Source organism: Centruroides vittatus, unplaced genomic scaffold (genome assembly GCF_030686945.1).
Source record: "Centruroides vittatus isolate TY-2023 unplaced genomic scaffold, ASM3068694v2 scaffold_464, whole genome shotgun sequence".
NCBI lineage: Eukaryota > Metazoa > Arthropoda > Arachnida > Scorpiones > Buthidae > Centruroides > Centruroides vittatus.
Genome location: NW_027122710.1, coordinates 1,038,218 through 1,156,288, shown reverse-complemented (window position 1 = coordinate 1,156,288; position 118,071 = coordinate 1,038,218). Strand labels below are relative to the sequence as shown.

General features: G+C 30.1%; 1 protein-coding gene across 3 annotated transcripts; it reads right to left on the bottom strand.

The window, feature by feature from the left end:
* Nucleotides 1-234: 234 nt before the first annotated feature.
* On the bottom strand, nt 235-110,282 carry LOC136989302 (rho guanine nucleotide exchange factor 11-like). 3 transcript variants are annotated; one of them, XM_067287423.1, is made up of 18 exons: nt 109,979-110,282; nt 87,739-87,797; nt 81,377-81,460; nt 75,996-76,249; nt 69,723-69,949; nt 68,658-68,783; nt 51,811-51,928; nt 45,122-45,300; nt 41,582-41,828; nt 29,677-29,761; nt 28,939-29,085; nt 21,303-21,580; nt 13,463-13,572; nt 9,889-9,952; nt 9,686-9,763; nt 7,875-7,981; nt 4,126-4,333; nt 235-2,365 (listed from the first exon to the last, which is right to left on the bottom strand). In XM_067287423.1, exons 1-18 carry the CDS (start codon nt 110,042-110,044, stop codon nt 2,229-2,231), a joined length of 2,574 nt encoding a protein of 857 aa, XP_067143524.1. In that variant the 5' UTR covers nt 110,045-110,282; the 3' UTR covers nt 235-2,228. The 3 variants fall into 3 exon arrangements, with proteins under 3 accessions (XP_067143524.1, XP_067143526.1, XP_067143525.1); XM_067287425.1 differs by lacking the exon at nt 109,979-110,282 and adding an exon at nt 108,030-108,327; XM_067287424.1 differs by lacking the exon at nt 109,979-110,282 and adding an exon at nt 107,030-107,385.
* Nucleotides 110,283-118,071: the final 7,789 nt, after the last annotated feature.

The following is a 118,071-nucleotide window of genomic DNA, read 5'->3' as shown; positions in this document are numbered from 1 at the left end:
TTAGAGGATTCGCTCTGTATTACACACAAGAAACTGAAATTTAAAAAAAGCACTAAATTAATTCAAATATTCTAATTTTTAATAATTTTTATTTTATTTTTTTCCTGTATTTTCAACAAAATTCTTTTCCTTTTTATTCTTTACATTAATTTTAAATAGTGTAAATTAATTAAAATATTTCAAAGATTTTTTTATATTTTTATTTGACTTAGAAATTAAAAATACTTTGAAACATTTTTATCTATTACTATTTTTATTAATTTTTTTTAATAAATATTTTGCTTCATTCAATAATTATTATATGATTCATAATTTGGTTTCTTGGCACTACCTTCAGTACAATTTAATTCTTTTGATAATTATTTCAAAATATTATAGATTAAGAAGAGTAAATTACTCTAGGAAATATTTGGATATATGATTTTAATGATCAGTAATCTCCTTATCAAAGGGTTGTAACTCCATACCTGATATTAGATCCAAAGAATAAGTGCAACTCCTGAGTATTTTGCTTTAGAATATTTACAATTTGTATATATTTATATATATATAATAAAGGAATTTACATGGGAATCATTGAAATAAATTGAAAATAAAAACTAGGTTTTCGACCAGAATTCTCATCAACAATTAATTTATATATAACTAACTACATGGAAAAATATTTTGTTTTTTTTTTCTTATCACAATTGGAGTACCCAGAAATGATATATCAAACAACATATTTTGTATAAGAATATGCTTTATATTAATATCAAAATTAAATATAAAGCATTAACAACATTAACAAAAAGAGAAAAAAAATAATATATGATATTAAAAAACTTGATTGAAAACATTTCATTCATCACAATGGGGTATATTCTATCACCCAAATTATAATGATTTTTTTATCAAATTAGACACTGATTTCTTGCATAATAATCATAGTTTTTTTTTGTTTTATGATGCATGCATATAATCTACATGATTTTAAAAAAGGCTTCTACTATGAGAAACAAGTGGCGAACAAACTTCTCCATGTGTATAAATTACAAATATCTTAAGAAAAAAGAATATTTGATATATATATATAACATAGGGTGATTCAAAAGTCTTCATATATACGAAAATGGTTCATTTATTACAAGACTACCAGCTCTAAATACAGTACAAACAAACTGTGTGGCTGCATGGGATGCCACAAGATAATGGACATAAAATTTATACTATTTATACATCAATTAGCAAGCCAGGGTATGCCAAAACCTCTCGCACAGATTGCAGATAAGGCTAGAGCTGATACTGATTATACAGTCACTCATAAGTCACAGAATATGATCTGCGAGGGTATCATTTAACTGAATGCATTCTCACTTGTGACAGATTCCTGTTAACATATCTAATGATATATGTGCACACACACTATAAATCCATTCCTTCAGGTAATTTGTGTTTTGTATGGAGACTTTTGAATCGTCCTATAAATAAAAATTCAAGATTAATGTTGTTTGTAATTTCAATAACTTCTATTAAAATTGTGCAGTCAAAATTGAAATATTCAAATATGTGAATTAAGAAATAAACAATAAAATAGAGAAACAAGTTTATATCTCATACAGAGTTTTGTACTACGCTTTCAGGTAATACAATTACTTTCAGGTTGGTATATTTTTTTAAATCCTTATCATTTCTTTATTGTATTAACAATAAAGAATTATTTTTATCTATAATAAAAGCATAAAGTTCTGTATAAATGTAGAGAATGTAGATTTTAGTCAATATCATCGATTCAAAAATAATCAATCGTGTTTGCTATTTGTACATTTGTTGAGTTAGCAATTATTTAATAGAATAATTTGAAAATTCATTTGTGAATATGACTAGAAGCAGAAATATAAACAGTCTATTTATACAATTATAAAAAAAATCAAATAAATTAGATATGAACAGAATTATGATTGATATATTACATAACTGTGTTTCATGAGTTACTAAAATACTAAAGATTAGCAAATAGAAACTATTATTAAACTATTTTTGAAAAAAAATGAAAAATAAAATTTTTTAGAGACTATTATACATACTACGAAATATTTATATTACAATGTATTTTTTACAATATGAATTCCCTTACTGGATGGGAATATAATAATAATTACAATTACGATGTTAAAAAGAAGGAAGACCCATCGTTAACATCTCAAATTAATTTGTGTCGTTCAGATTTTTTTGTTCGATTTATGATATCACGAATTGGTATTAACAGGATGGTCTATAGACGTATTCGTTGAATCGTCTGTAGAACTAGGCAAACCTTGCATATAAATATTCTCTTCGCTAATTGGTTTTCTGTCTTTATCTTCTTTACAGTGGCAATACTGTTCTAAATAATAAGAAAAGAGCAACATTTTTAATAAAAATTTTATTTATTTAATATATTAGATAAGTACATGATGTGTCTGAAAAGTTTGATGAATATTATAATAAAAACAATAAAACAGAAGATACATAGGAGTTACTTTTATTGGCCTTCAAAATACTCTCCTTGAAACACATCACACTTTAGATAACATTCATAAAGCTTTTAGAAACAATTGAAAAATTTTTGTTTGGGAAATGCCTTAAAAAACTGCTGTCACGTGGGCCTGAATTGCAGAGATGTCAGTAAACTTTGATCCCTTAATTACCTCTTTGAGGCAAGGAAAGAAGAACAAGTCTATGGGTGCAAGATTACTATGATCAACATTTCATGCATCCCTATCACCATTTTCCCCAATTTGATGCATGTTGTGCTGTTGTTCCATTGCACTTTGATGCCACCTCTAACACAGACTGTGCTCGAATGACTGTGACAGAAACCCACTTGCAGCCATGCATATTCCACACTAGAAGGCAAGTCCAGACATTCCCTGGATGTCCACATGCATGCTTAAACTTGTGGCATCTATTGCATTCAAGATTTCCTAACATTCACCAAACTTTTTAGACACACCGTGTAATATTAATCAAAATAATAATGCAAATAAACCATAAATAATACTTATTATTATTATTACTGTTTGAAAGATAATATTTAGTACAACTACCAACCCAACAACCATGAAATACAGAAAAAATTTCTTTATTCTCAAACAATTTTAATTGTCTTAAACAATCTTCTTCAGAAAATTACATTTAATCATTTAAGACTGAAAGACAAGAAGTTTTTACTGCATTTCATGGTAGTAGAATTGGTAGTTGTACTAGTGCAGTTTCTGTAGAAGTTAAGAAGTTAATATTCAGTACACTATGGGTAACATGACTTGCACCCTTGTGCCTATTTTAAATGAGTCAGATTCACAATGCAGTTAACTGACATGGAAAAGGAATGAGAGGAAGATGCTCCAACTTAAAACAGAATAATTATTAAGTCCATAAGCCAAAAACTTGAATCTCTACAATAATAGGTATTTGCAAGTAATTAACTATTGCATTAATTTATCTAAAAAATGTATGAAAAATATGTTTTTAAAGAATTCTTTACTTCATCAACAGAACTTTTCAAAAATATATGAAACAGTTTAAACCAGTACTATTTGAAGTTTGAGGTAACATTCATACAACCAGTTTTTAGGAGTGGAATATGGTTAATAAAAAATATTTCTTCTAATTACACTGGATCAAAAAAAATTATAAAATATGAAAAATTATGCTATGAACCACATTAATAATAATACTGAATATTTTATTCAACTTTAAGTGGTTTACAAAAAGATTTTTAAAACAATTTTAGACTGTCTAAATTGATAGCAAGACATGAATTGTGCAGAACAGAGTTTAGGAATTAATGAGTTCTGACATATACTTGTTTCATAAACAATTTTATAGTTTTATATAAAAAAAAGTAAGAATTTAAATGAAAAAAACATATTTCTAATAAGACGGAAAGGGGAAACCAAAGAAAAGGAAAATTAGAAGATGCAGAAGTTGGTCCAAACTGAAAGAAATACAGAAATAAAAGGAGAGGGAGATCCAAATTAAAAAAGAGCAAAAGTAATAGAAGCCCTCATAGAAATAATAGTCAAGATACAAAGGGAATGTTGATAGAACATATATCTTCATCAGTATTTTTAATAATAAATTATAACTAATTAAAATTCTTACCATTTGTAGGAAACTGATTAACATTAATATTACAGCAACATTCGGTAGTGGGAAAAAGACTTCCAATATTTGATCTGTTTTGAGTATTCAGAGAAGACTGCAATGAACAATTGCGATGCGTTTCATGTAAAAGATGAATTTGTTCTTTTGAATTTTTTAGTTCAGTTTTTAATTGCTTCCTCTCTTCTTCATGCTCTGTAATTACTGACTGAAATAAAATTTTAAAATATTTAAAAATTAAACAGTTAATTTATTTTTAAAATTCTTATAAAAGATCATTTATTTAAGATCTTTACATATTTTTCACATTTATTTTAAATCTAAACTTAATTATTTAGAAAAATCCAATGAAAAATGTGCTTAAAAATATTCAAATAGGAAGATAAATTCTAAATTTTATAATAAAATTATATAAGTGTGTATCTGCTAACTACAATGTATTATATTAAGATTTATTATTGTTGATCGTAGCAGATGATCAAACAACATAACTTGCAAGAAATAGTGTGAGATGGCTTTGCTTGTTGCACCACAGACTCATGGTATTGTTAATTCTGACTCACAGAGTTTTCAAATTCCTCACACTTTTTGTAAATTCTTTCACTTGATCACCTTGATTAAAAAATAAATAAGAATAAACAATGTATTGTGGCTGTAAACTGTATTGTCTGTTTTGTCCTTCATAAATTTTTCCCTTGTTTTTTGTTCTTTCTGCCTTCTAGAACTTTCTAATCTCCTTAATTCTTCTTTTCTGGAAGTAATAGACATTTCCTAGAATCACCAGCATAATGAATACGAGGTCACCTAAGGACATACAAGGTAAAGGGAAGTCACTTTTGAACTGGTGCCAAAGGGAGAGGATGATGAAAGGAGAGAATTTACAGTGTCTGATACCCAAGTAGATGGGTGAAGTCATAACTTTAAGTGGGAACTTTGAAATTCCTGGGCCAAAATTAGTGTGTTAAGATCAGCATCAAACTTGACTAGTTGCAAGTTTCAAATGAGCAACCTGCAATTTTGATACAAGTAAAAACCCTCAGGGCCCAAGGAAAAGAAGACAGAATTGTGTATTGTATGTAAGAAGCTTTCAAGTGTCTTTCATGACAACAGAAATACACGACTTGAGTACCTTTATTCTCTTCTATCTGCCATCTTTCCTACCTCTCGCCTCTATCTTCAATTTTCCTTCCTTAGTATAAGTTAGTATTAAGGATTAGTGATAAAGAAATCTTTTTGTAATAAGTATTCTCAATTATTTTGTATGAATTGCAATATTTTTTAATTGTCCCACTGACTATCAGGTTTAGGGTGACTGCTGGATAAACCACCTTAGAGTTGGAATCCATCTGAACTTGTATGAAGTGTGCCATACCATAATGTTGTAAATACCAAAATACAAAATTTTGCAGGAGAGGCAAAAAAACACTTTTTCTAGTGAATGAATTCATTTCAATTTTATAATAGATTGATAAAAAACTCACTAGGTTACAAATTCTCTGGAATATTGAAATGATGTAAATATAAGCTGTAATGTTTTAAATGCCCAAAGTCACATCACTTGTACTTTGGCACTTTAAACATTATGGTTTCACATAAATTCAACTTCAAAATACAGCCATTTACAGTGCCACTATTGTCACAATACTTTTTGCAGCAGAAAACATTGTGTTTAGAATAACTCTTCTTAATAGCTATATGTAATTTGCTATAAAATTAATGGACTTCACATACCACAGTTTTCAATTGACTGAAATTTCAGTGAACTGAAATTTCAGTCTACTTTTTATAAAATGAAATTGGTTTATTAATAGACTGAAATTTCAGTGAACTGAAATTTCAGTCTATTAATAAACCAATTTCATTTTATAAAATTTCAGTGAACTTTCCAATTGAAAACTGTGGTGTGATAAGTTTGTAAAATTTATCGCAAATTACATGTAGCTTTTAAGAAGATTTACTACAATATAGAATGAAAAGCAAATAATTATAATTGTGTTCAGAATTCAACTCTTCAATTAAGCATATTTAGAGAAAAATGACAGTGGCATTGCATGTTTTGTATACAGCAGTGCCGCTAGCTGTGTGAGTGCCCGTGTGCAATACTGATTATGCCTCCCCTGTTTAACTATGACTACCTACGCTGAGCTTGCCAGCAATACCAATTTGCCGCCCCCTGGACGTGCCGCCCATGTGCGGTGCACGCCTTGCACGCCCGCTTACAGCAGGCCTGTTTGTATATTATTATCATGCATAAATAAATTAATTTTCTATTGTCTACTACACGTGTTTCTTTTCTGTTGAGTGTTTGCCTTATCAACTAATGATAAAATCCTTTCTCAAATATTATAGTATAAAAACATAATAAATTATATATATATTTAGCCTTATAATAAATAGGGTTGGCATCAGGAAGGGCATCTGGCCATAAAACTATGCCAAAACTACATGGAATGTCTGCTAGATTACAAGTAAGTTATAACTGTGTTAGGCCGTCCCCCAATACGATACACAGCCATGTCACCCAAAAACTGTCAAATAGCTGGGGCTACCAAACCAAGGATGTGTTGGTGTGTGACGTGAAGTGTGAGGCTCCGTGGAGTATGCCATGTACGGATGATATTGTGCTGTGTGAACTTTCCCAAACCAAGGCTGAGAAGAAACTGGAAGATTGGAGGAAAGTTTTGGAAGAAAGGGGCATAAAGATTAGCAGAACTAAAACAGCTTATATGACTCTAAATGGTAGAGATGAGTGTAATATTAAAATCCAAAAGGTGCTGCTCCCTTTTGTTCTGAGTTTTAAATATCTTGGGACATTTGTCGAAATGGGAGGAGGATTGAACTCGGAGGTGCAGCACAGAATTCAATGTGGATGGATGAACTGGAGGAAGCTGAGCAGTGTGTTATTTAACAAGAAAGTTAGCTGCACTCTGAAAGGAAAATTGTATAAATCAGTTGTTAGACATGCAATGTTATATGGAGCTGAGACATGGGCAATAACAAGAGCCCAAGAAAGAAAGATGGAGGTGGCAAAAATGAGAATGTTGAGATGGATATGTGAGGTGTCAAGGAAGGATAGAATAAGGAATGATTTTATTAGAGGTTCTGTTAAGGTGGGCCCCTTGAGCAAAAAGATGCAAGAATGTAGGTTGAGGTGGTTTGGCCACGTAGAGCAAAGAAGTGACAATTATGTTGGAAAGAAGATCAGAAAACTGGTAGTAAAAGGAAAGAGGAAAAGAGGAAGACCAAAGATGAATTGGAAAGATAAGGTGGAAGAAGATGTGAACCAGATGGGACTTAAGAGAGAAGAAGCCTTTGATAGGGAGAAATGGAAAAAACATATTAGAGAAGGAAATGCTGACCCCATATAAACATGGGAAAAGGCAAAGATATAGAAGAAAAACATAAATTTTTAATGTAAATGAAATATATTTTGTTTTTAAAAATTTCATCTTTTAATTACAGTACAGTACAAAGTGTGTCTGAAACTTGATACTTCTCACACACAGATTAACTATTATTGAAATTTAATACATTAACTACATATTTTTGGATTTATTATCAAAATTATAAAATATTACATAAAAATGATCTAATAAAGAAATTTTAATTAGATCATTAAAATTAAATTCATAAAATACTGATTTAAAAGTTTTGTAAGCTTTTAGTGTAATATTAATTACTGATATACTTTTTGCTTTATACGAATTAAATTATCATAAAATATTAAAAGGATTAATGTACTTTCTTACCAGTAATTCTGTTAAACACTTATTTAAAGCCATTGATATGGATAATAATTTTTCAGGACACATCCCATGCATACCCATTTTTTTTCTTGTTCTTGCTTGAGACATCCCTAAATATTTTATATAAATTTAAAAACTAAAGTTTCACATGGAGAAAGCACAGTATTATTATTTATGTTACAACTGTAATTAAAAATTATAATAATAATCAATTAATATTTCAATTTTCTCATTAATTGCTAATTTTTGACAATTATATTCTAAAGAATTATTTATTATTGTACTTTTAAAAACAATAATACAGTAAGTGATCAGTTAATGAACAGATCAGTTAACGAACACTTTCACGAAAGATTTTTATGATCAGACAACAAACATGTGTTCGGATAACAAACACTTCACTGAACAAACAATAAAAGAAGCAACAGAAATAGCAAATACTGATTGATTTTCCCTTGTCTTCAGATAGCAATTTGAAACTTTTCAGAGTGCGGAAGATGTCGGCATCGATGCTCAATCTGATATATAGTGATCAGATAGTATTCCTCAAACTTTGAAATATTCCCTTGTAATTCCAGCCTTTCATTTTTCTGACAGAAACAATTCTTTTATAGTATTCGCGAGACTGTCAGGCAGGCACTTGTTAAGTTTTGCGTCAGTTTTTATTTTCGAAAGGTGAGAGTATAATAGTAAAAGTAGAGAGTGGGCAGAAGATGTCTGATGTTGCTGGGCAGTATGGCTTGAACAAATCTACAGTAGGGTGCAGTTCAACCTTATCTAAGAAAGGTACAATATAATCAAGAAGATTCAAGCAGCTAAAGGAGTAACAAAAATCACATCTGAGAAATAAAGAACATTGAAGAGCTTGTAATGGAACCTTAAACGAATCTGACAACAGAAAAACACCGAGAACTCTTGAATAAAGAACACCAAGAAACTCGGCGAGATATGTTTTCTTCCAAAAAAGAGGATTAATGCCGATATCTGCCATTAATTAAAGATCTTTTGAAGAAGTGGGGAATGTCAGATCAATGGTCTTAAAATGGCATACAAACCAGGTTGAGGTTAATAGGCTTGGGGATCTCTACAATTATAATCAATGTTCCCTCTAAGCTGTGTGGCTGTGTACTGCTCAAATTGTAGCCGTGCACAAGAATTTATGTCGTAATATTATTGTATGCCGCACATGCAAGCATGCACACTAATTTGAATTGTTGTTTACTTATTTCTCACTCTGTCTGCAACATGATTATTGCTACATATATTTCAATTAAATGCATTAAATCATTGACAAAAGATAATATTTTGTATGGAAGTATGTTTAAAAATAAATTTTAATCTCTACTTTATAATTAATTATATTAATTTTTATAGGAAAAAATAAGATTTTATATATATATATATATGCTCAGCAAAACTTTTTTTGCTCAGAGAAGTACATGTTCTGCTCATATACAAAAAAAAATTAGAGGGAACATTGATTACAATGTTATTAATTACTTCTGAAAATCCTGAAGAAGAGAGAAAAGCAATTGACATTAGACAGATTCTTTAACCCCCACAAACAAAAAAACATGACTGATAAAAATGCAAGACTGTGTATATATGTATTTTTATTATTATATGTAAATAAATGTAGTAAGAAAGTATATATTTTTTTATTTTTTGGGTTCTCCAGAACAAATTAATCAAATTCCCATAAAAACCTATGGTAAATTGATAATCGGTTAACAAACAATTCGGATAGCAAACAAAGTCTTGGAACGGATTATGTTCATTAACCAACCACCCACTGTAGTTATAAAAATATATACCTTCTGGACTAGACGCACTTATGGTATCTTCTTCAGTAACTTGTAGGGTATTATTGAGAAGAACGGAAAGCTGGTTTGCTGCATAAAAAAAAGTATACAAAATTAAAATAAAATGCAACAAAAGAATATTATTTATATAAATTCATTTAATTTGTCAATTACTTTAATTTACAGACATTATTATTTATGTAAGATATTCTTACATTGATATATGGCAGATAACAAAAGCTCCTTAACATTTTTGTTACCATCCATTTCATTCACAATCTATTAGAAAAATTACAAAATAAATAAAAAGTAAAAATATCTTAAGGAATTTTATAATATACTTTTAAAAGAGAAATTTAATTTAACGTTATAATTCATTATATTTTTAAAACTTAAAAGTAACTTCATAATTTCACTAGAAACAAATTAAAAGGAATAACTTTTTTAGTTGATTAATAGAAAAATCTAGTTTTCTATAATGCATTTCAATGTGATTATCAGTTATATTATAAAAACAAACGTGAATAGTTAAAAAGTAATATTAAGTATGAGTTTTCATGACTAGTATAACTTGCAATACAATGAGTTTTGATAATCTGACTTTTGGTTACCTACTTTATTCAATATTTTCATGATAATATTTATAGTAATACATATAGTAATACATATAGTAATAAATATAGTAATACATTTATAGTATACATATAAATATTTATAGTGTTATATTGCTCATACATATTTATTGTTTGTTAATACTATTATATTGCATGTGGTAATGATTTATGTTTGTACAGTAAATTCCATAATTTTTATTGTATTTTTTTTTCTTCTTAATATAATTTAATTGTTTGAGAAGCATGACAATTGAAAAAGAAAATAATTATTCAATTGAAAGAATTGATTTTATACCACTGGTCTTCTATTAAATTTACAATTTGTTTCACCTCTAACTCACTATTTCCAACAACAGAAGATTAGCAAAATGTTGGATAATCAACGTTTTTTGTTAATTTCACAAAACTATTGAGCTCATTTAGATCAGAAAATCTGGATTCTACTATATTGAAAATAATTATGGATAAGGAATTTACCAATTGCTATGAAGGATTTGGATTCAATTCTTATTTAGGTTCTTCTGATTTTTTCTATTAATAATTTTAATTGGATTCTTTGTATTTTCAAATTATATTTGTAATTAAGGTCGATTAAGTACAGGACATCCAATAATCAATCTGCAGTATTCCTAAAACTAAAATTTCACTGTAATTTGTTTCATTTTTAAAAAACACACCAATAAAGTAGTTTTTCTTTTTAATATAAGCATATTGAATTAAATTATGTAATTTTTGACTTATCAGCTCAAGTTTATATCATTAATCTTGTTATGTTCACATAATAAACATACCAATTGATATTATATATATATATATAGTAAGGTGTTAAATCTTAAAGGTGTTGTTATATATTTATGGTAATGATAATTTATAAGGAGTTAATTTTTATTTATATCACATATATTATTTTTCTTTTATTTATAATAAGGATAATATCTGGATTTTAAAAAGTAGGTAATATTGGAATTTTAAGTAAAAATTGAGATTTTAAGATACCATATTACAAATACAACTTTGAAATCTGTGATTAATGTTCTGTTAAATCAAAAACAAGCTTATCAAATATATAATTCAAATATTAAAAATTTATCATGTCAGTTTATCATGACAATTATTGAATTTTTTAGAACAATCTAATTCTAAAAATGTATTATCAGTATTTTTGCCTTTAAAGTTCATTCCTATGACCAACAGCACTGTAACAAATTTTGATTTCTTGTGAAAGTCTCAAATTACAATTATAATAAATGTATAAATGTATTATAACTTATAACAAAATCCATAAACTATGAGAGACATAATTATCTTCTCATACTAAGTAACTCTTACTAGTTAAAATTTAAAAGCACTGTCTATCAATGTTAATAAACTTTAATAAGTAGAACACAAACACAATGAGCATTATTTATTGTAAAATTGTCACAATGCCAAGCTGCAATTTTTAATCATATTTTTAATTTATTTAATTTAAAATATATGCTCTCCAAATAATCAATAGTAATGGCTTGCCCCTGTACATCATACTTTTCCTTTCAAATTAGAGTTGTGCTGGTCATCTGTCTAACACACTTAGCAGAAAATGTTTGAATTGAAATAACACAATTTCTGGTTTTCATCAGAAGATTGTATACAGTTAATTGGGTCTTCTGCCCCTAAGGTTTCTATATCTGATCTTGTCTTTCATCTATATAACTCCATTCTTGAGATTAGGGAAAGGCAAACGGATGGAAAACAGTGGGAATTTATAGGTCTACAACTTTTTCAAATTGCAACCCAAAAAATGTAAAAATTATGCATGTACTTTTGATATTTGTCAAATGTTTTCTTCAGGTGAAAAGAAAATAAATTTTAGAACTTGTATAGTTTTTGTATTTGCTATACTTGTGTTCTACTTATTGAAGTTTATTAATGCTGATAGACAGTGTTCTTAAATTATCTGATCTATAAAGTCTATATAAAGTCTCATGCTATATTTAATTAGTAGTGATTTAATAAATAAAGTTAAAAACAAGGAATTTTTAAGTGTCAATTGGTCAAAGTTCCAAACTTTTGATCAAGAACATTGACCATACTCTCTCTATGCATTTCATTAATATTGAATTAAGGAAAATTCAACTTTTAAACTTTAATATGTTTTATATTTTCTTTTTTTAATATATTTAAAAAATATCTTTGAAATTAATATGCATTGTTTTATATTCTCTCATTTTTACATTTATAAGTTAATAAGTAGTACTGTCAAACAAAATTTCTGGATTACTTTTGGATACTATTAATAATTAAACATCACGTAATTTGACCTAAAGGTAGGATTTGGGTGCTATGTCTTGATAAATTTAATTATGAAATATTAATTTAATTATAACTAGAAGAAGGCATTAAGTGCCATCAAGAGATATAATAATAATGCTATAATAATGGTAATCTGGCAATTGTTTGACATTAATCTAAAATATTAGATTAATGGATGTTTATATTTTTATAATCAGTATTGATATTATACTGAAGGTTTAAAATTTGTTGAAACTACTTCTACTTAATATAGATATAGAAAGAAATTCTTTTTGTTGTCATAATAATTCGTCAAAAAATTTTACAATGTCTACGTAATATGGTAATAAAAATATTCCATATGATTATCAGTTATATTATAAAAACAAATGTGAATAGTTAAAAAGTAATATTAAGTATGAGTTTTCATGACTAGTATAACTTGCAATACAATGCAATACAAATGGGTTTTTTAACATTATCTAGTATAGTAAAATCATGGAACCGATAAAAATTTGACATTATATTAGGGTTGTCGTTACATCCAATGACGTTATAAACAAGTTAGACTGTATGTTTAAAAATAAATTTTTAAATGATATTTTATATAAAATACAAAATTTTGAATCTATTATAAATAAAAATTTAAAAATTTCATTTATTAAGATGTCATTTGTCAAAAATTTTTAAAATTTAAAATAATTTGTGTCAATGAATGAAGTTACGATAAGTTTCAATAAAAGCTGTTAAACAAATCTTTAAAGAATTTATGTAATACAGAAAAAATAAACATATATCTTTCACTACAATTATAAAACATGGTTTTAATTTCAATTATAAGAATTTTTCACAAATTTTATTTTATATTTTTTGTAAATCTAAAAACATTTATGAAAATAGATACCTTTGCAATATGTTCAAATTCTTCAGGTGAAATCTGTAATATTTGTGCAACTAATTTCTCTTTTTCTGACAAAATTTTTGCAATTTGTTGTTCTTTTCGCCTCAGTTGTTCTGAAAAATTCATTCAAAAGTATTTATAAATAAATGGTTTATTTAAAGAACATATAAAAATATTTATTACTTTTCTGAATGTATACAATAAAAGATTTAATGTGTAATTTGCTTTTGTGTATGTGCGTTTATAATAAATTACTGTAAAATTTTAATGACTCAATTTAATATACAGTTCATACTAATTTTTAAATAAAAAATAAATTTATATAGGAATGGCACATATATTTCAGAACCTATGGGCAACACTAAAATTTTTAAAATATTGTAATTTCTTATGGAATGGAAATATTTCATATAATTAAAATGATTTATATCACATAATGAAAAAAATATGAAGAAGGATCAAATAAAAACTGGAATTTATTGTTTATGTTTCAGTCAATTATATGAATTATATGAACGTCCTGTGTAACGTTCTGTGTTATGATGTGCATCGTTGCTTGTGTAGTTCCATTGCCAATGTCAATGTAGATGATTGTTCTTCAAAAGTGGCTTCAAACATCACAGTTTTGTTGTAGAGCCATATACAAAAGAGGTGACATGGTTTGTCATAAAACTTTTTAATGTTGAAGGCTAACATTTACTAGCTAACATTCATAGGATAATGTCTGCAGTTGTTGGTTGTGCCTGTTTAAATAGAAGTCAAATGGATGATTCAGCATATAAATTCAATAATGGCATCAAAAATAAAAGTGATGCTTTACAGACAGGACAAGCTAATGCTGTCACAGAGAAATTGACAAGTATGATAGAACTAATCATAAAGAAGAACAGGCACATGATATTGTAAGATTTGCTTTCTAAGTTGAATATGAATTTTAGTTAAATGCCCAATATTATAAATAAGCATCCCGGATTCCATAAGTGTCAGACATGCGGTTTTGATACCTAGCTGAAATAAAACAATAATATATAGTCATTTGCCAGAAATTATGGAGTTACTATGATGAAGAAGGTAAACATTATTCAATAGAAAAACACTCAAGCAAACAATCGCCTTAAACAATTGAGCTATAAATCCACTATTATTAATGTTTAGATACTAAGTAATTTGGTACTAGAGGTAGACTTTAAACAACATCTCTTATCGAAATTAATAATTATAATTTTTAATAATTTATTAAATGATTTAGAACTATCCAAAAACTTAGGATTGTGAAGTTTAAATAAATGCTTAAAAGTGGTGCAAGTTTTATCTGCAATCTTTCTACAAATTGTGTTTTTATTTCTTAGCCTTTGGATTCCAAAAATCAGCCATTTCTACCTATCAGGTCAACCTCATCTTTATTCTAAGGTTGGCAAGTATGCATTATCATCAAGTATGCATTAGGTTTATAGTTTCTCAAACGGAATCCCCGGAAATATCCTGGGAAATCCTGCAAATTTCTTAAAAATTCACTTTTTTCTTATTTTGTGTTAAGGTTGAGGAAATTTTGCAAATATAAAGTATAATTAACTCATAAACTGTCAGAATACATTTGTATTTATTAATTTTAAACCTACTTATTACTTTTTTAAATTTTTGCTCGTTACAGCATGTCACAAATGGTCAATAATCAATATGTAGTTTATTTGTGGCAGAACTCTGAAAATTCTTTACTTGTCAGAACCTGTAATATCTGGAATAATTGTGTTTATGCTGTCTTAATTTTTAATCATGCCCAGTAGCTTCAATAACTGCATAACGTCAGGTTGTGCAAATTGGACAAAAGGATACAAATGAGTATGAAGTCTGCAAGTATGAAGTTTTTCTTCATAAACTTGATTATTGAAGATAAACAAACTGCTGAATTATCGGGCTATAAGCTTGATGTTTCTATTAAAACAGCCAAGGAAGACAAATCAAGAATATTAGAGAGCAAAAGAAGTACTACAATCTTAAAAACAAACTAGAAATCTTCCAGGCTACAGGCAAAAAAACACAACACCTGTCTTCTCTTAAATGCATTAAAGATGATTCCACCCACATGAATTGAATCAGAAAGGGCATTCTTGGTTGCAGGCTTTTCATCAGTTAAATAAGAACTAGATTGAGTGATTGGAGTGTGGTGTTCGTAACAAGAGGTACACGATCCCGCGAGCGAAATGGTACAAAATAAAACTTAATACAAAGTAGTTTTATTCTCTCTGAACAGGTTCTTTACATAGGATCCCAACTTTACAACTTCTAGAATTTTATATATACAGGAATTAAAAGTTTGTCCTCAAAAAACAGTTGTCTTGCACACACGCGACAATCTGACGAGGACCGTATTCACTTACACTAACTTATACTAACTTAAAACTAAAAGAAATTGGAAGAATAGAAGAAATAAGGAAAGATAAGAAAAGAAGTAGAAATACCCGGGTTTCTTTGCGATGTGTCTTTTGGTGGGGAACAACTTCGGATCTCTCTCTTTTGTTACGTTTGTAGCCCTTTTCCTTATAGATCTTTCGTCTATAATCTTTTTCTTTCAGACTGAGTCGTCTTTCCTCGATGATCTCTCTCTGCACTTTATCCTCTTAGATCACCCTTCTCCCTTTCTGGAGCACTCCTTTTCAGCTCCTACCTCTTTGGGATTCCAACCCAGACTTCCTTCAAAGTTCTCTTATAGGAATTCCTTCCTATCGATTCCTTGGCTCCTCGTAGCCTCCAATCGTCGGACACTCGATCTGGAGCTCTACCTTCTCTCGTCAAGAGCTCGACCCAGACTGGCACTCTTTCTGTCTGTTTTGCTTCAGGGCCTCACTCCCTCTTTTGTTCTTACTATTGAGGGAAAGATAATCCTCCCCCAAGGGCAAAGAGTTAGACAAAGAGAGTTCTAGGAAGAGTTAGACAAAAGAAAGTTCTAGAAAGAGTTAGACAAAGAAAGTTCTAGAAAGAGTTAGACAAAGGAACAAAGAAAATCTAAGACTAATTCAATATAAAATATACAAAATATACAATATCATGGCCGACGGCCACATACGCCCCCCTCATAAGAGTCACACTCCGTAGTGCAATCTACGGTAGTTGACTTTACATCTACGCGTATTATAGGGGTGTTGCGGCGTTTTTTCTTTATCATCTTCAGTACACCTTTCACCGGCACCCTCGTTCTCGACCTCTTCCACATCCTGTGTGGGTGAATTTAGTACGGGTCTTCTCCTGGGTAACCATGTCCGTATGTAATCAGTGGGATCTTCATCTTCTTCCTCATCTCTTACGGGTGACTCTCTTCTCTTCACATACTGAGGGTTCCTCCTCCTACCTTCTTTATATATTGGAGCATAACATGGTTTGATCCGGTCGGTGTGTACCACCCATCTCTCATCTTGGCGGTTACTACCAAGTTCAACAGTTACAGGACCCAACACTCGTACTATTCTATATGGGCCCAAGTACTTTGGAGAAAATTTTCCGGTCCTCTTTCTCCTCCCTTTCCGGAGTAACCATACCCGCTGCCCTTCTTCCCATAATTTTTCCTTCCTACCCTCGTTTTCTCTTCCCCTATTTTTTAGGTTACGTTGCCTTCCTAATTCATATGCAACTTTCCTGATGTCTTCCCTTCCGATATGACCCTTAAAGTTTTCCCTCGTCTTCCTTAAGAACTCTCCATCTCCTTGTGATTCCACTACTTTACTCCAGAGTTCTTTATTCTCTCTTACATTATTATTCACCTTCTCAGCCCTATTGCTATTAACGTTCATCCGTGATAAAGTATCCGCCACCTTATTGCGCTTCCCTTTTATGTGACTTATTTGAACATTACAGTCCGCTATCTTTGCTGACCACCTCATTAACCTTTTATTGTGGTTTCTCATGTTACCTATAGTATCATTTGCATAATCATCGTACACACCTTTACTTCCCCCATTACTGCTTGCACTTTCCTCCATTGCCCTTCTCACACTACTGATTATTTCATACATTCTCCCGAGTATATCCATTCCCAAGATACCGTCGTATTCTGTGTGTCCAGGAAGCTGCATGCATGCTACGGTTATCTTGGATGCCTTATCCCTATATCCCACCTCGGTGTACAAAACTCTCTCACATTCTGTTACTTCGCCATTTATGCCTCTTATCCCTAAAAATTCACCCTCAATAGTTGCCCTAGCTATGTCTTGTCTGGAGATACGTTTCATTACCGTGGAACTCAAGACTGACCTTTCGGCTCCCGTATCTATAAGAAAGCACAGTCTAATACCCTCAACTTCACCATTAATTAGTGGAAGACCTTTTCGTGACTTAAAAGCTTTGTCGGCCAGCTTAATTCTTACACAAGGAGCGCTATGCCGGCCTGTATGGCACTCCTTTATCAGGTTAACCGATTCCCTTTTACGTTTTGGACAGTTACGGGCAAAATGGCTAGCATCACCACATACGTAACATCTTTTATCATTCACCCTCCTATCCTGATTCCCTTTATCCAATATCTTATTCACTGCTTCTACTAATGATTCGATTTTCTTTTCCAACCCCTTAATTTTTTCCTCATTTTTATTATCCTGAATTCTTGAATCTTCCCATCCTTCGGCACCCACGGCATATTGTTCCCCAATGTTCACATTTACCCCTCTTTGTTCGAACCTGCCACCACACACTATTTCTATTTTTTCTTCTCCTTCCGCTACCTCGAATGCTTCTTCCAGCGTTTTTGGCGCTCTCCTTAGTACGTTGGCCTTAAGGTTCCCCCTCAATCCCTTTATAAATCGCTCCAAGATTATATCATCACACAGTACGCTTATTTTATTATTTTCCCTGGTAGCCCGTGCCAGTAACGTCTTTGTACGGATCGTGAAGTCCGTTACGGACTCGCTATGCCCTTGCTTCAAACTTAACAACTTATCTACAAAGTCCTTTTCTGCAGCCTCTCTCTTCCCAAAACATTTTATTAAATCACATTTTATCTCCTTGTATTTTCCAGGGTATTGCTCTACCAAACATAAGAATGTGGCCAATGGTTCACCTTTTAACCGCGACTGCAGTACCGCTACCTTGACCTCGTCATTCCATCCGGCCAACTTAGCTATATTTTCTATTGTCTGGAAAAACTGCTTAATGTTGACCGTATCACCCTGCGTTCCAGAGAACATAGGGATCATGCCCAAGAATCCTGTAATGACTAACGGTGGGCTCGGATCGAAACCTTCACCAGAATTCGAGCTCCCCACTTGGTTGTTCGTGGCCATTACAATACGTATATATACAAATAAGATAGACTAAAATTACAATGGGATATTACAAGGAGAAAGATATACGACAAAATGTCTTCGTGTTACAGTTGGGATCCTGTCGCGGACGCCATTTGTGGTGTTCGTAACAAGAGGTACACGATCCCGCGAGCGAAATGGTACAAAATAAAACTTAATACAAAGTAGTTTTATTCTCTCTGAACAGGTTCTTTACATAGGATCCCAACTTTACAACTTCTAGAATTTTATATATACAGGAATTAAAAGTTTGTCCTCAAAAAACAGTTGTCTTGCACACACGCGACAATCTGACGAGGACCGTATTCACTTACACTAACTTATACTAACTTAAAACTAAAAGAAATTGGAAGAATAGAAGAAATAAGGAAAGATAAGAAAAGAAGTAGAAATACCCGGGTTTCTTTGCGATGTGTCTTTAGGTGGGGAACAACTTCGGATCTCTCTCTTTTGTTACGTTTGTAGCCCTTTTCCTTATAGATCTTTCGTCTATAATCTTTTTCTTTCAGACTGAGTCGTCTTTCCTCGATGATCTCTCTCTGCACTTTATCCTCTTAGATCACCCTTCTCCCTTTCTGGAGCACTCCTTTTCAGCTCCTACCTCTTTGGGATTCCAACCCAGACTTCCTTCAAAGTTCTCTTATAGGAATTCCTTCCTATCGATTCCTTGGCTCCTCGTAGCCTCCAATCGTCGGACACTCGATCTGGAGCTCTACCTTCTCTCGTCAAGAGCTCGACCCAGACTGGCACTCTTTCTGTCTGTTTTGCTTCAGGGCCTCACTCCCTCTTTTGTTCTTACTATTGAGGGAAAGATAATCCTCCCCCAAGGGCAAAGAGTTAGACAAAGAGAGTTCTAGGAAGAGTTAGACAAAAGAAAGTTCTAGAAAGAGTTAGACAAAGAAAGTTCTAGAAAGAGTTAGACAAAGGAACAAAGAAAATCTAAGACTAATTCAATATAAAATATACAAAATATACAATATCATGGCCGACGGCCACAGGAGTATTGACCATCATTGCTTTTTAAAATCTTATTATAAAAATTTACAATAATATTTTGTATTATGTATTATTTAAAAACGAAAATTACTTTTTAAGTTAGAAGTTTGATCTAAGTTCATTTTTTTTTAAATTTTCAACTCCATTCAAAGCGTCTTTTGTTGTTTTGTTGTTGTTGCATGCAGTTTCCAACAAACTTTAATAAATTTTTTCTATTTGTGAAAATTTCTACATAATTCAAAGGTAATTTTAATATACAGTAGAGAGTCGTCATCCAAATCAATTGAGGACTGGGGTTGTTCGGATTAGTGATTTGTTTGGATAACTGATTATGTACAAAAAAATATATTAACCTGTCCGATGTTCAAATTTTTCTCCGTTGCGTGTCACTTCGTGTTGAATTTTTGTGGATTTTAAGCCTAACGAAAAGTTTTATAATAATAATCGAGGCTATCGAATCGTTAAAAATTATTTCTTCATTTTGTACAAACAAAATAAATATATTGAAGAATATAAAAACATGAAAATTATACTTTAGAAGTAAATCTAGTATCAAAAACGTTCGATTCAGCATGACACAGTCCGACTGAAAATCGTTCGGATAACCGGGGTTCAGATAAACGACTCTCTATTGTATATCTTAAACATTATTAATAATATCTTAAACAGCATTATTAATATGATTTTGGAGGTTGTGGAATGCACTAAATTACTTTAAAAAATAAAAAATAATTATATCATTTGATTTCAAGATATTTTGTATATCTTAAAAATAATTATTTCTATCCCAGGATCCTGGGAAACAGTTCACTTTTAACCCGGACTCCTGGGGCAAGCAAAAGACTGGGAAATGAGAAACACTAGTTAGGTTCAAAAAAAACCAGCAGGAAATGGCAGCATTTGTCTCTCCAAATCAAAAACATTTTCAAGCACAAAAACCCTAAGGAAATTTATATTGTCTTCTGAGATAATAATGAAGTAATTTTGGCTTATAATTCTTCTGAATCAACAGTAAGTTCCAAGGGTAGATTTAGGGGAGTGTGCAAGGCACAGTTGCACTCCCTTCTGGAGATTTTTTCCAAGTAAAGTTGGGAACCTCAACTCAGATAGTAAAAAATTTCATACCATAAGGCATGTTGTTTCCTTTCTGCACTCACTCTAAAAATTTCTGGATTTGCTACCGGTAACACTTAATACATCATAGAGTAACAATTCTGCATCGTCTTTAACTTGCCATTGTGAGAAAAAGAGATCTGTGGACACAAGAATTTTTGTACCAATATAACAATACTTGTCTTCACAAAGTAAAGACAACTACTACAACAATTGCCAATCAAACTGAAAGGTTCAGCAAAACACAATCAAATAGTTACACAACTAACAGTAAGTTTTTCTCATGGGATTGAATGGTGGATAAAGTATATGGACATAGATGACTATGTTAAAAAATATAAATGTTCTGTGTTTTTGTTTTCATCATATGTAAAATAAAATTATTTTTCTGGGTTTTATTTGATCCTGTTTTACACAAAAATTGAATAACAATTTTATTTTACCAATAGGTGTTAAAACTGGTTCAGCAGTTTGATATGCAGCTCCTTGCCTCACAATTACTTCACTGGGAGCTATTAATTCTGGACCATCTGCAATTTTTAAAATTTCCACCCGCTGTAAACGTCTTTGTTTTTTTGGTTCACCATTTTCTGATGGAGGAGGTACTTTGGGAATTGTTTCTTCTTTTTTCTCTGGTCCTAATGGTTTTGTTTCTTCTGATTCTTTGGAATTATTTTCATTAGTATTCTTTTCTAATGTTTTATCATTTGGTGAAGGTAACCTGAAAAAAAATATAAAGCTAATATTTAGAATTAGAGATGCCCCAATACCACAAAAGTATCGATACCAGTATCACGAGTAGGTTTAAAGGTTCAATAATAGTATCAGCATTGATACCCAATGTTGATACTGTTCTCTTGATAGGTGCATTGAACATAGTTTTAAGAAATAATTTTATTTCCTGCCACTTTTGAGGATTATATTTTTATAGAAAATCCATTAGAACAGGAAAAAAATTAAATTAAACAGGCCATTTTCGTAAAGTTACTCAAAATATTCAAAAATAAACAACTTTTGGTAAATGTATTCCACAAATGCATGTACAGGTGCCTAAATCTAGCTAACAAATTCCATTACAAGTAAATTTCCCGAAGGAAAGTTAATCATCTATATTACATTTCTTTTGATCATTTTTAAAATGTCTTTGTTTCCCAAACACTAAAAATTTAATTTATCATTTAATGTCATTAAAATTTAATTTTATAAAAATGTATTTGTACCAATACAAATGTATGTTTTATAGTAAAAATAAAAATATTAATGCAAAAATTTTTAAAATCACATTATTGTTTATTGTGATTTTAAAAAAGAAGCGCAAAAGAAAAAGTACGTAAAAACTTTGCTGTCATCAACATAGGATGAAGAGAACTGATAAAAAAATCAACATAAACATATTAACTTAATGACAGTAAATTAGTTTTTTCAGCTTAATGACCAATGGAAAATGATTAATTCATTTTGCTCATGCAGGGCAGGACTTCTTGGTAGTTGCAAGCATGCAGCATGTCTTACTTTTTTATTAGTAAAAAAGAAAAAAATAGAACCAAGTACAAGTTTACTACAAGCTTGGAATAAACCAGCAACTTTAAAAATTAATAATAACTAGCAACAAGGCTTAGTCACATTTTTGGAACAAGAAAAAGATAGAAAAACAAACCAACACATATCTCCAGCTGATCCAAATATAGTATACTGATGGAAAACTCTTTAGATAGTATCTGCTCAATGAAGAGTGCATTGCCCAGAAATGCCATGGCTATGCTGTTCTCTAGATGGCATTATCAGAAACAGTTACAGACATTATTGTTTATTGTAAATAAAATATCCATCTAACCTTAGGAATGCTTTTATAATTAATGAAGATGGACAAATAAAAGTTCAGCATTAATCCATGTGTTTCTTCAAACTGCGTCTTTTTTTCATTCGAAAAAAATAAAAAACTACCTCTGTAGAATTACTGTATAACTTATTACATCCTACTACACTACAAATATTTTTTCTTTCTTTATTCCAGAAGAAAATTTGCTGATTTTGCCATATTAGATCAGTCATTACTCTGTTGTTTGTAAAACCAATAGGTGTTACCAATATACAAAGTTTACTATTTTACTGCAAAAGGACTCCATCAAGAGCACAAAAATTTATAGGCAGGGAGCCTATAACATGCACACCATTTGCCAAAAACCAGTCCAAAGTTGATTTTGCAATATGATGGAGTTGCATTACCTTGTTGAAATTGGAAAAGCTCCCATCCAATTTTTCCACAAATGGCATTAGGTATCTCATATGTAGTACTTGCTGATATTCTAAAGCAGGGGTCCCCAAATTTTTCAAGAGGAGAACCACATTACTAATTCTACATACAACAAAGGGTTTCTTTATGGCTCTTATTTAGAGGTAAAATTTGTTTCATATTCTTATTTTGTAAATGATTAGACAACTCTGTATACTGTTGATTTTGACACATTTATGGCTAGATGAAGTGCAATTTGCATCAGACTTATTGTAGAATTGCAAGTTTCTTGAAAATTAGTATTTTTGACAGGAATTCAGTGCTAGGAGTCTTCCAGATGGAATTTTCTTCCATATTCTCCACTATAATTGATGTGATTTGCCACAAAACAATGAAAACAATTTTCCCTCTTTCTATAAAAAAGATCTTTAATTTATCATTTAAACCAAAACTATATTTTGTAGAAATTCACTCCTTATCTACCACTGTTCTGTATTTTATATTCTCATATATTGCATATTAATTGCAATTTAACTCCTGAAGCAGAGATGCTTCTGTAGGCTATGGTCGTTGGACACTATAGTCTTTGTCTGGTCGAAGCAGTTGGATCTCGATTGATATCGTCTGACCTCGTGAGTTGCCAGAGAAAAAAGATGAGATTTCTTCAGTGTCGCTGATGTAACCACTATGCAAGACCCTCTGGTGGCGTCTGTAGGCATTTGCACCCTCAGTACTCCGCTGTGAGTGCTAATGATACCTCACATTGAAGCATACCCATCATCCAGAGCAGGTTGTGACTGGTGGTTTGGTTGCCTCTGAGCTTGTTGTTTGCGGGGTTTCCTTTTTCATGTCGGTTGGGATGCATGTTGTAGGGTCGGTGATGAAAGCTGGTTTCAGCCAGTGATGGTTGTTTCTTTGCCATTAATGTTTACCCTGAATGTCTTGCTGGAGCGTTGAAGTACAGTACTCTGAATGGTCCGTCATATGGGGACTGCAGAGGTCTACATGTGGTGTCGTGGTGTACAAAGTTGTGCGAGCAGGTCTTGGAATATGAATGTTTGGTGCCTGCTATGATTATGTGGTAAAACAGGATGTAATTGTCACATTCTGCACTGGAGATCTGAGACGAAATCGGACGTTTCTATTGTAATGTCATTGGTGATTACAAAAGATTCCCCAGGCAAGCCAGTGTTTGTCCGTAAACTAGCTTGGCTGCAGTAGCATCAATGTCGTCTTTGTAGGCAGTCCGGATTCCCAAGAGTATGATGGGCAGGTGATTTGTCCAGCAATCAGAAGAGTGACAATTGATTGCTGCCTTGAGTTGCTGGTGGAATCACTCGATTATTTCATTGATGGATGGATGAAAGGCAATGATGTGGATCCTTGACATCCCTGTCAGCACTGTCAGTGCTTTAAACAGGTGGGACCCCCTGGTTGCCCCTTGGTCAATTTTCAATCGTTGTGGAACACCAAAACAGGCGATCTAGCACTTCAAAAATGTTTTTTTTATGGAGGCAGCTGTAATCTCCGACATGGAGAATGCTTCCAGCCAATGAGAGAAATAGTTGATTACCATGAGGCAATATCTAAACCCGTTGGATAGCAGAAGTGGTCCAACAATATTGATATGGACATGGTTAAATTGCTGATTTGGTGGAGTGAATGATCCAGTGTGCTGAGTGATTTTGTTTTTCTGGCATGTAATACAGTTTTGTACAAACTTCTTGCAGTCATGCTCGATGTCAGGCCACACAAAGGACTTCTTAATGAGATGACACATGGCTCTCACCCTCAGGTGTGACAAACCATGTAGTGAGGCAATCGCCTGATGTTGAAAGATTTTGGTGATGAAAGGACAGCATTGAGTGTGCAGTAAAGCTGTGCCATAGTGTTTGGGATGGTAGTCCATTTTAGCTGTAGGCCTGTGTTCAAACGAAAGAGATGCCTAAGTTTGTCGTCGGATTCCTGGGATGAGGCAAGTGCCAGGAAGTCGATTGCCTGCGTGATAGATTCTTTACAAGACAAGGCATCTGCAGGGATGTTGCTGGCTCCCTTGACATGACAAATGTTGTGGAGAACTGGGCTATAAAATCTAAGTGGCAAAACTGTCAGGGTGATGCTCTCTCAGGTTTTTGCTTCAGAGCGAAAGTTAGTGGTCTGTGGTCAGTGAATAAAGTAAATTGCCTTCCTTCCAGCATGTATTTGAACTTCCTGACAGCAGTATAACTGGTGTACAACTCACGGTCATACGTGGACTCTTTTTTCCATGATTCTGAGAGGTTTCTGACTGAGGAATACTAATGGTTGCCAGTGTTTATCAATCATCTGTTGTAAGAATGCTCCCACAGCAGTGGATGATGCATCTACCATTGAGGTCATCAACCGAAGTGCTAGATTGCCTGTTTTGGTGTTCCACAACGATTGAAAATTGACCAGGGGGCAACCAGGGGGGTTCCACCTGTTTAAAGCACTGACACGTTTTGCCAAGAGTGCAGCATTAGAAATGGCGTTTTTTATGTTGTAAAAGGCACTGTTGGCATTGGGGGTCTACTCAAGTTGGTCTTTTGGACTTGGGTTGCCCTAAAGGAATTTGTTAAGTTCTGTGTTATGGGCTGCATTGTGTACAAAATGTCAATAAAAATTAACCAATCCCAAAAATCAGCATAAATCGCAGACGACAGTTGGCTTCGGCAACTCAATAATTGCCTCAACTTTTTGCGGTAGTGGACAAATTCCTTTTGGGGTGACTAGATACCCGAGGAATTGCACTTCGTGTTTGCCAAATATGCACTTTGATGTGTTGATTACAACTCCATAGTTGCGAAGTTTGGTAAACAATTTGCATAAGTGCTGTAGATGTTCAGCTTCATCTTGGGATGCTACGAGTATACCAAAACTTGAGGTAATAGGTCACTTCATCCATGAAGCATTAAAATGTTTGCATTGCACAAACCAAAAGTTGAACACGTATAGTCCAAACAGTGTGATGATGGCCATCTTAGGGACATCCTCCGGGGCTATAGGAAAATGGTGAAAAGCATGGACTAGGTCAATGGTTGAGAAACACCAACAACCATAAAGAGTAGATGCGAAATCCTCTATGTGAGGAACACGATAACAATCAGGATCAGTTTGTGTGTTAAGTAGATGGTAGTTGCCACAGGGTCGCCAATGGTTGTCCTTTGGAATGAGGTGTAATGGCAATAACCAGCTGCTGGTGGACGGTTGGCAGATTCCTTGAGAGAGCATGAACTCAAATTCATGCTTAGCCAGTATGTACTTCCAGTCTGAGTCGCCGAGATTTGCAGCGTACTGGCTGTCCAGGAGTTGTGATAATATGATGGACTGTGGAATGTGAGATGGGTGCGATGGTTGGAGATGGATGTTATTTTGGAAAACTCATGCAGTAGTCAGTGGTATGGCAAATCACCAGCAATAGTCTGAATAGATGATGGCTTACCAGTTTCATGGTTGAGTTGATAAGACGTTTGTTGCGAAGGTCTAGAAGAAGTCCATAATGAGATAAAAAGTCAGCTCCTATTAATAGTTGTGTAACATTGGTAACAATGAATTACCATGTGAAATTCTGTCAAAGAGAAAAATCGAGTATGATTGTCACGTGGCCGTATGTTTTGATTGCTGTTCCATTTGCTGTGAAGAGTTGGTAATCTTTTACACAGCGCCTTGGAAGACATGAAGCTGGGTAAATGGAGACGTCAGCACCAGTGTCAATCAAGAATGCCACTTTGGATGTATGGTCAGTGATGAATAAGCGATAGCTTGGATTTTCAGAATCTCTACTGACTCTCATTTTCATTCCCAGTGAACAGGGTGGTCAGCATCGTTGGGCATTTGTGCCAAATTTTATATGGTACCAGCAGATATTGTTAGGAGAGGCAGTAGGTGGAGTGTGTTGATTGAGTCTGCCACGGCTCGCTTTGTACTTGTTGATGTTCGGAGGTGCAGCTAATCTGTCCTGGACTTTGGTAGCCATGCGCTTCGATAAATTCACAACCACATGGCTATATTTAGTTTTGTCATGCGATATCTCAGTGAGAATAAATTGACTCTCTAGCTGGCCAAACCATAGAGTTGGATTTTAAGTCCAAAATGGCAAATGCTTGATCACCATGTAGTTGACAATGACACTCATCTTCATCATGTATGGTACCTGGTCAAATTTTGCTAATATTTGGATGAAATTTCTGAATTTTGATAGAAATTAAATGTTCAAAACTTTCAAACATTCTGGATAACCAATATAGACTATGGTCACCGGGCACTACAGTCTTTGTCTGGTCGAAGCTGTTGGATCTCGACTGATATACCGTGTGACCTTGTGAGTTGCCAGAGGAAAAAGCTGAGATTTCTTCGTTGTCACTGACACGACCCTCTGGTGGTGTCCATGGCACCCTCACTTCTATCATTTTGGGACAAGTGCATCCTATATGACATTGTTAAAAGTCATTTTTATTTTTATTTTATTATAGTTTTTTGATAATAGTAGTTTATTATTATTATTATACAATATCATAATAAATCAATAATCAATTTCCTTCTATTGCTTTCTAATGTTCTTTGAAAAAGAATAGGAAGAGAAAGAAATAACTGTTCATGTACCACATGAACAGTTATTTCTTTCTCTTCCTATTCTTTTCCTATTCTAAATTACAGGAAATCAGGAGCCAGTTAGAGCAATTGGTTCAAAGGGTGATTGATTGCATGTTAATTATGAAGCTCTATATTTATTGAGTAATGACATTTAAAATGCTTTGTGTCTTCATGGGAATCAGTTCCACAATACACTTCTTATTCCTTTATTACTGTAATATAATTATTTTACAGTGGCTCTATTATTTCAGAATAGACTGTACTTGTAAAAACTCATGTTTATTGATTGTGCAGTTATTTTAAATCCATAGAGTTTACATGGCAAACTATGACCTCAAGTATCTCAAGTCCATAGGTTGAATTTCAAAATTCTAGCCTTGTCACAACATCAGCCTTGTCAATTTGTACATATTGCCAAAAAATCATGTTTATTGGTCATGCAGTTGCTTTGGACTTCAATGACAGACAAAAGACTTTACTATGGCAAGAGCTATGACCTCAAGTATCTCAAGTCCATAGGTTGAATTTCAAAATTCTAGCCTTGTCACAACATCAGCCTTGTCAATTTGTACATATTGCCAAAAAATCATGTTTATTGGTCATGCAGTTGCTTTGGACTTCAATGACAGACAAAACACTTTAACTTATGAAGAGCTCTGATTATGCTTCACTCAATGATATCATTTATCTGACAGAAACAATTAGAATGCTTGTTTCAGAAAGCTAAAGTAAAGATTCAATAAATAATGATAAAAACTAATAAAGCTAACTTATTTATTCTCAGTACAAAGTTCATCACAAATAAATTTTATTATAATCTAATAATTAATGTACATCTTAATTTTAAAAGTTAAAATTTATTGAAAACATTAATATTTCTGAAATTACCCAGTTTCAGTTTCAGACAGAATTCAAAATGAACAATTTGAAAGGAAATAAAAACAAGCGAGAACAAACTTTAAAAAGGCCAAAGTTTAAAAATTTAAACTTTGTTTCCTTCTGTTTTTTTTTTCCTTTGAAGTTAATTTTGAATTCTGTCTGAAGTTGAAGTCAAAGAAATCCAAAAAGAATTTTGATTTCCGAACTTACTCCCAGAAATAACAAACAGCTTATTTTATTAAACAGACTTGTAAAATGACAAAACTTTGAGTTATAATTTTAATTTTAGAAATTATATTTTATTTCATAATATATATTCAATTTTTTTTAAAATAGTCATTGCAACAATAACTCACTCTGTATTTGTATTTGTTTCTATATCTTCCAAACTACTTTCTGGACATGCTAATTTATTTATCTGAGGTGATGTATAATCTGGAAGATGTGTTTGATTAATTGATGACTTGGACATGTCAATTGCCTCTGTGATATGTCTTAACCATCTAAAGAAATAAAAATTTACTTTTCAAATAAATTTTGTAAGAACAAGTAAAAATTTTTTACTATTAAAATTATAAAATTAATTTTTAAATAAATAATATAAAATATCTTACTCAAGTATTATTGTAACAATTATAACTGAAGTATTTTTACTAAAAATTTGCCACAAATTATTTAAAAATACAAATATAGCAATTACAATTTAATATAATCACATTTAATAATACTAAATTATGACGAGTTACATTCACAATATGATCCATTAAAGAAATTAAAATATATTGTATATTCAATTCTCAATAATGTATTTAAGAAATTATATAAAAATAATTTCAGACATCAAATGTAATTTAATGATCTTCCTAAATTATTATTCAGTTAATAACAGATAATTAAGCAAATTAAAATATTTAAAAATATCTGATTAATTTTATAGAACTAAACAGAATAAAATTTGTTTTTATTATAATTTTTTACATAAATTATACCTTATTACAAAATTATAAAATTTGACAAAATATGGAACATTATACAACTGTTTTACAGAATGTATATATAAACATTAAAAAACTTTTAAATAATGTTTTACTTACATCCTTCTCTCACTTACAGATGCAGCAGCAAATTCATAAATTGCATGCTGATCGGAAGTTGAAACAAGAAAGAATGCTCTCTTGTCTAAAGAATAAATACAAAATTATAAATAATTAATATATTAAAAAATTAATAATAATAAATTTTATTAAAAAAAGATTTATTTCAAATAATTTTCTAAATAGTCAAAAGATTATATTAAATAGGGATTTAACGAATTTGGTGTTTTCCAAATTGTTTGGAACTTTTTCCAAAAAACATAAAATTTAAACGAGACATATATTTTACTGAAAATAGAGCACAATATTATCAAATGAAATAAAAATTAATTGAATTGTGTTTATTGATAATGAATTTGCATTTTCTTAAATTAACTTTAGTTATAAAGTTATCATATTACTTTTATGAAGACCCCATTAAAAAAAACAAAAGAAACCAATAACAATTTTCATTGGTATTCTGTTGGTTTTTATTGGAATGATCAAACCAATAGATACTATTAAAACATTTTACCAGTGGCGTGCCGTGACATTTGATGACAGGGAAGCTGTTTCTGTAAGAAGCCGACTTCCAGGGGCAATCAGTTAATTGCGCGTCAGTGATGGTCTAGGGCAGTGGTTCTTAACCTTTTTATACTCGCCGCCCACCAAATATTTCATAATTTTTTTGTGACCCCCATTTTTTAATAATAATTTATATTTGATAATTTGATAATTTATCTATAATAAATTGATTTTTTATTATTGCTTTATTTTTTATATAATAAATGTAAATCATAACTTTATTATTTCATTATCTATTTAAATAACATTCAAACTTCACAATTAAACATGAAAACTCATTAATTTTTAACAGAAAATAAAATAAGAAACATGTCGATAAATCGATCCAATGTCGATGCTAAAACTAAACTAAAACTAAAACGCCCACTTGTCGTAAGGATTTTGCATAAGTTTTGCAAAAATATTTAAATTTTCAATGCCTACTATTTTTCCTAATTATTTTTAAAATTTCAAGCATTAATAGTTTCTTAAAATTGCTTTGGAATAAAAGAAGTAAATACTGCGGTGTAAGTAGCATATTTACATTTATTTCTTCTGTACTAACAAAGTTGTATGTAGGAAGAAATACAAAATAAATAAATAAAAACTAAATAGGAAAACTTTATCTTTCTTATTTCACTTTTCAATACGATATTCGGATTATACATCAATTTTCATTTTATTATATTCTGAAGGAAATTTTGCATAATTTGGCGGTTCCCGGCAAACTTCTTATGGACCCCCAGGGGCCGCGGCCCCCCTGTTAAGAATCACTGGTCTAGGGTCCATTCGTATTCATTTGTTCGATAAGCCAGTAAAAACTGTAGACTTCTCTAAATGTATTTTTAATATCACAATTACATTCTGAATCGCTAGCCACGATATAAGGGCTAAAATTAAAAATAAATTATAAAAACTTACTCGGTGAAATAAAATGTGTGGTGGATATACATACCTGGTACAATGTATTGTTCGATTGTATTAATATACTTATAAAGGAAATTATAATTAAAATATAGCTTTGTAAAGAAACGTACATAAAAATAACATAAAATATTCTTTACTTTTTAAATCTTAAAACAATCCACTTAGTCAAATATCTTGATACGAGTAGCTAATGGATGGAACTAGTGACGGTCCAGGTAGGTGTGTAGTGAGTGTGTGCGTGCCAAATCCCGAGGGTGCCGATACCGGTCAATGTCAAATGCCTCTTTTGTCGCATCACTAGTATATCTCAAAGGACGCCACAGGGCTGTTGTAAATTTTAAACGTTTCTCACCGTAGCTGTAAAAATCTAACTATGTTAAACTTAATAGTCATTCGTTTTCTAACTAATTCGTTTTAATACCAGGTGTACACGGAAATCAGTTTCCTACTGTACTGAGCGAGTGATTGGTTCTGTTAAGCTTTTGTTGAAGTAAAATTCTGGTTCTTTCAACAGGGTTTTATTTATGTCCCCATTCCCTAATCTCTTAATTATTTAGACACTTCTTAAGTAGAAATAAGTCGAAACCAGTTACTTTGTACCTGAATATCTGTAGTCTTGGGAAAACAGTGGAAAGACAAATTTTTATGACAACGGATATATAAATCGTAAATTTAAGGAAAATAAATTCTAGAGCTTTTTTTTTTGGTACCATTGTATGTACTGTACGTCTCATTCATTAAATTTGGTTGTAAATGAGCTGCCAAAGTAACAGTTAATTTTTAACACTGTACTAGAATTGTACACGTTTTTTTCTGAATCCCCTTACAGATGGGACATACTAAATCGTAATATCACCGGTTTAACATTGAAATCCGTAAGTAATATAAGATGGGAGAGCGGAATAAATGCAGAATAAATATATCAAATATTTTAATGGAGTTTTTTTAAACTCCTGTCAACTATACAGAACTATCATAAAAACGTGCCAGTAAACTCCTATCGGTTGGGTTGTTATAAATCTAGTCTAGGGTGGGCAACCCTTTTTATAACATGGGCCAGAATAAATTTTACGTTTTTTTCCGCGCCGTAGTAGTTAATTGACGCCTTCTTGTGACTCGTAATTTTTTTAGTCTGCAAATATGAAATAAATAAATAAAAAGTTAATTACTACATTTATTTCTCTTATCGTTTTCGAAAATTACAAAGAATTGGAAAAATAACTATTAATTAGTTATTTTTCCAATTTAATAATCTATTAAAGATCTCGCGGGCCGGATAGAAACTTTTCGCGAGCCGTAGCTAGCCCGCGGGCCGGGGGTTGCCCGCCGTTGATCTAGTCTGCTCGTGATTCACATAATCGGGCGAGGGTGGCCGAATATCTAGCAGGCGGCTAACAGCCCACAACCGCTCCGGGATATAAAGTCGAGTACTCTTTACGCGTGTGTCGCTTCTACCAGCTAAACCGTGACGTTTGTGCTATGTAAAGCGCATGCGCCAATGCCTATAATCTGGCTGCTTGGAAGTTGACAGGCAGACGGATAACAGCCCACAACCGCTCCAGGATATAAAGCTGTACTCTTTACGAGTGTGTCGCTTCTACCAGCTAAACCGGGTGAGGTTGGTGCACTGTAAACCGCATGTGCTAATGCCTATATAATCTGGCTGATTGGAGACTGACCCGGTTTCGACATTCCTTCCGCCACCGAATTATTCGAATATACAATAGCAATCTTATCGTTTTTTTTAACATGTAGTATAGAAATTTGTAAAAGATACATAATGCAGTTATAATAAAATATTAATTTTAATTAATTCAAAGTACGTTAAAATATGAAAATTTATATTTTATAAAATTCAAGGGAAGGTCATTGAAAGGTGGAATCGGCGCTTCCATCGCTTCCAATGACGGCACGCCACTGCATTTTACTAGTACATATGCTATTGGTATATAAAAACTAATAGAATTTCATAACTAATTTTTATTAGATAACAAATATATTTATACATTTGTGGATTGGCTTAATAAAAGTGAAACATTTAATATGACATTGTATATCAATAACCTAGAATGAAAACCTTGTATGTCATGAAAGTTTACTCCTTAAAATTGGAAAACAGACATGCTTTACACTGAAAAATTATTAAAGCCAATCTGTTTAAACCATCAAACATTTTAATTGTCTAAAACCAGAATTTTTTATTGTGTTTTTTTCACTTTTCTTGAAATGTTGCAAATTTTGAATTAAAAGTTTTTCACTGTAAACCATCAATATACGTTATTAGATTTGAACTTGTGGTGTGTTACGATTCAATGTTCCCATTCTAAAACTTCATGTTCATATAACTAAAACTTAATTTAAAGCAGTATTCTGAGATTGATGCCATAATTTGTTCTCTTGACAAAATTATAGTCAACTACCATAGATGGAAAATCATAATTAAAATAGACTGAAACCATATTTATATATTATAACTTCATATACTTTGCTTTCATGTGAATGTTTATTTAAAAATTTTAATATTTAAATTTATAGCAATTAATTTTTCTTATTGAAGATACTGATATCTTATATAGATACTGATTTTAACAGCAAAATTTCTGAGCATATTTGATTATATATATAATCCCCTTCTATACAGCATTGTGGCATACATCATCAATCAACCAAAACTTACTTGCAACTCAATCATCAATACTAAACATTTTAGAAGAGGAAATCCACATACATTTTGCAAATTGATATTTCACAAGTTTTGGATTCAATTATTTCTTCTCTTCTTTTAGGTATTTATGCTTATCATTTTGATGTACTACATCCTTTAATTAACTTATGGTAAGGTGACCAGATTTTAACATTGGTGAAGTGGGACAAAATTGATGGGGGGAGTGGTTGTTTTGTTGAAAAAATTGTTCTAGAGCAACAAACTTTTGTTATCAAAAAATGCAAAAATTGTATCATATTATATTTTTTTAAATTTCAACATATGTAAAAGTTACAAATATAATAAATATATATATTATTGTAAATTTTTAAAAACCATTTATTCTTTAGCATATTTCTCAGTTGAGTGAATGTTTTTTAGTAGATTGCTGTTGTTGTTTAAAATGTCATGAAATTTTTCACAAGAATTTGTTAAATTATATTTTACACATAATATGGCTTTCAAAGTCTCAACACTTAATTGTGATTTATCAGTTGTCCACACTTTCTTTATGGTAAAAAAACACATTCAGTCACAGCAATAGTTCCTGGTGAGGACAGCATGTATTCCACAATTTTTAATGCATTATTATAAGGAACATATTTTGTTTCAAAATGATGAAATATTTCTAACCATTTATTCTCTGTTCAGATTTTTGTTACCTATGACAAACTATATTTTAACAATTATTTTAATCTTTTTGTATTTCTTTCTAAATAATAATAATAATACAAACTTGTATTACTTTTCTTCTGAATTTGCCTTGAGTGTCACTTTATTATTGTAATTTATTTATTATATAAAACTGTCGTAACCGAAATGAACCCCAGTCCCACCACCAGCAATAGAATACAAACCGATGTGCTTATGTGCTTACCATCACTAGTCGCTAGCTTTCGAAGGCAACAACAGATGAGAGCTCTGCGCCATGTAACATGCAATGAACAAAACATTCGCTCATTTGGAGAGTCTATGAATACATGCTGCTCCGTTGCTGCAGCTGCATGTCCAAACCATTTTCTATTGGTCTTTGCCACGAACACAAAGGGTTTTGTCAATGCAGCATTCTTTATTTCCGATGCTCACACACACCTTGGTACTGATAAGTGTGATATATTATAAAATGATCTTTATGAATCTTAAACATAGGACATAAGGCACATAATTGACAAAAACTTAATCTTTCCAAAACTTGGGACTTTTTAAAATGCCGCAGGATGTGGGACAAATTGTTAAAAATTGGGACTGTCCCGCCAAAAGCAGGACTCTGGTAACCTTATCTTATGGCTCAATAATCATTAAGTTCAAAGACTTTTCTTTGGGAGAGTTTACTTTGGTATGAGATATTTCATAGAGATTTGTATTAAATAGTTATTTATATATTTTTTGTAGCTTTTCTTGATTTCATTATGCCTTGTTTAAACTAATATTTTCACTTACATTGATAATTTAAAACTCCCAAATTCTGACCCATCTGTTTTACAGCAAGACTTCAAAATTTTAGTTTGGTTGCTAGAATTGTTCAATCAAATCAATCTGTTAAAAACGGTTGCAATGTATTTTTCTTTTCTTCAAAGCCTGTTTCTTCAATTATCTTATCAATATATTATCTTAGATGAATAATATGGACTGAGGATGATGGCTATGAGTATGAAGAACTCACAATTAGATATTAATACATTTCCAAAAGTTCTTGCAATCTGTAAAGGCATTTTATTGTCCAATTGCCTCCAATCTCTTCAAGATCAATCCTTAGACATTTACTTTTGCCAATTTCCAATCTGTCATTGACTATTGCCACATAGGCATCACCTGCTTCCTCTTTACTACATAAAGTTTCCTCTGAGCGTAATAAGGTCTACTTACTTTGTAACATGCTAAGTCATTTTTCTGTCACTGATTCAATTAAAGTTACTTGTGTTAGGTTCAGTTTTCCAGTTTTTAATCACTGCATTATATATTTCAATCACATTTTATTTTACAAATACTTCAATGGTAATATTAATTCTTGCAGCTTTTCACTTTGCAACTTGCATACCTAGTTGAGTTGCAACACTTCATGTATTGAATTTACTAATTACCATTGTGCTATTTTATCTTTATCTGCCATTTAGAATTTTTGTTATTCTAATTTTATCATTTTTAAAAATACTGTATATGTAAAAAATCTTTATACTTAGATAAATGATGCTCAATGTTCTTTTTTCTATATTTTTTAAACTGTTTTTATTGATTTCCTTTCACATTTTTTGCATGCTTTTACATGTTTTATTCCATGTGAATTTTATCATTATGATATCTATGTATTGTTTTACGTTTATCTGTTACTTATGTTATATTTTTTATTTTATTGAGATCATGTTTGTTGTAAGAAGCAAACTCTTATCTTATCAGCATTACCATACTGTATAATAAAAATAAATAAGTCAGCTACAATTTTACAAGAATAGGTGAAAAAAATAGTTGATATCAGTAAAACTTTAGACAAAAAAATAATGAAATAATTAATAAATATGATATTTTTATGTTTCTGTAATTTATAGATTAATTTACTATATGAACACAGCCGGATTTACCAATCCAGGGGCCCTGGGCACAAATTCGGTGGGGGCCCCCCTTTAAGAGTAGGCAAATTTGATGATTTAGAAAATTTACACGAAATACTCTACTTGCAACTAGATTTCAACTAGGAAGTTGTAAATTTCATTTAAAAATAAGGTTGTTGTAAACATACATACATTTTATTGTGTAAAACTAATTATTTTAATTTAATTGAAAAATACCTATGTAAGATTTTTTTCCCAATGTTTCATAGGTTTTTTCCCAGGTTTGGTTTTCTTTGCCTGTGGCCCTCATGATTAGGCCACACTAGGCTGTCACAGTAATAGGGAAAAAAATATTTTGTTTAAACATAGTTTTGTGGAGGCCCTGGGCACCAGCCCCAAATGTCCTTATGTAAATCCGCCCTGTATATGAACACTTACTGATATTAAAAATACTTTAAAAGCATTGTTATCTACTTCAATCAAATGCTTGTAGTTAAAAATAATAAATTAGCTAAATAATGTCTAGGTTGTAACTTGTACTCAATACTCTTGCTATCCAGTAAACATATTGTATTGGGTTTTTACTTGGAAATTTAGATTCAACAGAGCCTGCTGGACTAATAGAATTCATTGAACTGATAGTTTCTGTTGGTTTTATATAGAAATAAAGATCCAATCAAAAAGTTTTTAATGGAGAAGATCAAACATAAAATTTTATTAATCATGTAAATAAAACTAAGTTTTCATAATTATTCTACATAATCACATTTTAAAAAATAACCCAATAATTTTACAAGTAAAATTGAAAGAAATTATTAATTTTTAATTCATATATTATATCCCATATAAACAGTTTTCAATCACTTATTATAAATTGTATTATTAGGGTTACCATATGTCTGTATTTAGTATGGACAGTCTGTACTTTAAAGGCTCTGTCCGTGTTTGTACTGTATTTAGAAAAAATAAACAAAATGTCCATACCTTTCAACTGATTGCACAGTTAATAGTTAAATTATAACCATTTAGAATTATATCTAACAAAAGATGCTAAATTTTTGAAAATTATTTTTGTATTTGTTAACTAAGTGGCAATATCGTATAAGCAAATGTAATGGCTCTGTTGCTTGGAACACATGTGCAAAAACATTTATTACAACAGTTTTTTAATCCAATATTACTTGTTATCTATGTGGTAAAATATTTAAAATTGCATTCTGTGCCCTAAAGGAAAGTGTAAATTGAAACTTTATATTATATATGTCTACATTTACCAGATTAAAAAATATGAATAAATTCCTTTTATTTTGCCTTGCTATCTGAGTACTTTTAATGCTGATCTGTTTGTATTTTGCCCTCAACTATCATGTTAACCCTAGTATTACATGAATAAAAAATCCAGCAACAAGTTGCTTAACTTTCCTGGCAACATTTAAAAGTTCATGTATAGTGCCATCTGTTATGATATTTTATTATTAAAATACTTTTTTATATTTTTAATTATTATAAAATGGTAAAAAGCTTAATTTTGAGGGTAGGGATGAGTTTTATAAAAAATTGTAAATGCTAATAGCAAGTACAATCGTGATTAAGTCTGACCATACTCAAGATATGACATACAACCCTCCCTTTATCTCCTCATCCCATCTGCCTTTAACAACCAAAATTTAATAGCATCAATCCCCCTAATACACAAATCACCCTGCAAAATTTCAGAAATTTTCAACAAAAAGCCCAAGTGTTATTAAGTTTCAAAGAGGGTGACCAAAATCATGCCCCCAACACACACTAACATCCAAAAAATACAGAAAAAAACCCAAAATTTTTTGCATTTCTTGATGTTTCAAGGTCTTCAGAGTCCAAAAATGTAAAAATCTTGGGGGGGAGGTAATTTATTGACTGATTGCCATACTTTTCCTCTGTTATATATAACAGAGCCAGGAAAGTAAAAATTAAAGTATGTTGAAAACAGTGAATATATAGTGTTATTGATATAAAACCATTGTTACGATGAAATGATGTAATCAATGTAATTTTTTGCTATTTACTCTTCTGTAGGGAAAAAACTATAGTCCAGCTCTTTTCTAGAAAGTTTAAGAGATAGTCATTTAGGTAATATTTAAATAAACTTTATTTAGAATTTATAAAAAAATAATAAAAAATAAAGTTCAAATTGTATCCTGTCTAAAGAAGTCTTGATCTGAAGATCTACTCCTGCTTATGATTGAAGCCCCTGATTTGCTGGAAATGCACCTTATGACCCAAACTTAAGGGTTAGTTCTTTTCTCTTGCTTCCTCTCACAGTCTGGCTGAAGCTCTACCTTTTGAAGCTCTCTTTTTCAAAAGTCCAGACGAGGATTTTGCTGTAACTTTCTTTCATCTTTTCTGATGGTCCAGACAAAACAACTCTCTTTGATCATTGTCCCTTCTTTTAAGGGATTCTCCAGGCCTAACGATTGTCCAATCCTGAGCTGGTGTGTCCATCAGCCATATATTTGTATATAGCTTTACTTTTTATTTTAAATTTTGTCTAATTTCTGTCCTCCCTTTGTTCTAACTCTTTCTTGGAACTTTTGCTAGAGACCGTTGTTGCCTTTGGGAAGGATTAGCCGTTCTTAGAAACAGGAGAAAACATTGGAAGGTGAGGAGGCCTGGGGCAAAACGGCCAAGATATCAGGCACTTTTTGGGTAGACACTGAAGAAACCAGATGTGTCAAGAAAAGGCTCTGGATTGTATTTCATTGATAGATGATAAGAGAGTGAGGTGTTTGGAGTCAGGAATACTGAGAGAGAAACATTTTGTTAAGAGGCTTCTGGACGCCTTTCAAAAAGATTGTAGAAGTTGTATGATAGTCAAGCCTAAAGAGCCTAGAGAGCCTAAAGAGAGAGACCGACATACTCAAGACATCCAACTAGAAAGAAAAGCATTGAGAGGAAGAGAGAAATAAGCACTAAATCAGTATTCTACCTAAGAGCATACATCAACCAGGAAAATCCCGAGTAATTTATTTCTTCTCTACTTCCTGTTTCCCACTTTCCTATGGTCCCTTCATTTCCTTAGGTATAAGTTAGATTTAAGTTAGGTGTAAGTTACGCAAGTATTGTATAGTGATTGTTACATGCTCCGAGATACTACCGTCATTGTAAAGGACAAGGAATTTCTCTGTTTGGTGCACCTCTTGTTGTTAAGTTTTGTAAATAGTTGGAATCTGTTAAAACCTCAAACTTGTTCTGAGAAAATAAAAGGATATCTTGTATTACATTGGATTTTACTTATTCCTTTGTTTGATAACGTTTCACTCATGGATCGTACTATCTTTTGTTATGAACATCACACTGGACCAGTAGCGTACCTTTAAGTCTGCCCCTATTTGGGACGCTTGTTAATCCTGGTAACATGCCTCCCACTGAACTAACCCCCTCCTGATAAACAGATCCTTCCAAGTGGAAGACCAAATCACATTGTCTTTCAAACAACTTTGTTAGGCTTACTACTAGACAAATAGTAACTTGTTTTTAAAGTTAAAAAGAGTCCCATTATTTGTTTTTATATAATTTCTTAGGTTTATCTCCAAATATATTCTTTTAAAATAGTATGGCATAGGTTTCATAAAGTACAAAATAAGTGTTGAAGAAAAATCTGATACTCACTAATAAACAAATCTGTATTTTCTTGTATGATAATCCAATGTCTTACTATTTGAATCAACTCAGTTCCAAACAACTTTTATAAAGCACAATAAAAAGTTCTCTAATCTGGTGATACAAGAAGTCTAGTGTCATGGTAATTGACAATAGAATATCTAATAATTGGTATGCTTAAAACTCATTGAGGCTCTGGGGCAAAAATTAGGAATGTGCATCCACCCATTGAAAAATAAAAAAAAATAACCAAATAAAAACATTTAGAGAATTTGAAACACCAATCAAATTACATTAAACATGACCAAGTCAAAACTTGATTATGCTTAATGTACAGAATTGTGTACAGAATAAAAATAGATATATGGTACAATAGCAACCTTTGTTTATATTATCTATATGCGACATTAAGAGCAACAGAAAACATGTGTAATTTTTTTTCTAATTAGAAAAGCATATACATTTTCATATGCAAAAAAGGAATTTTAAGCTGAAAAATAATTCAAAAACATTTACACACAAACATTATAACTTTTGGCTAAATATTGCATTTAAATTATATTTTCTTACATGCTGTATTAATAATAATATTTACAATATAATATTATTAAAATGTAGAATACTTCACTTAAATTACTAAGATAAGACTTCATTTACAGAAATGAATATAATTATATCTAATATAGAACATATGTAGAATGTAGAAAAAACATACATGTTCTTTCTAAATTCTATATGCAAAACTTAATACATTCTACATAAAAACAATATAACAACATGCAATATAAAGAATAATTTTTGAAAAACTGAAAACCATATTGAAGCTTTTTAAATTTATTTACAGAACAATAGTCACTAAAACAATGCATGTATTACAATCATCAATTTTAGTTCCCAATATTAGTCTTACAAATGGCATTTCAATACCTCTTCATCAATATGAGCTTCTAAAAAACAAATTTTTTATATAAAATTCTTTATTTAATGTATTTTTAAATAATACAATAGACTCTCCGTTAACTGGAACTCAAGCAACTGATGAAAAAATTAAAGAAATAACAGTTAAATAAAAATTAAAATAAAATCAATTTCTAGTGGAAAGATAAGTTTAAACTTGGCATACCATGCCATGAGTAAGTCCAAATTTCACATGCCACAAGTTTGTCTCCCACTCCCAGTTTATTGACTGCCATTTAACTAAAATTGCATACTACATTGACAAAGATGTTTTTATAATAAAACTGTGTTACATTAAGTTATCTTTATTTGTCTTAATTTACTTTTAATTACTGTATCTCAATATTAATATCTAGATCAATACAAAGTTTATGGCATGGTATGTGCAGCAGTATGCAATACAGTATTAGTTATGCCTATTTTTAACAGTAACACTTAAGCAACCAAAACCTACATTTATTTGATATGTAACAATTCCTATGGCTGCCAGTTAACTGAGAGTGTACTGTAAATCTAATTAATTAGAACAAATAAATTTTATAAACTGTTAAAATATTATCACAACATTTAAAGGAAAGATAATTACCTGTCGCAACATCACGAGTAAACAAGTGAGGCAGTTTCAAAATTGGACTATGAGCAACTTTAGTATCTTCACGACCACTAAGAATATTAGTGTTGTGAAATCTTAAAAAATATTTTTCCTCCTGTTTTTGAAGTAAAACAAGGATATCTTCTAATAAAATTACATGCACTTCAATTGACTTCTGTTTGTTTAAACGCCACGTAAGTATACCTTCATATAGTAATAGATGTTTTGTCAAATCTAAAGTCTAAGAATTTAAAAATATTTATAATTATAAACATAAAAATTATATCTTTTAATACAATTAAACTTTGTCAATTTTATTTTACTGCATTGTACTTTAAAAAGTCATAATTTGATCAAAATAAAACTTATAAATGAATATATTTTTGCATAAAAATATTATAGAAAAAGTTATAAAATACAAAATATTAATTATTAATTACTAAAATTGTATTGTTCTCAATATTCTGTAAAATATTTTTATAAAAATTTAAGTGGAATAATGAAACTTTTCTTACATTAATGAAGAATCTTACATATTTCATATAATTTGATTTTTCCAATATTTTTTTTAATATAATATTCTTAAATTGTTAATTATTATATATATATATAAGAATTACTAACAAATAATACATTTCATTAAGAAATTGAAATTTGTGTGCATTACACAATTTAGATAATTCATTCTAAAATTTCCTATTTTTATATGACAAAAACAAGTAATTCAATTCAAATTACTTTTCTCAGAATGGAAACCTTTCAGGAACCTCAAGCATAGTCAAGCTATACTCCCATCATCAATAGTCAACAAGACAAATAAATATTAAGAAATGCTAGATTATTATTTAGCGTAACTTAATCTTGCATCTTCTCTTGATCTCTCTCTTATTGACTTTTGATTTTTCCTAACAGATTTTGAATTGAATTTACATTTGAGAAGCTTCCTTAACATATCAAAACATTGTAATTCTTGTAATCATTGTAATAACTGCCAACTTTTTTCATATTTATTCAAATAATAAGCAAAAATTGTTCTCTAACTGGTATAAAATGAAGTGGTATAAAACATTTATCATGTAACTATTTTTAAAATATTTAGTTTTAATATGAAAAACAAATGTAGAATTTTAAAATGAATAAATAAAAGTTTCTCATTTAGAATAATTCAGAACATTTTAAAATAATATCCTAAAAAATTTATTCTTGTATTTAATGATTTTAAATTCAGATATTCACTTACTTAATTTTTAAAGGATTTTTGTAGAATCAAGATAAAAATTACTCTTAAATAATAATAAAAAACAGAAAATTCATTTAATGCTTTATTGACATTTATGCTGATACAGCAGGTATGCAGATATTTTCAAATGTATCAAAGGCTGCGACTTTCAAAATACTAATATTTCAAAAAGTTGTAGCCTCTAACATTTTTTTAGAAAGATGCTGAAACATATAACTCATTAACGATAAACAACAGCGACACAATAAACATATCAAGAAGTTTTATTTCTTTTTTCCATTACTATTTTTGAAATTGAGATGTTTCATCTTCAGAAGCAAAGTAAAACATGTTTTCTCTATATAATTCCTTATAAATGTTTCCTCTATTTGAAGTACAGTGGAGTATTCTAGAACAAATGTAATTGGCTCTAGAACCTTGCTCCTTATTGCACCTGTTTGTTCTAGCATACTTTGACATATATGTGTTTAGGTGTAATCCATTCCAAGTCCACAACCAAGATCAAAATTATAATCTAATGTAACCATTTAAACAGGAAAAATATAATACAAAATCTAAAATATATAACTATAAATAACAAAAAGTCATAAAAAAAAATAAATGTACTAACACCAAGCTGTTTATAAACATTACACAATTGCTAAATGTGCTTAAATACTACCCTCTAGGCATGCAACACAGGAGCCATGTCCCTGCTGTTGATAGCCATTCCTTTAAAGATAGCATTGTATATATCAATAAGCTAAAGGAACACCAGGACTAGAAAAACAAGAGGTACGGCCTTGGTCGCCTATGCATCAGATGAAGATGTAGAGGTTCATTTTGACACAGCTCACCTTCTGCGTAAAAATGCATTACCACTGCATCTAAAATATCTTGAGATTATTGAGATATACAATGTTATATCTAGAAGAACAGCTATTAACAGCAGGAGCACAGCTCCTATGTTACATGCTTGGAGGGTGGTATTTGTGCATGTTTAACAAGCATGTAATGTTTTATAAACAGTTCAATCTTAATACATTTATTGTTTTTTGTGACTTTTTGTTATCTGTAATTATTTATATTTTTTGTATACGTTATTTTTCTTCTGCGTTTGTTTTAATTTATAATATACCTAAATACCCAAATAACCTTTAAAATGCAGTCCAATTTATTTACGTACGAAATGTTTTCGGTCAAATTAACTGACCTTCATCAGAATCGAACACAAAATTTTTTCGAAATGAAATTTCTTTTCTTTGGGTATTTAGGTTTATTATAGTAAGTGCAGTTAGAGATTTAGTGATTAATTTATAATATTGATATATTACTAAGCTCCAGTGCATGGGAACTTCTTATGCAAGAAACATTTTCAAATTTATCTTGTTGTTTGATTTGCATTCTACCTTCATAATCTCAGAATGGCCTTTGCAAATGTTAAAAACATTTGTTTTGTAATAAATGTTTCTTTTCTTTTAACTGGATTTTAGGTTTGGAAGTGTTATTATATTGCATACATTCAGTTTAAGATAGTGTTTCTAATTAATTTAACTTTATACACTATATCTGTAAATTCAAGAAGTATATAAAATCTTTCCTTAGTGAAAACTATGAATAAATTTTCCATAATAACTGTCATTTGTTTTTCACTAATCCAAACTAATAGAAGAGTTCCATTTGATCCATGATATTAGAACATAAACTGTTTAATCTAGAGATTTCCTTTTCAACCTGTGTATTATTTCTTCCTTTCTTATTTTTTAAAATCATATCGATTGTTGATTTAACCAAGCCATATTCAGCACTCCAATCTCTTACCCCTATTCCACTTTCTCACTTGAAAATTATTTCTTTCTTAGTGTCTAAGTTAATTAAGTTTTTCACTCTATTTTTCTGGCTTATGGCTAAATTGTGTAGCAAAATAATTTTAAAAATATATTTTTATTGCAAATAAACAAATATTTGAACCTTGAAACTATAATAAAGACAATGTTTAATGCTCTAATCAAAGTAGGAAAACCTTGTCAAATGCATGCAAGAATTATATCAGCTGATAATATTCTTCCATGTTCATTGTCACATCTACAGTATATTCATTATAACACTTTAATTTTGTAGATAAAAACTATTAGTTGTAGCATCATTCATTCTGACATACCCAACTCTATACCAATATCTCTGATAAAGCATTAAGTGGTTTAATGACTAGAATCAATTTTATTATTTAAATATCATATATTGTTATTTTTTTAAATTTCCAAATGAAATTTCTAAATAACTTAATAAATAAAGAGAGAAAATATTATGCTTACTTTATAATTATGGGCTATGGGATGATCAACTTTTTCTAATGCAGATTTATCAAGCTTCTTTTGTATCTCATTTAACCTATGCTGATTTTCAGCTTCTTTTACAGCTTGATTTACGTAAGAAAGAATTTGTCTACTACATTCTAATGCTTTCATTAAATTACTATGTTCTTCTGTATTAGCTGTATAAATTGAACAAATATATTAGATCTACAAAAACTTAAATAAAATATGAACTTTTAGTTATTTAATTTAATTTAAAAATTATTCAAATAATGTACATTTAATAAAATGAAGGAATTTCAATACATAGATTACATTATTTAATTTGATGATGAAAATAGATAAATGTATTTTATAAATCAACAGCAGTTTTTACTTTTATTTTTATTTAGTCATTACAATAGATTAAAATTTGTTTGAATATTGTTTTAAAAAATTATAGTAACTTTATTAATAGTTGCTATAATTTTTTAAGTACAAATATTATTAAATATAAATGAATGAATATGAAATGATTAGATAAATAAATATATTGAAAAAATCAATGAGTTTTTATAGCTCAAATGACTAAAAATATATATTTTCAAGTCCTTAAAAAAAGCATTCATAGCTAAAATAATTCCTAAAATTAAATATAATGTAAACTATTTTCAGATGCTAGTTTTTTCTTTTTTAGAATACTCTCAATCTGAATATCAGAACAGTACATCATAGCCTTTATTCATTTTCTGCTCCAAAAAATCAATTTCATAAATTTATTCATCAAATGTATAAAAACAATTAACAAGATTCAGTTACAATTTGTATACAGACTTGACTTTAAACAACAGTTAATGTAAATTTCACAGTCACTAACAACTATTCTTGGAGAGAAATCAGGAAGCATAATACCCATTTATTTTACAACACTGTTCATTGGATCTATCTTCCATTTAAGATATCATTAACTAATTGTCTTATATTAAGGCTAATTTGTAACTTCTTATTTTAGCCACCATAGATAGAACTTCAGTTTTTCCAAAGTACTCATATAGTGTTGCCACCCATCCGGTTTTCACTCGGACAGTCTGGTCTTTAATTTGTTGTCTGAGTTAACAATTAATTTTGTCCCGGATTTTGTACAACCTGTTGACTTTTTTTTTGCTTCTCAGCTCTTTAAAGCTAAGTTATTTCATTTCTTAATTTAAGTTGCTCCTACAGAAATCCCTAACTGGTTTAGAACTGGCATGCACATTATTCTTCGCATAGTAAATTAACATTGCACATACATCGGGGACTTCTGTTCAAACAAACCTGACCTGCTGTCCGGGTCAGCAATTTTGAAAAGGTGGCAACACTATTCTCATATTGAAAGAATAATATTATTACACTTCACGCCAACGTACAGTAATGAATGATTGACGCATTGGTGTTGCGGCGTTACAAACGATGATTTGTAATACTTCACATGTACTCGCAAGCACTTTCAACAGCTTACAGCTGTCATCTTCAGATGAAAATCGAATACTGTAATTTTCGAGCAGTTAGCTTTTTAATGGACTATTTAAATTACGTAAAGCACGTGGATGGAATTCCTTATACATATTAATATTGCAATAACTATTATAGATGTAGAAACATGCTGTGATGATGTAATAACCCCAACATATTTAAAATATAGATAGTGGTGCCGTATTTGGCTGTGGTGTAACTGAGAAAGGAAATTTATAATTTAGACTGTTTAAATAATGATATCCATAGTTGCGGGATTTCTAATGTCGGTGCATTGCATGGTGTTAAAGTGGATATGTAAAGACTCTCCCATATGAATACCTCTCTTCGACTATCGCAACGTTTTAGCAATTTTGTATGTTCCCAGAGACGAAGATAATCCTGATTTAGCGCCTTTTTAGCTAATTCTGTTGTTGGTCTGTTGTTTCTGATATCTTCTTGGTGTTCAAGAATGCGGGAGTGTAGCATTCTGGTAGTTGCTCCTATGTAAATGACTTCTTCCCCTGAAAATGTATGTTTTAATGGGATTTCGTAAATTCCCGATTTCTCATTCAACGTGAGAGAGTCTCTATTGTTGCACGATATACGTCTTAATGTTGGTTGAGGGACTATGTGCAACAAAAAACCCTGTTTTCTAAATACAGTAGAGAGTCATTAATCGGAACGCCGGTAATCGGAATCGCCGGTTTTCAGTTAAACTGTGTCGTGCTGAATCGAACGTTTTTTATACTAAATTTACTTCTAAAGTATAATTTTTATGTTTTTATATTCTTCAATATATTTATTTTGTTTGTACAAAATGCAGAAATAATTTTTAATGATACGATAGCCTTGATTATTATTATAAAAATTTTCGTTAGGCTTAAAATCGACGAAAATTCAACACGAAGCGACACGCAACGAAGAAAAATTCAACACGAAGCAACACGCAATGGGGAAAAATTTGAACATCGGACAGGTTAATATATTTTTTCGTACATAATTGGTAATTGGAACTAATGACTAATCTGAACCACCCCAGTCCCCAATTGATTCCGATTTTCGACTCTCTACTGTATACGTGTGATTTTTAGGGATATATGGCCAAAAACCGGTATCGGAGGTTGTACTAAAGTGAGTTCTTCTTTGTTGCAGAGGAAAGATTTTGTAAATAATTTGTTCTTGACATGGTTAAGGAGATAATGAAATCTGGAAGTAGAATATGCAGCATTATGTACCGCCCTATTAATAAGATGCAATTCTTTATCTATTAATGTTTGGGTAGATGGTAGAGGAGCACTCTTCGAAGGAGAGAAGTAATAGCAGAATTTACAAAATTTGTAGGTTGGAAGGCGGTTGCAGGGATAACATGTGGTATGCTGTTGTTTTTGTGGTGCACTGAAAAAGTTAGCTCAGGAGATCTACATATTTCAAGATCTAAAAAAGAGATTTTGGTATTTTGTTCCTCTTCCACAGTGAACTTGATGGTAGGATATATAGAAGCTAACATTTGAATAAAGTTGTCTAATTCCTCTGCAGAGCCATCCCATGCGAGTAATATGTCATCTACATAGCGTAGATACATGACTGGATAGTGGATTGCTAATGGGGCATGGAAAATGTGATACTCTATATTCCTCATGATTAGCTCTGCTAAAATGGGTGACAGGGGGAACCCATTGGCACACCTTGGGTTTGTTTGTACCATTTAATGTTACCATTAAACTGAAAATAATTGTTTTCTGTGATGAGTAAGAGGGCCTCTCGCAAGTGTAACACATGTGATGTTGGGTAACCAGAGCTCAGTAGTAAGGCGTTTATAAGCATGACAGCTTCAAAGTGTGGTACCGATGGATATAGGGAAATTACGTCTATTTTATACAACCAGTACGAATAACTGGGAAGGTTATTCAATTTAGTGACTATGAAAGCTTTGGCATCCAAAGCGGCTGTAGTTACCAAATCAAAAGGTGGGACTAAAGATGTAATGTGTTTTACCAGTGCAGCCTCTAAGAAGTATGTTGGGTGGGAGCATTTGTTAACTAGGGGTCTTAAAGGCCATGCAGGTTTGTGTGTTTTTGCTTCGAAGAATAATCTTGGGCAAGCAACATTACTTGGTGGATTGAGAGATCCTGCTAATGAAGCTGTTACTCCTGGGAGTGCTATAACCTTTCATGTTTTCCTTAGTATTGATGTTGTCGGGTCCTCTTTTAGTATCACTGACTTGGATTGTTCAAGAAATTCATTGGCTCTTGATAAGAAATCCTGGTGTTTACATAGCACAAATCTTTTATCTTTATCAGCAACTAACAGATTTAGATGATTGCTTCCGAGGTATAATTTTACTGTCCTAGCCGTTTGTATGTTCGACTTGTTGGTTTTTGAACGTTGTGATGCGATGCTGGATATTGCGAAAAGTTCCAGTTTATGTTGTAACCCTGAACAGCGAGTGTTCTTTATAGCCGCCATGGTGTGAGGAATTAGTTGTGAATAATCCAACCTTGGAATGGGTATATGTTTCAGCCCGCGTGATATTATTCGGTGAATATTTTCTCTCACATTGAATGAGAAATCGGGAATTTACGAAATCCCATTAAAACATACATTATCAGGGGAAGAAATCATTTACATAGGAGCAACCACCAGAATGCTACACTCCCGCATTCTTGAACACCAAGAAGATATCAGAAACAACAGACCAACAACAGAATTAGCTAAAAAGGCGCTAAATCAGGATTATCTTCCGCTCTGGGAACATACAAAATTGCTAAAACATTGCGATAGTCGAAGAGAGGTATTCATATGGGAAAGTCTTTACATATCCACTTTAACACCGTGCAATGCACCGACATTAAAAATCCTGCAACTATGGATATCATTATTTAAACAGTCTAAATTATAAATTTCCAGTTCTCAGTTACACCACAGCCAAATATGGCACCACTATCTATATTTTAAATATGTTGGAGTTATTACATCATCACAGCATGTTTCTACATCTATAATAGTTATTGCAATATTAATATGTATAAGGAATTCCATCCACGTGCTTTACGTAATTTAAATAGTCCGTTAAAAAGCTAACTGTTCGAAAATTACAGTATTCGATTTTCACCTGAAAATGACAGCTGTAAGCTGTTGAAAGTGCTTGCGAGTACATGTGAAGTATTACAAATCACCGTTTGTAACGCCGCAACACCGATGTGTCAATCATTCACTATTCTCATATGTTATAAACTCAGTCAACTCTACTTGCCTAAGATCTCTTTCACCCTATGGAAACTTCTTATAGTTGCCAAACTCTATAGTTATGAATCAAATATTTTTTCTGAATAATAATAATAATAATATCCTTTAAATAAACAAACTAACATCCAAAAATCCAGCAGCAAAAACACTTGAATAGACATAGAAATGTTTTCAATCATCTTAAATAGTCATCATCAGGTTTTAACATTGTAAATTCAAATGGAGTTCACAACTGGAACATAATTTTAAATAAAAGGAGCATTAATTTCATCGGATGCAACAGCAGGCATATGATGATGATGACCATCTAAGATGATTGAAAATGTTTGTTTGTCTATTAAAGTGCTTTTGCTGCTGGATTTTTGGGTGTTAGTGTATTTATTTGAAATGCATCCAGTTATAGGAGCTGTTTATTTATGATATCCTTTGTTATTCATCACAAACCTAAATATTGCTATGTTCTAAACTGAAATCTTCACTTCAAATCTATTAAAACTATGTTGCACAACTACATTCTAAAATCTATATTGCACTTCATGTTAATTCCAAATGTGATATATTTCAAGAATAAAAGTAACTCAATTCTGCATGTAATTAAGTATAGAATTCTGACAACAGATGCTGTTCATACAGTACAGAATATATGAAGCATGCAATGCCATATTGTAAATGTCAAAAAAACAAACTTTTCAGGAGAGGTAAAAAACACTTTTTCTAGTAAATGAATTCATTTCAATTTTACAATAAAATGGTAAAAATCTTACTAGATCACAAATTCCCTGGAATATTGAAATGATGTAAATATAAGCTGTAATGTTTTAAGTGCTAAAAGTCATGTGACTTGCACTTTGTTGCTTTAAATGTTATGGCTTCACATATAAATTCAACTTCAAAATAGTCATTTACAGCACCATTATCACCATAATATTTTTTTGCAGCAGAAAACATTTCATTTAGAATTCAATTTTTCAATAAAATGCATTTAGAGAAAAGTGGCATTTACAATGTTATGGCACTGCATGCTATCACTAATATGAAATAAATAAGATAACTGAAATATTGAAATCATATAAAATACAATAATTGAATTTCAATATATTTGATATTTATCTTATATTTAAATTTTATTCTAAGTGAATTTTTCTTATTTTCTTAGCAACTAATTATTGCTAATTAAAATTCTATTGCTCTAATTGCCAATTAAAATACTAACAATTTTTTAGCAAAAAAGTTTATGCTTTGCAAAAATGACAAAACAATGATGCCAAATGATAAAATGATACTTAATATAAAGAGAAATTAGATTGAAAAATATTATTTAATATTAGTGGACTTCCTATTTCTACTCTGTGTCTTTAGTTTTGAATTTCTGGAAGTGAATCTTTCAGAAGTTATTTAAACCATGGCATGAGTTTTTAAGTTTATTTTTGCTTAGTTTTGAATAGATAAGCTTTTCAAACTATGAAAAATAATCTACATAAGACAAAAGCTTAAAAAATTAACTCAAAATTATCCAATATTGCCTAGAGAAGGCAGTATCATCAACTTGCTAAGTTGCAAAAACTAGTAATTTGCCCAGGTGACACTAACAACACACAAAAAATTAAATTAAAAAGAAAACAAGTTGGATCATCCAGATGATAAAAATAGAAAAAATATATATTTTAACATGAAAGTGATATATTTGAATATCTATTAAAATTATTTATCAAATCAGTGTATTTCATTATATAATAATTAATGTGTAAACATAAGAAAAAAATCAGAGCTAATTTACATTACTTTAGAATTCCAGGTATTCTTTTGTATTATCTGTTAATCAATACACACATGCTGGTACTTAGCAGTTAATATATTTTGACAAATATGAGTTTGACAATAATTACAAAAGAATATTAATATTAAAAAAAGATTGCAACAACATAATTAAAGCCTAGTTTTTAATATATAAATTTATTTTAAGAACTTACGAACTGTATACTTGGCAATATTTTCTAAAAGGAGGGGATATTTTGTAAGCCTTTGAAAACCTGTGGCAACTATATCTTTCAGCTGTAATCTCCTACATAAGTGATTACATTCTGCATCCTTAAACAAAAAAATAATAAATTTAGTTATATATTATAATATTTCCATTTTAATCATAGACTAATGAAATTGTCATAAAAGTTTTGATCATTGCACACAACAATAAAAGTTTTACACTTATTTAACATTCAAATGCTCATTGAATTACTAATAATTTTATTTTATTTTACTTATTAAAATTCAAAAATTTATATTTTTTTAAAAAGGATTTTCTATTTATGTATACATTACAAAAATTTATTCAAAAATATAATAAAATAAATGAAGAAATTTAATAACTTATAAGTTTTATACACATGTATAAAAGTTTTGATTTAAAATTTATTGTTTGGAAAAAATTGTAACGTCAATATGAAGAATTATATGCACACCATCCCTTACTACTGAGATCTAAGGACATTTCTTAGTTCAAAAGAAGTTTGTCGACCCTTCTATACATGGGATAATCTGAAAATAAGTGTCTTGGATCTTCTATTAACAGAAATTTTTATTCTGGAGACCAAGTATACTATGAAAACAGGCATTCTCACTATTTTTTGACATAGCCCTCCAATCATATTGATGCATTTGTCATACCATTCAATATATTAAACAAATCCTTTCCATAGAAGTCTGTGCCATGCATACAGACAAAGATGTAGTTGAAAATTTTCCAAAAGGAACTTTTTAAACAACATTTAACACGTGGAAAATTTAGCAGCATCTTCCCCATACACATTAAATTTTTTTTACTGTTTGTACGGCATTATATATCCTTTCCAAAACTCATAAAGCATAACATGCCTGATATGCTTTTTATCCAAAGACATTTCAACTTGATTTTATTCAAACAAGATGTAAAGTAAAGAGTTTATAGTAATATTCTAAAAAGAAGGTAAAATCTCACATTATCTATAATATGTTAAATAGTGTTATAATTAAATCACACATCTATGAAGATGCCAAAGATCACAGTGTGAGACAAATAAATGCAATTTTTGTTTTATTATACAGTATTTACATATTTTATTTATTGCTTTTGTGTTTTAATTTATTATTAGGGCATTTAATTGTGTTACTTTTACCTTAAATTATGTATATTTCTGTTTTAAGTTTATCAAAATAGGTATTGTTTAGGACTGGGAATGGATTAATTCACTTTCCATTATTTCTAATGTGAAAACTTTATTCAGGCTTTGAATGATTTGGAGTTCCTAGAATAAATTAAATTCAAAGTATGAGGCACTCCTGTATTTGGAAAAACTTTTATCTTCCAAATACAATGTAATAATCTCCTTAACTTTCAATTTGAACAACTAATATGAAAAAATAAATAATTTTTTTTATTTTTATTTAAAGTATAGGATGAATTAAATAAGTAATAATCTAAACATCTTACAAGGAAGTTACTGATTATTAAAAACAATTAAATTAAAAATATAATTGGATCAATCTGAATATGACTATTTCAAACCATAAATTTTTAAATAAATCAACATCTTATAGATTTAAATAGTAGGAAGAAACAGTAAGATCAAAATTATTACTTTATTAACAATTGGTTCACTAGGCCTGTTATAGCATTAGCCTGCTGTTCTAAAAGATCTAGGGCTAAATTCACATAAATTTTTTAGTGGTTTCATCGAAATATATAAGATCTCATTCCTCACCATCCCTCGGTACTATTATGGACATGGTTGAATCCATAATGGACATGGACAAAGGATGGAAAGAGGTTAATAAAAAATTATTTTAACAATTCACAAATAAACATCTCTTTCCAGCAACACTTTTAATGAAAAAATAGTTTTTGAACTATTTAATAGGCCATTGTCAGATCTACAGCAAAATTAGAATGTTTCTAAGGCAGATATTCAAATGTATAAGCATTCCAGTTAATTAACAGATTTAAAAAATATTGTGTCATATGACATAAATAAAACATTAAACCAACAAATACAAATAGCTAGATAAAAACATATAGATAATATGACAAATGTCTATTGTATTAACCTGTCTACTACTATATTTAAAGATGACATCTATGTAGTTGTACACATGTGTCTTTAAATGAGTAGAATAAATCAATGTTTCTTCTGTGGCTAAATGCCATTTGTGTAATATATAGTTATATTTTATTTTAACTTAGAATATATTTTTCCTTCTCTTTCCTATTCATATTGTAGTGCTACGCAACTATGTATTATTGTTATTATTATTATTATTAATTATTTTCTCGGTTTCCTTTTTGTATGTATCGGGTTTTCTTGGTTTGTACCGTGTCGCGTGGAATTTTCTTATGATGTCACCTTAGGATACGTGAGAAGCTTTCTGATTGGTCCAGAGTGGGACAATAAGTGAAGCGGACTTCCGGAGAGCGGGAAATATAAATTGAGGGACTCTCACGATTGAGGACACTTTTTGGCTGCTTTTGGATTCGTCGAGGAAGGTTGCCGAGGAAGGGTCAGCAAGGACGTCGGAGTTAGACCGGGAGAACAGGAGTCTAGAAAGGGCGACCACTTTCAGTCGGGAAGCACAATCCGTTTCCATCGTAGTGTAATTGAGAAGTATCAACGAGGGACGTACTTCTGGTGACGTAAATTACGTTCAGGTATCGGAAAGAACTATTAGTTTTGTGAATTAACGTAAAGAAAAGGAACGCTTGGAACTCGAGATCGTGTTGCATTTACTTAACATAATACCGTGATTCGTCGAAGGCTAATATATGCAATTATTGTATAGAAGGAAAATGTGTATGTATATATGTATATAGAGTATTGTAAATTTCGTTAGTTTTAAGTCGTGTATCGTGTAAACTTGAGGGTTAGGAAGCATCTCGCGGTTATTGTACTGTTAGAATAAATTACTGTTGTTTCGCCAAATTCGTGCACGTGTAATTGGTCATTACTTGAGTCCTTAACATACATCCTTATTACATCCGTGGACTTAGATCCATCGGATAATCAACATTGGCGTCCGCGACAGGATATTGATCGGGTTGTTTGTTGTAAAAGGACCGACCAAACGTGCATCTTGTATTAACCCCTCATCCTACTGCCGCTTATATCTGTAATTATAGCCATTGGAATTGTAAATTATATTATTGTAAAACCAAAAGGTTTCGGTAAACTATGGATGAACAAATTACCAGCGGATCTTCAGGGGCAGGGGAATTGGGCAATGTGCCTATTGTAACGGGATTTATGGGCATGATCCCATGTTTTTCGAACCTGCCCGGAGATATTTTAGATGTGAGTAGGTTTTTCCAAACCGTCGAGAACGTCGCGTCGTTGGCAAGCTGGGATGAGACTGTGAAGGTCACCGTAGTTCAAGCCCGCCTAAAAGGTGAGCCCTTGTCTTTATTTTTCGATTTAAGGGACCAGGGCGTCATGAGCTATGATGAAATAAGGAGGGCTCTTATAAAGTGCTTTGGTCGTAAAGAAAAAGAACAGGACCCGTTTGATCAGGTATTAAAGATCTCCCAGAGAAGAGGGGAGAGGGTTTGCGAATACGGGATTAGGATTAAGTCGTTGTTTTCACGAGCGGTGACGCGCAATTCTAATTTAGCGACGCTTCGCGACAATGCTGTTAAGGAATGCTTTATAAAAGGACTACTAGCGGAGATTAGGAGGCAGGTGATGCAGAGGCGGCCGGACACCTTGGATGAGGCGATAGTAAAGGCCGAAGAAGAAGAGGAAATCGAATCGGCCTGCAACAAACGAGGTGGGATAAGTGAGGTATGCGCAAATGTTGAGCATGAAAGGGGGTTGGAGAGAAGGGAAGTACAATTGGGTAAGCGTGTAGAGGAGTTGGAGACTCAAATAAGGAGTTTGACCGAGTCCATGGCATCTTTACTCGAGCACATGAAGGGGAACAATAACCGCGAGAGGTGGGGAAAAGAGCGCCGTTGTTACACGTGTGGTGAAATAGGCCATATTTCGAGAAAATGCAACAAGAGAAGAGGTTTAAACTAGTCAGAGGTCATTTGAAAGGTCAGGCGAATGACCGGTTAGTTAAATTAGAACTGACCAGAAAGATCCACTTGTCAGACCGGGGGTTACCGATTGTAAGAGGTGTAATCCTAGGACGTGAAATTGCTGGTCTAGTAGATACAGGTGCAGAAAGGACCGTAATTAAGAATGAATTGACTGAATATATCAGGCGTGAAAATAGGAATTGGGTGGTCCCAAACAATTCATGTATTAGTGGGATGTCGGGAGCACTCATAAACAGTGATGAGGCCGTAGCAATCGAGTGCTGTTTCCACGATGGGAAAAAGGTATGCACGACAACACCAAGTGTTGGGTTTCCTGAAAGGGCAGGTTACGAGATGATCATCGGGATGGACATTATTTGCCAGCACCCTGGGCTGTTGGTGGGGATCGAATCAGTGGTTAAGGCAGATAAGCAAGGTCGTGAAGGGAGATTTTGTATTAATATAAATAGTGAGGTAGGGGTGGCAGAGGTAGAAAGAGAGGTGTGGAGATTGGATCACCTAGATGAACCGGTTAAGAGGAAAATAATAAATATTTTGAGAAAGTATCCGGACGCTATTGCTAGCGAAATTGCCGAGTTATCTGGCACTAGCAGACATATGCACTCTGTTAGCCTGACGTCGGAACGTCCGGTCAACGTTAGACAGTACCGAATTCCGTACAGTTACTTACCTGGCCTTAAGAAGCAAGTTAGTGAGCTGATAAAAGCAGGTATATGTGAGGAGAGCTCATCGGAGTGGAACTCTCCTATACATGTTGTTCCTAAAAGCTCTGGTGAGATTCGTATCACTTTGGACCTGCGAAAAATTAATGATATAACAGAACCCCAAATATTCCCGATGGCTCGAATAGACGACATCTTATCCCAACTTAATGGGAACAGATATTTCTCGGTATTGGACTTAAAAGCAGGGTATTTCCAGATTCCTCTAGATCCCAAGGTAAGACACATATTTGCGTTCTCCACACCATGGGGAAAATACCAACTTTGTAGGATGCCTCAGGGTGGGAAGAATAGTGGGAGGTTTTTTCCAATACATTATGACGAAGATCTTAGCAAAATTTGTCGGAAATAGCTGCTTTGTGTTTCAAGATGATATTGTATTATTTTCACAAAGTTTGGAGGATCATCTTGAGCTTGTCGATCGAGTAATTAGTACATTAAGGGATGAGGGCCTAAAATTAAATCCGAGTAAATGCCAAATATTAGCAAAGGAGGTGAGATATTTAGGACATATTATTAATAGCGAGGGTGTGCGACCTGATCCCAACAATGTTGAGTCGATCAAGAAAGTGGAAACACCTCGTAGTGTAAAAGAGGTCCGCAGTTTTCTCGGTGTGGTTGGATTTTTTCGGAATTTTATCCCGTCGTTTTCCGATATCGCTGCTCCATTAACAGAACTCACCAAGAAAGGGAAGAGATTTTTATGGAGCCCAGAATGTCAGAGAGGTTTTGAAAAGTTAAAAGAGGCAATAGCAAGCCCACCAATTCTAGCTCACCCGGATTTTGATAGACCATTCTATTTGCACACTGACGCATCTGACAACGCGGCAGCTGCGGTGCTCGAACAACGGCACGAAAAGGGACTGGCTCCGATAGGCTATTTTAGTAGGAGATTTCAAGGGGCAGAAATCAATTATTCCACAATTGAGAAAGAATGTCTAGCAATTGTTTTAGCCTTAAGACACTTCAAATTTTTAATTCTAGGCCAAAAAACGATAATACTCTCTGACCATAAACCCCTTGTGTTCCTTAGCAACATTCAAAATGGGAGCAAGCGTCTGACTCGTTGGATAATGGAGATTATGGACTACCATATAGAAGTCCAACATGTGAAAGGCGTTGACAATAAAGTAGCGGACTTCCTTTCGAGGAACGTTAACGGGGTTCATCACTTCGATGTTGAATCTACAAGGGCTGTAATCCCTAATAGATACGAGATTGGTTTATCACAGGATCGCGATGAAACTTTTGGCCCCATAAAAAGGGATTTACTGAGAAGCCCCGGGAATAGAAATATTGGGAGCTATATGCACCAGTATGTAGTAATAAGCGAATGCCTGTATAGAAGAAGCCTCTTGAAGTCCCGTGACAAGTATGTTAGCCAATTATGCGTAGGGGAGGATCTTGCTAGGGAAGTGATTAAGGCTGTTCACGAAAACAATCTGTCGGGGCATTGGGGCGTGCGAAAAACTATAATTAACATTGAGAAACACTATTATATTCGGAATTTGAGGGAGAAGGTCGAAGGTGTCATTAAGACGTGTGAAAGGTGCCAGAGGCATAATGTACACAAAGGAAAGGCTCCTTTCCAAGAAAACGAGACGGCTGAGGCACCTTTCCAAAAGATTGCTGTGGATATAGTAGGACCTATCCGCACATCGAGCAGCGGTAACCGATTCATCCTTGTAATAGTAGATATTTTCACTCGTTTCGTCGAAGCACACCCTTTGAAGGACCAAACTGCATGGTCTGTGAGTAATACAATATTTAATGAAATCGTTTGTAGGTACGGTGCCCCAGAAGTAATTATTTCCGATAGAGGTACCAACTTTCTATCATCTTTATTCTCGGACTGTTGCAAGTGGTTAGGAATTAGGAGGAACATTACTACCGCTTATCGACCTTGTGCGAATGGCACGTGCGAACGGGTGAACAGATCGTTAGTCGAAATGATAACTAAATCCTCTGACGATGGGAGAGTCGAATGGGATGAAATGATACCTTCTGCATGTTTTGCCTATAACAATTCGCACCACACTGCCATAAATGAGTCACCTGCCTTCCTCTTGTATGGTGTTGATCCCCGTACCCCTAATATCGAATACCTGCCTGATGATATGTCTACCGATGAGCGTAGGGCATTCCTGGTCACGAAACTCCGTGCATTACGGGAAAATGCGAGTATCCATGCGCGAAATTACAACAAGAAAGGAAGGGATTATCGAAGCAAAGGGAGAACATTAGTAAGTTTTTCGGAAGGGCAGAGGGTTTGGGTGAGAAAGAAAGGTGTTAAAGGGAATAAGTTTTCTTATAATTATAAAGGACCCTTTCGGATCACCAAGGTGATAAACCCAACTACGTATCGTGTGGAGGGTTGCAATATGAAGGATCAGGAGACTGTCCATGTCGATCGCCTAAAACCTTGCTATGGCTATCCGATTTGTAATAAGAAAAAAAAGAGGGAGGATAGAGGAATTGTACTGGAGGATGATGATGAAGTCCTGGATGATCGGTTGGTGAGGAGACGTGGGGTGGTCACTAACACGCAAGGTGTTGACACAAGTGGTGTGCAGAAGTGCACTGACCTTGAGGTGCGTAAGAAACCTTATAACCTACGTGAACGCAAAATTGATTTCCGTAGTTTGCACTACGGGAAGTGAGTCGCTTGGGGGGGGAGATATGTAGTGCTACGCAACTATGTATTATTGTTATTATTATTATTATTAATTATTTTCTCGGTTTCCTTTTTGTATGTATCGGGTTTTCTTGGTTTGTACCGTGTCGCGTGGAATTTTCTTATGATGTCACCTTAGGATACGTGAGAAGCTTTCTGATTGGTCCAGAGTGGGACAATAAGTGAAGCGGACTTCCGGAGAGCGGGAAATATAAATTGAGGGACTCTCACGATTGAGGACACTTTTTGGCTGCTTTTGGATTCGTCGAGGAAGGTTGCCGAGGAAGGGTCAGCAAGGACGTCGGAGTTAGACCGGGAGAACAGGAGTCTAGAAAGGGCGACCACTTTCAGTCGGGAAGCACAATCCGTTTCCATCGTAGTGTAATTGAGAAGTATCAACGAGGGACGTACTTCTGGTGACGTAAATTACGTTCAGGTATCGGAAAGAACTATTAGTTTTGTGAATTAACGTAAAGAAAAGGAACGCTTGGAACTCGAGATCGTGTTGCATTTACTTAACATAATACCGTGATTCGTCGAAGGCTAATATATGCAATTATTGTATAGAAGGAAAATGTGTATGTATATATGTATATAGAGTATTGTAAATTTCGTTAGTTTTAAGTCGTGTATCGTGTAAACTTGAGGGTTAGGAAGCATCTCGCGGTTATTGTACTGTTAGAATAAATTACTGTTGTTTCGCCAAATTCGTGCACGTGTAATTGGTCATTACTTGAGTCCTTAACATACATCCTTATTACATCCGTGGACTTAGATCCATCGGATAATCAACAATATTATCTTTACTTCCTGGAACCCTTCCCTGATCGGTGCTTAACGGCTTAACAATAGGTGACCCCATTATGGACAATAGGACTGTACGCAGCCCTCAGGGGTAGAACTAAGACAAAGGGTCACTTTTGAGTCAGAGCTGAAGGAGGAAAGACGAGAAAGAGAGAGCTCCCGAATACGTCTTCGAGACCACGTGGGTGAAGACAAAGAGAACTTTATGTGTAGTGAAAGTGTTGACTGTTTTTTTTCGTCATTAAGAAGAGATTCGTCATATACACTGTTATATGTACCGTTATGTGCACCTCATCGCATTAGCGCCAAAATAGTTGGGTACCCATTCCTTTTTTTTCTTCTCCTATCAGTTATTTTATTGTCCTAAATTCTTCTATCATTCTTCATTAGTTGTAATTAATTATAAGTTTAGAATTAAGGTCTATATATGTTTGTAATCGCCCTTTGTAAAATAATTATCTATGTATCGGAATAGTCGTCACGAGACCTGAAGCTTATGTCATTATATTTTTGTCGGGTTCCGTACTAATACTACCTGTGTTGGAGATAGAGATATTATAGCTGGCATCCCACAACCCTTCCTGTATCTATATACGCGAATAAAAGTTCCTGTTGTAAATATTTATTCCAGTTTCTTTGTGTACCACATTCGCGATCATCACAATGGCATCCGCGACAGGATGCCAGTATTAATGGTCCAATTCAACTGTGAACTTATCTCTATCCTGACGGTGGTTTATTCAGTCAGTAGCCCGATCTGTGACTTTGTATTATTTTTTGCTATTGTAAAAAGGTCTGTGGTATTATGGCGACCAACTGTCCTGTCGAGACAACTACATCAAATGATATGACCACATCCAATCCTCCTCTTGTGGTTACTGGGTTTCTGGGGATGATCCCCACGTTCTCGAACTCCCAGAATGACTCCGTTAACATCCAACAATTCTTTCAGACAGTGGAAAACATATCACGTCTGGCCGAGTGGAACGACGACGTCAAGATAGCTGTCCTCCAGGCAAAACTGAAAGGGGAACCCCTAAATACATTTTTTTGCCTCCTCGAACAATACCCAGGTTCATTTAACGATATTAAATGCGATCTTGTAAAATGTTTCGAAAGGAAGGCCCCTAAAGAAAGGAATGTAATCGATCAAATTATGAGCATTAGACAAGGTGTTAACGAGGCAGTTACGGACTATGTAATTTGCGTTAAAACGTTGTTCTCCAGGACAATTAAAGTAAATAACAATATGGCGACTTTGAGGGACAATGTTATCTTGGAAAGATTCGTGAAAGGACTGAGTAATCGAATCAAACCCAATGTTTTGAGGCGCAATCCTAAAACATTAGAGGAAGCGTTTGACTTCGCAGAAAACGAGGAGCAGATCGAGGCTGAGTGTAGTAATTCAGCTGACAAGAGGAACATCAACATCGCTTCCCAACATCCTCCTAACAATCAAGGTAGTGAAGAAGATATACTGGGAGAGGAAAAAGGGCACAAAATAGATCGTATAAGGAACCTGGAAGAGGAAGTTAAGTTGTTAGTTGATTCTGTAAACCGATTAATTCAAACGCAAAAAGGGAATACTAATCGTAGCGAGCGCTGTGCTTGCTTCATATGTGGCGAACATGACCATATCGCCCGGAATTGTCCTACCCGAAATAAGCGTAATTTAAACTGAACAAGGAGTATGGTGAAGGTCAGTACCATACTCTCTATTCCGAAATTAATCTGACCCCTGATGTCATAATTTCCAAAAAGGGTTTACCCATAATTGAGGGCTCCAGTCTCGGAAGGAAGATAAGGTTCTTAGTCGATACTGGTGCCGAAAATTCTTTATGCGATCTGACTATAGTTGAGGCCATTCCTAGAAGAATATTAGAGGGCCTGAGCATTGAGAGCGCTAATTTCGGGGTTAGGGGTATTAGCGGTGCGGTGAATAGTTGCGAATACCTCCTTCATACTAAAATAAAATTCTTGTGTAATACTTGCCCTATAGATATCGCTTATATAAGGTTTCCTGAGAACTTGGAGTATGAAGGCATATTGGGGGTTGACATTATATCTAAACTCCCTGAACTACTGGAAAGGGTTAACGATGCTTTTAGGAAGGAGTCCTCCCAACGATTAAACACCTCTAGTAACTCACTGAACTGTTCCAACTCTGTATCTGTTAAATTACCAAATTTAGAAGGGCTTACCGAAGATGTTAGAACCAAAATTATTGACATATTTAAGAAACATCCCCACTGCTTCGCTTCCGATATATCTGAGTTAAAAGGCACGAAAGATTTTGAACATCTACCCATTATTGAGACCCCAGTTCCCATAAACGTCTGTCAATATAGGATCCCAGAATGCTATTTAAAGGAGCTCAAAAGGTTAATATCCTCTTATGTCGAAGCAGGGATCATTGAGGAAAGCACTTCAGAATGGAACTCCCCAATCCATGTCGTGGAGAAAGATAACGGGGAATTGCGTATGACTCTAGATTTGAGACGTATCAATGAAGTAACTCGCCCCCAGGAATTTCCCCTGTCCAGAGTGGATGAAATTCTTAGCAAGCTTCATGGCAACCAATACTTCTCTGTCCTCGACCTAAAATCTGGTTACTTTCAGATCCCCCTTCACCCCTCTGCGAGGCCTATATTTGCTTTTTCCACTCCCTGGGGAAAGTATCAAATGTGCCGTTTACCCCAGGGAGCAAAAAACAGCGGCCGGTATTTTCAGTATGTTATGACTAAGCTCCTCGGCCAATTTATTGGAATAAATTGCTTCGTCTTTCAAGATGATGTCGTCCTTTTTTCAAAAACTATTGAAGAACACCTTACCCTTATCGATAAGATATTAAGCATCTTGGACTGCGCTAATTTGAAATTACACCCCAGTAAAAGCAAATTCATATTAGAAGAGGTCTCTTACTTAGGTCACATAATTAGACGTGACGGCATCCTCCCTGACAAAAAAAATGTAAGTGCCATTCTTAATGTCAACCCACCTGTAAATGTAAAGGGAGTTAGGAGTTTCCTGGGGATGGTTGGGTTTTTCCGCGCCTTCATTCCAAATTTCGCAGAGATCACAACACCCCTTACCAATTTAACTAAGAAGGGTATAAAGTTCAAATGGGATGATCATTGTGACAATAGCTTTCAAAAATTCAAACTTTTATTAACTCAACCCCCTGTTCTTGTTCACCCTGATTTCTCTGAACCCTTCCATATATATACCGACACCTCGGAGCTATGTGCTGGCGCTGTTCTGGGACAGATGAGAGAAAAAAAATTTGCCCCAATCGGTTACTTCGGTAAAAAGTTTCATGGGGCAGAGCTCAGATATTCGACAATTGAAAAGGAGTGTCTGTCCATTATACTAGCCCTACGACATTTTAAACCAATCATCCTAGGCCATGAAGTAAATATTTATTCCGACCACAAGCCGTTAACTTATATCAAAATGATGCAAAATCACAACAAGAGATTGATGCGTTGGTCAATCGAACTATCTGATTATAGTTATAATATATGTCATATCAAGGGAAAATTAAACCTGGTTGCTGACTGGCTTTCGCGCCCTGAGATTCCCATTGGAGAGTTTGGATATACACAAGATTGTAATGTGAGCGCTAAGGATCGTAGTTTTTGGGAGAGGGTCGTCGAGTCTCAGGATCAGGATAAGTTTTTCTCTAAAATGAAGGAGAACCTAAAAAAAAATTGTACACTCGAACCTGTGATTCTTTCAATGGCATCCAACCTGAATTTCAGTTAGAAGGCAACGTTTTGGTTCACATTAAGCCTGATCAATACAGGTTACGTCATTGGAGGCGACCTTGTGTCGGCCCTAATATGGTTAGCGAAGTTATTAAGGCCTTTCATAACTCAGATGTCGCAGGTCATTTTGGTGTAGAGCGAACTGCCAACTTAATTGATTGCCATTATTATATCCGTAATGTTCGCACTTTAGTCCGCCATTATATTCAAAAGTGTATAACATGTCAAAAATTTAATTTGCATCGGCATCGTGCCCCTTTTCAACAGACTGAAACGGCAGAGTTTCCCTTCCAAAAAGTAGCCATTGATATCGTTGGCCCTCTTCGTGTGACTCCACAGGGGAATAGGTACCTCTTCACTATCATCGACATATTTACTAGGTACGCAGAGGTGGTCCCTATAAAGGATCAATCGGCCCAATCTGTTAGTGACGCTATATTCAATCACATTGTGTGCCGTTACGGTTGCCCAGAGGTCATCATATCCGATAGGGACAGTAATTTCACTTCTAGGATTTTCCGTGAGACTTGTGAGCTTTTGCACACCAAGCATAACATGACGACTGCTTATCGTCCATGCTCAAATTCGGTGTGTGAGAGGTTCAACAAGTCCATTTGTAGCGTCATCTCCCGCATATCGGGCGGCAACAATAAGGATTGGGACTTATTCGTTAACCCTGCGACGTTTGCCTATAATAATACAACTCACGCTTCCACTAGAGAGGATCCGTCCTTCCTCTTATATGGCTACGACCCCCGGTTACCTTGGACCTTCCCTAGTAATGATACTATGATCAATGGGGATGAAAACCAGAAAAACTAATGGATTGACCGTTTGAATATTATACGTGACAACGCTTTCGCGTATGGCAAGCAAAAGAATTCCCTTAATAGAGAACGCATAAATTATGGCCGTAGTTATAGCACCTGGGCAGCAGGACAGAGGGTATGGTTGTTGAGAAAAAGCACTACAAAGAAACATGGAAAGTTCTCTCCCAAATACTTGGGACCTTTTAGAATTTCTCGTATTTTAGGACCCGTCACAGTTGAACTAGAGGGTAACGCGCGCCGTGAAAAGTTTGCTGTCCATTCGGACAGGTTGAAACCATGCTTTTTTCCTGTAAAGTCACATAATTTGAAAAGAAATGACAAGACAACCCCTCTTGTTAGTGACGTAGAGGATAGTGAGACAGAGGACTACGATGTTCCTTTGGCCTACCTCCGGTATACTCCAACCGCTCCAGTTCAAGATCACCAGCAAAAACAACAATCTGAAGATACAACTTTGGACGATTATCAACACCTTTGTAAGGGAGGTAGTGACAAGCCTGGCCCCACCCACAGTTACCATCTTCGTAACAAAAAAGTCGATTACCGGAGGTTACACTACGGTAACTGACTGTTTCGTGGGGGGCATATGTGGCTAAATGCCATTTGTGTAATATATAGTTATATTTTATTTTAACTTAGAATATATTTTTCCTTCTCTTTCCTATTCATATTATCTTTACTTCCTGGAACCCTTCCCTGACCGGTGCTTAACGGCTTAACAATAGGTGACCCCATTATGGACAATAGGACTGTACGCAGCCCTCAGGGGTAGAACTAAGACAAAGGGTCACTTTTGAGTCAGAGCTGAAGGAGGAAAGACGAGAAAGAGAGAGCTCCCGAATACGTCTTCGAGACCACGTGGGTAAAGACAAAGAGAACTTTATGTGTAGTGAAAGTGTTGACTGTTTTTTTTCGTCATTAAGAAGAGATTCGTCATATACACTGTTATATGTACCGTTATGTGCACCTCATCGCATTAGCGCCAAAATAGTTGGGTACCCATTCCTTTTTTTTCTTCTCCTATCAGTTATTTTATTGTCCTAAATTCTTCTATCATTCTTCATTAGTTGTAATTAATTATAAGTTTAGAATTAAGGTCTATATATGTTTGTAATCGCCCTTTGTAAAATAATTATCTATGTATCGGAATAGTCGTCACGAGACCTGAAGCTTATGTCATTATATTTTTGTCGGGTTCCGTACTAATATTACCTGTGTTGGAGATAGAGATATTATAGCTGGCATCCCACAACCCTTCCTGTATCTATATACGCGAATAAAAGTTCCTGTTGTAAATATTTATTCCAGTTTCTTTGTGTACCACATTTGCGATCATCACACTTCTCACTCGCATTTCCTGATATCAGTTTTCTCTTTTTACTTCACCTGGCCTCTTACTCCCACAGAAGATCATCATAAAAAATTTCCAAATATCCATAAGACAAGACATCATCATCCTCGTACCTGATACAGTTTCTCCTGTTCGCCACCTTAACACATTGACTGCCAACTACGAATCATCTCATAGTTGGCAGCATTGAACAGCAGGTGCCATCTATGATATAACTTTTATAATACTGTCTGTCATGTTTTGCCAGATACAATTTTTCTTGTAGTTAGCAGTTATTATAACTGATTAGTGGGCATTGGGAATGTTTGTTTGTTTGTTTGTTTTGTTAAGTTACAGCAATGCAACACTTGGAAAATCTACCTACAAGAATGCCTTCTGGGAGGTCTTTCTAAGGGTAACTGGTCCCTATTCAGATGTTACAGATGTGGAGAAAACCTGGAAAATTCCAAGTGGCCATCCTGTCCTGGCAAAGTGCAAACCCACGATTGAACTCCCAGTGTTCAAGGAACAGAACTACTTGGCTAATGGTGAGCCTTTGGGAATGAGAATGACACATCAATTAGTTGTTATAGAACAAACTGTAAAAAAGTTGAGATGCGAGTTTTCTGTTTTGATTGCCAGATAGGAATATTGTTACATGTATCAAGTACAAGAATGATGATATCTTGTCTTATGGATATTTGAAAAATTATTATGACGACATAGTAAACATAATAGAAAAGTGGCTAATTTGTGCTTGAAATATGAATGAAAAATCAATTTGGTGTCATAAAAGGAAAAGTTTATTGAAAAAATATTGAAAAACATTAAAAAATAAAAAATCATATTTATTTATATTATTCAAATTATAATGTTAAAAAACAATAATTTCCGAAAAATTATAAAAATTCCTTAAAAATAAACGAGTTAAAATCACTCTTCTTTGTCCGATTTCGAATGAATTAAAACAAAAGATGGACACTTATTATCAAATACTTCTTAGTTTATTAGCCATATTATCCAAATGCATTTCACACATTGTGCCTCCTCAGTGGATATCATGTTACACACGACCAATACATTTATACTCTATCAAGCTATCCCAGCATTCATCGACACGTACGCCGGTATTTAAATTAATAACATTTACATAACTCTTGATACAATAATGCTCGACAATGTGTCTCATTACAAGATTCTCTATTTTATGCGGTATTTTAATGTTGTTTCTATCTATAATACAACGTTCTACACTGCAATGTTGCTGCCACGGAGATTCAGTTCTATTTAGCCGGATTGTCACCTCATGTTCTTCCAGCCGCTTCTCAAGTTGTCTTCCTGTTTCACCGATATAATATTTACTTGTTGCACATGTGCACATCAGTCTGTAGACAATGCCTGCCACCTCCAAAGGATTTGTCGGATGTTTAATATTTCCTTTATTCACCAAATAAATACTTTTACTCAATCTATTTCTTTGTTCACCTACTAAGTTGACAAAATAAATTTTAAAGTTATTTTTATGTTTTTCAAAGAACTTTTTAATATATATAGGGAATTTTAATATATAAATTATTAACTTTTTCTTTTTTTACATTATATTGTGAAAATGTGTTATTTTCTTTCCGTGGCAGCAACATTGCAGTGTAGAACGTTGTATTATAGATAGAAACAACATTAAAATACCGCATAAAATAGAGAATCTTGTAATGAGACACATTGTCGAGCATTATTGTATCAAGAGTTATGTAAATGTTATTAATTTAAATACCGGCGTACGTGTCGATGAATGCTGGGATAGCTTGATAGAGTATAAATGTATTGGTCGTGTGTAACATGATATCCACTGAGGAGGCACAATGTGTGAAATGCATTTGGATAATATGGCTAACAAACTAAGAAGTATTTGATAATAAGTGTCCATCTTTTGTTTTAATTCATTCGAAATCGGACAAAGAAGAGTGATTTTAACTCGTTTATTTTTAAGGAATTTTTATAATTTTTTGGAAATTATTGTTTTTAACATTATAATAATAACCGATCCCATTGTTTTTAATATTTATTTATTATTTTATTCAAATTATCTCGTAGTTAGTGTCTGCAAAAGAAAAGTACTTAACATGCCCACTATGAGATAATTCACATCAATATTGTTTTGCTAAATATTAAATATTACTACCAATTATACTTAAAAATAAATATAAAATTTTAAACAGCAAATACACACTGAATAATCAAAACACCACTTAAAACATGTTTGTGCAAAAAACTCATGGAAGTCAATATGTTAAATATCTCCAACAGCTCTAATGCCCTAATGTTGTCAGTATGGAAGGCACCCCAAAAAATTCCAAATTAGCTTTCATCCGAATCAGTAGTGTAGTGTATTATACAGTACATGGCTAAGGCAATGACAGGTTCTTTTCAATAGTATAACTATGCTCAATGTTGCTGGAAAGACGTGTTTATTTGTAAGTTGTTGACATTCTTTTCCAGTCTTGGTTTATCCTTTAAAATGATTTCTTTTTATCTTTTAAAGAAATTCTTACCATGATATAATAAGCAAATAAAATCTGTACTATTTCAGAACAAATACAGAAAATATAAAATTTGTGTAATCACTTACAGTTAAAAACTGTCCAAGTTTTTGATCCCTCTTTTGTTTTATTTTAAGACTTTCTAATGCAATAGATTGATTCCTGCAAAATATTGCAGCAGCTTGTTTTAGATTTTCTCCTGATGTTCCATCAAACTGAAATAAAATATAAGCAGAAAACATAAGTTTCAAAATAAATTTACAGATTACATTTACATTCTTTACAAATAACTTATATTTTAAATTAAGTTATATTTTAAATCGTATAATTAATTTGCAAAAATTTATTAACTTTTCTCAAAGAAAACATTGAAAATAATATTTTAATGTATTATGAATAATGATCAATACAGAAATAATATTTATCAGATGCACTGCTGTTCACAGGAAATCAGTGTGATATATTAGAGAACCATGATCAGAGAATGTGCCAAGAAAATAATAAAAATTAGTAAGTTTACAGAGTTGTTATTTTGAATATGGTGCCATTAGTATAGTTACTGAACTACTTTAATATATTTATTTATTTTTAAAAATTATACAGTATCATTCCAATGAAACATATAATTACTGCCACCCATTACAACAAACACCTTTGAAAACCTGACAAATAATAAAAACTACAGTTTAAAACATGCATCAAAATACATATTAAAATTAGGTAATGCTACACTTAATAGTTGGAAATAGTTGGACTCTACATCCTCAATTACTCTAAGCTAAAAAGTCTCATATCTATGAAGGTCATTTGGATAGCACTAGCTAGCAAACCCATAATTGTTATAGGTGACCCTTATTAGATGTATTTAACAATATATATAAGTAAAAAGTGATGTTTTACAGTACCTGATACAACTAAACCAATTATTATATAAGAGAAAGTAAGACCAAACAAATTTTAGAATTTATAAATAATATTTTTTTATTAGAAACAAAACCATATATTGTATTTATTTTCAATTAGAATATAACCATAAAGGCTATTTATCATAATGTAAATTAGATTAATTGACCATATTTAAATGTATTACTAAAAAATTACGCATTAATTTTAAATTCAATTTATAATTTTATAATAATTATTAAGAATCTTACCATTTGTAACATCATTTCTCCTATGTTTCCTACAATTGATTCTTTTTTACGTTTTTCTTTCATTAGTGTATTAAATTCATTGTGTATTTTTAGCATTTCTTCCAAATTTGGAAATAATAAATGAAGAAATTCTGAAGGTAATAATCCTTCATTTAATAAAGGTTTGTAAAATATTCTGTCTAAGATTTTTAAATTTTTCACATGTGTCCTCTCAGTATGGAATAATTCTACAAACAGAAAAAATATAAATTAATAACAAATTATTAAACAAAAATTTTTATTTAATATCTAAATGAAGAACCAAAAAATGTTAATAACAAGCATTAATAACGTGCCAAGTTATACTGAGTTATGCAGTATAGTTGTACAGATTTTAAATACAGTCAAACCTGTTTTTATGCGCTCTTTTTATATGCGATTTTTATTTGTGCGACTTGTTTTGTGCAATTTGTTTTGTGCGATTTTTTTTGTGCGGTATATGAAAATTTCAATCAAATTGGAACATAATTGACTCCTGTAAAATTTTTAAAAACTCTATTGGATGTTTTCTATGACATCAGCAGGTTTTTTCATTTTTTATTCAGTAAAATTTTTTTCTCATACGTTTTTTTCGGTCCCCTCTCATTTTAATAGCATAAAAATCATAAATATTATGTTATATTTGAACAGATGCGGTAAGTTAGCTCCCCTCCAGCTTTAGACTGCAGGTGTGAAATTTCACGCCTTGTTAAATGAAATAACACTTCCTGCAGCTATATTTATCAAATAAAATCATTATTTAACGATTATTTTTAACTTTTTAATGTTAGATTCGTATTTAAGTGGAAATAATTAATTAATATAAAAATTAAAATTCTTAGAAGATTTTTTTCCTCATTAGGTGTTGCGGAAAAAGGCCCAAGTTGTTAAAAAAGCAATTCCTAGTTATTTCGTACGGTTTCGAGTTATTTTTTACGTGAGACTTTTTTTATGCAGTCCCTATTCACCGCATAAAAAAATATTTTTTTAATTGTGTTGCGAAAACTATTTTTTATAGCCACTTGTGAAGTTTCGCGCGATTTTTTTTTATGCGTTTTCTTTTATGCGGTCCCTATCCCCCGCATAAAAACAGGTTTGACTGTATATCTGTATGTTCATTATTTTACAATTCAACTGAATTATTAATGCCAGAAAGACATATTGTAGCCAGAATCACTTATCCTTTATCCATTTGATCATGAATAAGTCTAATAAGACTTATACACATAAAAGAATGTTTATTTACATTTACTCTATTTTCATGCATTTAACCTGCATTAGTGTGTAACTTGAAGAAAATTGTTGAAACAAAAATAAAACCTTTGCATAACCCACCTCAGCATATACCTCACATTTATGGGAGCATTACTCCATAGACACAAGTTTTTAATTGAAATATAGCCTACCCATTGTATAACCTGCATCATTTGAAATTAACTTTTAAACACAAATACCCCATGGGTTATATGCACAATAACACAGTATTTACTACTAGATAATATCATTAAGAAATAATTATTAAGTATTTATCACAAATTTTATTAATTTATTCATATGTTTATTTTAATTTTTGATTAAGGAGTTTCTACATAGGATCTTATGTAGAAACTCCTTAATCAACATGGACCTTTCATGGGACATGATTTCCAAGCAATAATCAGTTTCTTCCCAAGTATTCTCCAGCATTTGTGATATAACTGTCTCTACACAGCAACAATGCTGAGCTTCAGTTCTCTAAGGGAAGTCATAAGGATCTTGTAAACAATGTCTGTTGTATATAGCCACAGGAATAAATCAAGGAACTTAATATCAATTGAATGAAGGCCATGAAATTGGTCTACCATACCCAATCCAGCATTTGGGAAAATATGATATTGTTTTAACCAACATTGGATAGCATTATCTGAAGGTGAATTTTTTTCTATACTGAGTTCTGTAATGATATTGCATTGTGGATAATGGACTTTGTTCTGAATAGCCAAAGTATGAACACTGCTTTTTCTTGATCAATCACCATTTTGAAGACATCATATTATCTTCCAGGTATTAGTTTGACAAATACAGTTTTGCCAAATAAAACTTTGAATTATACTTCCATATTCACTTTTATTTTGGTTTTTCCAGCTGGAAAGTTGTAGGATACAAAATCCCCAACAATAATTTAGAATTTTTAAATTAAAAATTTTGCATTACCAAGATGGAAATATCTTGTAAAATTACAAATGATAAAGTCTAATACAAAAAAAATAAAATAAAATTTGGAGTCTTCTACACATCACTTTTAATTGTTGAACAGAATCAATAATTTAGAAGCATGCTGTATTTTATTTTATATATAAAATAATTAATAATTATATTGTAGTCTAGTAACCATTGTTTCTTGATCTTTATTAGCACTGTCCATCTTCCAGTCTTTACATAATGTCTACTGTATTTGATATATTCGATCCTCAGGATACTAATGGTTTATTCGGAAAGATTCATGACCAAAAATGCAGGGAAGTTCAACCTAGTCTGGTCAACATGAGTTCACTGGACAGGTCACGGGCCAAATTAGAAGGACATCCTTTTTGTCAGGCAGAAGTAACCCTGAGGAAAGAAAGCAGGGGAAACTAGCAAAGAAAAGGCAAGTTGTGATAGGAAAAAGGAGTATAAAGAAAAAAATAAAGGAACAAAAAGTTTTTTCAAAAAATTGTTTTTTTTTCTTCTTGAAAATATGGTAAGAAAAGTTTTGTTTTTCTTATTTTCTTTCTTTGTTTTAATAAAACTACTAAAATTTGAAACTAATTTATTCCACAACAGTAAACAACCACTCACCACACCAGGATATAGTTAATCACATATGCTAAACCAATTACAGTGTGTAGATAATGAAAACAAACAAAAATGAATGTTTTTGAACTCCTTCAGAGTTCTTCATCAGGTTTTTTAATGATTCCTTGACATGCTACATATGGGAAGGACCCAACATGAACAGACTCCCCAGCATATATAGTGTCCCCATAAGGGACAACAGATACGACAGAGATCTGGTATACATAGGGTCAACTAAGTGCTCCATGGGAATCAGATTACAAGAACATCTGGCCAATATATGTCATGCGAGAACCAGCATGCCCTTCTACGTTTGCAACAGATCTGGACATTGTAGCGGACTTTGAACAGCCAAGCTCATCTCACTGTGCTCCCCCTTGGAACACCTCAGATGATTGAAGGCCGTGCACATTTTTAAATCCAGTTTTACATCTACGTGTAATAAATTATAAAGAGGAAATGGTTTTATCAATGGCCTGGTAAGAGTTGATTGACAACACAGTTCAGCTGTTTATTGAGTCCAGTAGAGTGACTCCTTACACAGGGATGACAACGATATGGCTTTAATAATTTTTTCACTTTGCCAATGATTATAATATTGTATCCAAAAAGTCTCCACTGTTGTCTTTTAAAGGCATTATTGCAGGATATAGCCTAATGCTTTATGATGATAGGACATGAAACTAGAACTACAGATGCTAGTGAATTCTGAGCTGTTTCCTCTTTTCAAGTTTTTCAAGACCATAAATAATGTAAATTATATTATAAAATGGCTAAAGAATGTAAAAGATAACTGATTTTGAACCATTAGATTCTGAAAAATTGTTTTAATATTATGCCATCTGAGTCAATTCAATTTAATAATTGTTATTGACTAAAATAACAATTATAACAGTACTTAAGTGCAGAATTTATGATATCTCTCAAATACAGACATGTGTGGATACCAAGGAGGGATGACGAGGTCAGACCTCTGTTTAATTTCGGCAACAAGTCGGAGGGACTTGCCCACGAGTCAGAGATGGCTTATTTGTCGGTAGGGATCCCGTAGGGACGGGACTGCTTTTTATCTGGTCGAGTGTAGGAGGGAAAGTGGAGTCGTGGTAAGACGATAGGCGAATATTCGAGCAACCAAGACACCATTTAACAGGATAACAACGATTTAATGGAAAACAAAATATACGTTACAAAAATCTGACATTAAAAGGGGTGACATATATATATCCCTATCACGCGACAGGAGAGAGAGAGAGTTCACATAAGTGGGTTCCATACCTCTTGGACAATCAGTAATTCAAATATGCTGTTCGTCACGATGATCGAATATTCCTTTCTAGGGAAGGTTCAATGGCACTTGAGGCACAATAGTCAAATATATTCCGTAGGCACAAAGGGTAAGATCGCGACTCGATCTTAATCGATGAAAGACTCTCCACCGGGGGAGGAAGGGAACATCTTATATATATCTTTTTGCTGGGAATTTTGGTCACGTGCAGGTGCTTAGGCCATAGGTGTTCCCGGGATTGGAAACAATACGGCGAATTCGGGCGCTAACTATAAACTTAAATTGCAAGATGATCTGTACTCAGTGTAAGAACAATGGATAGTTGACAGTTATACGGCCAGGGACGCATGTTTTCTCGTCCAGGACCGTTTTTAGGCAGGATGTTTATATCCAGGACAGTTTTTAGCAGGATGTTTATAATAGGAAAATTTTCGAGTCGATATGGGGAACAATTTTATTATAATTCGTATTATATTCGGATTATATCCGGATATAAGAAAGGGGTAATTATTAATTTGGATATAATTTATTATAATTTTGTGTCAAAGGGGATTTCCAGATCTCACACATGCTATAAACCTAAATTCTGTAATTGTTAAATTTTTCAAAAGCTATGAGTAATAAAAACATAAATATTTACTTCATTGTGACCTCATGTGACATAAATATTTACTTCATTGTGATTTATATATGACCTCATGCGCAATTCCAAGGACATCGTAGATAAAAGAATGGCACCGGGGGTATACTCTGTTCCATTATGGGATAGCAGATTCCAAAGAGAGCTTGTATACATCGGTTCAACGAAACGGTCGCTCGACAAGCGTCTACGCGAGCATAAATATGATATCGACCGCAACAGAGGCACCACTACCCTCTCTGCTTATGCCTCGACCCCAGGCATAAGTGCTGATCTGCAAAACGCGGAATTGATTAAAATATCCCACCGATTGGACCATCTGCGATCCCTGGAAAGTCTGGAAATATACAAGGCTGGACTGCACACAACCTGCATCAATTCTAAAGATGCGTGTAACATTTCTCAAGCTTGGAAGTTTTGTTACAAAGGTGATGTTCCCCATAGCTCCATTTAATTCGTTTGTATATGGATTGTAATTTCGTTGTGTTTTGCGCCACACGTATTACGCATGCCAACACGTAACACGAATGCGCAACGATTCTATTCGAAAATTTGAATACGTTCTGGAACAGTTTTGAATCTCAATAGTTAGAACCTGATGAAGACCGAGTTAACGGTCGAAAACGTTTGTTTTCAAATTTTTATTACTGGTTTTTAAAAGGTTGAATGTGAATTATTTGCTCACACCAGTACAGAAGTCGAACCTATAAATATTTACTTTTGATCATCTTGTACAAACTGTTACTTGCCTCTAAATAATGAAATTTATTAAGTTCTGCTACATAAGATGTCTGTTAATGAGGTTCTTTTCTTGTTAAATATAAATAAATTCTATAAATCTTCTAAAGGAAAACTAAATATAAAATTTCATTATTTCAAATATATATTAATCAATTTACAAAGATATTATTCCTTGAAAAATATATAAACTTTATGTGATCCTTTTTGAATAAGGCTCATATAAAAGAACAAATAGAAAACCTTTCTTTAAAAACAAGCAAGTCACCAAATTGTTCAAAATTATGAACAAAAATACTTAAATAGTAGAATTTTTCTGGAAATACTAATGTAAATTAAATAAGCAGTAATGTTTCACAAGAGATTTGACCAAAGAGACAGGTATCCATGTTGTGTAGTCAGTGATTTGATCCACGACAATTCCTTTTCCTTTCCACTCTCCTCCAAACAATGCATGTGGGCCATCATTACAAGAGATTGAAAAACAGAAAATTTGTACCAATAAGGGTCATGTGAATTGTATGGTATGAATAGAGGTGATATGACTTCCAATATCTAAATAAGCCGTAAATCTGAGAATTGAATGATGTATGATCATTCCATTATTTATTCAAATGAAAAAATTTTCTTCTTTATCTTCAATTTATATCTCTAAAAAATTTCCAAAAAAATCTTTCTAGCAGTATACTTGGCAAGAAAATAGCATGAAACGATATTCTATACATCTTATATAATATAAGCATATAAACAAAATATTGAATATAATTTAAATATTAACCATTGATGACATCTTGTCGTTTCTTTTCCTTTGGCTTCAACAATCGAATAGTTTCCCAATCCACGTTTCCTTGCCAATTGGGAGGATCAGCTTCTGCTTCTAAATCTGAATCATCATAATGTTGAATAGTACTGTTAGAACAGACAGGTTGTACACCTGCTGCAGGAGCAGTTCCACCAGATAAAAAATCAGCTGGGGATCCACTTGGAGTCCGATGAACCATTTCCAGAGAGTTACAAGGACTATCAAGACTTCTAATTGATAAAAAAAAAAATAATTAACAAATACAATTTATTAAGTTTTTAATACAATAAGAGGTTTTAACAATGTGGTAAAATATGTATGTCTAAAATTATTCCTTACAATAAAGAAGTCTGATGATAAATGTATGATAAATTTCTTGGAAATGAAAAAATTATCACATAATACTCATAGTTTCTTATTTGTGGATACTGGCTTTTCATTAATTTTTTAATAATGATTTAACATTTTTTTCACCAAATTTTTAAAATCTGTATGCTATATAATCAATGATAATGTTTATACTAATCATAAGTAAATTACAAAACAGAAACCTATATATCAAATTCAATATTCAATTTCTCATTTAACTAGACATGATCACTAAAAATATGTACAGATGCATAATAAATATTATGATTTCATTTCATTATCAGTCTGGATAGCAAATTCTGACAAATCAATACAATAAAAATTAAATCTAAACTAAAGTTCTAAACAATAATTATAGTATTTTTTAATTTTGAATAATATATTAGAATGGTATTTGTTTATAATGTAAGAAGGCATATTAATATCAAAGTTAAAATAAATATTACATATCAAAATATTAAATAAAGATGTAAATATGAATAAAAAGACATCATGTATTAAGCAATAGAATTTCTTTAACAGTAAATGAATGTAATTACAGAATTATGAATAGGTACATATAGAGCTTGGTTTAAAATGCTTAAGACTTGTGAATATTTTATTTGCCCCACACGTTTATGTTTAATTAGCATTATTATAAATAACAACAAAAAACATAAATAAAATATATTGTAAATGTAGTTGGCAAGGTGATGGCATAAACAAAATAATTGATAGAATAGCTCATAAAATTTGTACTTTTATTCTGTTCATTTTCTGCTTTATTCATTTGCTGATGTTGAACACAAAATTAACATGAGAAATTGCCTAAGACAAACAAGAAGACATATTTAAAGCTTGCTAAAGTTACAATGCACTCAAAACATTTTCAAATTCAAAGATTATCAAATAGATATTTTTATTTCTGCCTATTAATCACTCTGTGTGCTTCATCAATATCAACTTTAAACAAAATTTTCAGAAGCTCTGGGGAATTAGTCTGATTATTAGGCTGGCAATGTTTAGTCTTGTAAAAATTCATAAACTAAAATTCTATTTATTTGAGCTCACTAACTTAAATATCACTTTTTGGTTTTTGAAGTACTTTTTGGCAATGAAGCCCAATATCAGGAAAACAGTAAACTAGCCTGACTGCAAAGTCAACTGTGTTCAAATACTGTTCAAAACTGGTCTGTCTGGATGCTAATCTATCTAAAACTGTTGACATCCAAACTACTAACTATTCTACCTCCCTCTACTAGGAAAACTTACTTAACACATCCCTTTCACACACATACCTGTGACATTTACTGTTTCCAGAAAAAACTATATTATTACATCACATCAGCGCCAAAAATGATAACTATAATAATACAACAATTCCATCCAAAATTGCTGTACACAAATTACCTATTTTACCTTTTAAATCTTACTCTTTTTAGTTTCATGTAAAATCTAAAACCACAAAAGGAAACAAAATATACTCTTCCTAATTAATTATAATCCTAATTTAAGAGCTGCTTCCAAGCATTTGGTAATATCTGAGTTTTTGCAATTAATTGCTTTACCTCTCAAAATATACAAACTCCTTTCATCCTCCAACACTTTCTCAGTAACCTTACAAACCTGATCTTTCCCTTATTTTTTCTAATCTTTTGTGCTTCTTTACTAAAAGCTTCTTGGCACAGCATGATAGTAATTTTTCTTGTCCTGATATCCCTCATGTGTTCCTCTATTCTAGTCTGTAGCAATTGTTTTGTGGCTCCTATACAGACTTTATTCATTCTTTAATGGAATTACATGTATCCCCTTTTTGCAATTCTCTTTTCTTTCCCCTTTGTCGTTTCTGACCAAATCATGAAGACTACAGTTCCTTTTGAGAATAATTTTTTTTTTGTCATCTTCTCTAGCTTGTTATAGAAAAGTTCTCCACCTCCCTACATAATGTATGCAAACTATTCTATCTTTTTCTTCCTTACATGTCTTTTCCTGCTTTCTATTCATTCAACCTTCTTCATAAAAGTTTTCTAAAATATCTTTCTAGTTAATCCATGACTTCAGTCTATTTTCTCTAGAGACTTTAAATCTTCATCTATACCTTTTCAATCAGCAATCTAAATGATACACATTTATACTCATAAAAATCTTCCAAGTCTTGTAGTTGCCTGGAAGTACTTCCAGGCAACTACAAGACTTGTACTACATGTACTAAAGAGTGATATTAGTGAGAACTCTAATAAAGAAAAGTTTGAATATATAATTTAGAGATTAAAGTTTTATTTATTATTTGAAAGTTTTATCCACCAAACTAATAGAATCTGTTTTTCCATACAAAAGAATTGTGCATTATCTATTGAAATATTTTTTATTACTCAGATATAATAATATATATATATATATATAAGGAAAATTTTCATTTGACAGTTTTGAGAAACATCAATAATAAAGTTTGAACAATAAAACTTTTTAATAAAGATGCAACTAGTATAATTTAACTCATAACATAAAATATTCTATATAAGATTTTATTTGGTATTTATTTATATACTAATAATCTATATTTAGTCTTTATAATTATGAGGATTAATAACTAAATAATAATCACTTAAAAATATTTTATGAAAATCATTTATACATAATATATACAACAGAATTTCATTTTTACAATCTAATTAGTTCCTGGAAAATTCTTGTTAAGTAAGTTATCATAAATTGAATTGTAAAAATTTTATGATAGTTTCAGTGTCACAAATGAAGGTTCTACTTTCAGAATTAAACTTTATATGTATAATATCATAAGAAATGTGCTAAAAAAAAAAATATATGATACTTAAATATAGTATTTCACCACATATAGTTCTTTGCATTTTTGAAGATTAAGATAAAAAATTCCATTTAAAAAAGAGACAACTAACAAAACAAAAGCAACTTTTCTGTGATTTTTCATTCATAAAGATGAGTCAAAATTTCAGAGATGCTACTTTGGCTTTATGCCAGATAGGTCAATAATGGAGGTTATCTTTTACTGAGAGAGGAGAAAAGATTTGCATTTGGTCTTTATTGATCTGAGAAAAATCAAATAGTAAGGTCTAGTGAGATATCTAGTAGGCATTGTAATTCTAGTAAATTGTAGTTCATGTAAATTCTATTGTAATTGTAATTCTATGGGTATATTAGAATTATTTGTAGCAAGTAAGTTAAGTTCATGAAAATTATCTATGATAAAATTAAGAAATTTTTGGTTAAAATGAAATTACTTAATCCAAATCTAATTGTTTTGATTTTGAATGAACTGACTGCATAGAATGTAGAGAAATAGCCATTAATTATTTGCAGATGATTCAATATAGTTTAACAATTTAAAAAGAGAGTAATTACTAAATATATAGAGAATTCAAAATGGTTAACTGAAGTTATTAATCTAACTTTAGTAAATATCATTATAAAAAACATTTTCATAAAAAAAATAGTAAATGAATGAATCAAACATACAATAAATCTTATTATTTAGAATTAATAAGACAATGTAATGGAGAGGAGATTAATGTTTAACTTATAGGCTTGAGATTGAGATAGACAAATGATAAGTTGTGTGAATATTAAAAAATACTTGCAAGATACTTTTTCAGATCAATAATGTTGGTTAAATTCAGTACAGAATTAGTTAATAAAAAAATACAAGAATAAAAGATGAATATGGCAATAATTTAATGTTAACAAAAAAATGTGATCTGTCAAGAAGAAATGGAGTTAGAAATGTATATATTGGAGGGGATTTGATAGTAGTTGTGATTAGAAATAAAATGTAGAAGTAAATTCTCAGATGCTTTAGACATTCAGAATGTCATCAGGACATGGTTCAAATAATAAGAATAAAACAGCAAAATGAGAAGATTTTTTATCTTTTTTTCTTTTCAAGATCGTTTAAAAGACTTAGAAATGGCAAAAAAAAAAAAAACACATAAAACATTTTTAAAATGAAATGACAATAGAAATGACATAAAAAGTGGATGGCAGAGAGAAAATTTGGACAATTCCCATCAAATAAATAATAAAAAAAGACTAAGCTAAATAGCATTTTCTGTTTCTAAAAGCAGTATACGAGTTTTGTTTATGTTGTTTTCTTATAATATTAAGCATGAAAACTTGTTGTTAGGGCCAGATCTGATTTACAGTCAAAAGAACAAATTAATAATTGAAACATAAAAATTTTATCTTTAGTAATTAAATGTCAGTTAAAGTCAAAATAATTAAATTTGACTTGTTTCCATTTTGATTTTAATGTATATAAAAATTATAAAACATATTTGAGAACAATGTTTGATTTTGTTCTTTTAAGGCTCTATTATTCAGTTAATTACATGATAATTTAATATATACAATAATTTCAATTAAAACAATATTCCTTGAAAAATAATATCAGTATTACAAATTACTGTATGTGATTATGTTGTAAATATAAAACAGCCACAAAGCCCTCATATGAGAGACTGTACAGTAATCTTCTTAGATAGAAAATCTTTTCAAAGGCCGATGGCCTGGATGTAGATTTGATTTGACATGGTCCTGCAGAAATCCAGGCTTAACACATGACAATTTAGTGAAAAAGAGAAATCAAATTTATCTTACAACAGACATTAAAGGTCTAAAAACAACTATCAAGAACTGCATTAATGAGTTCTAACTATTAACAAGGAAGTTGGGAAAATATGGGAAAAAATTTAAGTTTGATAAAAAATGGAAAGTAACATAAAATAACTTCTAACTAATATGCATAAGGACTTTATGACTGCTCTGTATTTCTTATGCATATTTCTTTGTCTTATCTACAGCTTTAAACATACTACTGTATTTTAAAAAATAAAAAAAAATCTTGATTACTACTATTAAATTAACAATGGAACAAAACTTAATTTATTCTGTTGTATCAAGTTAAATTGCAAAAGAATATAGCAATCAATTTAAGTATTTTCTTAAGTATTTAATTTAAATACCTGATACATTATTACCTATTAGACAAACTTGAATTGGAAGAACTCCCTGAGTGATTTAATGTTGCAATATTCTTATCTTCACACTCAACATCCACATCACTAAAAAGGTAAAATATTTTATATTTAACAAAAATGATTCCTTTATAAACTAATAAAACAAATAATTATTGTTAAATATAATAGTAAAATTCATATTATACATCTTTTTATTCCATTATTAAATTTTTGAAACTAACTTATATTTGATTTAAATAAGGTTGAAACTACTATTTTTTCATAATTTTTCCCAAAAATAATGAATGTATAAATATGAACAGTTTCACAATTAGGTGGCCCAAAGTAATATAAGTGATCCTATGTTTTAGAGAGCCTAAATTTGAGTCTAGATCAACTTAATAATAAGAGTTCATGGATGAGTTAGTCAAGATATATCAGTTCCTGTTCTTCACCACCTCTATTCACATCATTACAGCATGTCTAAAACCATAATAGGCGAGATTAAAAGGCATGAAATAAGTCAAATATAAAATAAAATAAATAAATAACCAGCTGTTTAAGATTATATAAAAAAATTTTAATAGATTAAGTTGTTAGAAAAATAAACATATCAGATAATCAAAAAAAATCTAGAAAATAACAAAAATTTAATAAGTAATGAATGTTTTTGACCATTCTCAATAGTCACTCTCAGGTTTACATTATATTCAAACATAGAAGATAAACAGCAATATAGAAATTTAATGTATAATAATGAATAATGTAAATCTGAGGATGACCATTAAAAAAAATGGTCAAAAATGTTCATTAATTATTACATTATTTTTGTTTGATAGATGTTTTTGTTAGCTGATGTATTAATTTTGATATTTGTATACAATTTTAAAATAACTGTGGCATAATTTTGTTAGCTTTCCAACATAAAACATTTTAAATTAACTAACAAATTTATTAATTTTGACTTATTCCAAAACTGTGTCTTCTTCAATTTATTATTCTATACTTCACATCTGGTTGCATATGCCTGAAACACATTGATATGTGTTTCATGCATACGCCCTTATCAATCAGCTTTACTTTGGTTTTAGTTTCTTTATCAGCCGCAATTGAAACTAAAACCAAAGTATCTTGGACCCTATAAAATTGTGAAAGTTAAAGGAAGAAACACATACAACGTAGTCAAGGAAGGATGTCACAAAAGACCAAATGGCACGAGAACATGTTCTGAATTTCTGAAATCATGGAATGGTATTCCAGAGTGCTAATGAGAAGACCAACGGTAAGATGAATTTGAAGAAGATAAGAGAAAGATGCTAAAAAAAGGGGGGAAAGACGACAAACAACATTTAAAAACAAAAGAACCATTTGAAGAAGTTGTAATGAGCTTTAGGACGAAAATTGTTTCTTATTCATTTTCCAAGGATACAGACGCTTGACAGACTTAAAAGATGATCAACCTTAAAACTTTCACTTTTCAGAGACTTATATTTTTGCAGTTTTGTTTTCTGTGTTTTTCTTTTGTATTTTAGTGTCGCTGGAGGTCCAGACGAATCCAGGATGGCCGAATATGGTGCCTGTCCCTCCATACTGACATGATTTGGTCTAGTCTGATGTCATGCACAGGCCTCCAGCACAGGCAGAAAAAAGACAAACCATTAGAGTTAGAAAAAAAAAAAGCAACAACGTAGCACGAATGACGTGTCCACTTCAAGACGATTAATATCTGTTTAATAATTAGTAGCCAGATGATTTGCTTAGTGTTCTTCGTTTTGTAATGTTTTCTGTATTGTATTAAAATATACATCATTATATGTCATAAGAAGCTCTTCATATTCTTTCTTAAACTGCGTTCTGCATATGCTTCTTAATGCCCAGCCCAGCCATCTATATACACCATATATATATGCTTTGGATGTACCAAACTATTGTTTGTGCTGTAATTTTGTACAATATAGTATTGTACCCTGACATTGGAATCTCTACTAAGAATCTGTATTAAAATGCAAAATAAGTTACTTGTGAAAATATACCATCTTATTGTTATCATATCTTGTCTACCTTTGTGGTTAACTCTAATTTTGCATGAACATCACATAACAATACAATGAAAGTTTAAAATACAAAATTATAAAATGTAGTCAGTTCCTTATTTATAATTGCCTAACTTATCATGGCTAAAATTGATATAATAAGAAAATTTAATATAGTAAAAAAATTCTAAATAATCAGTTGCACTTACTGGTGGCATAGTGTAGCAATTAAATGTTAAATACAATACTGTAATGAAGAATAAATATACTTATACACTGTAACATTAATTCTTATGTTTATTAAAGTTTAACTTCCATTCCTTTCTTTAATCATAGGTTCCATTTTAAAAGATTAATACTTTAAATCATACATAATTCAATTAAGTCAGAATCGATATCAAATGAAATAAACAAGTTTGATTAGCATGAGCATTACTTGTAAAGCATTCAGATAACATTCTCATTAACCAATTAGAAGCATTGTTTTTATAGGTTCTCTATAGTTCTTTCATTGCCATTAGTGCTCAAAAATAAAAAATAAAACTAACTTTCTGCACAGCTACTTGGTCCAGGATTATTATTCCAATCTCAAATTTATAATTTAATATTATTAAATATGATTTAATAATAAATAAAGTAAATAAAAGTTAAGATTATATAAATAAAATTGACTTTATATGAAAATTGAAATACTCCTATGGTGTAATTTTTAATTCCTTTAAACATAATTGACTCCCTGGTATTTTCATGAACAAAATGTCCTAATTAAATTGTATCTCTATCTGGATCTGTCACTAGAATAAATTTTCTCCGCATGAACATTGAATAAGATGAGTTATGTTGTGTCATGAAAAATTTCAGAAATAGCATAGAATTATGACTATATACAAATATACATGTTTTAATATGTACATATATATATGGCCGACGGCCACACTATATTTCAGATAATAATGACTATACATGGTTAAAGATGTTCTTGATAAGTTTGGATGAAACTAAAGCTTGTATTTGCAAATAAAAATCAGCAGGTAACCCACATCATCATGTAATTCATTGTCCAATTACAAACATTGTCTATGCAAGGTCAGGATATCAGGATCAGACACTTAATTGTTATTACCTAATTAAGCTTAAAACACATGTTAAACAAAAACTGGCTTACAGATGTTTACTGGAGCACTGACAGTGTAAAATAATGTTACATTCCATTCACAAGTAGAAGTGAATGGATTCATACCCACCTTTGTCTTTTGAGTCCACCCTAAACATAAATAACAAGAGACCCCGTCAGCGACACCTGCAGGCTATAAAAAAGGACATCATACATAATGAAAAAAGTTTCAAACAGTGATTCAATGTCAGATCAGTGCTCCTACAAGATGGCACTGGTTGTAATCAAGGCTAATTTGGCCTTGAAAACAAAGAATGTTCCTTGTTTTCATAGCCAAGTTTGTATCAACATATGACTAAGTTGTATGGGAATATGGACAAATAACATTTATTTGTTTCTTTTATATTTGTAAAATAGGCTAGAAGTTCTGAATTTTCTGTTGTTTGTTGAAAATAGAATTTGAGATGCCTTTAGGAATTAGGAAAAGGGCAACACAGACAAAACAGACAGCATGTGCCCCAAGTATGCCAATGTATGGGCAATCCTGAACTGTGTCATGTTTTATTATGTCAAAACCACTTCTTAACATAACAAAAAATAAAATAATTTTAGAACAATTTTTTTTCATATTGTGGGAATATTGTTGCAGATTATATATAACCTGTTTGATTAACAGAAATATAACCTGTATAGCATTCAAATTGTATTTTGACAAACCAATTACAAACATTGTCTATGCAATTATCTCAATTGGTAAAACTTAGCTGTTTAATAAGTGTTAAAAATACAGTAATATATTTATTACATTTTGCAAGTTTAACTTCGTAACTATTTATGAGTGGTTGAAGTTTGTACACTAATAATATGACTGACATACCTTATGGGAATAAATGAATAACATTACTGTTAAAATTATAACAGATAAATATTTTACAAAACTTTTTGTTGAATACATCAATGTTTACTTTGTTTCAGTTTTTTAATTGTTTGCTAAAAAATAATCTTAATTTACCACGTTTTAATTTATTTTTTATTCAATTGTACAATATCCTTTATTTAAAGTTCAAATTGGAAATATGTATGAATTACATGATGATGTGGGTTACCTGCTGATTTTTATTTGCAAATACAAGCTTTAGTTTCATCCAAACTTATCAAGAACATCTTTAACCATGTATAGTCATTATTATCTGAAATATAGTGTGGCCGTCGGCCATATATATATGTACATATTAAAACATGTATATTTGTATATAGTCATAATTCTATGCTATTTCTGTGATTCCTTCTATTTCTTTCTTCTATCCTTTTCTGGAACTTTCTAGGACGACCGTTATTGCCTTTGGGTAGGATTAGCCATTCCACGAACAGGAAGAGAACAATAAGAGATAAGGTAACTGGGGGTGAAAAACGAATGGCGAGTTGATCAGTTTTCGACTGGAGACCGAAGGGGTTAAGGACCTCAGAGAACTGTATAGTTTGGTACGGGGAAAGAATTGTACCTAGGCACTGAATTGGAAAGAGAATTCAAATAGTCAAGAATCTTGAAATCAGCAAAGGAATCATTGAGATAGCAGGAATAGTAACCTCCAAAAGAACTCCTACCCAAAGAGCATATCAGCACAGACGAAAGAACAAATTCCGGGTGACTGTAGACTTCCATTCTTCCTCAGGAAGTGAAAATAGATGTAGGAAAGTGTCCTCACTTTCCTACGTCTATTTTCACTTCCTTAGGTTAAGTTAGTTTTAAGAATTAGTTAAGTAAGGTTCACATACACAGTTAGACTAAGAAGATTGTTATATGACCATTCCGTGTGTAAATTATATTCCTGACTTGTGTGAAAACCCAACAAGAACTCCTACACGATGCACCTCAAATCTTGTAAGTTTACAAGAACAGTTGGAATTCCTTAAAACCGAACCCGTTCGTCGTGAATAAAGAAAAAATTGTGTAATATAGAAAGTTTTCGTGTGTCTTTTCTTTTGTTTGTATGTTTCCTTCATGGACAACATTATGTCACATAACAAACGACCACAATAGAAAATTGAATTTTTGACTTGTGGCTGTCCATAAATGACAACCACACTGGGAGGAAGGGAGTCAAGACAAGTAGGACAAAGTAAGACAAAATCAGACAAGGGGGAGAGGTTGAGCTTCAATGAACATCTGTTTTATTTCATTGAATTTTATACTGTTTATGCATTTTATTATATTTATTTTAAAATTTCTTGTATGTTTAATTTCTACTTATGGTATCTCTCATTCATAAAGTGATAAAGGGAATTGAGTTTTGTTGGACATCCAAAGAGTGGAGTTATGGAAACGTGGACAAACTGGGACAAGAAAGGAAGAAAGAGTAAAAGAAAAATGAAAGACTAAGAAAAATGTGGTTTTAATTTGTGGACAGCCCCTTGACAACTGATAAGTTTTTGGTAGATCATTCCTCTCTATGTAATAACTTTCAGAAAACTATTTAAAAGCCAACTTTAAACTTACAACAATCATCTTGGAAATTTGTGAATTATGCCATGGTTTTATTTCAGTTCTAACAGTTTTTTTTTTGAGAGATATGAACAGAAGTGCAATTAGAGAAAGCAGACAGAGCATATGCCCAAGATGCCAGGTAAAGGATACACTGAGAGGAGAGTATGTGTAATTATTTGAATTAGGAAATTATTATTAAAGGAATTAGGAAAAATGTATATGGATAATTTATTGGTACCAGATAAGGGAATACTAAAAGAAATGGTGTGTATGGGAAATGCAGACTAGTGATGATATGAACTGACTCGTGATATGCCATCAACATTTCAACCTCCAGAACAAGAGAGAACCCCAGATGACAAGAGCCTGGTTGCATATCTGGGTGTGAGTATGGGTGTGGATTATAAGCCACTGTGTTATCTGTATGAAATAATAAAAATCTGTTTATAATTTTCATTGTATAGGTGTGTTTGAACATTCATGATAACATCACTATAAAAATACATTTACTACTAATTGCAAAAATTGACTATCAACCTGACAATTATGGTTTCTGGAAATAACAATGAGAAATTTCAGATTTTATATTCTTACAATAAATTTGAGAAAAATCTAAAAAATTTCATTGTAGACTTTTATCTTGTTTATCCTAGAAGATAATCCTGTACTAAATATGACAAAATATAGCATACAATTCTTGAATTGACTTACAAAACTTTAAAAATATATGAATATAAAATGAAATTTTTACCTTTTAGATCTAGGAATATTTGGATCGCTTCTTTTTCTGAAGGAAGGTCTGCTTTCTCTCTGTAATTTAAAAATTTTATTAAATATATGAAAATAAAAACAGTAAATTAAATAGTAAAAGCGTCTCTTTACACTCTTAACATTACTGTATTATCATAATACCACTACTGATGGCAAAGCTTGGATATATGAAACTGTTATTTACCTTCAAAAAACAAGAATAATGAACAAATACACCATATCTGAGTTTTATTGCATAAGGAAAAATTTAAACAACACTTTATGTATAATCAGATTTCCTTTCTATGCAATTCTGATTTGGTTGTTACGCTTGTTGTAATAATCATACCTACCTTCTGGACTAATTCATTGCATAACTGAGGCATAGAAATGTTTGATACTGATCCAAACTCAATTGAATACTCTTAAAGATGACTATCTCTTCCAGTCTAGGATCACAACAGTTGTTTAAAGTTTGAAAATTGTCTACATTTATTACAAATTATACTAAATATTTATATTTGGCTTAATTATGATAAAATTTATATTAACAGTATGCATATATGTAAATTTTTATCATAATTTATCTGAAGTTTTGCAAATAAATTCATATTTAAATTTATAGTGCATTTGACTTCCCATTGAAATGAATTGAATGAATGCATCCCCAAAGTATAAAATACCTCTTCTGGAATATGGAAATTTGTATTAGACATGTTTAAAAATTTATATTTAATTAGTAAAGAATTAAAATTATAGTTTACAAACATTCCTTTCAAAACTGTCATTATTTACCTAATTCCTACAGTTTTAAAACCAACTACTGTATTAGGCAATTTTAGATCTGTAAGAGTTTTATATTAGTACAATATTTGAAATTTCTTCAAAATTGCTATATCTAAACTTAGGCTAAAATACTCATGAGAAAATTGAACAATCTTATCCTTTTTAAATGAAAAAGCTTAACAAATTTTCAAAGAGCACAAATATATGTTTTAAAAATTCAACAAGCATGAATAGGATTGTTAATTTTATGAAGCTTGAATAAAAGATAGTGCATTAGTCTAAAGAAACAGGAAATATGCTATCTTATTCAGCAGCGTGTGGTGAGAATTTTCAAAAGGGATCAGATGTGAGAAAACCCATTTTTCATACATTATAACAATTATTACTTAATCACCTAGAAAAACTCATTTTATTCACATATTATTGGCATATTAATTTTACTTTCTTGGCTCTCTTATATATAACAGAGGAAAAGTATGGCAATTGGTCAAAAAATGATCCCTCAGATTTTTACATTTTTAGATTCAGGAGACCTTGAAACATCAAGAAATGCAAAACATTCACTTCTTTTTTTTTTTTATGGATGTTAATATGTGTAGGGGCATGATTTTGTTCATCCTGTTTATTAGGGGAATTGATGCTATTAAATTTTAGTGGTTAAAGGTTGACAGGGTGGGGAGATTGAGAGAGGTCATATCTTGAGTAGGTGGAATTTAATGACAATTTTATTGGTTATTAGCATTTACAATAGTTTATAAAACCCATCCCTACCCTCAAAATTAAGCATTTTGCTATTTTATGAGACAGTAGCCCCTTATATTGTGGATTTGGATATATCACACTTTTTTTTGGTATCCCAGATTTTAAAAGCATTTGAATCAATAAATTTTGAAATATTAATTGCCATTGAATTTCTTTTCGCAACAAAATACAGTATTTTATTCTGACTATTGTCCTTGAAACTACCAATGCACATGAAACAATAAATTCATCAAGATCTAAATAAGCAAAACAGGTAGACATATCAATTATCATTTATGTTTTTTTTTTATATTAAAAATTGTTTATTTTATTTGTTTTAAGTACTGTCTCCTCATTTACAAGTTTCTGTGAATTCAAAATTTCACACCTTTATGTGAATAGACCCATTTAATAAATGATTTATTATGAAGTATAGTACTGTATAATAAAATTGCAACTGATATTTTGTTTTTATATGGACAGTATATGTCTCTAAATATCATTACAGTATTAAAGAAACAATAATGCTAAATGGGCATTTGTGTATTGTTGTTTATGTAAACAACATTTAATATAACCATGAATAAAATTCACTATTGTAAAGCTAAGCTTATATCAGAAACACCTGCTGATGAAAGAAGATAGAGAATCCATAGCATGTATAATCTGTTTAGTATAAGCCCAGATATAAAAAAATTTTTAAATAAAGTATCAAAACAGATGGTGTCACATGCAGATGATCCAGAATACAGCACAGAAGTCATTGATTGTGTTCACTCTGCTATGACAATTCACTTAGACCAGCTGCATCATTCAGATTCAAACTGAGTTGTGTTTTGCAGCAAAGGACTTACTTCTAGTGAGCCCCCCTTCCATGTTGAACTCAAAACTTTCTAATCACATATACCATCTTTAGATTCACACTTTAGATGAAAACTTTTAAATGTTTTATAATAATGAAAATACAAAAATCACTAATGCAATGTTATTTTCAATAAGCACAGGAAGCTAAAAATCTCTTATTACAGAATGTCTTGATGCACACAAAGCACAACAGTATGTCAGAAATACATGTCTGCAAGCTAGTCCTGTCAACAAGTCAACTAAAGGAGCCTTGAGGGTTCAGGATGACTCTTGAAAAAGTTCAACTCAGTGTAAAGGAGGGAAGGCCGGGTGGGAAAAATACACAAAAAAATATATATTTTTCAAGTGAAATGTTTTAAATATATGCATTCAAAGTGCATCAAAAATAATATTTAGATGGTACTTGAAGGAATTTAAGGGACTAGTCTGGTCCATTCTTGGCATGCCACTGATCTTATTATGACATTGCTTATGCCAGATGCCTAGGATTGCCTGACTTTCTTCATCTCAAAGGACAATTCTTAGTTTTATCTAAACAGTCCTTGTCTTTTAACTGAAACAAGAAAGGAGTCAATTTATCCTTTATATTCATTTTTTAATATCTTTGTTTTGTAATGGCAGTGGCAGATTCCGGCAAGGGCATATACCTATCCTTCTACATAAATTCATATCCTTCCCCACAGAAAGCTAGGGTGTACCATTAAAACACCATAACCTCCTTGTCCTATGACATGAAATGGAGAACCTATGGCACATGTGCCCAAAGTGGTATGTTGGAGAAAAGAATTTATCATCTGTATTTTTCAATCAGCTCCTTTACATTTATTTTAATTAAAGCATATTCATTTTATTTCTTTGAATATCGTTATTTGAAGTTAAACTTTGGCGCACACAAACATTTTTAAAAATAAGTATGCAGAGTCAAAAAGGTTCACCATCCCTGTCCTATGAGATGGCCAGAAAAATATGGAAAAAAACTATTTTTCCATTTTTTTAAAAGGCCATGTGATTGGCACATTTAATTAAATAATAATGTAACTTTTACATTATTAGTGCATTAAGAATGCATTATTAAGCATTTTCCATGAAACAGAGGGAAAAAAGAATATGTTGACTACAGACAATAATGTATGTTATCTATCACATAAAAATAATTTAAGGAATTGCTGTAATATTCCTTAGCCAGTTTGATGGCAAATTTTCATGTAAAAATATAAAGTTTCATGCATATAAAGTTTATATAATAGTAAATTTACACATTACAAAAGATAACATATATATACTGTATTTTTAAATTTGTGGTTTTCTTGAGTTTTTATAGACTGTTAAAAAATTTTAATATACACATAAAACTAAACAAAATTATTAATGTCACAATTGACTAATGACAATTGCAATTTCACTTCATTTTCATCTAATTTTTAAAAAATTTTTGATAAAAAATAAAATGAGAAAAATAAATTTATATCATCTTCAGGTAATGTTATTTTGTTAGATCTCATAAAACTCAATTTCACAAAACCCAATAGATCATTCAAATCCATAATAAAATTTTACTTTATAAAATTTGTTGATAATCTCAAATAAAATATAATAAAAGACTCCTAAATAGTTTCTGACATTGATCATTTTTCATCTTTCCTTTCCTATTTATGATATTTATGGACTCTGTATTGTTAGTTTCTTGCTTAAGAAATAAAAATGTGATTGCAACTCTCCTAAACTGCAATATCACAAGGCTTGTATGAAAAATCACAAAGAAGAAAGAATTACATAAAGAGTCTTAAGAGAAAAAGTCATCAATACTAATCATGAACAATCAATCATTCTGATCCTTTACAAATTCTTACATTGTACTTTTTTAACTTCCAATCCAAATTACATTTATTCAGAAAGAAAACTTTTCATTTTTAGGCTAAATATAGGGTTGAAAACTCTTCTGGTTTGGCTAGAAGGCTCCTAGAATTCGGCAAAAATTTTTAAACTGTCTGACTGTCTGACCAAGGCCTATTTCTCCTGTATTTACTTGATAATACAATCAACTTTTAGAGTATATATTAAAATAGACTGAAGATAAAATGTCTTGTGTTGAGTCTCGATAATGTGTTATATAAACTGAAACATTTGCATTTTATTTTAAAAATACTATGTTTTGTTCTGAGGAAAGTAGTTTGGACTGAATTTCCACTTGAGAATAACAAGTGTCATATGTAACAGCTTCCAAATGATAATTGGAAGGAATATATCTATTTTAAAATGGATAGTTTGCTATTTTTACATATATAATGTATCTTCCTTTAAATGACACTAATATACTTAATATTTCAGGAAAATCATTATTAATTCTGATTCATATAACATATTACAAGTAGGTTCTTGATCAAAATAAGAACTAAGAAATAAGAATTTGAAATATTCTATTCTATTTATTTGTAAAAATATACTACAGGTACACACTAATTTTCTGGCACCCTTGGTTCCAGAACTGTGCTGGACTATTGATTGTACCAGACTAACAGTGGTCATGTAATAATAATTTGGTAATACACTTCTGCTCACTAATTATGCACTTTCTGCATCTCTAAAGCATTACAGATTGATAGAAACTTAAATAACTATTAAATGTGAATTAAAGATTAATATAATAATTCTGTACATTAATTTTCCATTTATATTCAATGTATTGTGTACCACAGGAAATTCAGATGTCCACTTGTAATTATGTCCATATTAAAAGAGTTACCAGACCATCAGTTACCAAAAATTGATGGTGTACCTGTACACCATCAAATCAATAATCACAAGTGTAATTAATTAAAGCCAAACAATATTTATCAACATTAAAATTTAAAATATATTAACATAATTAAATATTTTAATAATATTAATTTCTCTTAAATTGTTCAAACACATTTGATAAATTTGAAATAACAATATCATAGTCTACAAAATATGTAAATTTTCTATAATGGCACATTAGAAATTAAAAATTACATTAATTATGTATCTTGTTATTTATATCACCATTGGATGAATGCAAATAGCTCTCAGTTAATATTATTTCCATTTTAATATGGTTCATTAATTACGGATAATTTTCATGCCATCTGCCACTTTTTTGTGTAGTGTTTTAAAGTTACTACTGTAGAGAGTTCCCTCAATATGCTATTTTTAAGTAATGTACAGTACCTAGTGAGTAATGAAAGATTACCTGTTTTGTAAGAGTAATGCTATAACATTGCTCTAAAAATAATTGTTTCCAAATATCTGATAATTAGAACTTATTGCGAGATAAAAAATATTATACAGAAATCTCCATGCAAATAAATATTAATGCACAGAAATCTAAAATTGTTAACTGATCTTCCATGAATAAATAATTTCAAAAAAATCATATTTGAACTCAATAAATATCTTGTTTCAAGTGTTGTTTAAAATATATAATTCATAACAGATTTGTAAACAATACAAAAATTAAAGAAGAATATTAAGTATCATTATTAAATATATATATTGATAAGGAAAAGGTTAAATCTTTGGCATCAGCAAAAATCTCAACAGAAAACAAATAGCTAGAAATATTTCATCATTTTGAAACAATGTTCCATACAATAACGCATTAAAAATTATGGAATACGCACTGTCCTCACCAGGAACAAATGCCACGACTGAACGCGTTTCTTCTATCGTGAATAAAGTGTAAACATCCGACAAATCACAATTAAGTGTTGAGACTATAAAAGCAATATTTTGTGTGAAATATAATATAACAAATTCTTGTGAAAAATTTTATGACATTTTAAACAACGACAGCAATTTATTAAAAAAAATTCACTCAAATGAGAAATATGTAAAAGAATAAAGAGTTTTTAAAAATTTATAATAGTATATATATTTATTATATTTGTAAATTTTACATACGTTGAAATTAAAAAAAAAAATACAATACGATTTATGCGTTTTTTTTATGATAAAATTTTGTTGCTCTAGAACAATTTTTTTGACAACCCCTACCCTCCCTGTGAATTTTGTTCCGCTTTACCAATGTTAAAATCTGGTTACCTTACACTTAACCCAACATCTAACAATCTCACTCTATCTTCAAAATACTCTGTAAATCAGTACAAGTTGATTAATTAAAAAAACAAAAACAAACAAACATTAAATGAAAATTCTTGTCAAATTATCATACATTTTGTCATTATTGTACATCTGGCAACACTGAGAATCCCCAACACAGCAGCAAGTTGATGCAGCAACCTAGAAATTTGAAATTACTCTAGCCAAAATTAATGCTGGATTAGTGATGCAACCAGATTACAGATTACCAGATTTGTGATGGTCTACCTATACCTATACTGTATAACTGAATCACTGATATAGACTCTTAAAAATAATAAGTATAATGTAGGGTTTGGAAAGAAAAATGTGATTATAAATAGACCGTTATTAACTTTTAAATATTTATTAACAAATTTTCATTTACAACATCTCAAACAACATAGTTTGCCACTTATGTTTTGAATATGACATCATACAAGTGGCCTTTATTCATGTGCAAACAAGGGCGTCGCCAGGGGGAGGGGCAGTTGCCCTCCCCTAGAAATTCGAAAAAGTTATTTAAATGCCAAGTTTTAATTAAAATAATCTTCTTAGGCTTCTTGTAAGTTAAAGAAAATGTTTTATTTGAGATATTTCTTTTCCGGTACATAGTGAATGATTAAACTTTTATGAATCGTTTCTATTTTACCTACATACAATTTATATCCTTTATCAATTTACATCATCTTGCCCCCCCTTACCCATTAGCTGGCGTCGTCCTTGTGTGCAAACATTCTTCACATCTTAAATATGTCGTGCATACTTTAAAGATGTGAAGAGCAGCACAACGTATTCTTGCAGTATTTTATTAATTGCATGACAAATTCTTAAGGTAAAAATTTGTCATGCAATCAATAATGTAGCTGAGAATATGTTGTACTGCTCTATGCATGACATACTTTGAAGATGTAAAGGGTAAGTGAACCATATTTACAATTCAACCAGAGACATATTCAGAATCAGTGAAAGTAGGATCTAAAACTGATTGAACTTCAGTTATTTTTAAAAATTTATTTATTTATCTTCAAATTGTTAATATTATATGATGTGCTAATGAAATTGTTCTATTCAAAGATTGATTCTACAATCATATATTAAAAATAGGCAAAACTAGTAACAGTCCCTGAAAATCATGGATGTCTGGTCACCCTAGAGAAGAGTATGCAAAAATAAGGGTCACTTAATTGCATTATGTCATCTTCAAAACATAAGTAACAAACTATGTTGCTTAAAATCTTGTACATGAAGTTTGTTAATAAATATTCAAAAGTTATTAACTATCTATTTAAAATTATCCATTTTCCTGCTGGATCCTAAGATGCCAAAATTATATAATTTATAGATATTACAATTTACTATACAATTTTTTACATCATAACAAAAATCTTTTCACTTGAGAAAAAATGTAAAGTAAAAACATTATCAAAATCTTATATTCTTAAAACTTTCAATATAACTTGTAATTTAAAATTTTTTAGAATTTTTGATAAAAAATTAAAACTTTATAAATATATTTAATTACTTACATACCTACTCAGCTTGATATTTAACATTTTTCACATCATTATGCATGCCTACAAATGCTTAATTAATTTATTCTCTAAAAAGCTTAACAAAATTCATATTTTCTTAATAAAAGTTAAAATTTAATAAACAAAACACATTCAAAATACAAATGTTAGAGACAAAAATAAATTATATATGCTATTTAAATATAATTTTGATTGAACATATAGTTTATATATTTAAAAGCTTGAATTTGATTTTCTTACTAATAGATCAATTATTTGGTTTTTAAAATTTTAAATTTCAAAAAATATATTGTATATCAAACAAATGCTTAAATATGTCAACTATTATATATGTATATATAATATGAAACTTATATATTGTAAAAATCATAATATGCTTAAATTGTATAATCTAAATTCATGAAGTTTTATATAAAATCAATACTTTTAAAAAAGTTAAATGATGATTTTAGAATTCCTATATCATTCCATTAAGATACAGGTGAAATCATAGAAAACCTTCATAACCATGACAATTGTGCTAGTCCATTTGCACTAGATCCATTGTGCAACCCCACAAAACCCCCTCTAGGAAGTTCTACAAAGAAAGTTTCTTTTTTCTTTTAGAACTTCTTAAAGGAAAAAATAGCAGACATTACCTGCATTCAGAAAAGAATAATCCAGGAGAATAAGTCTACTAAAACAGAGAAAAATGGGATAGCACTCACAAATCAGATTCAGAGAAGTCTCTTCTATAGAAAGTGGAAAAGTGATAAAAAAAGCTGTACAAAAGTTTGTCAGTACATATGTTTATATGCAAAACCTAGTCATAACACAAAATAAAAAGCAGCTATATTGTAATTCTTACTGAAAGCAAGAAATACTTTATTTATTACTAAGAGAATATGCTGGATACAAAACATTGATTGTTTTCTAAAAATGAAATGACTGGAATAAATCCTGTTATTGATAGCTCTAGAAACAGTATTAAAAAACTATCAAGAACTGGTTCAGACTCAGCAAAATGTAAGTACTGTAAACCCTGTATGACCAACAAATCACTTGGAGAATTGTCCACAATGCTTCACACTCTAGTGCTACAAGAGGAAAACTCCATTATCAATAGCAAGTTTATAAAAGTATAAAAAACACCCCTCAAACAAGTGCAAATTTAAACTGACATGAATCTTTTGCTTTCAATGAAGGCCAGACAGAAAGTAAATAGTCTTATTAAAATATCTGTATCTGTTAAACATAACTAATCTATGTAAAAAATTCTGAAAGTATTATTACAGACTTTAATTAAGTAAAGATAGATGGATTTCCTTATAAAAGGAAAAAGATGTAACTAACAATACTGTGATGTATGTATGATCTACATCTGTATTTCCTAAACTTTCCAGACTACTGCCCCTTTTTAGTGCATATATTTCTAATATATGCACTAAAAAGTTTTTTGTTTCAAAATAAATTTTTGTCTTCCTCACCTTCCAACACACCTGGAACCAATGTTAGATGGTAAGAGGTGAACTACCCTCTTGTTTTCCAGAATTCCCTTGAGTCTTCTACCATCCTCAATGAGTCAGTAGATTTTGGGAATTGCTGATTTATATGAATATTGTATGATAGAAGAAAGCTTTTTATACTATGCTATTCTTTCCAATTAGATAAGTTACCTTCACCTTCAAAGAATTAAGTTCAATCACCATAAACTTAAATTAAAATTGCTAAAAGAAAATGTTTTTAAAAAATATAGTCCTTCCAACAACACTTTAACAAAACCACAATATTTTATATTTCTCTTCAAAAAAGTAAGATCATTATTTTTTTAAATCCTCTAATTGATATCTTTTTAAAATCATTTAATTGATTATTAAAGTTATTATATTATTTAATAAATTACAGATTTATTATTAATTTGCTATTCTTAAAAATGTATTGTGACATTCTATTTTGAAAAGTATAAAATCAATATAAATTTAATTTAATAATTAGTTGTTAAAACTTTACTAATTAATTTTTCTTTCTGAAAAAAGTTAAAAATTATTGTATTATGATTACAATTTGTGGTGATCGTATTATCATTTAATGATCAATGTTCACATAATTTTTTAAATATAAAATACAAAATATATTCATGCAAATAGTATATTAGTTAACTTTTCTATAAATTTTTGAAAATATAACAAAAAGATATCAAAAACTTCTTGCTTTCTAATTATTTCAGAAATTGGTATAAAGGGTGGGTCTAAAAGTCAATTAAGTGTCTTTTTTTCCCTAAGAAAGTCATCAGTTTGTGAAAGTGTAATCTGTGCAATTAAAATTGATTCCAAAATGATAATAATTTAGAAAAAATATTTAATAGGAATATTTGCTTGTGGATTCTGTTTACATATTTTATTTATAATAGTGTATTTTGTAACATTTATAATAATTTATTGCAATTATTAATCTTGTAATTGTAGTTATTAGGTATGTGGTGGGACCTCTGTTGATGAATGGTAACAAAATGTTAAAATGAAATCTAAGGAAAGATTTATTCAAATATTTTTGAAATATAACAATAATAATCTGTAATCCTTAAGATTTATATTAAAAGTTTCATCAATAAAATCCATCTTAAGAAACGAAGCAGTCTATTCTAATAACCTTAAACAGCTTCGCAAAGTATAGTTAACCACAAAAGTTTCATCAATAGTAGCCTAGAGAAGTTAATGAATTTCAACTTTTTATTAATTCTTTAACTAATATTTATTTTAAATATATAAATTTGTTAATTTTCATGACAGAATAGTCTCCAAATATGAAAAATTTATATACACTATCATCAAAAATACATTAAACATTACTACAATCACACTTTGCTTATAATCCATACTGGAACCATAGTGTATGATCATAAACTCTCTTCACTATTTTAAAAAACCAAAATGGAAAAATTTTACACTGAAATTCTGTAATGTTCCATGAAATTCTATACAAAAATTGAATTGATCATATAATGAAAAATTTAAAGATTTTTATTGAAAAATAAACTGTAACCTTTATAACCTGAAGGTTTCCATTTTCAGTACATTCATACTTTATCCAATAATAAATAAAACTTTTTATTATAACTACAAACATAATTGTTTATATTTATTATATAGCTAAATTCCTATTTAGGATAATATATCTTACTTAACATGCCCAGTATACTGTATATTATTTACATGAACATAAACTGAAAGTAGTATGATAGGCTATTCACAAGTGTAGACCCTCTACCTCCTCTAAAAGCCATAAAAAAATCAATAAATCAATTCCCAATCATGTTTTTTACATAAAAAATTAAATTTTGGACCTCCTATTGTCAGTTCCCCCTGCCAAATGACCCTACTTATCCCTCTATGTTAACCTTTATATGAAACAATTATAAAATAATTGTTAAGGGAGAATAATAGTCTACATTACGAGTATGTAAAATGATTAGCAAGTTCATAGTTTTTTTTTTAATAATTAAAAACAAAAATAAAAAATTAGATAACTGAATTAATTTAAACGTTCATAACTTGTAAGAGTAGCAGTGCACCTAGAGGGAGGTCAAAGGGCCTGGCACCCTCCAAAGGAAAAAACAAACACTAGGAAATTTCCAAAAATCTTTTCTTAATTAAAATTTATTTTTTAATTTGTATTGTGTCATGTCTTCTGTTTCTATACTACTTATGAATTAGCAGTCACATAAGATGGAAATTTTATTGAATTTGCATTAAAATTTTTTTTATCCATTCAATTTGATTCCCCCAAGATTAAATCCTGAGTGCACCACTGTATAAGAAAATGAAACTATCACTTTCAATTATAAAAATATTACTTTTCAGATATAATACTTATCATAGACAAATTATTTAAAATTCAATATTCCAAAATTTAAATTTTTTTTGGAAAATGAATAAAATTTCTTTAACATCAACATCAATTACAAAATCAATTTAAAAATTCCTCAAAATTTAATAATAATAATAATAATTCATGCTTTTAAAAAATAAGCACAACTAATATATAAAATTTCATAAATTTAAGATGATTTTTAATTATTTTTTTAATATTATAAACTACTATAACAATAATAATAATAATATTTAAAATAAATAATAAATATTTTGCTAGCTACAGATGAATCACCAAAGAAATGAAAAGTCAAAAATATGTATGAGAGATAAGGAATGATATAATTTGAATAGGAGTTGCAAAACACAAATACTCTTTTCTATTTACTAATGCATTACATATTGTAAATTAGTTTTCTTCAATGAGGGGTCTTCAAACCCTAGCTTGATATAGTTGATAATTTTTTCAGGATGAAAGGATAACTGTGCATCCTGAGTTCAACAAACCATATATAATAATTAATTCTTTAAATTAAGATTATTATATATTAAACTGTGCAAAAGCTTTGAATTTTATGGGTTAAATTGAGAGTTTAAAATTGATTTTTATGCTGAAAACATCGTTATGACTATAATATTAGCCATTGCTGCAATTATTTTCCATTTAAATAGTGCAATATTCTACTAAAAATTGTTTCAGAAAAACATAGAAATTTAGAAATGATTAAGAAATATTACTAAAATATTTTTTATAATTAAAATAAATCTACTGGGAATAAATTGAAGTTGATTTGTAAGCTTTTTTATTTAACTTTCCTTATTAAAATAGCTTTAAAAATTGATAAAATTCAAATTAATTCAGGCAAAAAAAATTAGAAAAAATAGTTAATTTTTTAAAAAACTTTTTACATGATTGAAATATCGTGTAAGTAGCAAAAACGAAATCGATTCTTTAAGTACTAATACAAGGTCTTGTTCCTTGATGCAAGACGATATATAAAAAAACTAGAGTTTGATTGATAAAAAAAATACAAAAAACTTCAAAATTTTCAACAATTTATGTAGTATTTACACTACATTTAAAATAAGAAATCAAAAATATATGTGAAATAAAAATTTCTAACTAAATGTTCCTCATTTTCTGAATCTTCTTAGTGACCATTAAAGTATGTTCATAATGTAAAAGAATATTAAACTCACTATCAAAAATTAAATTAAAAATAAAAAAACAGTGTAATTTGGGAGTTTTTTTATATGTCTTAATGGATAAAGAATTGATTTAATTTAAAGTTTTAAGAACATGTTAAAGAGAATTTTCCAAATAGACTTGTTAAGTTCTAGAATCGATGTTAGGAGAATCTCTTCTTTTTGTAAGTCAACCCGTACGTTGGTCTGTACGAAAAATCGATTTAGCAAAAGAGACTTTAAGAAATTCTATATGAGATACATAAAGAAAAATTGTAAATAAATTCGTAAATTAATTTACAGTAAAGATTTATAATGAATGTGTTAAGAACGAAATGCTCAATTGTTTACATTTACCGTTTTGTATTAAAAAATTAGATTATAAAATTTATACACCTTATGTTTTATGAATTCAAATGTCATTAGAATTTATGACATTTATATTTTTAACGCCAACTTTCTTCTAAAATTAAACTTGAAGATAAGAAATAACATTTTAAAATTTTTATAACCAATCTTTAATTTCTAGATGAGGAATTCAAGTATATTTTCACACATGTAGCTGATGCAATAATTTAAACTATATATATAAAATGTACAGACAGATATTTATATATTATTTATTTAAAAAAATAAACAGTTTTGGATTTGCTTCTTAAATTTTAAGTTCTGATAATGTTTTCCGTCCACTAAAAATGGAAAAATTATTCCAACGTGAGTACCAGCAAATATAATTAACTATATATACATCTACATTGCATTTATGTTTCAGCTATTTAATTCGCTTAAAAAATAATAAGATATTGCCTTGCAACTTTTATATAAATTTTTAAAACTTTGCTTTTATATATAATCAATATTTTCTTTTAAAGAGAAATAGCTTCTTCAGTAAGAGGCACAGTACACTCAGAATTTCTTTAGAGAATAATAAATCAAAAAGATTTTATAAGTTTTTAAAGATCTTTTTGAAAAGTTTATCGATATTAAAATTTAATTTAATAATTTAATATACATTTTGCAATCGTTAGAAATGGAAACGATGTAAACTGTAAATGAGACCTTAGAAATTCATTAAAATTCTCCTGAAACTAATACGAACAGGGGGGAAATGAAAATAAATTATTTCCTGTTAATTTTTTAAAATAAAACAAGAAAATATAAAAATAAATAACTTCAGTAATTTAATCTTTAATTTAATTTATTCAAAAAACAAATTCAAGTTTAGTAAAATGTTGTTTTGAATGTTGTTGCAAGTATATTTTGTCTTCATAAATTAGCAATTTAAATACTGTGGTGAGTTGAAAATATGTTTAAAGATTTTCATAATATAATTTCAATTTTAATTTAATATATTAGTACATCTTAATCTTTTTCTCTACAATTTACATCAAACTCGCATTATAGAAAACGATTTACAATATGCGAATTAGTAAAAGTACGAAAAGAATTTTAAGATTAATAATTAAAATAATATATAAAGAACAATCGAGATCAATTTTCAATTAAGTTATAGAAAAATTAAAGCATAAAAACTTGAAATTTTATAAAATTTCAGGGCCTAAAACTTTGAATTTCGATAAAAAGAGGGGAAAAAACAAATTGCTGCTTTGTAAATTTTATATAATTGTTTCATCCCATTATAAAGTCTATAATGATTATAAAAAGTTATAGTTTTATTTTGAGTAGTTTTATGCAAGAAAAAAAAAATCTAATTTTTATTAAATTTCTTTCGTCTAAAAGAATTTCGTTACATTGAGTAACTTCACTCTCATCGATACAGAATATAAATTTAATTTAAAAAATAAATAAATTTAATAAATTTATCCTATAAATCACATTTATTGTATAAAATTCTTCAAATTCTTCTTATTTTTATTATTTTCAACGTGACAGATTCTACGTAATTACGTAAGCGTGGCGTGATAAACACATTTACACGTCCTCATTTCGTTTCGAAATTGGCTGAGGAGACCGAAAAAATATATATATATAAAGATCATACCTACAATTGTATTATTTTTTTTTTTCTTTATGATTAAAAAGATTCGAAATATAGAGCGTGACTGACAGACTTACATCATTATAGAAATGTCATTGCTCCGCGCATTAATTTATAAAATATCATTTATATTCTTAATTAATATTCTTTATAGAAATATTAATTAAACATCAAAACCTCTAATTTAAAATTATAAAAAGTGAAGTTTATATATTGTAGAATAATCTAATAAATATTTAGAATATTTAAGAATAGATTTAGAATTTTGTCATGCTAACTTTGTGACCCATCCTATGTTATTTTATTTTGTTATAGAGTATTGTTTATTTAGTGATTTATTATGTCCACAAAATTATATCTTTACTTAAACGTTTTATTTGTTTTGATCTAAGGGGGGATGGAATAAAGCTCGTGTCTTTTAAATTATATTGTATGAAGAATAAATTTATATTACTATTAATTATTCTATATATAATTTTGGTTTTAAAATGTTTTAAGCCCCCTCTCTCTATATATATATTTATATATATATATATGATTTTTATATCCATAAAATTATAAAAAAAATTGAGAATTTTATTGTTATACGCTTTGTAAATCGCTTTAAATGGTTTTAAATGCGGCTTTAAAGGGAAAGAAAACCTTAAAGGTTCGTTCCGGTTTACTTAAGGATTATCTGGAATTGATTTGTTGTTTGTTTTCGTTTTGTTGCTCTTTTCCCTTCTTGCAAAAAATATTTAAAAAATGTCGAGTTAACGTGACAATATTTCCTGATAATCGTCACGATACAATCACGAAGACAATATAAAAAAATTCTAAAAAAATATTTCTGAAAGATGATAAAAAATAAAGCTTGCAAAATTCATGAAAAATTCTAAAAACATAAATAAAAAGACTTAAAAATTCTAAAAAATATAAATAAAAAAATATCACTTCACCTAAATTTGAAAAAAAAAGTAAAAATGCTGTAAACTATATTTTTAAATTTATATGCCAATAAAGTGCGATTTAATTAATATTATTTGTAATATAATTTTATATTTTTTATGTATTAAGGACAAATTTTTATTGACGAACTTTTTTAATATTAAATTCGAATTTTTATTTCAATATTTTTAAAAATTGGTTTTAAAATTTGTCATGGTTTTTAAGTATTATTTAGGATCTAATTATAAATTAAAATAAAAAATAAGAAAATAAAATAAATTTTAAATCTTTTAAATAATTAATTTTACAATTACCTTCGGAGAAATACATTAATCATTATTAAACCGTGGAAAAAATATTATTAAAACTGTCTGACATTTTAAATATGTAATATTTCTATATAAATATTTTAAAATCGATTAAATTATGAATTGATTAATATATAAAACTGAATAATCTACAGGAAACTAAAAGAATATCTAAAATATTAAAATTATATAGACTATAACAATTGCTTTGTTTATCTCTATACAGTAAATTCAATAAAAATTAAATACAGTATACAACATAGAAAGTGTTATTTTTTATGGTGCAAATTCGTATGACCCAATGAGAAAAATGAGGTTAATCGAAAATTATTAATTTTTTAGGATCTCCTCTTAAGAGATTGGTGCCTGTACGTGGCATGTAAATAAACAAGATTTAAGATAAAAGAAACAGATAAATATCCCCTTCAATATCATGAACATAAATATTCCTTATTTTATTAGTTTTTTTAATTCGAATATATAAATAAATTCAGAATATATTAATATAAATACATTTGTTATACAGTTTCATGTTCAAAAATAGGGAATATTTTCATAAATAATATATCAATTTTTATAAAGGAATGAATCAAAAATTATATTTATTACCATTATTCTTCATTTTTTTTCATATAAATATAATTTTGTAACTTAATTTATTGTATATTTTATGTTTTATGTGTATCGAGAGGGCTCTGCTGGTTTTCCTTATTAGAGCCTGATTGTAAATAATATAATAAATATATTATTTAACTTAATTATATATTTTCTAGTATAAGAAAATGGGTAGGACCGAACGGCATACTAAGTTAAATAAATTCGATTTATCTAGCTTTCTGTTCAGTTTGGTCTTATTCAATCTTATGTATTATAACGTACGTAAGTAAATTAAATAACGTAATTATTTATTGTATTATCACATATATAATCAGGTTTATAAAGCCATTTATCAGGCAGTGGCGGTTATCCTATGGGCAAATAGGACAATTGCCAGGGGCCCTTTCATAACAGGGAGAACCAAACCAATCTTTTATAAGAAAATATTCCCCTGAAGAAAAATGTTTGAAGTATATGAGGCCCCCCTAATTCAAATCTGACTGGGCGCATGAATCTGTAATGCGCCACTATTGGGAGGGACCCGAATACAGAGGCCTCACATTTAACCTTTTATATACATAATAGCAAAGTGATAAATGATTTTTAAAAAAATGCCTGTTTTATTCATTATATTGATTTTATTCGTATATTTTTATGGCTTTTGGCGAGGTCCCCATCTGCTATCTCTTTCAAGACAGCCTCCTCCTTTTTTCTCCAAAGGAAAAGCGGAGATGCCCTTCCCTCTTTTGAGAGGGATCAAATTGGGCCAGAGATAGTTACGTGGCTGGGGCCCCCAATTCACCTTCCTCAAACCCCGCTTATAATAGTGTTATTAAGAAATAACTAATATAAAAGAAAAAATGTCAGCTTCTTGTCATTGACAGAAATTAACTGTCACTTATTTGATGAATTACTTCTTATATTTTTCATTTCTTTCAGTACTATTTTACGAAAAAATTCATAATTGTATTTACTAAAATAAAAAATATAAAAAAATTCTATTATTATTATTTTTATTTTTACTTTTCATTAATTAATAATATTTTATTTTTAAATATTACTTAAAATATTCTCTTGATCTTAAATGTATACTGTTTTAAAAAAAATCTTATTCCACGAATAAATTGAATGTTTTATTATTAAATATTAAGAAAATGAAATCATCAAATATACTTTTAAAAACTCAATATACGTAATTAATTTTTCGGTTATTTATTCGAAATATTGTCTTTTTATAAGATAAAAATATAAAATTTAATTAAAAAAAATTGAAATTCATAAGAATAAGAAATTAAATTTTTATAAAAAAAAATTTACGTACTATTTTAAAATTTTAGCTAAAAATGATTTAATCTTATTTTTCTTAATTAAGATTTTATTTTATTTTTTTATAAATAAAGCATGAAATTTTAAAATTACTTTAACTTTAATCATCGATAATTCTTCTGATTTTATTATTATTTTTTAAATATATATATATAAATTTTAAAAATTTGCCAAGTAACTACCCTCCAAAAGTGTTCTGCTCTATTTACAAATATTACTAAATATTCTTTCTTAACATTGACCTGTCGAAAATTGTAAATGTATTTATTTTAAAAGCAATATCGATTTTATATATTACACTACTTTAAATTTTTAGTTCGTGATAAGAGTTTCTATATATTCTCCCTCTCTTTTTTTACAGCCAACTGTAAATAAAATTCACAAGAAGGAGGCGATAGAATTCTTGAAAATGTTATTTACAGTCGATAGTGATGAGAATGAGGATGCTAGATGTTTGATATTACACCGTGACATTCCAAAAAAATGTAATAAAACTCTGACGTGTACTTCCATATTTTTGGTATACCCCACTATAACAACATATAAGAACTTACTTTGATAACCAATGCATGTTTTTATTGCGGTAACATAAATAATATATATTTATTTTTTTATTTTATTATTTTCTTTACATTGACAACGTGTACTTTAGAAATGTATGTTTAAATAATTTAGATTGGAAAACAAGCGAAAGTATGTGAAGTACTTTGCAAGTTTTGCTTACGTATTAGTATCAACGACGAAACACCCCAACTAAAAATAACCCGCAATTAAGTTGAGTATCATTAGAATAAATGTAGTAGACAGAATGATAGTGAAATTTATTTTATATATATTTATAAATAATTTAATTTTAAAGTTAAAATAATTGTAAGATTTATTATTATTATTTAATTATAAAGTGTATATAGAGAGCATTATAAATGGAGAACTGCTACACGAAGCTTAGAAAATCATGTGTTAAAGCTAAGTAGGAACATAGTTTTTTTTATGTATATATATATATAGATTTTTAAGTAGAAGTTTAAAATAATTTAAGCAGATTTTAATTTTAAAACATAGCAGAAAGGGGACATACCGCTGTTAAAGATGCAGACCTCTTTTCAGCGTTAACTTTCACAGTTCTTAAAGACATTAACTAGAATTTTATCAAACAAAAACTCTTCTAGACATCGTCCATGTTCAGTTAGATAAGGTGAACAGTGGGTTTGAGATTTTCAGCTGACGTTTACAACGCATTTTGGCGACAGTTAAAGACAGTGAGTCATTAGATACTTACTGACATGCTAAAAATTACTCTACCTATTCCCCTTGAAGTCACTTGCGTGCCGAGCTTTATTCATTATGTAGAACTACTGAATTATATATATATATTTTTTTATTTCTTTACCACAAATTTAACAACGTTCGATTAGAGAACATAAAGAAAAAATCTTTAAAATTTGTCGATTAAATATTGAAAATAATCAATCATATCTATTTTAGAAGATAGATTGTGGAATTAAATTGCGTAAGTTGCATACTTTTTGCATTTTTTTACATAAAAATTCCCTCAGTTTATGAAGAAATATAATTATAAAATGAACTTTAATAAGTTATAATAAATTTACAACTTACTTAAGAGATTTAAACGTAAAATAAGAATTATCGTATATAATGAATATACTCAATCATGCAAAGATTATTATCAGCAAATTATAAGAAAAAATGCACTTAATTTACCGATTTTTTTGTAAAATGAGTAAAAAATTAGGAAATAAATCAAATATTTCTAAGCTTATCACGAAAGAAATCATTTACTTCCAACTGATTTTATACAGTTATAATCTTTTATAGATCACTTTTAATCTGTAAATCTCGAGTCATTTTCAAGTAGAATGTAAACATTAACCAACAAATAACATACTCGAACTTTCTAGTGTTTACAATATGTTTCTTTCCAAACATACACCAAACAGAAGTGACAAAATCTCCCCCCTTATTTTTAGTACCAATATACAATAATAATAAGTTACAAATAATTAAATTTAAAAAAAAAAAACAATATATATATATATATATACACATTAATTCCTTACCTTTAATTATATGTAATCCTATACGTAATGAGTTAATTAGTAAATTTTTTCATGTAAAAAGTGTGCTAATTAAATACGTCTATGCGTTCTTACTACGCAGATAACAATCATGGTAATTTTCTTTCTTGCGTGCATAGTGGAAGATGTCGTCGTGGTAAGTGCAAGAACTGCAAACTGATAGGCTCATTAAGACATCCATGCCATATCTTTTTGCTAGAATGGAGCTGTGATTCTTCCAATAGAATATCAGTCATGAAGCTATATAACGTGATGAAAATCCCCCGCCACCCCCTATTCGAGGTCTTTCCTGTTTATGTGATTCCATCCAACACTTTTTTTTCTTATTTTAAAAATAAAAATAATAATTTTAAAGTGTAAAAATTTAAAATAAGCAATTTTAATTATTTTAAATTAATTAAATCAGCCTGATCCATACGAATTTTACTTCTTTCTTGTAAATCATACAGGAAAGAAGTAAAATATTTTGTAATTGTTTATTTGAAAAAATCTTCTTAATTTTAATTTAATTTTGTTTAGTGCTTTAATAATAAGAATAATAAAGTTGTGTAATTGCTTTCACAAATGGGTTTATTTTATTGTTTGTAAGCAATAATTTTGAATTAATTTGTTATTTTAAGTAGTTTGTTGACCCGATGCGATTATAATGACATTATTTTATTAGAAATATAGAACCTAAACACAAAATTTATATTGTTTAATAGAATAGAATGCGAATTATATATATAGAAAGGAAGAGCAGGAGGGAGAGAAGGAGAAAGTCGACATATCACTAATGATGTCAACAGGAACAAACTATCCTGTCGATATAACTCAAACTCCTTTGGTCACACCTTCGATCGCACTTTCAGAGAACCATTTTGATTCTTCTGAACCCAAATGCTTTCGATATCGATCAGTTTCTATACAGACTTTTACTAAAGAATATGGCACATTGTAAAAGATTCAAAGGTGGAATCTTGTAGGGAAAAAGTGAGCTGCACCAGTTTAAAAACTAAAATAAAATATTTAACGTATGGATTAAATTCTACAAAATTCTAAAACATATTAGAATTTTATAGATTAAAATGTAAAAATTTACTTAATTAAATATCGTGTTTGTTAATTATAAAAGTTTGATGAATTTAATAAAAATAAATTTAATTAATTGAAGATGATTTAGAGAGAATTTCTTTATTATAAATTTATATTTGTTCAGTGTTAATAATATAAGAAAATTAAATTTTTTAAAGTTAAAATTGCTATAAAATTATTTAAAAATGCATTAAAATATATTAAATGTAAAAAAAATAAATTAAATTAAATGAAGGAAGTACAAATGATTACTGCACATTACAGCAATGTACAGTACCTACTTTTATTACAAATATTTTTATTTATAATTAAATAAAAATTAATATGTAATATAAAATTATATATTTATTAATATGAGCCTTGATATTTTAAGAATAAAAAGAATTTTTTAAAAACATTTTATAAAATTTTTATATGATAAGTCTTACATTATTTATGTTTTTTTTTTACTATAAATTAAAGTTGCATTATTTTAATATATGATATAAATGTCAATATTATCGAATTTATTTTCCCCTATCCGTTAGGCCAGACACTCAGTGGTCTGCTGCAGGAAATTGCATGAACGGAAACTGGATAAGTCCATTCACTAGTCGAAGGTAAACAAGAAAAACGGAGGGTGCCATATAATAATACATCTATAATATATTTTCACACATAAAAATCTACGTGTTAATACACAAAAACAGTAATTTACACCTTAAAAATGCGGAAAATTTATCTGATACCCTCGGTATCTGCATTGATTCCTCCCTTATCAACTAAAAGGAGAATTTTAATTTATTACGTTTTGTTAACGCTATTCCGAAGTTAATTATGTTATAAATGATAATTTTTTGCATTAAATTTTCACTTACTCTTTGTTTGAAACTCTCCGACCGACCTATGGACGAACCTTTCTTGCTGCCGAGGCGTGGAAACATTGTCAAATGGAACCATATACAGCATGACCACTTGTGCTACAACCTTACGAATCTTCTATATTCGTACTAGCAATGTCCCATTACTAGCAGGAAGTAGACCTTCCCATTAAGGGACACCGGGGTGTCTGTCCATCCTCATCAACATCCGAGATGTATATTTTCCACCCCGTCTCTTTCACGCTGCGCCTGTTGTAGAATGGCGATCGAGTTTGCCAAAACCAAGCACTGTACTATTGATCTTCAGTTTGCTTATATATATGTATATATATATACAATTCCGTTCTGCATTTTTTAACTAATTGCTGATGAAAAAATAATATTTTATATTAATTACGTTTAAAAAATGTATAACTTTTTTATACTAAAAAGCGCATTTATATATGTTTTAACATTAGAGTATTCTTGTTAAAGTATTACTTTTCTAATTAATTTGTATTAATTGTATATAATTAAATTTAATGAATACTTGTAAATCAGTGATTAAATATTATTATTTAACCTTTTGAATACAATCAAAAGCTGACAAAGTTAATTATATATATGAATAAATTAGTAGAATTAATTAGATGCATCACTATAGTTGTAAGTTGATTCTTAGTAAGCTAAGTAATGACGTATGTTAAAAAAATAATTATTAATAAATTTAATTTTAATTGATTTTTTTAAAATTTAGTACGTTTTAATATATAAAAGAAAACAATAAAATCAACTTATTTATCTGGAAAATATTTTATTATAATACTTTAATTTAGAATTTTGTATTTTTATAACACTTTAAAAAAATAGCTTAATAAATTGCTATAAAATCTTGTTTTTTAATATAATAAATTAGGCAAACAGAAAAATATTTTATTGATACAATAAAAAATAATTTTGTTATAGTTAAATATAGGAAGATTACTTTAAGGATTTACAGTAATTATAGTGTTTAGTGTTGGACTAGACAAATTTATTGATATTATGTATATATTGATATATATTTTTAACTTTAAATTATTTAAAAAAAATATTTTTATATCACTTATAAGTAATTTTAAACTTTTATAAGACTATTTTAATAAAAAAATTTAAAATTACAATTGGAAATTATATAATGTATTTTTTTGTATATATTATAAAAAGGTATAAATATATTTTTTCAATATAAATTTAGCCACAGACTTGCATATTTTTGTACAAATTTAATTCATTTTTTGCATATCATTTTTAAAAATTTAACATATTTTTTACATATTTTATGTACAAATTTTAGTATATTTTTTGCATAATTTTAAAATAAATTTTCATTATTTTTTTAAAAGTTACATCAATAAAGATAAGTAATAAAAATTTATGATATGAACTAGAGTTAAGATTTATATCCAATATTATGAAACTAATTAATAAAATTCGCATTAAATTATTCTTAAAAACATATAAAAATTAAATTATTTTAAAAATTTAGTTATTTTGGTAATTTAATTTTTGCCATATGAAATATAACATATTGTTTATTTATGTTTTTAAATAGTAACAAATGTTTCTTTAACTGGAAGATGAAATATGCTTTTAAATGTTTATTTTTATTTTTAGGAAAATATTTCCATTTTTGTTTTTTTTAAACAAAAAATTCCATTTTCTAAATAGTAAAATAAATTGTAATTAAATTTTTACACACTATTTTAATTAAAAAAATACATTAAAAAGTATATTTTTATAGCATTTTAAAGGTCCACAAAATTCATATTATTTTTTTATCTCACACGGAATATTTAAATTTTTAAATTTGTATTTGAGGAAGAAAATTAAATTTATTTTATTATATAAATTACGAAATTTATTATGAAAAAAATTACAGAATTAAATAGAAAAGTTACAAAAATATTCCCACAAAATATAATTACTTTATTATGAAGTTTTAATTAATTGGAGTATGCATATATTCATGGATAGGTAGCCAAAAGTCAGTTAATCTGGATATATTTTAAGACTATAAGAGCAATAAAAATATAGAATATTACTGTTAACTGACTTTTGGATATTCCTTTATGTGTGTGTGTGTGTAGGTGTGCACGTTTGCGTATTATATTAGAAAAAATTATTTATGAGCCAAAAATAAACTTTTAAAAATATAAAAAATAAAAAGATTAATATGATAAAAATTAAATATATAAAATATCATTTTTTTAATTAACAAATTTAAAATATATTAAAATGAAAAATAATTTATATGAAATTACGTAAAGATTTCTATAGATCAAGCATATGTTTTTATTATCTGAAAATCCCTTATAGTAATATTTTATTAAAAAATTAAATTTAAAATATAACATTTTTTACTTTATATACTGTATTTGTATTTCATAAATCTTGATGCACTTTTGAATGTATTTTCATATTTTGTACGCATTTTATGGTATATTCTATAATTTTTGCATGCATTTTAATTAAAATTTAAATTCATATCATTAAAAAACTATATATTAAAATAATATAGCATGACAAGTATGCAAATTAAAATTAAACTCCTATAATATTAAAATAATTAAAATAAATGAAATTTAAAAACAGATAAAATCAGTTTTTAAATTTATTATGTTTTTTTAATGCTTTATGCCTATTTATCTACATTTAATTTCCATTTATTTATGTTTCTATGCTTCTATATTTAAATTTTATTCTCTTTTCCAAAATTTAATAATTATATTTTTAATTAATTCCTTCATAAATTATAATTATAATTGAAGAATTAATTGGAAAAATGATTTATGAAGTTCTTAATAATAAAAATTATTCTTGAATGTATTGAATATTGATACAATGTTTTTTAGAATTTGTGATAAGTTCTGTAATGTTTAATACAATTTACAATAAATTATCATATTATAATGATAATAAATAATTATTTTTAATCCATTTAATATAATAATATACATAAACATGAGAAATTTTGTAGTTTATGAGATTAACCTACTTTTCAAAGTTGCTTTATATATTATCTCTGAACATTTTTAAAAATATGATTTATTCTTCTTGACAAACTAAACTTTTTCTTTAATATATAATGAATATACTGAATTTAAAGAGCAATCTTTAAAAAAAAAATTGGCACTAAATAATTTATAAACTATAAGAATAAACATAGCAAAATACAGTTTAAAAAATAATATAAAATATAAATTTTTAATGTCTAAGTCATATTCAAATACGTAAAAAAATAAGATAAAGTAACTACGTGTACCAAAGAATCGAACCCACGATTCTAGAGAATCTCATGACTCCATTTACATTGAAAATTTATATGAATCGTACAAGAAATCATATTTTCTATATATTTGGATCTTTAGATATTCATTATATATTAAATCATTTGAAGCAAAATATCATGGGCTGTAACCTTTACTTTTCGTACATCTGAAATCATTACTTTTCGGATAATAATTAAGCTCCCAAATTCCAATTTTAATTAACGGAAGTAAAATTCATTCCGGTGCTTTTGTGATTATTAAATTATTTTACAATAAACAAAGGGGTAATCTACCATTTCAAAAGGTCGATATTTCAGAAATTTAATGAATAAAAATTAAGAAATGAATTCGTTTTAGAATTATTTCGCATTTACTAAATATTTTAATAATTTTCAATGATATGTAGATTGAATAATAATAATTTTCAGAAATAATGTATTGTAGTTATGAAGGTTGTCAGAAAGCAACAGTTTCGTATTTTTAATGTAAACAAGTTACAACACGGAAACAAGGAACATATATCAATTAATCTTTGTTTCAGGTATCAGCTCGTTTATAAGGAAGAGATTAATGACAAATAAAGCAAATTATATTTCTACAGTGTTAAGAACGGGCGCCTGTACATTGAGGCACGTGTCCCTCTTTTTGTCTATGTTGCCATTTTCATAATCCTCAAGATGGCCCCAAATACCATTATCAACAAACAACAGAAAATTCATGACTTGTAGCGTATTCTGCAATTATAACAGAAACTAATGAATGGTGTTCGTCCATTGTTCCAACTTCGATGTATGTTCATCAAAACTTGGCCTTGAAAACACGAAACATTCCTCGCCTTCAAGGCCAAGTTAGCCCCAATTGCCACCAGTGCCTCCTCGTGGGAACATTGATCCCAAGTTGAATCTTAGTTTGAAGCTTTTTGCATAATATATTGATATAATGCCCCATTTTTAACCTGCAAAATTGTTTTGCAGTTCATATTGTAATAAATTAAAATATTTTACATTTTTTGCGACCAAACTGGGCCTTCCTATAGAAATCGTACAATGAGCATTCACAAAAAAGTGCTTCGAACTTTCCAGTACTAAGATATTACAGCAAGTACACTTTTCGATATTTATTGTAATTCGTGATACATATACTGTGTATGCAGGTCTTATCACATAGGGTTCATCAGTGCTATTTGATTTAGTCCTTATTCGAGCACAACGCCTCAAAAACATTAGAAATTTTTCTCTTCATAGCATTTGTATTAAGATATAATTCTTTATTTTTGTCAAATTTTTTAATAATTAAAAAATTTAATATAATTTTTAATGTATTAGGGGCTAGAAAAATAAGTGGCACAGTCTGATAGGCCTTCTAAATAGGCATTTGTTTGACATAGTCAACTTGTCTATTGAAGCATTTACCATAGTGGTTGATTAAGAAATCGAAGCCTTGATGGTTTATTTTCAATTTTGGACTCTCCACTTTTTGGGCACTAAGAGATCTTTTTATCAGACTCATCGTGTCGGTCTAACACGATGAGTCTGATAAAAAGATCACAATGGTTCACAATGGAAAAGCCGGATGATGAGGGACAAGCCCCGACATAACAGGGAGGGGCCATTTACAAAATATTTTTGGTGTTTTAACTGCTGGGTTCGATCCTTCAGAGCGGTAGATTGATGCCCCAACTACCTCGGCCATTCAGCCTGCGTTTAGAAGCCTTGATGATAGAAAAATAAGTCCTGAGACATGCCCAAGAAGTAAAACTTTGGCTAACTTTGTCAGATTGGAAGTGTCGACTTCAAAAGATGTTTCTTCGATTTAGGGAATAGATTGAAATCTGAGAAACTGTGGCTATTGAACAGTAATACTCGGTCGTGTATTGCACGTGACACCGTAAATCTTTAACCGTCCTTCTTTTAATCCTGATTTGGTATCATCGGACTGCACTTATTCCTAGGCTTTAATTTCAGTCTGTTGAAGATGTTCAAGAAATAAAACATTGAGGATGCATCTTCTACAACCCAGTCTGATTTCTTGATCTACCTTTACAAATGTCTCAACAGACTTGCTGACTATGTCGAATAAAGTGGGCGAATATACGCCTAATGTATATCTGTGTTTTATGTTTCTACATTGTAATTTGTTTACATTCAAATTAAAAATCAGAAAACATTACTTTTTGACTTCCATGTATATAATTGTTTATAATATTCTATAGCCTACAATTATATTTGGAATATTCTGTATTTACAAAACATTGTAGGCCTAATAATGTAAATATTGAAGGATGTCACTAGAAGTTACAGATTTGACATTGAATAGAACCAAAACCGAATTTATAATATGTGAAATGGTTGATGTGGAAAATGATAATGTACGGCATGTTAAGATGAGAGGTCAGAAACTGTCTAAGACTGAATTCAAGTGGGTTCTTTCATAGCGCAGGTAGCGAAGGAAAGTCAGTCATAGAATACAGGCAGGTTGGCAAGGCTGCAGAAGGGTGTCAGGTTTTTAATGTGATAGAAAATCCCACTAAAGCTAAATGGAAAGGTTTATAAGTCAGCGGTATCGGACTGCTTTGATGTATGGAATGGTAATGTTGCCTTTAACTAAGAAAAATGCGAATACGGTAGTTGTTGAGATAAATATAGAATGACAAGAATAGACAGGATCAAAGTAGCATGGTGAGAAAGACTTTGGGTTTGAGAAAATCTCTTAGAAAATTAGAGTCAAGATTACGATGGTTAGGACATGTGAAAATAATTCTTTTGGATTATGTCGGAAAACGTGGGTTGGAGATGGATCTTCTCGGGAGAATAAGAGGTAGACCAAGAAGACGATGATTTGAAATGTGTTTGAGTATATGGAGGCTCTTAGAATTGATCGGAACTTGGCAGAGGACACAGTGAGGTAGAAGAAAGCGATCTGCAACAGCGACCTCACAAGAGTGGGACTGATAAGATGAAGTAGTAATAATCTAAAATATTGCATTCAATTACTGTACTGTGTTTAATTTAATTAGACATTTAATTCACTTGTAAGCATGAATAAGATATACTAGAAGAACTTTTAGTCCATTCATTTTAATCATTTTTTCTTATAATGTTTAAAGTAAAATGTTTTAAAAATATATTTCTTCGTCTTTTGAGAAAGATGAAAGATATTATTATCTTTCATCTTTCTCCATCTTTATGGGTTTATCAGTCTGTAAGCATCGATCGTCTTTATTCTAAGTTGTTACTTCATTAGAGTTTCTATTCAAGAATTTCTTTTACACTCACTGATGAGTTTTACTACTTATCTATATCGATTCCGTACCAATTTAGCATCAAGTTGATATAATTTATAGAAGAAAATACATGTACAACATACTCAATGCAAATATAAAAATATAAATTATTCCTTCTAAAAATTAGATATATTTGTAGAACTAAACAACGTTTTAATGAATTTTCATTTATTCTAGTTCATCCTAATTATAAGGTAAAATTTACATATATTAACTTTTAATCTTTAATATTCATTTAAAAAACATTAAATACTATAAATTTTTATATTATTTAATGATTTTTTATGAATATTAAAGATTAAAAGTTTAGTTAAGTCCTTACTTTAAAAATTATTGTAAGATACAGTATTACATCATAATTTTTCTAATTAGAAATAAATTTATTAAAAATATATTATAATCAATCTATTAATTGTAAGTCAATTAGTTTCATATTTGACTTACTTTCCTTTTTTTACTTTAAAGAAAAAATTTTTAAATATTTAAGAAAAATGTTATTTCTATTGGTCTTATGCCAAAACCATAAAGCTAATCTTTTCTTTTTCAAGAAAAAATTTTAAAAAATCGATTTTTATTGAATTGAATTCATGTAAATTTATTAAAAACGTTAAAAAATAGGGGAAAACATAGTACTGTATTATAATATGGTAATATTAAAGAAAAGAATCTATTTTCACATAATTTAAAAAATATATTAAATTCTTTTGTTTACAGACTTTATATATTTTCAATTTTTAAAAATTGAAATAAATAAATAAACATATAAATAAGTAATATATATATAAACAGAGTTAATATTTATATATATATATATTTATATATATGTCAATAATAGAGGAAACTGGAACTTCAGTATGTAAAGACAACAGTTAGTTACTGGAAATGTGTGTAAGATGTGTGTCTTTATATATATATACTGTATATAAATTTACAGATAGCCCATAAGTCAATTTACCATTTAAAAAATTTCCATTATCTGTGCTTATAAAAAAAATAAATAACTTAGATAATTAACAAACAAAAATTTTATTAATTCTTAAATGGTAATACAATTTATAAATACATATATATAGGGTGGCTCTACACAGGCATGCATAATTTGAATTTTATAACGTGAATGAATTTTAGTAAAGTAATTAAACTTTAAATTAATCTTGTTTTATAAAACAAAAAAACCGAAATAAATTTAAAAATCCAAACATTATTTTTGAGATATAAAACTTAAATTTAATGTTGTAAATTAAAAGACTAAGTAATGAATTTATATCACATGTAATAAATATATTATAGTGTTTAGATATAAGCTTTTGTATCAAAATTTGAACGAATTATTATTTGAAAATAGTTTGAAATTATGATTTACTATATTTTTTAAATTTATTTAAATTATATTTTATTTGTGGATTATTAAATTGTATATGATTATTGCCAGTGTCTTACTTGTATATATGATATTGAAAATTAGAATGATTAATGCAAGAAACATAAATATACATCATATTTATAAAGTCTATATT

Excerpts from the sequence above, each read along its gene's own strand:
- LOC136989302 (XM_067287423.1), bottom strand. The coding sequence starts at position 110,044 with ATGTTTCCACGCCTCGGCAGCAAGAAAGGTTCGTCCATAGGTCGGTCG. Across the intron at positions 45,301-51,810 it reads TATTGCCAAGTATACAGTTC|CTAATACAGAAGAACATAGT; the intron begins GTAAGTTCTTAA and ends CAATTTATACAG. Across the intron at positions 29,762-41,581 it reads TACTCGTGATGTTGCGACAG|ACAAGAGAGCATTCTTTCTT; the intron begins GTAATTATCTTT and ends TTTATTCTTTAG.